The following is a 134,630-nucleotide window of genomic DNA, read 5'->3' on the forward strand; positions in this document are numbered from 1 at the left end:
AGCCCAAGCACCAGTCCAGCACCTGCACAGCCTCACCTGACTCAGAAAATAGAGAGAAATAGGTAGCCCCAAAACAGCACCATCAATGCGCATGGGGGGAGGTAACAGCAGGTTTGCGGGGAGGGGGGAAGCCAAGTTTTGCAGGAGTACATGTGTGTTTTCTTTTGGGTGGGGTCGTGGTGGAGGTGACCCAAAGCAGCCCAATGAAGACACAGCAGAGTGGAAGTAGAATGCTGACTGTGGAAGGTGGAAGTCTGGCGGTGTGTGTGTAGAATTGGACGGAATGGAACATCCTGAAAGAGGGTATGGCTCACGGGCTGACCAGATGCGCTCCACGCTGCAACATTTTGTTGAACGTGCCACTTCTTGTTCTGCATTTGGATTATCTCTCTGAGATTCCTGAGGATTCAATGGGGTGGGGTGGGGAATGTGGCCTTCCATGCCTCTCTACTGCCCCTAGACCTCTGCCCGTGCCACACCCCTCACTAGCCCTGTTTCACACTCCCAACTGTTTTTCATAGAATTGTAGAGTTGAACCCAATGGTCATCTAGCTCAACCCCCTGCAATGTCTGGCTGGAAGGTGTCCCCGAACTCAGATCGTGCTTCTTGATTGTTGGGATGGAGGATAGAGAGGGCTCTGTAAGTGTCCATGGAGAAACTAGCCTACTGTATAAAGGTAAAATTTGCTTCTGTTGCTCTTCCCACTTTTCCTTCTGCCCCCCTCCCGTGGCTGGAAGGTTGCAAATGTGGCTCTCTGGCTGAAAGAAGGTTGTCCACTTCTGGCACACGTACTCCGGGATGGGCTGACTAAGATATAGAGCAGCAACACACACCATCCCCAGGTATCAGAAGTCACTGGTTTAGTTTATCTCTCTTGTCTCAAAAAGAGAAACGTCTGCGGTCTTCTCTCTCGGTGTGCGTGTGCCTTGCTGTGTTACACCCTCTGGAGGGCAGCATCGGCCTGGATTTTGAATGAGCCGCTCTACACATCTCCACAATGGCTCATCCAAGGATACGTTTAATATTTGCCCGACAAGATGAAGTGGGGATGCTTTTAGACATCTGGCCCAGAGGTCTGGAAATCTGCAAGGAGCCAGGAGGTGTCTGTGCTGCCCAGGGAGAGAGAAAAAGAGAGTTGTTGGAAATAATTGTAACCCAGACAAATGTTCCTGCTTGCCCAGTTTAGTTTTTCCATGATGACTCTGTTACCTTGAATATGCAAAAGGGTATATTCCCCACACCACACCCACCCTGATTATGTGGTTCTGATGGGCTGGTTGGAGTGCCCACTTGCAAAATGGCAATTTCAGGCCTACTTTGGCTTCAATAACTGAATTAGCATCATAACATGGTTCCTTCCAGATATTGTTGAACTTCCAATGCCAGTCAGCTCCATCAGGGATTAATGTATAGGCGTCCAAATACATTTGGAGGGCACCATGTTGGCTAACCTGGGACTAGGTGGTCTACAAGGTGTCTCAAATTCCATGGTTCTGATCTGCATCTGTTACTTAACTGCATACCCGCCCACATTTCTTCGATAAAAATAGGGATATCCTAACAGATGCTAACAGATGATAGATAATAATTTTATTATTTACACCCCACTCATCTGACTGTGTTTTCCCAGCCACTCTGCGTGGCTTCCAACATATATAAAAACATAATAAAACATTAAACATTTAAAAATACAGGGCTGCCTTCAGATGTCTTCTAAAAGTTGTATAGTTACATATTTCCTTGGCTCGGGGGGTCACATAACTCCATACCCTCCAACATTCCTCCGATGAAAATAGGGACATCCTAAGGAAAAGTGGGATATTGTGGGATCAAATCAGAAACTGGGATGGCTTCTGTAAGTCCAGGACTGTCCCTGGAAAATAGGGACACCATAACTGTAATTGGGACTCTCTTTACATTAGAGAACATTTAGGTGATGGCTTGCCTTTTCATGCTTGATTGATGGCATTCAAATAAAACTGCACATTGCCAAATCCTCCACAGAAGCGCCTTTTTGAGATGCTGAAGGAATGTAAGGTAATTTCAGAACTGCACTTCTATAGACGTCTACTCAGAAGTGAGCCCCGCTGGGGTTAGTTGAGCTTACTTCCTGGAGAGCTGCTGTCAGTCAGTGCAGATAGTACTGCGCTAGATGGATCAATGATCTGACTCAATGTAAGGCAGTTCCAAGATTTGAGGCAAACTGCTAACTAAGGGCTGGGCCTATGTCTCTCCAGGTCAACTCCCATCATCCCCAACCATTGGCCATGCTGGCAGGAGCTTATGGGAGCTGGAGACACAACAACTGGAGGACCAAAGATTCCTCACCCCTGTGTTATTCCATCACCTTTAAGTGAAGATGTGAGGGGTTTAATCTGGACCATCCTGTGAGGCAGCCACATGTTTTCCTACTTTTGTATTTTAAAGGTTTTGTATTTAAAAGAGAGAGAGAACGATGCTACCACTCATTATTAGAAGTCCATTTGTTGATACTTCCCTTTTTTTGTTTCTATTGCTGCAACACACAGTAGACTTGACAAAAGGAACACACTTCCCCAAGTGTTAAAAGTATTAAAATTTCCTTCAGTAAATGTAAGTTGTCCCCTGCAATTAATCACCTAAAGGTTTAATTGATTCATCTACTTAAAACTGTCTATGAGATGTTGTGTAATTGAAATTGCTTATTGACTAGAAATGAGCTTAAGTGTGTGTGTGCACATGTCTGTCTCACAGTGGCGAAAAAAGCCTTTCTCTGTGTCATTGCTTCTTATATCAAGACATGCACTTGGTCCATCTAACCCAGGCCACATTCACACCACCCATTTAAAACACGATGATGCCACCTTAAACAGCCATGGCTTCCCCCAAAGAATTCTGGGAACTGTAGTTTGTAAAGTTGTGAGGAAACTGTTATTCCCCCTCACATAACTACAATTCCCAGGGTGGTTTAGCAATCCCTCTTCCCAGGAAACATGGGGAAATGTAGCTCTGTGAGGGGAATCGGTGCCTCTCAGCAATTCCCAGCACCCTTAACAAACTACACTTCCCAGGAATCTTCCCAGCCGCGGCTGCCTTAAGCAGCATCATACTTCTTTAAACAAATTGTGTGAATGTGGCCCCAGACTGGTAGCAGGGCCTCAGACAGTGTAGTCTTTCACATCATCTGTAATTCACAATTATTTTTGACTGCAATAACAAGGACTGAACTGGGAACCTTCTGTATGAAAAGCACACTTTACACAGCTATGTCACCTCCCCTTCAAATTTCCTGTCATGGAACCCAAGGAGGATGAGATCCAGCTCCATTCTTGACAGGGTCATTGATATAATGCTCTCCATAGACCCCCTTCCTGCTGCTGTACCACCCTCAAGTGGTGTTGCAACAATGAGCCACCATCTTATATTTCCCATAGTGCCTCAGGTACTCGAGTAAAGAGACATTTTAAAACCCCTTAATGCCCCAGAGTAGTGCTCTGGTGCATTGTGGGAAATTTAAAATAGTGCGTAGTTGCTGCCTGTTGACCAAGAAGCCTAGGCAATCTTTCAAGGGTGCTATGTACCCTATGAATCCCTGGCCAGGTCTTTCATGGAGTGTGAAGCTTTTTTGACCACGATATACTCCCTGATTGACACCGACCACATTTAGGCTGCTCCGTTCTTTTCATCCTAAGGATTTGGAAAGGCGCTCTCTTTCCCTCTTGCGGTGCTAAGCCACTTGGAGCTTTGTAAGTCTGTAGCCAGAGTGCTGCTTTTCACCCATATCATCATTGAAAAATTGGATGGTAACAGAATCATAGTGGAATACATCTGGTGGCATGCTGTGTCCCCCCACCCCACCCCACCCCACCCCCTCTGCTGGGTGCTATTTAAAGGTTTTGGAAGGAAATAAATAATATACACTATGGGGGGGGGGACCCAAAGTCACAAGAAGCCTTTGGCACAGTGACAGCTCTATCCATCAGTGTCTTGCACTGCTTCTGATCTCATTTCGTTTTCAAAAGCAATGATTCCCCACAATGCACTCCAGCTGGGGGCAGTTAGAATGAAAACCTCCAGGGCTTCGTTATGTATTTGTTTGCCTAGGGAAATGTAGGCACGTGTACAGCAAACCCCATTTCTTTTTCTTCAACCCTTTCCTGTCCTCTCTTCATCCCCTCCGGCTGCCTCCGTTGTCAAGTAAAATAAGGCAGCTCTGACAGCTGGGTTTTTGTTTTTTTCCTACGGGAAGGAGCCAGCGGGTCATGCGGCAATGCCCAGCCACTTCCTTCGTTGCATCAAAAACCACACTGGCTCCTGGCTTTTCCTGTCAGAAAATGCTTGTGATTTTAGGATATGTCATCTTTCCCTGGAATCAGGAGAGGTTTTCTTCTTCTTCTTCTTCTTCTTCTTCTTCTTCTTCTTCTTCTTCTTCTTCTTCTTCTTCTTCTTCTTCTTCTTCTTCTCTTTAATATTCATTTAGCCCCTGGTTTGAATTATACTCCCTTTTGTAATATACGCAGATGCACTTGCCACATCTCTCTCGCAGCTTGTGAGGAGGGAGGAAAACTTGCTCGGAGCTCTTTGACTCAGGATGCTAGAAAATAATAATAATGAAAGTGTTCCTGTTCTTTTCCCATTTGCTACAACCTCACCTGCCCCTTGTGGCAATACAAGGGTGTCCCTGGCAGTCTAGAGCCCTGGGCTGCATCTGTTGGCTGAGGATTTGCTGCAGCATATTGACTTCTTCAATTCTACCCATTGTTTTCAGGTCTTTCTCACCAGTTGGAGGATCTCTAAGCTATTTCTATTGAAGTTCCTGGACTTTGGGGTTATAAAGGCAGTGATCTGGCTGGCCAGACTGTGAGCAGCAAGTCAAGATCTCAATTAAATGTCCCAGCATCTCCAGGTAGGGCTGGGAAAGACTCCTGGTGTCTAAAATCCTGGAGAGCTGTTGCTGGTCAGTGTTGACAACACTGAGTGAGATTGAGCAATGGGTCTGACTCATTATAAGGCAGTCTGTGTTCCTGTCTCCTTAATTGTAGTCCATTGCATCCCTCAGGAACAGCAAACAGGAAGCTGTCCTGGCTCAGCAAAATATTGGATGTGGTTTCTGCGCAGAATAGTCATACCTGCAAAAGAGGGATAATAATAATAATAATAATTTATAACAATTTATTATTTGTACCCTGCCCATCCCTGAGGGAGAGGAGAGCACCATCATGGGAGCCTGGCAGTGTCCTTCTCACTGTTAAAACGTTGCTCAAGTTTCTCTGTTTTTAAAATACTCTCCAACCTTTTCTGCAAACCTAGCCATCTGACTTGCACCATGCAGGCCTAGCTTCATTTCTGGGTGATGGCTTTCATTTTCTTTAATTAAAAAAGCATTTTTTAAAAAAAGAATTGGTTGGCTGTTCTCTTTCCGAGACTCAGGAACAAACGGGACCTTGTAGCTGGCAGGGAAAAGTGTGATGTGTGAATGGAAACTTTGGCCTCATATTCACAGAGAGGGCCAGCCTGTGTCCGGGCTGTACCACTTCGGACTGTAGGTGGGGAATGCTCCTCCATATAATAAACTCTCTGCAAACAGAAATCTAGCCTGTCAGGGAGTAGAAATTCTAATCCTAGCTTGCTTCCTGATGTGGTGTTTTTCTTTGCAGGGGGGAATGTTTTTGTATGGAGCAAGCATTCAATAAGGCAAATTGAGATGACTGAATATTTTGTTTCATCCACATTTTTAAGCAAACAAACCCGATCCACACTCCCCAGACTAACACACAGATTGGAATGCAGTAATCCTTCAGTTTTTCTTATTCAATTCTCAACCCAATAAATGTACCCAAAATGCATTATTTTAGGAAAATATGTATTTTTAGGGGGGAAGTGGAGAAAATGCATATTTTAGAGGAGGTGTCCTCCAAATGCATTTTTTGTGTGGGGGGGAAATGTACAAAAGTAATGGGGGAAATGGTTATGCATTTAAATTTTGTTTCAAAAAGTTGACTGTAAAGATCAACAATAGAACCAACTGCAACATGGTTCGTGTAGCATACAGTGAGTACACATACCAGGAATGAAAAATGTTCTGTGGTCAAAAAAAGCCAGCAGACTGGTGTGGAAGTGAACATAAAGAGCCTGGCTGCTAGGACAGGCCAATGGCCCATCTAGTTCAGCATCCTATTCTCACAGTGGCCAACCAGAGGCCTGTAGGAAGCCTGCAAGCAGGACTTGAATACAGAAGCGCTCTCTCCACTTGCAGTTCTCAGAAACTTGTATTCAAGAGATATATCTCCTCCAATACTGGAAGTAGCACACAGCTGTCATGGCCACCAACAGTCTTCTCCTCCATTTGCCTATTCCTCTTTAAAGCCATCCAAGTTGGTGGCCACCACTGTCTCCTCTGGTTTAATGATGGTTTATTGATGTGCTGCTCAAAATACTGTCCTGAATCTTCCATTGTTCAGCCTCATTGAATGACCACAAGTTGAGGACACGAGAGGAAGAAAAACTTACCTCCGGTTTCTCCATGCCAAGAATAATTGTGTACACTTCTGTTGCTGCTTGCCTCGCTGTTTATCTAAACTAGAAGCCCCAATATATATATTTTTGATGGATGGAATGGACTTACAAATGAACATATGTGAAAGTAATACAGAGCAGAGACACGACTGCTCCATCTATCTTCCGCACCACCCTCTGTCTGAAGCTTAGCCTAGACATAGGTTTACCAACTCAGGGAGAAAAAATAGGCCTTAAGAGACTGTTGTTTGGAACATCATCTGGTGTCTGACTCAATATGACCTGGACACTGCTGTCCATGCCATTATAAAATGTCTACCTACCAACCAATTAGACGAAGGAAGCTGCCCCATCACCCAGCATTCATTTTAGGATGGTTTTGTAAGTCTTTGCCATACGATTCTAGGGCACGTCTTGTGCCACACGTCCTCATGGAAAAGTTGCATCTTAGCCCAATGCCTATTTTAAAGAGATGTTTTGCCATTTTGGCCTGGTGAGGATTTTTTCAGGGAGCATTTGAGATCTCTTTTATAACAGCACTCTGTTGATCTCCTTCAGCAGAAAGGAAGTTGCCTGAACATTAAAACACTACTACTACTACTACTAAAATATTGTATTATATAATAATATAGCTTTGAGTGTTCAAAGTGCTTCCTGTACAGTATCTTAGTTGTTATGTACTGAGTTGAATAGGATCCAAACTGCAGCAGGCTGATTGGTCCTAGAACAATAGGATTGAGATTGCAGCAGTCTGACTGGTCCCAGAACAATAGGATTGAGATTGCAGCAGTCTGATTGGTCTGCAGGAGCCACCCAATCCAGCTCCAGGTGGAAGTGAATCCGCACTCCGATTGGCATACAGGAGTATCCCGGAATTAGCCAATCACGTGGGGCCCATTGTGTAAATAGTGTATATAAAACAAACGTTTTGGGGGAACTACATTCCTCACTACTATGAGCTGAATAAAGAGCATGAAAGTCACACTGGACTCCGAGTATCTTTCATTAGTCCTTACAACAACTCTGTAATGCAGGCCAGTTACAACTCTGTAAGGCGGGGTGGAATTGAGGCTGAGAGACAACTTGCCTAAGGCAACAGAGTGAGTTGGCTATATTGGCTGACCAGGTGACGTTTCCATTCAAGCACCGCAGCCTGAATTTCAAGTATTGAACTAGAAGCCACCACTGGCTGCAACTCCCTGTGGGTGGGCAAAGGGGTTCTGTGGCTCTTCCTTTGCATCTGTTTAGTGACAGAGTTTTGTTCTCCAATCTGTCCACCCATTTATCAATATGGCACCTTCATGGGGGTGCCATTCATATGGGGGAAACAGTGCAGGAGAAAAGGGTTAAACACCTTCATTCCCTGAACATCAGGTCTTCTTGTGCACATCACCCTTGTAGCTGCTTTAATCTTTTTTTATGTGGGAAATTCTGTTCCTAGATCTCCTGGGGGTGTCACATCTAGTTTAGCAGAAACCCCATTGCTCGGCGCTTGTTTTCTAGCTTGGGACCTCTCCTAAAATGCAAATCATTTATACTAAATAGTGATTTTAGTTCTCAAAGTACCAGTTCTTTTCCAGGCAAAACTGTGTGACCCATGCACAATAGAATGGTAGCAGCAGGGCTAGGGGAACCTTGGGGTTTGCAGAAGTACAATGAATATTTTTTTGAAAGGGGAACCTTAGGGGTTACACCCCACAACCTAAGGTCCTTATGCTGCCAAAACTGTATCAGCCATGCAGAATAGGAAGATAGCAGTAGGCTCAGGGAGATCTTGAATTTTTCAGAAGTACAATAAATTTCTAAATGGAAAATACTTAAGGGGGGTACCCCTCTGTCCCTCAACCCCATAACCCAATGAGATCAGAACATACATTACTTAGTAGATAACTGACTGACTGGAAAGGAACAGACTACTGGAAAGGGGGCAGCAGAATGCAGTGGACTGCCTGGAAGCACTGCAAAATTCATATATATATATATAGGTCTGGTGACTTCTGTTTCAGTGTATCTGAAGAAGTGTGCATACACACAGAAGCTCATACCAAGAACAAACTTAGTTGGTCTCCAAGGTGCTACTGGAAGGAATTTTTTATTTTTTATTTTGTTTTGACTATGGCAGACCAACACGGCTACCTACCTGTAACTGCAAAATTTAGATGCAGCTCTCACTTCTCTTTCCTATTTTTAATAACAACAAGGAAATAATAGACTCTTTGACCATGTTGCAAGGGGAAAATAAAAATAAACATAGATTGCAAAGCCCTGTGGGAGACTGAGACAGCTTTGCTTGAATGTAGAAGTTGAGTCACATTATATAACAAAGTTGGGTTTCAGTGGATTTTACATCACATCCCCCGTGTCTCCAAGAGAGAGGCTGCTCTAGACAGCAACTTGGAAATGAAGCTGGAATGACAATGGTGTGCTTGTGTGTGTGTGTGTGTGTGTGTGTGTGTGTGAGAGAGAGAGAGAGAGAGAGAGAGAGAGAGAGAGAGAGAGAGAGAGAGAGAGAGGTGGATCTGTTCAAAGGACAGGAAGACAGGCTACTGTTTTGAACAATCTTCTCTTTGCTGGGGTGCACTGGTTGTGTGTGTGATTTTTCCTTGAGCTAAACAAATGAAAGTTGGCAAGGGAGGCACGGTGCCCTCCATAACAGCGGACAGACCTCTAGCCATCTTTTATTCCAATGACTTTTTAAGCTTTCTTTCAGGGTTTCACAAACTGCTCTGCATTCAGAAAATACCCAAGTGATGTACAGAGAATATGAAACACAATGCAGGTCATAAAACAATACTGAAACATAAAAACAAACAAGAATTTAAGAACTACAGAACTAAAAACAAAAAACAGCACCTGAAGAGCTGTTCTGGGCCAAGTCTAATTTGAAAATGAAATGAAGAACTGTAGAAAGGGAGGTGAGCAGAGGCCTTGAAGTTGCCCGGGTTAGAAAGGCCTGGGGAGTGGATTGAGCAGGAGCACAGGCTACCTGGCCTTTCTTCTTCTTCTTCTCTTCCTCCTCCTCCTCTGCTTCTGAGTCCCAGCATCTGGTCCTCAGAGGTATACTGCCTTCAGCAGTGGTTGCAGAACATAGTCATCATGGCAAATAGCCATCCATGCATTCTCCTTGAATGTATGCAATTCTCTTTTGAACCCATCCGGGTTGGTGGCCCTCACTACCTCTTGTGGCAGTTGAACAAGATAAACTAGATGGGCCTTTGGCCTAATCCAGCAGAGCTCTTAGCAACTCCACATGTTCTTTATTGTCTAGAACTCTTGGGTAGGCAAACTAAGGCCCGGGCGCCGGATCTGGCCCAATCGCCTTCTAAATCCGGCCTGCGGATTGTCTGGGAATCAGCGTGTTTTTACATGAGTAGAATGTGTGCTTTTATTTAAAAGGCATCTCTGGGTTATTTGTGGGGCATAGGAATTTGTTCATTTTTATTTTCCAAAATATAGTCTGGCCCCCCACAAGGTCTGAGGGACAGTGGACTGGCCCCCTGCTGAAAAAGTTTGCTGACCCCTGGTCTAGGTAGCCTCTTAGCCAATCAGAAGGCTCAAGCTTCAGTGTTGACAGTCCATTGGCCATGATTGCTGGGGCTGATGGGAGTAGTCATTCAGCAACATCTGGAAGCCTACCCCTGCTGTAATCCAAGACAGCTTTGTGAGAGGAATGGAGGCCTATCAGAGGCTTGGGCTGCTGTACCCTATGCCCTGCTTTTGACCGACATTGACCATTGGTTGCTGACCACGAACATAAGAACATTATCATTCCTCCACATTGTAAACTTCAGATAAGGGTACTTCACTGATAAAATACTCAAACAGACCACTGGCTGCGTTTCAATGCCTTGGGTTCGGGTTGGGCTCATACACAAGTCTATTCAAGGAGTGGGAGAAATAAAATTGGCCACCTCAGAGCATTCGTGAAAGCTGCTGCCTTATGGTCGTACATTTTGTTCTGGAGTTCCAATCTCCAAGTGGAAAATATATGAGTTGAGTAATAAAGTAATAAAGAGGCCGCATGTATCATCTGCAGTGTTTATACGAACATACAGTATGAAGCTGCTTTTTCCTGAGTCATCCATCTAGAGCTCAGAACTGTCTTACTGCAATTAGCAGCAGCTCTACAAGGTCTCAATGGAATTCCCAGTTATGCTATCTCAGATCCTTTTAATGGGAGATAGTGGTGAATCTGGGATATTTGGCATGCAGCGCCTGGACTCTTATCTTAAAATTGTGGCTTCCACATAACTTTTCCCATTGAAATGCTTGCAGCCAGTGTATCAGTCTTCCCTTAATTATATGCAAACCTTAAATTAGAGGTGGGCACTATTCCCTTCAGAGCAATCTTCCAGGGGCCACAACTCTGATCTCCCCCCCCAAAAAAAAGCTCAACAACTCTGGTCAATCCAATGGGTAGATCACTGCAAGTTTATTCATAGTGGGAGTAATCTCTTGGAAGATCAGGACCAAGCAGTCTCTTGGAAGTTGGACACCCCTGGCTTAGGGCAGTGTTTTTCAACCACTGTTCCGCGGCACACTAGTGTGCCACGAGATGTTGCCTGGTGTGCCGTGGGAAAAATTGAAAAATTACTTTATATATAGTCAATATAGGCACAGAGTTAATTTTTTTAACATTTTCTAATGGTGGTGTGCCTTGTGATTTTTTTCATGAAACAAGTGTGCCTTTGCCCAAAAAAGGTTGAAAAACACTGGCCTAGGGGATGTGAAGCAGATCTGATGAAGGGATTTAGCCTAGGGAGAGGGTGTGCATGGCCTGGGGAAGTCCTAAGGGCCAGACAAAAAGGCTTGGCAGGCTGCATTTGGCCCTCAGCCCCCTGCTTTAAATTGCCATGCATATGTATTACGGTATGTCCTCATGTATTGGAACCAGGATACAAAAGATAGCCCTGAGAAGACCTGCTCATTTTGGGGCCACATTGAGGCTCATTAATCTACAAAGTCTGAGGCCAACTGTCCCTCTTTTGGGTGGGCCTGCAGACACAGAACATACCAGCCCCATCATGAGGCACACTGAGGCAGCAGACAGCAGATGCTGAGAGGTGGCAAGGAGTTGACAGAGCCCTGTGCCTCCTAGGTTTGCTACCTTCAGGTGCAGCAGAGGGTCCTATCTTGTTGCCAGCATTGAAGTGAGATTCAATAGCCAGTCTCATTGACTGTTGCACATGGAATGGGGAGGATTCTTGGGGGAAGCCATGACTATTAAAAATGGTTTAATAGTGCTTTAAATGCATAGCGCAGGTGGAGCCCTAAGCATACACCAGGTCACCAATTAACTTAGAAATACAACCCACTGAAATCAATGGCATTTCGAACCAGTTAGCTCCTAGCATCTGAAAAAGGACCAGGTAAGTCTCTATTAGCCACACTTGAGGGCAGGTGAAAAGAACCTCCATATCCAGATGCAGTCTATCTCTGTACATGCACCAGATGTGGGGGCCATTAGGAGCCAGAATGCAGGACTGGTTCTGGCTTCCTCACTTATACTCACAGCAAGGGAATCTTTGGGTAAGTATTTCTGGGGCTCCCTCTCCAGCTCTTTCAGGCGACAGTTCCCATCAGATGAAGCAATAGTCCAAAAGAGCTGGAAAGGTGGCCCCAAGCTGGCAAAGGCTAGGCTGGAGATGGCCACACATTTGGGTTGCTTTAAAAGAGGATTGGGAACTTCCATGAAGAATGGCTACCAATGGCTACTAGGGACGGTGACTACTGTTCTGCCTCCATGTTGGAAGGCAGTAATGCTTCTGAATGCCAGCATGCTCTTGTGCCCAGGTCCCGCCTGCACCTGGTCGGCCACCATGATGCTGGACTAGGTGGGCCATCGGTCTGATGCAGCAGGCTCTCTTTATAAATGGGTACAGGGTGAGTCTCTTAAAAGGGGCCCCGTGGAACATGTGTACTCTGTATTCACTCTTTTAAATTACTCACCCCGTATTATTTATTATTTATTGAATTTATATACCGCCCTATACCCGGAGGTCTCAGGGCGGTTCACAGAACAAAATCAAAATATAAAACCACAAAATATATAATCAAAATAACAACTACCCCCCTTTACGCAGCAAAACTTTTGTTCTTAGGGGCTAGTAACTTGCGCGCGCTCTTATTTGCCAGGCTGGGCTCGGCGGCCTTCCCTCTGGCCGGGCGAGGCGAGTCGTCATTCAAAAAATCTCGATTTCGAGCCTCCCTCCCGCTTCCCATTTCCCCTTTCCTTCCTCCCCGCCGGCCTTCCCTCTCCGGGGCCCCCCGGCTTCCCTGCCAGCACCCTCCCTCCTCCCTCGGCCTGCCCGTGCCCCAAGTGCGGGAGAGAACTCCTTTTCTCCTCGGAGCCCGCCGTTGGCGAAGAGCGAGCGAGCCGAGGGTTGCGTCCGGGAGGCGCTTGCGCTGCGCCCGGGCTCCGTGCGCCCCGAACGGCGGCCGGGCCGTCTGGCTGGCAGGCGGAGAGGTGGCGACCAGGGGCTGGCTCGCCTCCGCCTCCCCGCTCCGCCCTCTTTCCCCCCCGCCCCGGCGCGCCATGGCGAATTGAGCTTTGTGGGGATGCGCGGGCAGTATCCCCGGGCCGGGCAGGAGCGGCGGCGGCGGAGGTGGTGGCGGCGGCGGCAGGAGGAGCAGCAGCCGCAGAAGAAGCAGCAGCTGCAGGGCCAGGCGGAGCCAGCGGGCGCCCGGCGAGCAGGCGGCGGAGGCGGCCCCGGGCTGCGTGCAGGCGGCGAGCCACGGCAGCACTAGCGGCCGCAAAGGAGGCGGAGGGAGAGGAAGAAGAAGCGGCGGAGGCGGAGGCGTCCGAACAAAGCGCGCTTCCCCGGCACAGCAGCACAGCCGCCGCCGCCGCCGGAGGAGGCGGAGCGGGAGGCTCCCCCATGGCCGCGGCGCTCTCGGAGACGCTGAGCTTCCCTTCGCCGCCGGGGCAGCCCAGCCGGGCCGGCTAGGAGCAGGAGGAGCAGGAGGAGGAGAAAGGGCCGGGGGCGCGGGGCGCTCCTGGGCCGGAGTGAGGAGGTGGGGGTGTCCCAGCTGGAGTTGCGGGAAGGAGGCGGCCAGGAAAGAGAAGGGGCGGCAGAGAGATAAAGAGAGGGCTGCCCTTTTTTTTTTTTTGAGAGGGGGCGTCCTAAGCAAGAAAGGGAGGGGGTGGCAAGGCGGCGCTTTTTCTTTTTCTTTTTGCAAGCAGCCGATTAAGCAAGGCGCGGTGGGGGGAGGAAACGCGCTGGAGTTGGGAAGAGTGGTTAGGTCTCCTTTGGGGAGGGGGAGTGGTCAGTTAGGTTGTGGGGCGGTGGAATCCTGCTGAGTTTGTGGGGTTTGGGAAGAAGGGGTACAGAAAAGCTCAGAACTGAAGTACAGTAGGTGGCAGAGGACTGGGATATCTGGAGAGGACAGGAAGAGGGAGGCTTCAAAAGGCGTATTGGGGTGCAGGAAAACCCCCTTTCGGATTCCAGAGCTCAGTCCTACCCCCTACCCACTACTCTTGGGGTGCTTCCTGTTTTGGGGAAAGCTCTAGTGTGTGGCCAAAGGACGGAAAGAGAAGGCGCCCTGTTCTGGAGATCTGAAACTGAGGGGTGTGTGTGTGTGTCTGTTTTGGGGGGCCCTGGGTGTGCTGAGGCAGGGAGTGGGGAATGGCTGGCAGAAGCCGCCGCTCCTGGCTCAGCGTGTTGCTCGGTCTGGTGCTGGGCTTCATCCTGGCTTCCCGGCTCATCCTCCCTCGAGCCTCGGAGCTGAAGAGAGCAGGACAGCATCGGCGGAAGGCCAGCCTGGAAGGGTGCCGGGCAAAGGCCAGTGTGGGGTTGCTGCACCGAGACTCCCGGGGGGCCTTGCTGTGGCATCAGGACCCTGCCGAGCACCAAGGCGAGATCCTGCCCGCCAAGAACTTCCTCTTTGTGGGGGTCATGACGGCTCAGAAATACCTGCAGAACCGAGCGGTGGCGGCTTACAGGTGAGGACCTCCATTCATTTACCCACCTGCCTTCTGAACCACAGACTTAATTTGCCCTCTGTTGTTCTGTATGGTTAGGAAGGCTTCTAACACCCATTTGTGGGGCAGGACATAGCTAACTGCTGCTGCGCCTGCTTTGCAGGTTCAATCCCCTGGCATCTCCAGGTAGGGCAGGGAGAGGCCTCTAGCCTGGAGAGTCACTGAGAGAGTACTAAGCTGGACGGGCCAGTGATCTAACTTGGTGTAAAGCAGCTTCCTATTTCAGTCAACTTTTTATTCAGAACAATGAGAACTAGAACCTTACTTTGTTAGGAAGAACTGTGGTTCAGTGGTAAGGCATGCAGAAGGTCTGGGGTTCATTCCCCAGAACCTCCCTGTCTTTCTAGCTTTTACCTTGCAATTAACTGCTATCCTGTGTCTCTCTTCCGTGCCCAGCAATGCATGTGGCAAGGCCTTTCTCACTGACACCCTATCACCTTCCTCCCACTCTGCACAACCGCATGGTGCATGTTAAATGGGTCTCTCCACTGCGCATGGGAGATGGGGAGAGAACCCTCTCACCTGTCCTCCTCTCCCAGGAATTCATTCCCAGGGTTTTCTTTTGCCTGTTCTTTGCTCTTCAGGGATGTGAGAGCCACTCCTCTCTGGCGGCCCTCTCTCACAAGAGAACAATCCCTGGCATAGGGAATGCGGCTTGTAAGTTCTGCCAGTTAGCTTCCTTGGCATGATAATTCTGTATGTGAAAACACATGACACACCCTCCCTTGGTTTTGGTGGAGGTGGTTTGGAGATCTCTGGAGCGGAGGGGAGAGAGACCGAGACCAGCTTGCTTCCTTTGTATATGTGCTGCTAGCTTTCCATCTGTTAAGAAGATAAAGGCTTGCATTAGAGAGGAAGGGAATCTTGTTTTATTTCCCCTCCCCCCTCCCCATAAGCATCTCAAACCTGCTTCATAATTCCAGGAGGGGGGTGTCTTGCTGAATACCTGCTGGCTTCTCTTAAGCACTGACAGATGGGCACTGGGATTGACCAGGGAGGCCTTGCCTATGTCCTGATGGGCAGCCAATCTTTATAACAGCTTTGTGTGCCTTCTGTTGTGATCAAAATCCCCCAAGAGGGCATCTCATCTCTATCTCATTTCTAAAGCTTCCTGCTCGGTGACTTGAGGAAGGATCCTGCTGGACAGTAACGGGGGTTTATTCTATAAGACGGGTGTGGTGAAATATTTGCCCTGAATCCATTTAGGGAATCAAACCAAAACAGCTTAATTTGACCAAACGATTGAAAGCCGAGTTTTGACTCTGCTCTTCCCCCATGGCTGCAGGCAGTGATGCTTCTGAATGCCAGTTCAGCGGGGTGGCGGGGAGGGGGCCAGTTCTCTTGTGCTTGGGTCCTGCGTGTGGGTTTCCCATTAGGGCATCTGGTTGGCAATGTGACAACAGGATACTGGACTCAATGATCCATTGGGCTGATCCAGCAGGCACATGCAAATAATTTCATATGCAAATAATTTCAGATATAGACCATCCAGAGTCTTTAGGCCAAGCACTTTCTGGCCCATATGAATTCACGTTTTGACGTTCTTTGAATGAACACAGGCAGCTGCCTTACACTGAGTCAGCTACACTGGCCAGCTCAGTGTTGCCTGCATTGGCAGGCAGCCGCCCCGCAGGGTTTCTACAGGACATAGTGGGGATTGAACCAGGGACCTTCTGCATCAAAAGCAGATGCTCTACCACTGGGCCTCCTTGGCTCGTCTCCCCTTGTTTCTTCGGTCTGAGACTCTTCCTCTGCTTGTGGCAGACACCACAATTACTAAATCAAGCTCCTTAGGTAGGAAGTGATGCAATTGGGTAGACACAGAACAGCCTGTTGGCCATGGTGGAATTCCCAGCTTAATGGCTCCTCTGCAAGGAAAAAAAAATTGAATTCCCAGGAGTGTGGTGCATGCTGCAGGTTGAATATCCCCTTCTCTATAATGCAAGTGGGCAGTCTGTGGCCCTACAGATAGTTAAGACTCCACCTCATCACCCCAGCCAACATGGACCATGATCAGGGATAAGAGCATAAGAGGCCAGTGGCCTGTCTGGTCCAGCATCCTGTTCTCACAGTGACCAGTCAGATGCTTGTGGGAGCACATTAGCACACTGTCTTCCTGTGGTTTCCAGCAAGTGGCATTCAGAAGCACTGCAGCCTCCACCTGTCGAGGCAAAGCATAGCCATCATGTCTAGTAGCCATTGCTAGTCTTGTTCTATCACTAATCCTTTTTAAGCCAAAAAATAAAATAAAATAAATTCCTTCCAGTAGCACCTTAGAGACCAACTAAGTTTGTTCTTGGTATGAACTTTCGTGAGCATGCACACTTCTTCAGATACCTTCGTATCATACCAAGAACAAACTTAGTTGGTCTCTAAGGTGCTACTGGAAGGAATTTATTTTGTTTTTATTTTGTTTTGATTACGGCAGACCAACACGGCTACCTACCTGTAACTGGAGCTATGGAAGGCACCTTTTTAAGCCGTCCAAGTTGGAAGGCATCACTGCCCTCTGCAGAAGTGAGTTCCATAGTTTAGCCATGCATTGGATGATGGGAAGTGTAGTCCGATGGCATCTGGACAGTCACAAGTTCCCCACCTCTGCTCTGCAAACTACAAATGTATGCGTGACCTTTTGCTTGGAAGGGGCAAATCCAGTTTCCCGGGTGCGTGTAAATAGGCGTTTGCTTTGTTTTACATTAGCCAAAGGACTATTAGATTTGATCAGGTGTGTGGCAGGAACGCAGGGGGAGAGAGTTCAAGTCCTTCAACCCCTAAAGCAGACAAGCTGGCCTGACTTAAATTCCTGCAACAGTGTTTTGAGAGCCAGGTAATAAATGTCTGCCTTTATGAAAAACATAGCGTGTGAAAGGCATATATGCATCATATCCTCTCGGGGTGCAAGCTATCAGATGTTAGGCCATCCAGTGTTAGTGGTGGGCAGGTTTAGCCCTCAAACCGAATCAATGCTTGCAAGCCTTTTGGACTTGGGAATGCAATGCTTCAGGGGAAGGTCTGTAGCTCAGTTGCAGAACACCTGCTTTGCTTGCAAGGTTCAATCTTTAGCATCTATTGGTAGGGCTGGGAAACACTTCCTGCTTGAAACCCTGGAGAGAGATTGCGAGAAAGTGTAGACAGTATTGAGCTGGATGGACCAATGGTCTGACTCTGTACAAGTCAGCTTCCAATGTTCCTGTGCTTCTCCATATGATAGTGGAGAAAGGGGGCAGTCAGGAATCTGGGGGGGGGGGGCGGGATGGACAATTGCTAAACCTCTTCCCTGCACCTTGGGACCCAAAAGCATTAAGAACCAAGCCTTCCCCGGCCCGCATACCTTCCATTTTGGGTTCTGTTCCTTGGGTTGTGCTGAGAGTATAATGGGACATTAGGAGAAAGTGACAGGATATTGCAGGCTAGAAGGCTCTTTAGGTGGATTTCTTTTCACAACACTCAGCTATACTTATGCTGCATCCATTGCACACATTTAAAACACTTGTTATACTGCTTTAACAGTCATGGCTTCCTCCAATGCATTCTGGGAACCGCAGTTTGCTAAGGGGGCTGAGAGTTGTTAGGAGGCCCTTATTCCCCTCACAGAGTTACAATTCCCAGTAAATTAACAACCAATCCCTCTTCCCAGGGAACTCTGGAAATTGGAGGGGAATAGAGTTCAAACAATGCTCAGCACCTTTAAGAAACTGCAGCTCCTAGAATTATTTGGGGGAAGACATGACTGCTAAAGTGGTGCTATAGTGCTTTAAATGCATGGTGTATTATTCAGCAAAACTGGTGCCTGCAATCCACCAGAGAGCTGTGATTTAAGAGGCCTCCTTCGTTTGTGGCTCATCTTTTCTCCTCCGAATCATTTAGGTGGCATCGATTAAGCACCCTTGTTCTCAGCGAGGCTGTAAGAAGCTAATGTTCATGTACTGAATTACAACTTTTGGCAAGGATTCTGGCACAAACGAGCCCGTAATTGAAACCAGCTCATTTTCTCTCCCCCCCCCCACTTCTAACGGAATGGAAGCTTTTAAAAATGTAATTGATTGATTGGGAAATTATTTTATTCCACTCACAACCCCCCCCCCCCCGACTCCTTTACCATATACAGAAAGTTCAACTTCCAGGGAGCCAATAGTTTTGCTGGTTGAGGGGTTTCTTATGGGCCTAGAATTGTGAAGATTGCAAGGCGAAGTGCTTTGTTAACTAACACACAAACATATGTACACCACCAGAGTGTTGGTCGCACAATACACAGAGATCCAAAGCAATTGATTGGCTCAGTCATTTTGCAGTGTTGTAGCTAGAGATCTTTTTCGACGTTGCTACCTGGGTTATTTTAACTGGACATATCAGGATGCTGAACATGGGACCATCTCCTTTTAAATGCGTGTTCCCTTCCCCTGAAACATAGCCCTTTGTAGGCTACATAAGAAAAACACCTTGGGGGATCAGACAAATAGCCTATTTAGTTCAGCATCGTGTTCACGCAGTGACCAACCTGCCTGTGGGCAGGGCTGTCTTAGAGGGATCGGCCGCCGTGGCGCAGCGATCCCTCGATGCCCCCAGCCTGCCGCCTCTCCGTCTGCCTCCCTCCAGCGCTGGCCGCCCCTCGGAGGGGGGGTGGGCGAGCAGGGGATGAGGGGCGTGCGTTGGAGCAGGTGCTCGCACGCCTGCGGGTGGGGGATGAGGGGCGGGCGGACAGGCGCTTGCGCACACGGCGGGCGGGCGAGCTGCAAGCCGGCCGCCCTCGCCTCCCGGAGCCCAGCTGGAGTGCTGGAAGGGCATGCAAAGCCCGCGCCGCTCCAGCGCTCCACTGGGGCTCCGGGAGGCGAGGGCGGCCGGCTTGCAGCCCGCCCGCCCACCGGCGCGCGAGTGCCCGCCCATGGTGGCGGGGGCAGGTGGAGAGGGGGAGCCTGGTATGCCAGCGGGCTCGCCCCTGGGGGGGCCCGGCGCCCTGGTGCACCGCGCCACCAGCCCCTATGGATGAGACGGCCCTGCCTGTGGGAAACCGTCAAGCAGTATCTGAGCTTCCAGCAACTGGTATTCCGAAGCATTGCTGCCTCCAGCCATAGAGGCAGAGCATAGGCATCATGGCTAGTAGCCATTGAGTCATAGCCGTGTTGTCCTAGGTAATTCTCCAGGCTTTTAAAACTCCAGCCTATTATCCCTTATTCTAGACATGCACAAAACCCACATAGGTGACACCAAGTGTTGCATGTAACGAAAACTATCCTTTTTGAGAACTTGACTCTCTTGATTTCCTGGAATCATAGAATTGTAAGAACTGGAAGGTACCCTGAGGGTCATCTAGTTCAACCCCCTGCCATGCAGGAATTCAGAGGAGGCTTCTGTTCACTACCTCTGATCTTCTATGAAAAGGTGGTATATAAATGATATCTATCTAAAAGTAAAGCTAAAGGCAAGGAGATTAAAATTAGATCCAGAAGGCAATGGGAAGCCAGTGTAAGGGTTTTAACAGCAGGAGGAGCGCATATATAGTCTGGAGCTACACGTGCTGCGGAATGAGGTGGTAGAGTCCTCTCGAGGTAGTAGAATGGACTGTACCACTTCAGACTGCTGGCATGGGGGTGCGGTGTTTGAATACTCCCTCGTGTAAGAAGCAGCCCTTCTTACATGACAGAAAACTAGCCCAGCAGGGAGTAGGCTGGGCCAGAACCTTAGTGTGCTAGGTTTCTTGTAGACAATTCCTCGTTGCTCCCCACACTGGGAATGTACAAACACTTATCTTCTACCACAGACTCTTGTGATACAATTCGACCACTAATTTCTGCTACTTTGTAGGCCAGGTCTGAGACACTTAAAGCAGCAGCTGGGAAAAGGGCCATAGCTCAATGGTGGAATATTTTGCCTTCTCTGTAGAAGGTTCCTGGTCCAATTCCTGGCATCTCCCGGTAGGGCCGGGAATGTCCTCTGTCTGAAACAGTGGAAAGCCGCTGCCAGTCAGTGTCAACAAAACTGAGTTAGAGGGATCAATGGCCTGACTTCATATTAGGCAGCCTACCTATGTTACTAAGTGGCTGAGTTTGCTTTTTTAGTTAAAGTATCGATCACCAGATTTTCAGTGTCTGTGCCACTGAGATGCTAGTGTCTTAGAGATGTTTAGTATCTCAGCTGTAAATGTCTACCCCTCCATAAATCTTATTTGTTTGATCAACATTCTGCAAAAAAAAACCCAACAACTCCTGCGTTTCCTTTCCAACACATGGTTCTTTATGTTTTTTTTTTAATGTGCCAATGTTAAAAAAACAACAACCCCCACACCAAATGGATTGGGAGATGGTAAATAGGATGATAAGAAGAACCATGCTGGATCAAGCCAATGTTCCATCTAATTCAGCATCCTTTTCTCACAGTGGCCAACCAGGTGCCTATGGAAAGTCCACAAGGAGGGGGAAATCACAATCAGCCTTCTCTCCCGTCCATGTTCTCCAGCACCTGGTATTAGAGGCTGTGCTGAGCTAGATGGACCAGTGAGGCAGTTTCCAGTGTCCTAAATTAGACTTCCCAGTGGTAGTGGCTGTAGTAAAGTCCAAAGGCCTGTCCGTTCCAGCAACCTGCTTTCACAGTGGCCAAACAGGTGCCTTTGGGAAGCCTGGAGGCAGGACCAAGATTATTGTTGATGAACTGGAAACTTAATAAGATGCTTCACTCTAAAACCATAAAAAAACAGTGACACTGTAAAAGGCTAACCCAACTCTTAAAATTATTGAAACTACAATACAGCTTTTCTGCTGAGGAACATTTACATGTCTTGACATTGAACTACACATTGCAGAGGGATTTAGGTCACACAAAGTGCTAGTTGGGTCCGTTGGTCTGAGGGAAGCTGTAGTCCCATGGATACTAAGCTGCCGAAGGCTGAGATGATATATCTATTTGTTATGGTTCAAATTCCCACAACTCTTTCAAGAATATTGGCAATGGTCCTCTTTGCCTGATGAGTATCTGTCAGGCATCCTACAGCCTCATTTTATTGTGCACAGTATCCAGGTGAATATTTATTTCGCCTACTGTGGAACCCAAGGTGGCGGTTTCCTTCCCCTGTTTTGTTTTGTTTATTTTGTTTTTATTTATTTACAAGGTTACTCTAAACTACCTCTAAAGAGCTCAGCGTGATGCTCATTCTTCCCCCTCCCTTATCACCCCAACAGCCCTGCAAGGTAGATTAGGCTGAGAGTTCTTGTCAGGCCCTCGGGATTTGAACCCAGGTCTGCCAATGCAGCACTCTGAACACTGCACCTATCCAGGTAATTGTGGCCTGAGGTGCCTGTGACCATCACCCAAACTTAGGGACCGCATAGAAGGAGTTAAAGGGATTAGCCAGTCAGATCCTTAGGGGGCGGAGTTAGGAGGGCTATATAAACCCACCCTAGGGGGTTTTTTTGTTGAGAGGTTTGTGGAAGGGTGGCGGGGAGTTCTGAGAGGGGGCAGTGGAGATAGTCTGAGGGTAAGATAGAGGTAGTGAGGTCAGAAGAAGGGAGAGATGGTTTGGAACTGCAATGGATTAGAAGCTATAGGTTTAGGCCGGTATAGGATCTGTTATTAAAGATTTTTTAAAAAAGAACTATTCATTTGGGAACCACATGCTTATGTATTGAGCTTCAATAAACCCAGTTTGTTCCAACCTTATCCCTGACTGAAGTGAGTGAAGCGATTACCGGTGGCAGCATGTAATTAACCAGTCGTTGGTGCCGGTACCAATGGACCGTCAAACGTCTGGGGGTTCTGTGCAGTTGGAGTGGATCGCCACAGTGCCCACCTGAGAAGAGTAACTCAAAGGAATTCCTCTGCAGATTAGCGTCTGTGGAACTGATTCCTTGAAGGCAGATGCTTAGAAAAAACCACTGCCTTAGGTGTAGCTCGTCTTTTGTACAAATGAAACTGCCTGCCTGTATTTTCTGGCAGTCATGTCTTGGAGCAGTTAATCTTTCATGGTGCAGGGAAGCAAGTAAGGGAATTAATTGGCTTTTGTAAAGGGAAGTCATTAAACAGGAGTAGCTGGGAGAACCTAATCTTGCCACTTTATCAGATGAATCTGCCTGGGGTGGAGTGGAGTGTGGGGCAGGGTGGGGGGGGGGGCTGGGGGAGTGCTTTTATAAGGCAAGGCTGCCTTCATAATGAAAGCAAGAACAGGGTTGGTATTTTTTACACACACAAAACCCCACACACCAACTGCTTAACTTTGTGGTCTCTGAACGATTGCAGATCCCTACATTTTCTGCCTTGAGTTTCTGTACTTCAACCTGTGACACTCAGAGAAGGGAAGAAACCCAAAATTAATGTTTGTTTATATCTTTCTGGCTTTGGTGGTTGTGGGGAAGAAGCTGCCTTGGGTTGACTTTTGTTTAATTTTAGGGAGGAGAAACTTTTGTTTCCTGGATGCGATCTCTAAGGAATGAATCAAATATGTTCTGTGTTTGGTTGTTTTGAAACTACTTGCTTACAGTAAGCCATAGTTGTGTTGGTCTGGGCTTAAAAAAAATGTATTGGCAAGGTGAGAGATAAGGGTAAGGGGCAGAGAAGAGTGGTCACTCCCCCTCCCCAAAAAATGCAATTGGGAGGAGCCTAAGAAGGTGGTGAAGGTCCTGTGTGAGTGCCTGGAGGCGGTTGGAGGATGGATGGCGGCTAACAGATTGAGGTTGAATCCTGACAAGACAGAAGTACTGTTTTTGGGGGATAGGGGGTGGGTGGGGGTGGGGGACTCCCTGGTCCTGAATGGGGTAACTGTGCCCCTGAAGGACCAGGTGCGCAGCCTGGGAGTCATTTTGGACTCACAGCTGTCCATGGAGGCACAGGTTAATACTGTGTCCAGGGCGGCTGTCTACCAGCTCCATCTGGTACGCAGGCTGAGACCCTACCTGCCCGCAGACTGTCTCGCCAGAGTGGTACATGCTCTGGTTATCTCCCGCTTGGACTACTCCAATGCGCTCTATGTGGGGCTACCTTTGAAGGTGACCTGGAAACTGCAATTAATCCAGAACGCGGCAGCTAGACTGGTGACTGGGAGTGGCCGCCGGGACCACATAACACTGGTCCTGAGAGATCTACATTGGCTCCCAGTATGTTTCCGAGCACAATTCAAAGTGTTGGTGCTGACCTTTAAAGCCCAAAACGGGCTCGGTCCTGGATACCTGAACACAAGACCACTCTCTCCTCTTGCGGTTTCCAGCAACCGGTCTTCAGAAGCACACAGGCTCCTGACAGTGTTGGCAGAGTAGACATCATGGCAAGCAGCCCGAAGAAGAGACCCTATTTACATAAGGCCTGTCAAGTCATTTATAAAAGAGGAAATGCATCACCGAGAAATAAGACAAAAGCGGGTACAGATTTGCGTCTGCTAACATGTGTATCGATACACATTTAGAAATAATTACTGGAATTGAAACAGAAATACATATCGCCCTAGAGAAGGAACCCGAGTGCCTGCTCACTCTGTGCTGCTAACTGTTGATGAGCAACTTCAAGACCCCTCTTGTTCTCCTTTCTTGGTGGTGCCAAATGTCCAAAATCTAACCCCTGTTCTTTTTTATTTTTTATTTTGACCGCCTGCTTTTACTATAATGGTGCTCCGGCTGAAGCAAACACCTGAGTGAGTTTTTGTATTCGCAGAGGGGCTGGCTCATCTCTGTTCACAGAAGTAGGATCTCAATAGGTTCCCTATCTTAAATTGTGCCGCCTTATTTTCTAATTGGCTTGCCAGATACTTTACATGTGCCTGGACAGCAAAAGTGTTTAATAGCCTAAATTACACTTAGCATACATTATGTTAGTTTTAATGGACATTTTATTTATTTTCTGTCAGATTTCATTTTGTTGTTATCCAGTCCATATCTGTAGGACAGGCTGGGTTGATAGAATTCTGATACATTAATCCACTGTGTTGACTTTAATATGTATTGGGCATATCAACAGCAATTTTTCTGCTCCTCCTGACTTTATTATGCTGGGGGGGGGGGAACCCAAACCACTTTCATCTGTTTCCAAATAAGCTGGTAGTTTAAGTATATGTAAATTATTTTAAAATGTGTGAGTATTTTAAATTCTAATGCCACATAAAATAGTCAGCCTTTCATTCCTTTTCTTCTTCATGTTTGAACAGATCAGTTTATTGTCTAAAACTATTGGTGAGCCCCCAGTATAAAATAGGAAGAACACATTTAAAGAGTGTTTTATTTTTGTACCTCGTTAGTGTTTTTAGGTCAGATTCTGAACACTGATAATGTCTGGAACAAAGCTGTCTAACATAACTAAAAATGTTCTACCTTTGTGCAGGGAAGGAAGAAAAGGTGACGGGTATGAAACTATCTGGTTACTGAGCAGAGATTTTCCCCCGTCATCTCTTCCTGCCAAAAGCACACTTCTTGTAGGTAGAAATTATAGGTGGAAATTTGAGAAGAGAACATTGGGTAGTATAGACTTCATGGTCTTTGAAAAACTGGAGCAGACACTGAATGTGTATGTTGGCCATAATTGTCCCTTGGGTGGGTCTTGTTTTTTGGTTCTGACTTGAGAGAGACCTGCAACAGAAACCTTGCATTACAGTGGCGACAGTAGTCTATGTTAGGTCACATTCTTCACACCATACATTTAAAGCATCATGATATCTCTTTAAACAGTCATGCCCCCCCCAAAAAAATCCTGGGAGTTGTTAGGGTGCTGAGAGTTGTTAGGGCACAGCTACTCCCCTGCAAGATGTACAATTCCCAGAGTTCCCTGGGAAGAGGGATTGATTTGCAGTGTGCCCAATTGTTACTGCTTGTGACTGTTAAAATTATAGAATCTCACACTGAAATACATAACTGGTGGATTCAGACCAAGCAATATCGAACACTAAGACAGCCTCTCCTGACTTGGTGCTCTCCAGAAGTTTTGGCACCACAACTCTTTCATCAGCTTCAGCTGCCAGGACTCACAAGCCTCTTAGAATGTCAACACACATGTAGATGAGGATGCCCTCCTAGACATTATGTGCTTGAACCTCCATAAAGCATTCAACAAACTCTCTTGCAAAAGGTACTTGAATAAACCTTACATTCATGGACTGAGCGTACACTGTCAGGAAGGGGAAGATAGGGATGGGAATGTCCAAGGACTATGGCTCTGACTCTGTATAAGGCAGCTTCCTATGTTCATTCAAAGAAATGACAAAATATGAATTCATATGGGCTGGAAAGTGCTTTGTCTAAAGACTCTGGATTGTCTATACTGTACCTGAAACTATCGGCTTATGGTCACCTAGGTTTCAGTCCCTAGGTCAAAAGAAGTGATTTGGGTTAATTTCTTAGACGGCTGCAGGGCAAGTACTTCACCCCTTCTGTCTTATCAGAGAAACCCTCTTATTGTTCAGCAGGATCCTTCCTCAGGTCAGTGGGTAGGAAGCTTTAGAAATGAGATATAGATGAGATGCCCTCTTTTGTGATTTTGGTCACAATAAGCACAGCTCTACAGCCAGGGCAGAGGGCTCTTATCAATACTGTACAGTGAGTTAGACCCATTGGTCTAGCTAACTCATCACTGGCTATACTGACTGGCAGCAGCTCTCTAGGGGTTCAGATGGAGTTCTCCCCCAGCTCTACCTGGAGATGTCAGGAATCGAATGTAGGACCTTCTGCCTGCAAAACAAATGCTCTTCCACTGAGCTGTGGCCATTAAAAATCATGTGTCAATCAGAACACAGGCGAGGCCTCTTTGGTCATTACCAGACCCCACCTGTCCAGTGCTTAGAACAGAAGAGCATCTGCTTTCCCCCCCAAGATCTTTAGGTAGGACTGGGAATATCCCCTGCCTGAACCCCTGCAGAGCAGCAACCTGTCAGTCTGTGTAATGCTGAGCTAGATGGACCCAATGGTTTGACTCAGTCTCCATGAATATGCACAAACAGAGCGGTTTTGCGTAACTGGTTTTTGGTCTTCTACTCTGCAGAACGTGGTCCAGCACCATCCCTGGCAAGGTTGAGTTCTTCTCCAGCGAGGGCTCAGACACCTCTCTCCCCATCCCCATCGTGCCACTGCCTGGTGTGGATGACTCTTACCCACCCCAGAAGAAATCGTTCATGATGCTCAAGTACATGCATGACCACTACTTGGACCAGTACGAATGGTTCATGCGGGCAGACGACGATGTTTACGTCAAGGGAGACAAGCTGGAGAACTTCCTTCGAAGCTTGAACAGCAGCGAGCCCCTCTTCCTTGGGCAGACGGGTCTGGGCACCACGGAAGAAATGGGGAAGCTGGCCTTGGAGCCCGGGGAGAACTTCTGTATGGGGGGCCCAGGCGTCATCATGAGCCGTGAAATCCTGCGGAGGATGGTCCCTCATATCGGGGAGTGCCTTCGAGAGATGTACACGACCCACGAGGATGTGGAGATTGGGCGATGCGTACGGAGATTCGCAGGAGTGCAGTGCGTCTGGTCTTACGAGGTATGTAGCTGGTATGGTCCGGGGTATCGGTGTGTGGGAGGAGGGGAGTGTTGAATACTTCTTGCTATTTCTGCAGCAGGGTCCGTGGCTGCAGTATCCTAGAGTCTCTCAATCAGCATGGAAGGTGGGAGCATTTTGGCCACTGTGTGCTCCAAAGCTAGGCATTTAGGAGCACTGAAAACACAAGTTGCAAGAGAATGGTGTGCAAGTTCTGTTGCACACCATTCTCTTGGAACTTGTGCTTTTGGTGCTCCTGAAACTTGTGTTTTTAGTGCTTACATGTAATGGGACTTCATGGAAAACACAACTTAAGTCGCTCAGAAAGAAGACATTGGAACACTCCAAATTCTTTGTCCATGCATGTGCACAGAAAATAGTACATCTAGATGAAAGGCAACACATGGAGATCAGCATTGATGATTCTAGTGCCTCCTATTATTTATTTATTTATTTATTTACGTATTTCTAAGGTTGTTGTATAATCTTAGAAGCGGTGTTGCTGTAGCCATTATGAATGGACCCTGAAATTCTGAATCTACCACTACACTAGTGCTGATGGGGAGAGCTTTAAATGTTTTTTTAATACTTCTTTTTTAGGTCATGTTAATGAAGAACTGTTGTGCTTTGAGAAAAATGCAAATTTAGGTGACATATCTGTCTGGAAATCTCTGTTGCTGTGTGTGTGTGTTCTCCCCCCTCCCCTGAGCAACCCACAGCATATGGACTGAAAAGTAGTATTCCTCAAATTGTGTGCGCTCATTGGAGGCCTTCCAGGAAATCTGCTTTCAGATCTAATGGTTTTGATTTTGAGGAATTTCGGTTAAATTTTAATCTAGGCAAATATTCATCTCTGCAGTGTGTGGTGGGGTGGGGTGGGGGGGTGGATGAGAAAATTTTGGTGTTCAGTACCCTATGTTACATTTTGATTATGTTTGGTTTATAGGTTCTGGGTTCAGGCAAAGGTTCATTGCAGTTCAGTAAGTCCCTAGCTTGCCTTAAGCTCTTTAGCACTGAGGCAAAGCCCAGAGGATAACTGAAGGAGAAAATGTGGTTTTCCTTTCTTTTCTTATGGACATCTTGCTGAAGAGAGCAACTTGGCAAACTACCTCCCAAACTCAGGATGTGCATGCGAGAAATCTTAAATTGAGATAGGAAGTTAAAGGTGTGGAGAATTCCCATTAGGCAATATTTCGATGGCTTATATAGATCTTCAGTGTTGCTAGGATAATGATTAACACATCCTTCTCCAACCTGTTGCCCTCTAGGTATTTTGGGCTACAACTCCCATCAGCTGTATTGGCTGGGGATGATGGGAGTTGTAGTCCAATATATCAGGAAGACTCCAGGCTGGGGGTGGCTGGGCTATCCAGGTCTTCTGTTTTCTTCAGCTCTCTTATTTACAAGGAAAGGCGGCCAAAAATATAGCATTGTTAGTAATCACTGCCACCACCTCATGTGTTCTAATTAGTGCCAGAGGTAGATCTAAATAACCTCTGGCATTTTAAATTTATTCCGAAAGGGAAAAGCAACCGTTGCTTCTTTGTCAGCCTTTGTCAACCAGTTTGCAAGAGCTTCCCGAATCACCTTGCAGATGGGACTTTAACATGCCCTGCGCCAGTGACACCAATTTCTTTTCCCCACCTCCATTGCATCCCCCTTTCCCCTTTTTATTTTTAGTGCCGAGCTTGAGGGAGAGTACCCTGAAACCCAAAAGCTAGCTTTGGCATTCTTAGTTGACTGGTCTGTAAGAGAGGTTATTCTGAAACTGTTCGCATAAACTCTTACCTTTTCTCCCTGATCTCATTTCCTGACTGATCAGAATCACTCTGTATTTCATCTTCCTGTTTGCATACACGGTCTAAGTTGCACTTTCTTGCTCTCAAGCTTTGAGAACCCAGGTAGTCAACAAGAGAGGAAAGTTAAAACATGCACCTGCAAAAGATTCTCCTGTAAGAAACCAAACAACCCCCCAAGGAAGGAATTCAGAGGTCAAGCATCTGCCTTGCATACAGGAGGTCCAAAGTACAACCCCTGTGCCTCCAGGTAGAGCTGAGAGAGAGAGAGATTTTGTCTAAAATCCTGGGAAGCTGCTGCCAGTCAGTGTAGACTACTGAACCAGATGGATCAGTGGTTTGACTCCAGTTCCTAAGTTCCCTGTTTGAGCACCTGACTCACCACTAAGAGCTGAACAAGAAAATGAATGGGCTGTCTTCATTCACCTATTTGCATGGCCCATTTTTAAGGCAGGGGTTTGGAGAGTTGAGGTTACTTTATCAGTAAAAAGGGCACAGAGACATCTTCCCATGTGGCCCCTAGTCCATTGCTCAAAACACTTTCCTTTTTAACTCTGGAAGTAAACTGAGACAATAGAATAGTGTTTGCTGTTCTCTTAAGAGTAGAGGAGATACGTTTTGATTTAGTTTTGTTTCATTTGTATGCCACTTTTCCACAGTGAGCCGGTTCCAAAATAGCATGCAAGAAACAAAATGCAGAACTTTGAGGGTGTGTGCACGCGCAGTAGAGAAAAAACCAGTTTGCAAAACATACCAATACGTACATAGAGGACAAAACTATGGAACTCACTGCCACAGGAGGCAGTGATGGCCACCAACTTGGATGGCTTTAAAAGGGAGGGTAAGTCTATCAGTGGCAGTATTAGTCATGGTGGTTATGCTCTGCCTCCACCTTGAGAGGCAGCAGGGCTTCTAAATACCACTTGCTCAAAACCACAGGAAGGGAGAGCGTTCTTGCGCACGATAACTGCTTGAGGATTTCCCATGGGCATCTGGCTGGCCTCTTTGAGAAACAGGATGCTGGACTGGATGGACCATTGGTCTGATCCAGCGGGGCTCTTCTTATATTCTTACAAATCAGCTATTTAGCAAACATAGAATAAATTCAATATTTCGAAAAGTAAAATAATCTCGACACAAATATTTAAGTACAGAGCAAAGAGAAAGCTAATGTGAAATAAACTTCCAGTTTGCTGAAAGAGCCACAGCAGACTGGTTTAAATCTTCCTTACCAGGTTGGATGATTTAACAGCTGGCTCCAGAGGAGCCTGACAACTGCAAAAAGGAAATGCTTGGTGTGGGTGGGGAGAGAATGATGGCAAGTCCTCTTCCTTGGCCTCCCAGAAGTTCCACTGGCTTGTGACAGTCCACATTTCATTTACTGTTAAGCTACAATGCACACACCCCATTCTATATGTGCATGGCGTGTGTATTTATATCAGACATGTGCAACCGGTCGACCACGATCGACAGGTAGATCGCCGAGGTGCTGCAGGTCAATCGTGCGATTGAAGAAATTGATTGCCTTGTGTGCTTCTGATCGATTGCTCCGTGCCCTGTCCCCGGCGCTATGTCCCAATTCTGCTGCCGCTGTGAAAGCTTGTATTCCCGCCCTTAGCGTAGTGTTGTTGTAGAGTTTTTATGCACCCCCAGGGAAAAAGCTCAACAACTCTGGGCACTACCCCCCCCAAAAAAGTTCAACAACTCTTGGCAATGACAGTGGGTAGATCACTGCCAGTTTCGTTATACTGGGAGTAGATCGCAGTCTCTAGAGAGTTGGATGTGCCTGATACATATGAATGAAAAGAGGCCACTTTTGTGTCTCATTTGGCCCTATTGTAGGCTATTTACCAGTATACAGAGGTCAAACCCTGAAAGCCAAGTGAGAATCTACTAAAGGGCATCTGTAGCCTGCCTTGAACATAATGTAGGCAGATGGCAGCTAAGCGGTGGCACAGAAAGGTAATCTCTATGCCACCCCACAATACTACTCGTCGGCGATTGTGCCCAGCTTTGCCCTGAGAAAGTAGCTTTCTTTCTCTTTCACCAGAGATTATAAAAGGAATTGTGCAGCTGTACTTCTTAAAAAGACAAGGCGTTCTTTATCAGTCTGGCTACGCTACTTTTAAATCCTGGTATCTTCCGAATGACCTTCATCGGGTGATAGTAGTGAGGACGGGAGAGGCTAGACACTGCAGCTGCTTTGTATATATGGGGTTGGTGCCTGGGAAGAAGGGGAGGCCAGCTTTCGTGAGAAGATGCGCTGTTAATCTGCTTCCAGTTAGTTAGAATGACCTCTCCTAAGGGAATAAGCTGTTGGCTGTTGAAACTGATAGGGCATTGGCGTGCAATGTGGGCGATGGCAAGCTGAATGGGTGGTTGTGTGGGGAAAGGACCTTACGGTGATTTGTCTTGGAAATTTCATTTGTTGCTTTCTTAAGAACTTTATGGCTTGCGGCCAGGAGGCCACCGTAATCTAAAAGCAAAATAAATTGGGCATCCATAAACATACAAACATAATAAAGTGAAAAGGTGTATTATGATGATAACATCACAACCTCCCATTCAAGTTAAAAGCAAATACAATGAATCCTCTCTTTATAAAAGTCAACAACAAAATGTTTTAAACTCAAAAGTACCTCTGACACACTCAGTATCAAAAAAGATGATCAAGAACTTGGGGCACTCCATATGCTGGTTCTTGAATCTTCTTTTCTTCTAACAATAGGCATTTCATAGTGTTGTAAAGTCATGGAATGCTTTGTGTTCTTGTTTGCAATTTCCCTTTAAAGGAAGGGAGATTCTGGGTCTTCATGAGCAAAGTTTCTTCCTCTTCCCATTGAGTTTTAAAAACTGAAAGTGGGTTTGTTTGTTCCTGTTTCTGCATCTTGCAAGTCTTAGCAACTTATCCTTGTGAAAATAACACACACGCACCCCCCCCCCCCAAGTATTTCTGAAGTTGGAAATGAAAACAAAGGGCTGGTGGGGGGAGCTGCCCAAAATAAACCTCTGTGTGGTTTACAAAGGTGTGAGTGATGGCCAGGCTTCTCTTTTGCACAGAGTATTCTGGGTTCTGGATGGGCACCCCCCCCCGCAAATAGCTCCTGCTCTTCCTTTACCAAAGTGGAACCTTATGACTTTGATGGAAACTCTTGCGCATAGTGTGTCTCCTGGCAAAACAGCACAAGTTCTGCCAGAAACAATCCCATCCACCGAAGGCTGCATTAAAACCTGACTCCTGTCTTGAGGGCTGCAGGAACTATGATTCCCTGGACTGCTGCCCCTGTAGGGCAAACTGCAGGCCAGGGCAAGTTTTCCTAGGACCCATAATTGCTCTCCCCTCCCAGGCCAACCCTTCCCACCCGCAGCCCCATGCTCAAAGGCTTTTGGTCAGACTAGAACTTTCCCCCATACAATTCTTGCCTAGAGCACTGGTCTTCAGAGGGTGGGTCTTTTCCTGATCCAAGGTGGGTTGCAACAGGAGCACTCCCACAATGCAAATATATATTAAGAATGGGGTCCTCAGATGCATGTCTGTGTCAAATGTGAGTCCTGAGTCTGAATAGGTTGAAGATATGTGGCCTAGAGGTTCCTGGTTCTCACTCAAGAGCTATCTTAGACCCAGCATTGATAAGTTGGTTCTCTGTGTGCTCCAGGCAATGTAAGGTCTACAGCTAAGGTAAGGTCTGAGGATCTGCATTGCATGCAGAAGGTTTCAGGTTCCACCTCCACATTGGAGTGGAAGAAATACTGGCTGTAAACTGGAGAGCTTCCGTCAGTGTCTATTGACAGTACTGAGGTCAATGGACCGATAGCTTGACCCAGGGACATAGGACACTTCTTTATACAATATCCTATGGTTTCCCAATGCGGTTTAGAACATAAGAAGTGTCCTGCTGGATTAGGCCAGTGACCCATCTAGTCCAGCATCCTGTTCTTGCAGTGGCCAACTAACGGGAAGCACACATGTAGGACCTGAATGCACCAGCTCTCTTCCCTCCAGCAGCAGTTTCCAGCAGCTGCTATTCAGATGCATACCTCCTCGGACCGTAGAGGTAAACCATACCCATTGGGGTTCATGACACAATTCCTATGTGTCATTCCCTTATCCTTTGTTGTGTTATTTTCTTGCATTGCAGCAGACTTTTTTTTTTTTTTGCTCACAATCATGTTCTTGATGGTTGCTGTAGTGCAGTTGTGCGGAACCTTTTTTACCCAAAGGACTGCATTTGCCTGTGGGGAACTTCTCAAGGGCAACATGCCAGTGGCTAGCGGATCTAGAGGCGAGAGAACGTGGGGCAGAGGTAAGAGTGGGTGGATCAGTGGGTGTTTGTACTGTAGGCTTTCTTTCTTTTCTTTTTTTAAAGACTTTATTAAGTAATCAGAATATTTTACGACGAAGCAAAGGCTACATTCATTTTTATTTAATGCACACTGCATACATACAGATAATACCATACTTTTCCGTGTACAAGGCTAGGTTTTTCCACTCAAAAATAAGCTTTAAAAACTTGGGGTGTCTTATACATGGGTAGTGGGTAGGGGTGACGGGTGTTTGTTAGCAGCCGCGAGCTGCAGATTGTCATTGGCGATCTGTAGTGTGATTGGTAGCTGCGGCAAGGCTTTCTTTTTATTGGCTGTTGGAAATGGGTGTGTGATTGGTTGCTGCCTCAAGGGTTGCAGAGGATTGGCTGCTGCTGTGGCAATTGTGCTATTTACTTCTGCTGTTGGCGATGGGGCAGATGCTTGTAGCATACGCGAGTGATTGTTAGTGAGCAGTTGCAACCGTTGGGTTGGTGATTTACTGCATTCCCTGCCCCCCAAAAAGCTCAACAACTCCAATCCTCCCCCCAAAAAGTTCAACAACTTTGGGCCATTTTCTGAAATTGGAGTCCCAAAAAATAAGGGACGTCTTATACAAGGGGGCACGTTATACACGGAAAAGTACGGTATATTACACACACACACACAAACGCCCCAGTGGTGTGAATCATTGCTCAGAGGCTTACACAGTAATGCCTAGCAATAGCAGTAAGTTCTGTTTTGATATTTGCTTTCCTTCCCCATCCCTAGGTTTGACTGTGTTTATGGGCAATTGCTTTTCAAGACCAACGACCAAGACTATCCATAATTCAGGTTTTCTTCCACAGTGGAAGAAAAGGGGGTGGAAAGGAGTTGATAGCCCTCTTTCATTTGTGTAGGTTATGAAGTCATACCATAAAAGTGTACAAAACAGAAGAAAAAGTTCCACTCCCTTTAACAGAATACAGCTTCAAAAAAAAAAAAAGTTAAGGCAAAATAAGGTTTCTTGCAAAAACTTTAAACAATACGCCTTATCTCCCAATTCCACAGTGTTATAAACAGCCTGACATCTACCACTGAGCCTGACCACGATTTTAAACTGATTTGATCAATTTAATATCCCCAGCATCCTAGGTGTTCCTTTAATCATCCCAGCTTTATTATTTCCACTAATTATTTGATTTACAACAGATCGCCTTGTCCGAAATCAATACTCCGCCATTCAATCCTCCCTCATTTTTTATATCACAAAACAAATAATATTACCAATTAATACCATAGGACATAAGTGAGCAAGCACATTTATAACATTAATACTAATGCTTATGCTATTCAATATGCTAGGCTTAACACCCTATACTTTTACCCCAACTCCCAATAAACATAGCTCTTGCTATCCCAGCTTGATTAATAACAGTCTTCATTGGGTTACGAAATCAACCTACAACCTCATTAGGCCATCTCCTTCCAGAAGGCACCCCCCACCTTATATTTTTTTATTCCATAAGATAAAATGAACACTACAGACAAATGTTAAGAATGCCCTCTTGTGTTTGCTTATAGTCCAAATGCCAACTAAAAGCGAGTGCTCCTCAGATTTCCCAGACTCAGCCCCTCTTCCCAGGGAACTCTGGATATTGCAGCTCTGTGAGAGAGAGCCAGTGTGGTGTAGTGGTTAAGAGCGGTAGACTCGTAATCTGGGGGACCGGGTTCGTGTCTCCACTCCTCCACATGCAGCTGCTGGGTGACCTTGGGCTAGTCACACTTCTCTGAAGTCTCTCAGCCCCACTCACCTCACAGAGTGTTTGTTGTGGGGGAGGAAGGGAAAGGAGAATGTTAGCCGCTTTGGGACTCCTTCGGGTAGTGATAAAGCGGGATATCAAATCCAAACTCTTCTTCTTCTTCGAAGGCGAATACAGGGTCTCCTAACACCTCTTGGCAGCCTTATCATCCACAGGATTGATACCGCTTCAGATGTGTGGTGCAGAGGGGACTTCTGAAAGTGGTGCAGGTTGTGGGAAACATAGCAGTGAGAAAGAGTCCTTCTTCTTACTGTTGTGGTAAGACTACCAGTGGCAGCAGAGCTGCTGCAATAGAGGGTAAGAAAGGAATAAGGAGTGTCTGGCACACTTGCCAGACGTGGTGGTGCTTTTGACTAGCAAGCAATACAAGATGGGGTTTCTTGTTTGACTGACTTTTGGCAAACAAATCTCTGGAGCTCTGCAGCTTCTCAGTTGCCATGTTTATCCTTAATTGAGCCTTAAAGTAGTATCCAGCATTTTTAGCAGTAAAAGCTTTTCCGAACCCCCTGATGGTGTGAACTTTCTTGGCAGCCAGCTGGAGCCTCTCAAAATCTTGCCAGGAATCCTGATTGTCTAAAAGGGTAGGGATTATCTTCTTGCCCTGGCTGGGACAAAGTGACCTTTAAAGTTTTTGCTTCCCAAGCTCAGGGACGTGGCACAGAATACCAGTCTGTCGTACTGCTAATATGGTTTGAGCTTTGGAGGAAGTTTAAATGGCTCGTTGGTTTTAGTTTGGAGTGAAACAATTAATTTCTGCTACATTTTTAAAAGAAGATTTTCTGTGGCTATTGCCACTTTAAATCATCTTTATTGTCAAGGATTTGCTGTGTGGTTTTAGCAACAATAAAAAAGAGAGTTTTCTATTGTCCTTAACGTTGGAGGACTGGATAGCTCTGCCAATCTCATCACAGCTCAATCTTGTCTCGTTGAGCAGTGAAGAGTCTAGGAAAAAACTGCCTTTCCCCCCTATGTCCTTGGCAGTAGCTATTTTAAAACTTTTTAAATATTTTAGTAGGCCAGGATATATTGTCTTAAATTGCTTTCAAAATAGCTAGGACGGTGCTGCCCTAGGTAGAGTTGAGGGCCTGTTTAATTGTTTAGCAGAATCAAGCTACTCCCCTCCCCGGATTATATCACTCTGGGGTGCAAGAGGGGAGGGGGGAATCTTTAAATAGTCATCGTATCTATCTTTTGCACATTCAAGACTAGCCTAAGAGGGAGTACAATTTCCTTTCTATCAAGCTACACTCACCCTGAATGGGAAAATCTGTGCAAATCAGGGGTGAGAAACCTGTGGCTCTACAGATGATGTTGATGGACTCCAGCTCCCTTCAGGCCCAGGCAGGAAGGCTAACAGTCAGGGGTGATGAGATTTTTAGTCCAGCAGGCCACCGGTTCCCCATGCCTATTGTAAATAAATGCTCCTCTTTTTACTGTTTTCTTCTGTCTATCAGTGGCCTCTCCTTCGTTACCCTTCACCCATCCTGTTCGGGGGCCATTTTACAAATTGTGGACTAGGGATGAGCATGTGAGGTTGTCTTATGCTGTGCGCGGATCATTGGTTCCATCTGGCCCTATGATGCCTGCTCTGGCTGGAAGCAGAATTCAAAGCTGAGGTCTTTCCCAACCCTCCTCATCCTGAAATGCCAGGGATTGAACCAGGGGTGTTTTGCATGCAAAGCATCTCACTGAGTTACAGCACCTTTCCAAATGACGTAGAGCAGGTGCTGTGGGGGACCTTTGGCCCTCCAGGTGTTGCTGGACTACAACTCCCAACATCCCTGACCATTGGCCATGTCTGTTAGGGCTGATGGGAGTTGTAGTTCAGCAACTTCAGGAGAGCCAGTGGTTCCTCATACCTGGCCTAGATAGCATGCCTTCCCAGTGTTAAGGCTGCTTCCGAAGTCATTTGGTTTCTTGGAAATATTCCTGCACTAATCTGGGTGTGTGTGTGTGCATGCGCTGCCTGGCTTGGTTGTACAACTGCTCCAACATAGATTCTGGCCCTAGCCATGCATTCAGGGTGAATGCTTGTAGATTCAAAGTGGGACAAGGATTGCTTCCAATCCCACCCCCCTCCAAGAACCTTATGCACGCCAACTTTCTGTCCCACTTGACTTGTTGAGTTAGAATTTCTGAAAGGGCATTTGAAGTGTGTTCGGGTGAGTGTGCTTAGAAGTCTCCCTCCAAGAAGCCTGATTATCCAGAGGTTCTGGATGCAGGGAGGTTTCAAGAGTGATCAGCTGAAGGCAATTAGAAGATCCCTTTGGACCTTTGCACTCTGTGCAAAGGTTAGAGAAGTGGAATGCACTTGGCATGCACTTGGGAGGTGGGGCTTGCACACCCTCCCCCTCCCCTCTTAAAGCCCATGCATGTTTGCTCCAAACACATGAACAGGGCTTCTGTTAATTAGGCTAGCCGTGTTCCAACCCATGCCAAAGTCCTCTTATCTTTGGAAAATGTTGAAGGAGGGGCACAGTGACTCTGGGACAACTGGTGAAAGTCTCACTGGTGCTTAACAACAAATTAGGTAAAGGTAAAGGTACCCCTGACCATCAGGTCCAGTTGCGGACGACTCTGGGGTTGTGGTGCTCATCTCGCTCTATAGGCCGAGAGAGCCGGCGTTTGTCTGCAGACAGCTTCCAGGTCTGGCGAACCAGAGCAGCGCACGGAAACGCCATTTACCTTACCGCCGGAGTGGTACCTATTTATCTACTTGCACTTGATGTGCTTCTGAACTGCTAGGTGGGCAGAAGCAGGGACCAAGCAACAGGAGCACACCCCGTCGTGGGGATTCAAACTGCCGACCTTCTGATCAGCAAGCCCTAGGCTCTGTGGTTTAGACCACAGCACCACCTGCATCCAAATTAGCAGTGCTTAGATAACAGCTTATGCTTGGACAAGAAACTGGGCCTATAACCTAATAGGGTCATAATGTTATTTAGATAAGGCCAGCTCTTTTGGCATTAGTCATATTTATTTATTTTTATTTTAAAATAACGTTATTCTGCGAAGCCGGCCAACTCTAATAGTTTTCGTGTGGGCTTTTGTTATTAGCCCCACTGCAGCGGTTTGTGAATGCAAGTAAGTCAACCCTACAGAGAAAATGGGCTGCAAGTAAAGTCTTGAAGGCTTTTTCTTCTTTTCATCTTGATTGCAATATAATTCCAGAAAAGCAACTTATTTGCTTTTAACAGGTGCACAGCTCTGAATGTGAATGCAGGAAGTGCCTTTTGGTTTTTATGTGTGTTTTTAAAAATTGCTTCTAATAATAATCTTTGTTCATCCAAGCCCTTCTGTCACAGCGTCTTCCTGAAAGGAACAAGTTTTCTTTGTTGAATAACAGCGAAAGTTTTCCAGAGAGAGTGTGTGTGAGTAACTCAGTATGGGCATGACCGCCAGGGATATCGCTGTTCTGTGAATAGCACTTCCACACTAATTAAGCATTGCAGCGTTGGGCCGTGATTAATTACTTGGCAACAAGCCCTTGCAAACAAAAAAAACAAAAAACCACCTTGAAGCAGACCAAAATGCTTTGGCTATGTGTATTGCCTTATCAAGTTGGTGTGGAATGTTAACGGAAAGGCATTGCATGAAGCTGTGACTGTTATGTTGACTTCTTGAGAGCATAGTGGTACGCATTTAAATGGCAGCTCCTGTGTGATATTATTATTATTATTATTATTATTAATAATAAATTTGTATACCGCTCTATACCCCTAGATCTAAGGGCATTCACAATGTAAAATCACAATATAAAAGAACACAAAATGCATAACAAAAACAAAGACAACCCAATAATCCCCCCTTCCACAACACATTTTAAAAAGCCATCAGATGCCAGTCAGCTAAAGGCCTGGTTAAAGAGGAATATTTTTGCCTGGCACCTAAAAATGTGTAATGAGGGCAGCAGCCGAACCTCCCTGAGGAGCGCATTCCACAATTGGTTAGCCACTGCAGAAAAGTCCCGTTCACATGTTGCCACCCTCTGGATGTCTTGTGGAGGGGGCATATGAAGAAGGGCCTCAGAAGATGATATCAGGCTCTGGGAGGATTCATATGGCGAGAGGCGGTCCATGCGGTATTGCAGCCCAGGTTTTAAACTAGGGAGCGGGCAACCTCAAGGGCCAAGTGCGGTCCTCCAAGTCTTTCTTGTCTGGTCTGTGGGACTCTCCCCATGCCACAAACCTCAGCTTACGCCTCTCTTCACACCCTCCTTGAGTGCCTTTGCCTGGCTGGAGAACATCCTTGACTTCCGATACTGCTTCTTTCTTGCCTGGATGGAGGATTAAAGAAGGGTGTGTAGAAACTAACCCACTGTATAACAAGTAAAAACCTGGATTCATTTTGTAGCTTTTTCACTGAGCCTAGGGCTTGCCAATCAGAAGGTCGGTGGTTCGAATCCCTGCGTCGGGGTGAGCTCCTGTTGCTCGGTCCCTGCTCCTGCCAACCTAGCAGTTTGAAAGCATGTCAAAGTGCAAGCAGATAAATAGGTACCGCTCCAGCAGGAAGATAAAACGGCGTTTCTGTGTGCTGCTCTGGTTCACCAGAAGCGGCTTAGTCATGCTGGCCACAAGACCTGGAAGCTGTACGCCGGCTCCCTCGGTCAGTAAAGTGAGATGAGCGCTGCAACCCCAGAGACCAGCTTCCTTGGTCAGTAAAGCGAGATGAGTGCCGCAACCCCAGAGTTGTCTGCGACTGGACCTAACAGTCAGGGGTCCCTTTACCTTTACCTTTATGATTCCAAACCTTTTGTATGTCAAAGATCTATTATTATAGCCTCTGAAGGGACTTGCGGGAATGTCACATAACATAAAGCTCTCCAACATCGAACAGGAGTGCTCAGGTAAGCATTTTGCATAAATGATAAAATTTATGTAAGTGTCACAACATTAATAAAACCGAGCGCTGTCCTTCTGAAGTTCCGTGCCACCACAAAACCTCTCCCTGAAGCTTGGTCTTTCTTCTGGCTGGAGAGGAAATTGCCTCGTCTCATTCACCTCAGCTCCACAGCAGTCTTCTCAAAACGGTTGGCGTTCAGGAAACTGAAACCCGCAGCCCTTCAGAATGTAAAGGATATCCACAGACAACGTGGAACTGGGGGAAATTTCATCACTCATCTTAAAACTTTAAAGGAAACCTCAGTACTAACTTGCTCTTATGGAAAGGAGACCACAGGCATAATCCCAACTGTTCTGAGATAAAAAAGAAGCCCATAATGGTGGCCACTCCCTGCCTCAACTCTCCCCCCTGCACATGAGCACTTTTCGCTCTGAGCCTGCCCACTACTAGCATGTGGCCCTCAGAAGATTGCCTGGAAGGGAATGTGGCCCTTATTTCAAAGCACAGACTTAGGTTGTTGAGTCCAGCAGTGTGTGTTGTCAGCTTAATAGTAACAGGAATCTTCCTTATGCCAGCTCAGGCTTCTTTAACTGCCTCTCTAGGGTCTTGGGCAGAGGTCTTCTGCTGGAGCCTTTAGTGGAGTTGTTTGTTTATTTAAAGTATTATTATTATTTTTACCTTGCTTTTGTTCAGTGCTTTGCATCTGTAGAGGAGGTGGGTGGGAATTATACGGACTTGCTGGCTTCTTTCCTCCCATCATTCGCTCTCTCAAGAGACTCAAAATGATGCCACTAAACTAGTCTTTCTCTCAGTGTTACTCCTTTCTGTAAGCCTCCATAATGGTTTCCTGTCACTTTCTGTGGTAAAGCTCCTGGTCCCCCATGTCACCCCAGATTCATTGTGTTGCCCCTTGCTTCTTTCTTTAGATATGCTTCAGATGTTAACAGCGGAATCAAAAGTATAGGAAGCACAGCTCCCTCCTATTTTTAATTGTTTCTCTGCATGTCTGTCTTGTATGAAATGGATCTTTTGCATCTCTCTGTCGGTGAGGAGGTGTGTCATGCACTCAGTTTGCAATTTGGAGCTGTGTCACGAGACTGGAAGCATGAGCCAGCTGCACTTCCTGTTTGCACCATAGCCACATCAAAAAGCATGCTTATCACACAGTGTGGCTGGAGGTAAAACGTGTCTCGGAGCACCGTCTCTTTCTGTTCACATCCAATCCTCCCAACCTTGTTGTATCTTACATGTGTTCTAAAAAAAAAGGAGAAGTGGTAGATAGGTTGCTTGGCTCAGTGAGCAAGTGTTTGTAAGTGAGCTTCATTTTCTTTCCAATAGTTCTCTGTTGCAAATGTATTTTTAAATCCAAGGCCCAAGAAAATGGACCCTGCTCAGAAAGAATCATTTTTTTAATATAAAAAAATTAAGGCTTGCTCAGTGCCCTTCTTGTGGCTTATGTCGGCTCAAAGAGAGCTGAGGGGGGGGGGCAGAATTCTAGCTTGTGCTGGAACAGCCTGTGGAGCCTGATGCTAAGATGAGCCTGATAGCATCTCCAAACCTCATCCTCTCACATCTGCCTTCTAATCGTTTATGAGAAGAGGTAGCCTGAGATTGTATCTCCCCTGGCCAAAAATAACTGTGTAGTATCCCCTGGCTGTATATGCTCGGTTTTTTTCTGGCTTGAACATCTGTTGAGCGAGAATAGATGATGTTCTCCCCACCACAAAAGAAACAAGTTTTTCTCTTCGGTGTCTGAGACCATAATCCTTTGCTTTGCCATGCAGTGGCAGCACAGCAAAGCCACACCCACACCATAAATTTAAAACACATTTCTACCACATTAACTGTCATGGGGAATCCTAGAAACAGTTGTTTGTTAGAGATGCTGGGAGCTGCAGCTCTGTGAGTTTTACCACCTTCAGCTGCGCTTCCCAGGATTCTATGGGAACAGTCCCATGACTGTTAAAGCAGTGTAAACGTCTGGGGTGGATGTGACACAAGTGTGGCTCTCCTTTCTTTCCCCCCAGTGCAAAGAAAGCTCCAATCCTCCATCAGTGTTTGATGTAGTCTTGCGCAAGGAGACACTTTATGGGGTTGGGAAGAGAAGCGCACAGCCAGCCAATGTTCCTAAGGTCATAGGAGGATTGGTAGCCCTGTTGGTATTTAAATGTAATCGCTGGTGGATTTTGAAAGGATTTCAGGAGCAGTTCAGTCATTTGAAGCAGGCTGAGCTATGGCACTCATTCCCATGGAAGGCAGTGATGGACACCAGACTGGATGGCTTTACAAGAGGATTAGGCAAATTCATGGAGGATAAGTCTATCAATGGCTACTAGTTATGATGGCAATGCTCTACTTCCATAGATGCTGCGTCAGATGGGCCATCGGGCTGATTCCAGCAAGGTCTTCTTATGTTGTTATGAACATGGTACCTGCCACACGATGGATGGGGTTGAGTGCCCTCAACTCCACCAGTTTAATCCCCCCCCAAGCATGAATTGCAGGATTTACTCCCATATGGTAAGAAAAGAAAGGGATGTGTACCCAAAAGAAGCACAACTGGATTGGTGGTTAAGTTTGCTCTGTGCTCCCAAGGGTGACTCAGCTATTTGCCCTCAGCTATCTGCACCACCCCAAGTTCTGTTCTGCTTTCTTGGGCCTGCACAGTGTGATGGAAATAAAATAGTTCCCTAGGAGCCAACTTTCACATAGATAGTTACAGCTCTCTATGTTTGAATTTATTTCCGTGGTTTTCATGGAATCTAGTTTCTACCGTGGGGTAGTTCAGTCGGTAGAGCATGAGACCCTGAATCTCAGGGTCATGGGTTCGAGCCCCACGTTGGGCAAAAGATTCCTGCATTGCCAGGGGTTGAACTAGAGCAGGCATAGGCAAACTCGGCCCTCCAGATGTTTTGGGACTACAATTCCCACCATCCCTGACCACTGGTCCTGTTAGCTAGGGATCATGGGAGTTGTAGTCCCAAAACATCTGGAGGGCTGAGTTTGCCTATGCCTGGACTAGATCACCCTTGGGGCCTGTTCCAGCTCTTTGATCCTGTGATACGCAAACACACCTCTTTCTCTATTCTCCGTGCAGATCTGTAAGAGGTATTATCAGCATTCAAGGACACATTCCAGCCAGCAGATCTAGTAAGAGAAGTGGCCTGTGGAGAGGGAATGTGGCTTTGCAAAAGCTTCAAGAGCCACATAGAGAGACTTGGAGGGCCACATTTTGTCCACGGGGCCTGATGCTCCCCACTCCTCGCCTATAGCAAGGGATGTCCTAGATAATTTCATTGATATACTAGTTGTATATAGGGGCAGACAGTCTTTCAGGTACCCCCATAGCTTTGCTACACCAGCTTTGCCCCAAGATGGTGGTTACCTTCCACCAAGCAGTTCTTGCCCCACGCCTAGTTGTCACGTCTGAACAATGTCCAGAAGACGAAGAGTTAGATGTTCAGTATAGAGCCAAGCAAAGTTGAAGCCAGTGAGCAGAGGAAAAGTAGGAATTCTAGAGGTAGTGTTAAAAATAAATAAGACATTTCCCTGATCAACTCTCTGTTTGGGCTATCGAGAGGCATATATCTCCTGCAGAAATAGCCATGTTCCTCTGAGACTGACACAAAGACTCTCTTGTAGCTGCTCTGCCGCACATCTGTTTTGGCTTCGAACCATTAAAGCGCTGCATCCCCCCCGGGGGGGAGAATGATTCTGCACCCCCAAGCAGATTATTTTGTAACTTTGTCTTGCTGGCTGTATGTGTATCATATTTCCTACCACCCCCCACTAAACATACACACCTGACAATAAACCCCAGGCCATAATTCAGTTCCCACACTACAGTTTGCAAATAGTTACATAGTGGTCTCGCCATGGGTCCTTCCCAACCTGTATGCTCTGTCACAGGGCTGATGTGCACATTGTTTGGCACTGTATTAGCTTGACTGGTTTAAAATGGCTCCCCTGGGCTTCCTGGTCTGTGCCTAATAACATTTACACATTTTTTACGAAGAAGTGCCAGAGAAGTCCAGCAGTGCTTTGTGGTGTCACTTCTGAAAATGGCCTCAGGGGGAGTCTAGGTGAGAGCGCCAGAAAGTTCAGGCATTAGTCTCTTTTCAGCCATTTCTTTGTGTTAGGCATCAAGCCTACTGCAGTGGGACTAGAACCTGAACTATTTGTTGTTGTTGTTGTTATTACATATATTTCTCAGGCAGGCTAGACTGACTGGCCCAAGGTTGAAGGTGTGTCAGGTGTGGGATCAGACTCTGTACTGTCACCAAATCCTCCCCTCTCCAAAAGTGCCAAAGATGCTAATGATCTTTTAAGATCAGTAGGCCAGAGAATGGTTCTTGTCTTAGGAAGATGCATTTAGGTGTTGGGCCAGGGCCTCAGAGAACAGGGTTCAAATCCCCACCCAGCCATGAAGCGCACTGGGTTACCCTGGGGTGGTCACTGTCTCTCAGTTAAGCCTACCTCACAGGGTTGTTGTGAGGAAAGAAAAATAGCGGGGCAGAGACTTTGCTCATTTATCCCAGCATTGTGGGCAGCCTATGGCCCTCTGGATATTGTTGAGTTACAGCTCCCTTTATCCCTACCCTAACTTCTTGATCTGCTACGTTCTGAGAAACTGAATTCAACCTTTACGGTTCACACACACAAAAATATTAAAATGGCTGAGGTAAAGAAGAATCCAAATTCTGTACATGTTGAGGCAAAGGGTGGGCGATAATATGTCCTGTAAAATACAAAGCAAGGCATCCCAGGTCAGTGAATTTTGTTGTTTAGTTTTATTCCTGCATTTAGTGTCTAGACTTCATGAGTAGGAGGTTTTTGAAGCTTTGGGATACTGTACAGAATGACCTTACTTAGAGTGTGGGTGTTGAACCAGAAGGTTTTAAGGAAAGCAAACTTTGATAGTGATTTGGCAGTTGGCAATTCACACAACCATTCATGCATGAGGGAAGCAGGAGGGGAGTGGAAGGCATCTGCTCTGAAGTTTTAAGTTTAGAGCCTTCCCCCAACCTGGTGCCCTCCAGATTCTTTGGACTATAACTCAACTAGCTGGGAGGATATGGGAGTTGTAGTCCCAAACATCTGGAGGGCATCGGACTGGGGAAGGCTGAGTTAGAACTTCAGCCAAACAGAAAGCCTAGCTAAAGTCTCATGCAGGGTTCAAACCCCAACCCTTTTAAATTAATTAAAAATGCTGTTTTTAAAAATAGAATTTATATCCCATTCTTCCTTTCCAAGAAGCCCAGGAAGGCAAACAGATACGCAGTGTAGAAACAAAAGCAAAGTAAAAACTTTCTAAAGCAGATTAAAACCTTCTAAAACCAGTGACAATTAAAAACTGCTACCGGTAAAAGCAGTTACAGTTAAAAACTTTTCTGTAAGCAATTACAGGCACCCCACATCCCACTTGCTTGCAACCGTGTTTACGTGGGTTGTCACGAAATAGATTGGCCTTATCTTATCCACTATCTCGCAACCTCAGAGTCGGACACGACTGGACCTAATGGTCAGGGGTCCCTTTACCATTACCTTACTTCACACAATACTATTGATGTATGCCCCAGTATTCACCACAGTTAAAACTAACAAGGCGTCTTGTGAAACCAGTGTGTAAAAACAGCTTTAAACCCTGGTGTTAAATTTTGGTCAGGCAGAAGCCTCAGATAGCTGTAATTTTGTTAAATGCCAATTTAGTGCTTAACTGTGGTTGAAGCATGAGTGAGGAGTGCATATGTATTTATTTGCTTCTTGCAAGGTTTATATTCTGCTTTTCTCCTCCAGCTGGAGATGTCCAGTATGGCTACTCTCAATTAAATGAAAAAGGCCGAATAAACAGTAGAAGCCTGGCAATTCTATTAAAAATGACAAAACCTGAGCAGCAGGAAAAACAGTGAGGCTGAATTATTTTCCAAAGGGGTAGCAGCATTAGTCCGTAACAGAGTCTTGTGGCACTTAAAGACGAACACATTTATTATGGCAGGCAGGGAAGCTTTTGGCCTTCCAGATGCTTCTGAACTTCAACTCCCATCATCCCTTGCCATTGGCCATGCTTGGTGGCACTGGAGGGAGTTGTAGTTGAGCAATAGTGGGCCAGGGGCTCCCCACTTCCGATTATGAAATAAGGTTTTGTGGACTGCAGTCCAGTTCATCAGATGCATAAACTGTTAATCTGAGTTACGTATGTGCATGCGCATATGTGAATACACGTGTACACACATGATTGGGATGGGGATAATTGTAAGCAGTAAGGGCAGAAGAAAAGGAATGCAGAAAGATATAGATGGCAATACTTACTCTGTTAACAGTGGCCATTCACAAAAAGAAAACCCTGCTGTTGATAACACAGACATCCTGGCACATGCCAATGAGGGTGTGTAGCATTGTAACAAATATTTTATCCAAGTTCAATTAAAATATGAAAAGAATCCAAAAGACATTTAAGAAAAATCAAAAGTTTTCTGGAACAGTAGTTTTCTGGCAGGGATAGGTCCCTATGCAATCTTGCCTGAGGTGTTAATTGTTGTTCTCAGAGTATGTCTGCAGTGGCCCTTGTGAGGTGATTGGAAAATGGCATTATTATTATTATTATTATTATTAACCTACCCTTCACCTGAATGTCCCGGGGCAGGTGACATCAATTAAAAACACTGTTGAAAACAGTTTAAAACAACTTAACTGTCGTACCCAAAAATATATCTCATGTATCAAAGGCCAGGATGCAGAGGATTGCCTTCAGAATTTGCTGAAAGCTGTATAAAGATGATGCCAGGCACACTTTTGTGGGGAGGGAGTTCCACAACTTAGGGGCTGCCACAGAGAGTGCCTTTTCCTGGGCTACTCCCCACCCCCTTGAGTTTCTGAGGGTAGTACCCCTGCCAGTCTTAACACCTGAGGTGGTCTGTAGGGAAGGAGGTGGTCTTTCAGATATTTGGGGCCTGAGTTGTTCAAGGCTTTAAACACTGGTGTGACCATAGTCACTAAATGAATAAGCAAAGCAACAAAAAGTCGAACCGAAATGGTGAATGAAGGAAGTGTGGGTCTCAGCGGAGGGAGAGGAGGCCTGTCATTGATCTCCGGCAGAAAACTTGAGCCCCAGAGCTGCAAGCGGATACAGCTTGCGATGCGATTTCTAGCTAACTGATTTCTAGGAAACAGGACACAAAGAAGCCTTTGTCTGTGATGACTGCAAAGTCCTCTCTCAATGCACAGTCATGCCAGCCAGTCGCGACGACCCGGGTGATGTGTAAGTGTAACAGATCCGTTACTGTGTAGAACTCCCCGCCGTTTCCCCCTTGAGCTGCAGCAAGCTCTCCACTGAATTCTGAATGAATTATAGTTCTACTGACAACCAGCCCTCCTTTATAGGGAGAACATGTGACTGGGCTGGGGGGGGGGTGTCCTGCTCTTTATATTGGCTCTTCTCTCCCCCCCCCCATGTTCTGGTTGAATATTTAGTTAACTGCTGTAAGGTTTCAATACAATGTGATTGATTTCTTTAAAAAATGAAATGTAAATATTGTCTCATCTTGCAATTAAAATCATGTGGTTTTAAAAAGCTTCTACAAAATATAAGAAGTAAAGCAGAACCATTTGTACACGTACACACACACACACACACACACAGCGCTCCTCTAACCTCTGAGGAGAAGTATTTTGGTGAATTCATCTCAAGGGTTGGAAAAAATAAGTATTATTTCCTTAGCAGAATTAAATTACCAGGGCGGGAAAATTTAATTAGCAGATCAGTACATTAGAACTACAGTTAGTTAATTGATGAAGCTGATAATTAAGGCAAAAAAAGTGGTTGTTTTTCACATCTATTTAGGGAATGAAAAAAGCTGTTTAGCAGTTATGAAGTTTCAGCTTTTGTTTACCAAAACCTCCCATGTATAAAGGCAGTACGGTATTTCTGAATACCTGATGCTGGGAACACATGACTGCAGAAGTCCTTTGACAGGTGAAAATGATAAACTTCCCACTTGCAAACACTGTCTGTTGCTGAAAAGCAGAATTTGGGGAACTTCAGCCTCACCCAGGAATGCAGTGGTTATGTATGATAAATTGCTGATTGCCTCACCTTTCCTTGGGGGGGGGGGTCTGTGGCTCAGTGGATGAGCACCTGCATAGCAGACAGATGCTCCCAAGTCTCATCCTCTGCTTTTCCAGCTAAAAGGTTCAGGTAGAAAGTGATGGGAAAGGCTGGAGAAAGCCAGTGTAATACTCATCTAGATGGACAAATAGCCTGACCAGATATAAGGTAGTTTTCTGCAAAAAAGACAAGCCGTGGTGGATCTGGCCAGTGGTCCATCTAGTCTAGCATCCTGTTCTCACAGTGGCCCGCCAGGTGCTTATGCGAAGCCTACGAAACAAGACCTGAGCACAACAGCACCCCTTCCAGCTTGCAGTTTGTAGCAATTGGTATTCAGAGGCAATCCTGAGCTGGATGAGCCATTGGTCTGAGTTAGCATAAATCAGCTTTCACCATGGAAGTTGTTGTTGTCCATAAAGATGAGCCCTGCCAGATCAGACCAATGAATGACCCATCTAGTCTGGCATCCTGCGTTCACAAGAGAAGGTCCTGTGATGATGCTTTTAGTATTAAGAAGAGAGGCTTCGCTTGATGTTTTGGTAATGTGTGAATGGAGAACAATTTGGTTGTCACTGAAAAAATTTAATTGCTTGGCAATCTTGGTATAGGATTACAAGTAGCAAGGGAAGAGAAAACACCAGCCAGCTCTTAGTCCCAACAGCCAGACTGTCACTGCTTTGAGGATTAGTTTTTTTTAACAACAAAGTGGTACATAAATTTTATGAACTAAATAAACAAACAATGTCTTTGTGTTGCATTTATACCCCACTTTTCCTCCAGAGGTCTAGAGTACCGTATTTTTCGTCTATAAGACGCCCCCATGTATAAGACGTCCCCTATTTTTGGGGACTCAGATTTAAGATAATGGGGGGAGATGTATCTGTGTATAAGATGCCCCCTAATTTTTGACATTATATTTTTAGGGAAAAAACCCTAGTCTTATACACAGAAAAATATGGTATATATGGTTCCTCCCCCCATCCTCCTGTTTTATCCTTACAGTAACCCGGTGAGGTAGGCTAGGCTGAGAAGAGAGTGATCAGCCCTTTATTACCCAGTGAGCTTTGTGGCTGGACGAGAATTTGAACCAGGTTCCCCTAATCCTTACATGTGATATGGGTGAGCGAGGGCAGAGTTTCAGCATCTTTTCCCTTGGGATCAGAGTACAGTCAGTTCAAAAGTCGCTCTGAGTAACCACGACCGGTGGCTTTAGCACCCACGTCTGAAATGGGAGGGAGGGGCTTCCAAGTCAGACTCTATGTCACTTCCAGGTATATGTGAGCTGTTGCACATCATCATCTTTTTAATCTCTCAATATAGTCATTGTTTCTGAGTACCAGCATAGGCAGTGTTTTCTCCAGTAACTCTGAAACCTGTTTCTTAATGCTCTGAAATGATTGGCATTGTGCTCCTAGTGAGGAGAGGGCCCAGTGCATATCTCCAAAAGGACTGTGTAAATAACTGTTAAAGTGATATAAGTGTTCTTTAGATGCATGGTGTGGATGCAGTCCAGGATATAGGAAAAAACAACAACCTGATTTCCTTGCAATAAAGTCAGCAAGAAGACAAATGGAACAGAAAATACCAGGGGCATAGTCTGTGTAATCAAAGACTTAATGTCCTGAAATGCTTGGACATGTTTTAGTTTGGTATGTTATCATCTTGTCCCGGAAGTGAGGTTCTAGTGCACTGACAATGGTATAAATTCAGCAGCTCTATAGAGTTCCAGCTTAGAAGGTTTTCAAATCCAGGTTTGATTTGAAAAAATTCCAGGTTTTCAAATCCAGGTTTGATTTGAGCATTGCCCATTTTACCCTGGCGACTTGAAATTCAGAGGCAGGCTGTTGCCTACATTGGTAGTTTCAAAACTGTGTTCTGAAAGTTGCTAGGTTCTTCAAGGAGAAGACGAAGCAACTGCAGGCGACTTTGCCCACCGCTGCTCATCATTCCCCACAGGACACACATGGAGAGGAAGCTTGGGTGTGTTTTTAAGGGGGCTGCCTCAGGTGATGGTGAGGGCCAGCAGTGTCCCCCCTGCAAGTCAGGGATGGGGAACCCTTTTTCAGATAGAGGGCCACACCTTCAAAGGGGGGCACACATCAGTGGTGAGTGGGGCCAGAGCCAGAAGTGGATGCAGCAATAAATGTAAAAAAAAAAAATTACATTGTAGAGGACGATGGTTTCTAGACATACACATCCCTCTATGTCTTCAGTCCAGGCAAGTAAGATGCATTATTGGCCTGGAGAGAGAAGGAGGAGGTGTAGCCCAGGGAGAGTCTTGAGGGGCAGACTGAGATGCCTAGAGTGCTGCATTTGGCCCCTGGGTCTGATATTCCTCACTTCTTGCCCTAGAATGTATCCCAAGCATTCTTGGGAATGCTCAGTTGACAAATCAATGTGGACAGTGTTCCCTAAATGAAGTGTAATTTTTGAATTTGAGCATGCCCCTTGAGGGTACATTTCTGTTTAACAATTCGCTTTCCCTGTGTTCTGAGTGATACTTTCTAGTATCAGGCAAGAGGAATTCTAAGGTTGGTTCAGGCACGACCACGGCATTTAGGCTTTTTTCATGCGGTCAAGCTTGCTTCTGTGCCCCCACTTACACTGAAAACCTTTGCACCGAGGCTGTGTGTGTGTGTGTGTGAGAACTGACCCCTTGTCACTTGGATAAGATACCTTTCCATGTTGTGTGCTGACAGGCTGGCTTCCAAAAAATAATTATTTTGCAAAGAATGCATATTATGTCAAGTTTAGGCTTTTAAACTGCTGAACGCAAACACTAGTTTCGTTTGTGGAATCAACTTTGGATTCAGTAGTGGGATTTAAGACAACTGACACAGTAACATCATGTAGCAGTTGGTTCAGGTTATGATTCTTTTTTATTTGTTTTGCTACAGTTAAACAGATAAGGTTGGTGGAAAGTGTTTATTGAAATGGCAAAATACGTCTCAGTAGTTTAATTACTAGCAGATTTTAGGCATTTGGAAATAATAATTTGGGGGTATTATTTTACCTGTTTGGTCATTTTTTCACAGAAGATCACCAGCCCTGATCTTTGTATGTGCATGGGTGGGCAAGCTTTTCTTTCGTTTTAAATTGAAATTTCCTGTGATGATAATAAAACATCTGTCCCCTTATGTGTGCTGGGGGATGGGTATAGCTAAAAAACAAACATCTGCATTGGGAGGTGGATACAACTAAATACAGATATATTTCACACACACCCTGGATTATTCTGTGCTTTGTCTTAACCTCTCTTGTGTTTTCTGTTTCTTTTAAAGTTGAAACCACAAAGGCAAGTCTGTCTGATGTGCTCTTTTTTCATTTTGTAAAGGCTAAGCCATTTCCTGCACTTAAAAGGGTTTTGTTAAATCTTTGTTTCTCTTCTTTTTTGGAGGTTTTATGTCAATCTGCACAAATTGTTCACTTTCTGGGTGGGGGGGGGAACCCTTTCAGATAACAGATTTCCTCATTTTAAAATTTTTCCTATCATGAAGTGTGTGACAGTTATATAATCTTATCTCTCATCAGATAATTTGGTCTGAGAATCACACCTCTTATGTTTATTGAACACAACAACTTTCCGTTGTTGGGGAGAAAAGTTTCATTTATCACCTTGGCTTTCCCCACTTACCTTCCATTTCCTCTGGCCTCTTTCCCTCTTCACATCCATGAAATCTAGTTTTTCCAGTTCCTGTTCTCCTGATCCCTGTGCTACTTAGAGCCAATGTGATGGGGTGATTAAACTTAGACCTGAGATACCTGGGTTGAATTCCCCAGTTAGTTATGAAGCTTACTGGGTTTCCTGGGGGCAGTCAGTAGATCTCAATCTAACCTACTTTGTTAAGAGTTAAGATTTTTTGGGAGGGTGGGGTGGGGACCTGGAAAAAAATGGTTTGGTCTTTATAAGCATCTTTGCTTTATTCATCTTTACTAGTAACCATAGCATATCTGCAAAAAATGGTCTGTAACAAAAGAATTAAACTTGTAGAGCAACTGTGGCAAGTAACTTCTGTGACATCAGAGCAGCTTAGCCAATGGCTAGAGACAAACTCACAAACTTGACAACTGTTAGTACTTTTCTGGGGCTGGGGGACTTTTGGGTTTGCTGTTGTAATTGCAGCTTGAAACAGCTCCGATGCCATGAAGAATTAGGTTCTGGTCTGTTTCTGCCCACCCATACTGGCCACAACGGACAGGAAGGGTGATGAAAGGCTTCCTGTTTGGACTGGAACCTTGCCTGAGCAACAATATCTTCTTTGCTCTGGTTTTTCCCCCTGTGCATCTCTTGGGTATAACTCCCTGGATTAACTTCTGGCCCACTTCTGACAGCTGCTTTGTGGCTCAGCCTGAACAACAATGGCCAACCTGTATTTACTGGCCTAAATTAAATGGACCGTAATATAATTTAGGGCAGGGGAGCATAGGAGAGGCTTTAAATCTGCCACATAATTAGAAATTTAGCTGAAGGGTTTAGAACCATTAGATTATCAGCTCAAGTGTGGTTGTTTCGTTTTGGAGGAGAAGACCACTCATTGTGTATTTATTTTAAACGTATGGTATAAGCCAGCCCTCTTTCCTCTCAAACCTCCTCCCCAGCTTTTGAGTAGCGGGCAAGTGTTTCACATTAAATTATAGTTAAACCTGGGCCAGGTTGGTGGAGAGGATTCTACCATGTCAAATTGCTACTTCAGGGTGCCATTTTTCAGAGCAAACGTGTTTGCTTAAAGTAGAAAGCTCACAATGTAGGAAGAAAGCTTAGCTGTTGCCTCTCTGTACTAGTTGCCCTGCAGTGAGGTATGTTGTGGGGGAGCGTTAAAAATGGCACTTCCTCACATTCCATTTGACCACCTCATTCTGTTCCATGTGCATATTTGGAAATTGATAAAAGTCCTACCTAAAAATTCTGCCAAATTATTCCTATTTTAAATCATCCAGTACTTCTGGTTTGTTTGTTTTTTAAATGAGAAGTGGTATCATTTATTTCAGCATCTAATGAATTCCTATTTTCATTTAGGAGCCCAGTGATTATAGTAGTTTTCTTTTTGATTTAAATCATTTGCATCCGTTTTAGCCAGTTGTATTTGAAGCCCCAGGCACAGAGGATGAGATTTTAAAAACCTTCTAAAATCAATCAATCTCAGTGTCTCTCATGCATTCTCTCGGGCCCGCTCCCCCCCCATATCTCCCTTTCAGTCAGCTTGTTTCTCTCTATAGAATACAGAATAAAACTCACAGTGGCAAGTAAGTGGCCCAATAGCTCTTTATTATGCTGTCTTGGAATGTTTAAAAACTCTGCTTGTGAGAAATTTCAGTGACAAAATAAATGCCTCTCATGAGCACTTGCATGGACAGTGGTCTGTATACTCTGTCACCTGGTCCTTTAAGGCAGTTTGGGGTGGTAAAGGAGACAACTGTCTGTCTCTCTCTCAACAATTGCGTATTCATCTGTACATAATCTGTCTTCTCCCTTGCTGTTGGTTAGGTCGGTCTAATTCTAATGGATGCAGCTTGAGAGGAAACCATAAATCTTTTTTTTTTTTTTAAATCCCTAAAGCCTAGGAGAGTGATTCCATGCATTTAAAAGTGGTGACTTTATTGCCTGGTATTTGTTACTTTTATAGGGTTCTCCCGTAGTAATGTGCTTTTCACACCAAGAAGCAGCAAGTGTCCCTGTAAATGGCCAGTACATCCATTTAATGCCACTGTCAACATATATGTTGAGAATCTGTCTTGTAGAATCCTAGAATTGTAGAGTTGGAAGGGAACCTGAGAGTCATCTAGTCCAACCCCCTGCAATGCAGGAATCTCAACTAGATCATGCATGACAGATGGCCACCCAACGTCTGCTTAAAAACCTTCAAGGAAGGAGAGTCCACCACCTCTCATGGGAGTCTGTTCCACAGCTTGCTACCTAGGGATCTTTGGTGGTGATGCTGAGACTTGAAACAATGAGCTTCTGCGGCTGCTCTGCTAATGGGCTACTGGGGCCTCCCAGTCTAATCATATGTTGCATTCATCCCAGTTTCATTGTCATGGATTCCTCTAAAGCAGGTGCAGGAAAGCTGTGCCCATCTGGATTGTTGCTGAACTCCAGCTCCCATAAGGCCCTGACTGTTGGATGTTCCCTGGTGAAAGTTGGAGTCTGGCAACACCTGGAGGGCCACCAGTTCCCCATCCTGGTTCTAACAGATCCAAGGAATTGCAGTTTGAAGACACCTATTAATATTCCAAATCCCCCCCCCGAAAACAATTCCCAGGAGAGATGAAATGACTGTTAATCCAGTTAAAGAACCCATCTGCACTGTACATTTAAAGCAGCATTGTGCTATGGTTCGTTAAGGGTCCTGAGAGGTATTAGGAGGCTTCTATTCTCATTGCAGAGCTACCATTCCCATAGTTCCCTAGGAAGAGGGATCGAATGTTAAACCACTCTGGGAATTGTAGCTCTGTAAGGGGAATAGGGGTCTCCTAATACCATCATCTTTGGGTGAAGCCATGACAGTCTAAAGTGGTATGATACTGCTTTAAACGCACAACGATGATGGGGCCAAGTCAATGGTGTAAAGAGGCCCAAGTGGTCAGTCTGACTCCTTTTTATCTGCTCTTTTTATATAGGCCTATATAAAAAATCTGCTGTGATCTCTCTGTTGCCTGCAAGGGGAATATTTTGGGTTTGATGTCTCAATCAAAACCCTTTCCTCTCTTAAATTCAGACTCTTAGGCATAGCTTCAAATCCATCAGTCACTGTATATTCTCTCTCTTTTGAGGTCATTACTGCATATTTTCAGTTTTCTGTGTAGCTTGGGTAGCATATTCCCCTTTAAAGCCTGTTGCTCCATTTATTCCACTCTCCATCCCACCATGCCAAACTGTCACAAAACAGATAGGCTTCTGTCCAAGTCGCTGCCTCTCATCAGACAAACAAGCTTCTTATTATAAGAAGATACTCTTATCGTTGACTGTTCAGTCATCTTCTTTGAAGAAATTTCCAGCTTATCTTGAAAACAGGAAAAGCTATCTTGAGTAAAAGACATTGAAGGATCCAGAAAAGTTTCTTTCTTAAAATCAAAGAGACCAACAGTAATTCTGGCAACTTGTGGCTCAAAGGCTGCTGCTGTTCATTCAGTGCCAGAACCTCTTCCCAAATCTGGAAGAAATGCAGTTTTCAGGATGGACTTCCCTGAATAGTGGTTTTGAATGATTTTTCCAGCAAAGGTGTGCAGAAGGTAGATCAAGAGTGTACTGATAGATCTTGGAGTGATTTGCAGTAGATAAGTTGCTTAACAACCACAATAACAACAGACTGTCCCCACCTAAATTAGGAAGGATTGTGAGCTTGGTTCAGTTCTTGCATTGAAAACAAGACAATAATAATAATAATAATAATAATAATAATAATAATAATAATATGTTCAGAGTTACCTTGCTTTTTAATTCTTAACTGTACATCTTGTTCTGGCTTACATATTTTGGAGTTCTAGTAAAGAACAAGGTTGATTCAACAAGCATGAAGACAGACCATCTCTTTGTTCATAGCACTGATTCCCCAATTTTTCCTCTCCTAATTTTGTTACAAAGTTATAAAGAGAAATTCTTAATCATCTGCTACAGTGAGAGACCCCCATTTTGGTTACATTAATGTATCTTTAACTGAAGGAGTTTTTAAACCAAAAACCAGCTGTTTTCAGTGTTTGGCTGCTGTCCTCTTCCCAGAAATGTGTGTCTTTTTTGTCACTAAAAGCTGAACATTTTGGATAAACATTAAATGTTGCTTAAGCATTTGAAAAATGTGGAAGATAGCAATTTTGAGTTGATTGGGGGTTGGGGGAAAGGAGTGAGGACTCATTCCTGCTTCTGAGGGAAATGTCGAAGACTTTGTGTGAATTTGCCAGATCTCGCAACTTGGTTGCTTGCCTGCTTGACATTTTGGCAAAAGTTGCAACCAGTAAGTAGCTTGAGGGTAAGTTTTCAAGCTTCCATAATCAGAAGCCTTTGGAGTGTGCACCTGTTTGGCAATCTTCACTTTTTGGCCCTTTCTTTTAGTCTCTTGAGACTCCAAATTACCAGCTTTCACTCTCTGTGTACACCTAGAGGGTGGCAGGTTCTGAAGTCACTATGTGCTGCAGTTTAGGTTTTGCATAATACCTGATTGGGAGCAGAAAAGCAAATTACAACTGCCCCCAACGCACAAAAATCATGGTGCCCAAGACTGGCCAAGTGTACCAGAGGCAGTATGCCTCTGAATATTAATTGGTGGGAATCACAAGTGGGGAAAATGCAGTTTTGTGCAGGTCCTGCTTGCAGCCTTCCTATAGAGATCTGGTTGGCTACTGTGAGAACAGAATCCTGGACTAGATGGGCCTTTGGTCTGATCCACCAGGGCTCTTCCTGTGTTCTTTGGCACCTGAGTCAGAATCCCGTAAGTGCTTCTTTCACCCTTGCAACTTGGAAACAAAAATACAACAATTATAGTTACAGGTGGGTAGCCGTGTTGGTCTGCCATAGTCAAAACAAAATAAAAAATTCTTTCCAGTAGCACCTTAGAGACCAACTAAGTTTGTTCTTGGTATGAGCTTTCGTGTGCATGCACACTTCTTCAGATAACTGAAACAGAAGAGTGTACACTGTTTCAGTGTATCTGAAGAAGTGTGCATGCACACAAAAGCTCATACCAAGAACAAACTTAGTTGGTCTCTAAGGTGCTACTGGAAAGAATTTTTTTATTTTGTTACAACAATTATAATGAATGAAATACTGGTAGCTAACAATTTACTTCCCTTTCACGACACCCAAAATCAGCTGCCAGGGGTGGTCACCTCCCAATGGCTAATGTTAGGGATGGCCCTGTGTCATTGGTGTAATTGGTCAGTGACATAGTTTCCTAAGCAAATAAAGAAAAGAAAGAGAGTTCCCAGCCCCAAGGAGCTTACAAACTAAAACAGACACTGGAAAGCAGGCAGCAGAGACAGGAGAGGAGAAGAGGAAGGCAGTGAAGGGTGAATATTTGCAAATGCAGCTGCATGCTGTCACTGTTGGGAATGGGGATTAAGGGCTTAGTGAAAGGTGGAAAGGTCAAAACCCATCTTCTCCATCTGCAGTGAGCTGTCTCCCCCCCCCCCCAGCCGGTTTAGTTCCATCCTTGTCACTGAGGAAAGGGATCTCCTTCTTCCATGAAACTTGAGGAAGGAGAGAAAGATCTGTCCCTCTTCCACTAGCCTGCTCACTCACTTGCATGGAACTTGGTGTACTCTCCTGTGGTGAATTCCTGGTCTCCCGTGGTGACCAAGCAGGTTGTACAAGGCTGTATTACTGCCAAATTGGGATTGGAACAAGGGAAGTGACCTGAATCACTTGTTGTCCTTGAAAGCATACGTGGCACGGACCCTTGCGGACCTGCACCACGGGCACAACCACATTCCACACATTTCTCCAAATGCCGCTCACTGTGGGAAGAACTGCACCTCTGCCCTATGGAAATATTACGACCCCAGGAAAATGTGCCTGCAGAAGCATTTCCTTAAGGGAAGATTCCCTGCAGGGAGATCAATATATAGGCTTGTAACTCATGGCACTGTCTTCAGCAGCTTGCTTTATGGTTCTCAGTCTTGGGTTGTTTCGGTTTTATCAGCGCATTGGGAAGGATTAGATTAAATAGGGACTGCAGTTCTCTAGATTCTAGCAAAGGTTTGAGGCATCATAAATGGCGTTTGCTTGTGTGTTGAATGGGAGAGTGCATCTTGTTGTGTGCCTAGCTTCAGATCTGGAATGCTTTGGATACCTGCAGCATCAAAATTTAATTTTTTTCCAGGTTGTTTTGTTGCTGTTGTCAATATCCTGTTTCGGTCAGCTTATCCTCAAAGAGCTGTCATTGCTACAGATCCTCCTTCGTTACGATTGTTCTGCTATTTTATTGGTCTCTTGCTTGCTGTATAAGGTTTGGATCTTCTTGAAGGTTGTTTTTTTAATCGTCATCCTTCCTCTTATTGAATTAATTACCCAGATCTACAGTTCTAATGATGGACAGTATGAGGATAAGTTAATACATGCTTTAAAAACTCAGAACATTTTTAGTGAGCAAGGGCTCTCTCTATCTTTCCTCACCCCTCGGTAAAGTTCAGCCATAGACGTGTTTCTGCTTGAACATGATTATACCCTGGAAAATTAATGATCTGAGCTGATTAGCCCCACTAAGATGGAGTTTGACTTCCTGTGCTTTATGGGTGTTCATCTGCCCTGGGGCTGTTAAGATCTTTAACAAGGCCTCTCCGCAAGACCTTTCCATCCTGCAAATGGCGAACAATTGGGGACAAGTCTGGACAGCGGATGAAGAGGCTGACTTGCCTGGCTTTGCAAAGGAGATCCTAAGAGATAAGATTCCCAAATAGCTCTGAAGTGGAAGGGCTGAATTCAGCCCTTCTGCATTGTGTTTTGTTGTTGTTGTTGTTGTTGTTGTTGTTGTTGTTGTTGTTGTTGTTGTTTTTAAAGAACAATCCCTATTGTCCAGCTACGTGTGTTAAATTTACAAAGCAAGAATACTCCCAATCTCATAAAATATGTATTATTACATTTGGTCTAAACCACAGAGCCTAGGGGTTGCCGATCAGAAGGTCGGTGGTTTGAATCCCCGCAATGGGGTGAGTTCCCGTTATTCAGTCCCAGCTCCTGCCCACCTAGCAGTTCAAAAGCACGCCAAAACGTGCAAGTAGATAAATAGGTACCGCTCTGGCGGGAAGGTAAACAGCATTTCTGTGCACTGCTCTGGTTCGCCAGAAGTGGCTTAGTCATGCTGGGCACATGACTACGGACAAATGCAGGCTCCCTTGGCCTATAGAGCGAGATGAGCGCCGCAACCCCAGAGTCGTCCGCGACTGGACCTAATTGTCAGGGGTCCCTTTACCTTTTATTGAAGATGCTCAGCATCCAAATACCTCTCCTAACATTTTTACTCTAACAACAACCCTATGAGGTAGGTGAGGCCGAGAAATGGCGAGTGGCCCAAAGTCAGCTAGGGAGCTTCATTGTTTAGTGGGGATTCGGATGGTGGTCTCCCAGGTCCAAACACTCTTGACCACTGCATTCACTGGCTCATCCATGTTAGGAGATGCTTTTGCTTAAGAATATAAGAAGTGTCCTTGCTGGACCAAGCCAGTAATCTCCCTTGTTCAACATTCTTCACAAGAATCCTAGTGTTAGGTTCATTCATTTATGTAAAACGGTTTTACTCACTTTTCAACTGAAAAGGTTCCCAGAGCGGCTTGCATATGATCAAAAAAAGGGATAAAAATTCCCTGCATGCAGACTGACAATCCAAAAGACATGGCAGGGGATGGGGAAGGAAGCAGGGGCTGATGGGAATTGTAGTCCAAAACATCTGGAGGGTGCCAGAGTGCGTAAGGTTGTAGTTTAAAATATTGGGGTAGATGACCCAATATGAAGTAGGATTTTATTATTTTTATTATTATTAAATGTCAAGTTGACATATACAGAGCATTTATGCATGAATTCTGTTAGCAGTGTAAACTCTCATTTTACATTATTTGCAGCTAAAACTCAATAGAGAAGAAATAAAAAACAAAGAAAGAAAGGGGAAAGAAGCAGGAATAAAAGAAAGAATATTGCATTTATTTAAGCTTCATCTTGTACTCATGTTATTTTGTTTAATGGGAAGAGTGAAGTGACATAACATTTAAGATTTACAGACAAGCAAAATAAAAGATGGTTAATGATTAGGTAGGTTTGGTCTTCTTAAATGTATGCCCTTATATAAAGTTGTTTGAAACCCAGATAATAATAAAATAATAATAATAATAATAATAATAATAATAATAATAATAATAATAATACAGATAATACTGATTGGGTTTTTGTTGTTGTTGCTGGTGTTATTTTTTGACAATTGGCCTCACAAGTGATACCTCAAAATATCCAGTCCTTAAATTAGCATCCTAACTTTCTTTTGAACCTACCAGATTCCCTAGGTAGGATATGGTTTGAAATCTTTCAAAAAGGGAAGAAAGGGCTTCCCACCCCAAAAGAATTAGCTGGCAAAGCAAACTAAAAATTGCTCAAGGTATCCACACTTATTCCTTTTGAACATGCCCTGTGGCTCCTGGGCATTTCATTACATGCAGCCTTTGCAACGTAGCCGGCTGATCTCATTCTCTGAAATCCTTGATTGCCGGAGAGCAGAGCAACAATCTAGAGAACAAGGAAATTCCAAATTGAAACCTTCTATATTGAAGTCAGATGCTTGACATTAATTTCCAAGCAAATTCTTTTGTGTTTGTCCCCCCGCTTCCCCCCCCAAGCCTGTCAAGAGTTTTTAAACACCCTTGGCATATTTGCTTGCCTTCCCTGCAAGGTTGGTTTCTCTTCCAACCCTTCTTATTTAATTTGCCGCCTTTCCCACACAATTTAACAGCAGGACCAGGATTTTCTTCCAAGTGTTTCTGAGTGCAGTTCTGAGGCGATCTATGCAGCAGTTTGTACACACCCTCTTAGTTTTGGCAGGAGTTTTTCCCAGCTAGACTTGAATGGCCTTCTAGCGCATTAACAGTGTCTGGCTCTGGACTGACCTATCTTGAGAAAGGCAGTAGCTGAATGGTAGAGCACTTGCTTTGCAAGCAGAAGGTCCCAGGTTCAATCCCCATCATCTCCAGGTAGGACTGGAAGAGATCCTGTTCTGAAATCGTGGAAAGACCCTGCCAGTCAGTGTAGTTAATACTGAACTGGATGGATCAATGGTCTGGCTCAGTATGGCAGCATGCTGTGTCTGCTAGAAGGATACATTTGAAATTCAATTCACATGCTTCTAAGTTATTTTAATGATAACAGTAGATGAAGCCCAAGCTACAGATGTTCCTGTGCTTTCACTGTCCAGTCCCTTCCCAGAAGACATGTTTATAGTTTTTTCAAAGAGAGAAGGAGTTAGGGAGTGCTCTGTTAGTAGACCTTGCAGCTTGGGTGAGTTCGATTCAAAGGCTTTATTCATGCAGGAACTATTTAAAGGATGAGTGGAGATAGGAGAGAAGTAGCAGACATCTTGTCTAGAGAGAACAGCAAACAATAAACAGGTTTTAGGGATGGAGTTAACTTGGACAGAGGGGCTTACAAATTGCTAAGTTGCTACACAAACAGTGCCCTCATGTAGTTTAAACCAACACATGTATTAACCACAAACTCAGGAGAAGGATTTATTTGCTTTTCTCTAACACACGCTTCCTGTTGGAGATGGATGCAAAGAGGAGGTGAAAGAGGAAGTGGGAGAGAGCCTCACTCTTCCAGTTTCCAATAGGAGAAGGGAAGGGCTGGGCAAGATCCCCATCTGAAACCGTGGAGAGCATCTGCAAGTCAGTATAGACAATACTGAGCTGACACACTATACAGCAACTTCCTATGTCATTGTCCCATGCAGTGTGCAGTCCTAGAATGGTGGGCTTGTTCTTTCCCTCCCAGAGGCCTGAAGCCTCCTTAGGAAGCCTCTGTTGCGAACCATCTGGAGAGAATTCATTTAACCCTAAGCCTAGCTAATTTTGTGTGTGTGATGGCAAGGGCATTAGAACAAGAGTGGGCAACCTTATTTAGCTGGAGGGCTGCATTTGCTTCCCGGCAAGCTTTCAAGAACCACATGCCAGTGGTGAGCAGAGCTAGAAGCAAAAGTTGGTGGAGCAATAAATGTAAAGCTTACCTTTGCACATTGCACCAGTTTTTACCTTTGTGTATCCTGCACCCAGGCATGCAAGAAGCATCATCAGAGTGCAAGGGGTGCATTTCAGCCAGGCAAAAAAACCACGGTTTGTAATGCAGGACTGTTGAAGGGGTGTGACCTCAGGAGAGTTCTGAAGGTCAAATAGAGGTCTGGAGGGCTGCATTTGGCCTCCAGGACTGATATTTCCCTCCTCTGGGCTGCAGGCAACACTATCAGTTTATTCAGAACCACAGAAACCTAAAGTACAAGTTGTTTAATGCATTTAAAGACATCTAATATATAGATTTTATAGTACATTTAAAGTTTTAAATACAGTTTAAAATGGAAAGGTTTTCCTGCTTGATTCAGTAGATTGCACAAACTGTTCCCATTCTATAACAGCTGCCACATTCCACAGAAAGTTGTGTGATTGCAAAATCCCTTGGGATGCTGTCTCCTGCATTGCTTAGAAGGCATATTTTTTCCTAAAGCCAGCCTTGTTTAATAGCATTGGTGAACTACATTTTACCCCTGCCTTCTTGTCAATCAGCCTTAGCTGGGAGTTGCCAACCTGTTTAGGCCTGTGGGCACATTTGATTTTTTGAGTGAGCACCATGGGCAACACCCTCTGGGTCCACTTCCCTTCCTCCAGATCAGCCTCCCACCCGAGACAGAAAGAGTGAAACGATGCATTCATGTGTTTCATTTTTCTAAGCTGTGTCCAGTAGAATTAATCTGAACCTCAAGAAGCACATAGACCTGAAAGAGGAAGTGGGAAAGAATGCCAGTCTTCCAACTTTCTCCTTCAGCTCTAAGTACAGTGGAACCTCGAGTTGCGGACGTATTCCGTCCCGGAGACACGTCCGCAACTCGAAGCGTTTGCATCTAGAAGCGCTGCGCATGCGCGTGGTGCGATTTAGCGCTTCTGCACATGCGCGAGCGAAAAACCCCCGAAAGTAACCCATTCCGGTACTTCTGGGTTGCCGTGGGACGCAACTTGTAAAGACATAACCTGAAGCGGATGCAACATGAGGTATGACTGTACTTGTTATGGGAAGAAAAAAGTAACCGCCCTCAACAGCCTTGTGGCCAAGAGGACTGGGGAAGTTCAGAGGTTTTTTGGGTGGCAGGGAAGACCTTAAGGGTGTCATTGCACTCAGGGGTGCCGTGTTGGCAACCCCTGATCTGCAGCTTCTTCCCTAAGACACAAATGGACAACCCATGAGCAACATGTGGCCCCTGGCCTCTCTCTGTATGGCCCACTAAGTCCTGGGAGAGCTCTGCCCATCTTTCCCGGCTGCATAGCTGATTAGCTATCTGCTGAACAGTGGTGAAAAGAAAAGAAAGGAAGACCCCAAATACACCAAAAAACACAATTTTATGACTATCAAGAGCTGATAGCCATGATATAGAAACTCAGTGGATAGCTGAAGCTCAGACCACCTTTACTGCTGAAGAAAAGCATGGGGAAGTGGTTGGAGAGAGCCTTCGCTGTCTTCTTTAAAAGCTGCCAGAAGCATCTGGCTGACTGCTGTTGGAAACAGAATGCTGGGTTAGATGAATTTTTGGTTTGATCCAGTAAAGCACTTCTTGTGGTCTCCGCAACTCCCTCCAAAATTGTGTGATATGGTGCAGAACGGTTTCAGTGGTCTTTCAGTTTTGATTACTGAAAACGTATTTCATCTGGAAGCACAAATAGGATTGGTAGTCTGTTAAATGTCCTAAACCAGATCTATGTTTGATTCCACCCCTCCTTTCAGTACAGGCTCCTTTCCTTTCCTTCATTTGTTTGTTCATTCTTCCCCTTCCATTCTCTCTTATTTCCTTTCTCCTTTTCTCCCTTCTTTTTCATTTTGTGAGCTTGAGGCCTTCTCATAACCGAATGCAGCTTAAAATTTTCCCACATACAACCCCTTTACGTGAACACATGGATTTGCTGTAAGTAGCCACCCCCCTCAGATGGCAGACAACTTATTTGCAGTTTGTGAGTTTGGATTTGTGAGTTCAGAAAACGGCTCTACTGTGCAAGGCCATTCCTGATGGATTGTTAGGAAAGTGCTTGGTCAATCCTAATAAATCTGCCAGCAGCCTTAGTCATCTTCCAAAGAACGAAGTTCAGTGAATGCTTTGATATCATCTTCAAGATATACTGGGACACTTAAAGAGTTGTCTTGATCCAACAAGAAATGCCACATAGATCAACTGCGAAAGCTGCAGCAGACGCAACTCCTGATGATTGCTTAACCATGGTTAAGCAATCAGAACACACCATGAGACCGTTCCCCACTCTCTTCCAGAGCACAAATTTCTACTTTGGGACCTAACAAAGAGTTCAGCACTGTATCACCAACTGTGTTAGTTACAACTAGGTCTCACTATGTTGAGCCTTAGCTCAGTGGTAGAACATGTGCTTTGCACGCAGAAGGTCCCTGTGTTCAGTTCCCCAGCATTTCCAGGTTATCTCCCTTAGAGCTTTTGCGGATCAGTATAGAGCAAGGGTGTGGACCTGGGCCTGGCCAGTGAGCCAGATGGTTATCTCACTCCCCCCCCCCTTTTGCAGGCCAAGCTGATCATGTAGGTGAAGCCTCACACTTGTCAATCACCGTTGTCATAGTGAAGTCACGTGACCTTTTTTTTTTTTTGCCTGCAAAGGTCTTCAGAAGCCCCTTTCTTGTGCAGTGCTTTGAAAGGGGCTTCTGAAGATCCCATAAATCAGCTGGCTGAGCCAGCTTTTTACCTCCTCCATACCTGACATCATGTATGATGGCCTCATGGGCCAAATGGGGGAAGCCTGGTGCACCTGATTAGGCCCAAGGCCCGGAGTTTCCCCACCCCTGGAGTAGACAACATTGAGCCAGTGTTCTGATTTGGTAGAAGGCAGCTTCCTATGTTCTTGGAAGCCACTTAACCCAAGATTGGAAGCAATTGCTTGACATTTATACAGTGCTTCAGAGTGTTCAAAGCTCTTCACACACCTTACCTTATTATTGTATTTGCAACAGCCCTATATTATAATCATAAGAGGCTTAGAAGCTACTTGGCAATTAAGCAAGAAATCAATCAAACAACCAATCAATACAATTTTAGTGTCTATACTATCATTCCTTCTCTTTCCTCTGACTAATAATGCATACGTAGCCAGAATGGCATCACCCACCCGCCAGTGTAGGAGGGATCAGCAAGACTAGGGAAGAACCCAGAAGTTTGCAGATGCACAATAAAATAAAATAAATATTATTTGGGTGGGGGACCTAAGTGGGTAGGAGAGGGGAGCCAAAGCAGTCAGATAAGGACTGAGAATACTTCACAGCCTTAGAGTGCTAACCGACTGTTTGGAGGGGAAACTGAGCATGGTGGAATTGAGTGTCTGGTACCCTGCATGCAACATTTTGTTGGAAGCTCACATTTCTTCTGTACTGCACTCTACTGTACCACTAAACAACATCAGCGCATTCAGCTTTTCCTTTGTGTAGATTGTTGGACCATGGCAAAATGTTTCTTCAAAAGGCAGCCCAGAGTATTTGGTGTGTGCTTTTTCAAAAAATTAAGCTGTCCAGTATTGTTGAAATGCTCTTGCTACAGAGACTGGAAACCTCTCTCTCCTCAAGTGCAGATTTAGCAACCTTTAGAGGTTTAACTGCCTTTGTTTCACAGTTTAGAAACCCCATGAAGCAATTAATGGTTTCACAGGGAGCTTGTCTGGTATTTCTAATCTTTACAACCCTGCTGGCTCAAATATGACATAATTCCATAAATGCTTTAAGAACACAAGGCTGATAGCTGACGATTCACTTATCTCCTCAAGTTCCAGATCCTCTTCCCTTTTTGCATGGAATGCTTTTGGGGTTGCTGTGCCCCAGTTAATGATTGTTCTCCTTTAGGCATCAATACAGGGTTGCTCATGCACGTGCGCACACACTGAGATCGTCCGGGAAGAGGTTGAGTGTGGACCTTAGCATCCACATACAGGTATTCCCTCCTTAGCTTTCCCCCTGCACCACTCCTCTCCCAGCAGGGGGAAGCGAATGACCAAACAGGATATTTCACGGTTCTTTGAATATTGGATCTCCTCTGATCCTCCACAGGGGGTGGGGAGTCTGGCATGGTGGTGGTGGTGGGGATAACATTTGAACAGGCTTTAACCAGAACTGTAAAAAGAATGGCCCAGCTATTTAATAAAATTCTGCATTGCCCTTTGCCCCAAAGAATTTATTTGTAACCTCCCTGTTGACAAAAGGCTCACAAAAAGATGACCTTTTGGGCAAAGTGGGAGGGGGAGAACAAAGTAAAACAACAAAATAGATATCTGATCAAAAAAAGTACCGGTATTTGCATTGCTGAGCTACATTGCTCTATAAATGGCCCTGAGATAGCAGCACATCCGTAAAAAAAAAACAACCCTCTGCATATCTCAAAAAGCTTTGATAGTCTAGAATCAGCTGAAGTTGGCCTAATAATAGATAGCACCTTAACTGTTTGTTTCACTGTATGATTTCCACACACACACCCCCACTGCTGCCCAATGCAAAGCTGCGTTTCAAAAGTCTTTTCTTGTGCTTTCGGTAGTATAGTAAAATGAATAATTCTAATGGAAGCACTAGAAGGAGGAAGACTTGGGATGAAATATTGAAGTGGAGTCAGACCCTTCAGCCCACCTCGTACCTGTTCTGTGTACCCCAGCCTGGTGCCCTCCAGATGTTTTTGGACTACGATTCCCATCAGTCCTGTCAGGCGTGGCCATTGATCAGGAATGATTGGGATTCATTATCCAGACCATTGGTCCATCCAGCTCAGTAGTGTCTGCACTAACTGGCAGCAGCTGTGCTGGGATTCAGGAAGGAATCTTTCCCAGTCATATCTGGAGATGCTGGGGATTGAACCTGTGGCCTTCTGCATACAAAGCAGATGCTCTGCCAACTGAGCTATGGCCCTTCCCATGCCATTTTTAAACTGGATTGAACCCGCGGTCTTCTGTGTGCCAAGCATGTGCTCTGCCACTGAACTCCAGCCCCACTCCCCACAGAGTGTTTTCTGCCTCTGTCTATTAAACCTAACACTCCTTCAGTTCCTTTACGTATGACCTTCAGGCGATTTTGTTCCAGTTAGAGCCAAGAAAAACACTTTTTTTGTGACTTGCACATGTGGGGTATGGAAAAGACTGGAGCATTAACTGGAAGAGCCTTATTAAAACCAGCTCTGTTTATATCAATCTGGAATGGAGCTGCAAACGAAGGAAGAAATATATTTATATGGAGTTTTATCCAGCGCTAGTTCTACTCCGGGATGCGGGTGGTACTGTGGTCTAAACCACAGAGCCTAGGGCTTGCTGATCAGATGTGGCTTTGCAGCCATGAGGACTAGAACCCTGGACAGACGAAAGGAAGTACTTTATGAGGTGCATAGTTAAAAAACATTGGAATTTGTTCCCCCAAAATGTAGTGAAGGTTACCGACTTGGATGGATTAGACAAACGTGTGGGGAATAAGGTTATCCGATGGCTACTAGCCATGATGGTTATATTTCGCCTCCGCTCTCAGAGGCTCTGAATACAGGTTACTGGAAGTCACATGTGGGGAGAGTGATGTTGTACTCAGGTACTGCTTGCAGGCAAGCCACTATGAGAACAGGATACTGGACTAGGTGGATTGCAGCTCCTTCCATGCGGAAGGCTGATTTAGGACATAGGAAACTGCCTTTTGCTGAGTCAGACCATTGGTCCATATAGTTTGGGGTTACCTCCGAATATGTAGGAAGAACTAGATGCTGTGCTCATGCCTTCCTTGTGGGCTTTTGGTTGGCCATGGTGAGAACAGGATGCTGGACTTGATGGGCTTCCTCTGGACTCTTCTTATGACCTTGTGCATCTTCTTAACCTGCACTTACAGTATATGGAAGACAAGTTTCTCAGGCCTCTGAATTCTGCAACCCTGTTGCATTCTCTGGGATTTCAGCACGCCTGTGAAATCACAGCCATATAGGCAGCCCTGGAAATCCATTGGCTTTGGAACAGCAACAGTACAGATGGCTGTCTGAATGAAAAGTCATGCTTGGCCTTGTGCCGAAGTGCTTGAAAGTCAGAGATAGAGACCACAGAATGAGCAATAAGTTGGATTCTTAATAGGTAACGTCAGCGCCTAGAAAATCTCCTGCAAGAAGCAAGTCAGTCTCAAATTTTGGTTATTTTTAATTTTCTCTCTCGTTATTTTTGGATCTTTGTACTAAAGCTTTCCTGGCAGCTTTGCCCAGTGCTTCAGTTGTCACTCTTCTTTGGTGATTATACCCTTCCGATGCTGTCATCCTTACCCTATACCTCACTTACCAAAACTGTACCCTTCCATCTTTTTCTCTCCTTTCCCCACTCTCTCTTTCACGTGATTTAGGTTTTCTGTCCTGCAGTTAAGCCTGTAATAGCTATGCATCAGACCTTATGCTTTGGCATAAAACCACTCTGCTGAGCAACTTGTATCCTCACTTCTCACTCACAGATTCATCAGTTGCAGATTTTAATAGCGGCAGCCTGGACCCCCCTGGCTACCAAAGAAAATACATTTTGTGGAGTGACACCCCAGCTATAGAATAGCCTCCCCAGATAAGCTCACCTGGCACCTTCTATGTGGTCCTTTATGGTACCAAACGAAGACCTTTCTATTCCCCCAGGTGTGTTTTTTTTTTTATAAATCCTGTTTTAAACCCAGGATGCAAGCTGTTCATGCTGTCTTTGCTACAACGGGTGAGGGTTTTTTTTGTTTTTGCCTTAAGTTATTATATATTGGCTTTTTAAGCTTGTCTTCCTTGCAAGTCACCCAGGGAATATTTTTGGATGCAGGGATAGATAAATACATGTATAGATATAATAAATATTGTTCCATCCATAGGAGCCAACTCCTAGGGGCGGAGGGGTCTTCAGCCCACCCAATAAAATATTGCATACCACTGAGTTGTACAGCTCAGGGGCATGCAAGACAGCGCCACATGTTCACATGCTGCAGCATGCGGTGGAATGGTGTCAGAAATTATGGGTGGTGGGTCAGATGCAGCCCTCCAAGCCTCTCTGTCTGACCCTTGGGACTCTTCCCATGCCGCCTCTCCCCAGACCACACCTCTCTGCAGTCTGTGCCTTTGGACCAGGGGCACCAACTTGGGCCCCAGGTTATGGGTGCCCAATGGCACCTGCGATGTAACGTGATGTCATGATGTCACATTACATCAACGTGCTGCAACAGCGCTTCCGAGGCCTAGCAGGGCCTTGGACGTGATCTCCAAGGCCTTGTGGGGCTTTGGAGATCATGCCTGAGGCCTCGCAAGACCTCTGATAAGACTTCCGGTATAAACCAGAAGTCCCTCCCCCCTGAAGGCCTGGCAGGGCCTAGGACATCGCCTCGGGGGTTGTGTTGGGTCTCCAACACGACTTTCAGTATAAACTGGAAGTCACATTGGAGCCCACGCTGTGGGTGCCAAGCACCCACAAATTTGTTTTGTGGGTGCCTGGGTCCCCAGGGGCCCCTATAGTTGGCACCTGTGTTTTGGACTGTGATGATAATCTCTTGCTTTCCTGGGTGTGAGATGTGTGTGTGTGCAGAAACCTCTGGCTTTTGCACAGCTGGATTGTGGCCTGCTGTACAGAGGTCAAGTGTCACAGTTGTTGCTCCACTCACCCCTGTCTTGTGCTCTCACCACCACCACCACCACAAAAAAAGAGGAAATGTCCTATAAGGGAATGCAGCTCCTGTACTGGAAAAAAAGTTCTCTACCCCTGCTCTAACTAATGCTTGTTTCAACCAGACCCAGAACATATGACCATCCCATTTTTTTTGCTCATATGGAAAGGATACAATCTTGCCAAGCATTCTTGCTATGTAACAACATTTTGTGTGGTTTGTAAAGGAGCAGTGCTCTGTGGGTTATGTTCAAATTAATAGCCTTGTTTAGCTTGAAAGATGAGCTCGTCTTCTTCTTGTAAGTGATCACTGTGAAAGGTTTACAAAGCAGTTCTTGATTTACAGTATGCTTTCCAGTCTTCCTCCTCTTTTGAGGTTGAAAACACACACTAAGAAATCAGATTGCATCTCTATGTCAGGTACAGCAAACCCAAAGCTCGCTCTTCAGGTCCCAGGACCTGAATCCAAATTGCCCTGACCTGAGAGCTAGGCCCACTCTACACAAATGTACTGTAAAACAGAAAGTTCCAAAAGGATTGCATTGATTTTTTGGCAACCCTTCAGAAGACAACGAGGAGCATAAAGCATGGACAGAGCTGATGTTCATACTGGTTCAGCTTTTTAGCTGTAGTCTTCTAGTTGCAAATTAATGGTTAACAATTGCCCTCTGTGCAGCAAAACATCCTGTGCAATTGCAAATGGCTGTTAGAACGATATAAGACCACCCCTAAAAGTTAACCAGATGGAACAAAGCACCTCGACACAAAATAAAAATAGTTTACTACAAACTATAGTACGTCAATGGTTTGATAAACAATCTGCAGTGTGCTGATAAATGCAAGATCCAATCAAGATAATTGTTGCATATTACCAGATGGTAAAACCAATGGTAATAATTTACCATCCATTGATTAGCATAATCTGTTGGTTATGCAGACTTGTGTTCAGTCTACAAATATTTCAGAGCCAGCTGCCATTAGTTTGGACAAATTTCTGCCCTGGTGTTATCTGCTGCAACGCCCTTTCTGTTGCTGCTTTCACAACATTCAAAAGAAAAGTCAAATAGTTCTTTTAAAAAAGAAATCCACCAAGATCTTGTTCAGTTTAGACTGTCAAACCCAATGCCCTGCAGCCATAGGTAGATTGGAATTATATAAGAAAAGGGTGTGTTATAGTTTTCCTCAGGCTAAAGTAAGTCTTCACCTCTTTTTAAGGTGAACAAGTCAACTTGGATGAGAGCTGTGTTCTTGAATTTGCAGTGATCTGCTCTGTGTTTCTTGGAGATGTTGGTATTAATTAACGCGGTTAACCAAAACATCAACTTTTTGTCAACCTTGGCTTCCCAAAGGAAGTAAATTGTCACCAATTTTACCCGCCTTTAAGATTTCCTAGAGAAAGCCTGTAATTAATGGGCATTAACAACACTGGTGGCCTACTAATTGCACTGTTCATTAAATAGCCTTTAAGTTATTGTTTTTGTTGTTATTTTTAAAGTTGCTGCAAGCAGAAACCTGGGCTCAAAAGGCTTGCTTCTACTTAATAACAGAAAGGGTGAGGAAAGAAAGAGATCAATTTCAACAGTGGAGATGGGGAGTCGGAATAGTTAGGTTAGTGGTGAGGAAATCAGCCTTGGTCTGGAACCTGTGGTGCATGGGCCAAATTAAGTGTGGGGGAAAACTTAATTAAAATTATTATTATAATCATTTTAATTAAATGTTAATTGTTACGTATTGAAAAAAAAGTGACAAGCTGAACATCCCCCTTTACCCAGCCTGAAGACATAGTTCAGATCTAAATAATAGTAGTAAAGTTCATATGAGCACTCAAGTGGAGAGTCCAAAATTTGGTGATGTTAATACAAAGGAAGTTGTTAAAACAACCATATACTATGGTTACAGGTAGGGAGTTGTGTTGGTCTGCCATAGTCAAAACAAAATAAAATAAAAAATTCCTTCCAGTAGCACCTTAGAGACCAACTAAGTTTGTTCTTGGTATGAGCTTTCGTGTGCATGCACACTTCTTCAGATACACTGAAACGGAGTGAGGGAGTGGGGAGGGGTATTGCTCAGAAGGGTGGTGGGAATGGGTAATCAGCTGATAGGTGTGGAAAACCTGTTGACGACTGTTAACGACTGCAATTGGTCTTACAGGGAAAGGCAAGGGGTGAGATGGCTAAAGATAGATTTGTCATGTATAATGAGATAAGAATCCAGTGTCTTTGTTCAGACCAGGTTTCTCCATGGTTTTAACTTTGGTGATTAATTGCAATTCAGCCACTTCTCTTTCCAGTCTATTTCTGAAATTCCTTTGTATTAAGACAGCTACTTTGAGATCTTTTATAGAATGTCCTGGGAGATTGAAGTGTTCTCCTACTGGTTTCTCTGTCTTGTGATTCCTGATATCAGATTTATGTCCATTTATCCTTTGGCGTAGAGTTAGGCCTGTTTGTCCAATATAGAGAGCTGAAGGGCACTGTTGGCATTTGATTGCATACACAATGTTGGAAGATGAGCAATTAAATAGTCTGAGATGGTATGTTTGATGTTGTTGGGGCCAGTAATGGTGTTGTCCGGGTTTATGTGGCAGCAAAGTTGGCATCTGGGTTTATTGCAGGCTCTGGTACCAGTGTCCATGTTGAGTCCTGTTGTTGTATTATTGTGGGTGAGGAGTTGTTTACGATTGGGTGGCTGTCTGTAGGCGATGAAGGGTCTTCCTCTCATATATTATGGGATGTGGAAAGTACAGCTTGTCCACTAGAGTCTTTGTTCCAGTCTACCATAAAAGAGGGTCTTTTTCCTCTCTAGCTACACAAAGTTTTTGCATCAGTTTCTCAGAAAGCGCTGTACCCCCAAATTACATTATAGCATTTTTTGTACATTTAAACCATTTGCTTCTTTCCATTTTCTAGCTATCAGTATTCCTGCTGCCATTAATAAGTAACCAATTAAATGTTTATAAAAAAAAACCTTTGGTTGCCTGCACTGAGAAGGGTTTGTAAGGCTATGTTCCCTAAACACCCGCCCTCTTGCTCCACATATACATGACATAAGTTGAGGTTGAGAATCAGCATCATTTTTAGTGCTGGTGGAAATGGACTATGCTAACCAATAGTCCAAAGATAAGATAGGCTTACAGGAGGGAGATATTGGGGGGGGGGGGAGACCTTCTCTGTCTTCAGAGACTGATTTTGACTGAGTTCTTGTGTTGTCGAGAAGACCTTGTTTGCTTTTGCCTCACCCCCAGTATCTTTTTATTGTATTTATTTGTTTGTTTATCCTTTCCAATATTTATAGGACACTTTTTGCTACAGTTTACACAACATTCAGTCAAGCAACTCATCAAGCAAACAAATGCAGTGTTTTAAACAAAACAAAACCCACAGCCCCCCCCACCCCTAAGTTTCATAAATAGGCAAAATAAGACTTCCAATGCCAGATGAAATAAAAAGGTTGTTTTCAAAGACCTGAAGTTTGACAGGGAGGTGGGCCTTTCTGAGTGTGTTTTTCACAGTGGGGTTTCCACAGGGTCGGGCTCACAAGACTGAATGTCTGGATCCTGAGGGATTTGAGGCATGCATCTGAGTCATGAGGGGCTGCAAACGGAGACACACACCCCAGAGATCTTGGTCATCTGGTAGGGTTTATAAAGTATCAGATGGTCCTTAAGGGTATCATGGACCCAAGTTGTTAAGGGCCTTACAAATTAATACAAGAAACTTGAATTTGGCATGGCAGTGTATGGGCAGCCATTGCAAACTTTTAAGCACCAGAATTGAGTCTTAGCTGTGTGTTTGTGTTCTGCTGGGAAATCTTGCCGTTTTTGTGTCTGACTCATGATGAAGTAGGATTGTATGTTCTCTCACCTTTCTCACTTGGTCCTGAGGGTGAGGATTTTCCTCAGCAGGATGTGAGTCATACTCTTCACCTTCTTCTTCGGGACTTAAAAAGTGGCTTAAGAATCGTAGCCAGCAGGGTTGTGGTGGTAGATAATCACACTTTTCTTCTTTGCTATTTTCTCATCATGTAGAGCATGCTTCTTGCCCTTGCTGCACCTTTTCTGTGTGCGGTCTCAAAGGAGAAGGGACTGGGGCAGTGGGGCATGCAGAAAGCTCATATGAGGAAGAAACTGTTTAGTGCAGGTCTTGAGAGCAAAACAGCAACGAAGAAAAGCAATTGCTATAAATGACAGCAAATTGGCCGTAGATCATGCAAAGCTTAGCTGACTCACTTGATCTGAGAAACATGGTTTTATGTGTTCTGTTAGCAGAACATTGAAGGGAACCCCTTTCAATTCTTGACTTGTCTGCCAAGGACCCCATGCCTCTACCATCACCACACACATGTGCTACAGATGAGCCATGCACTGTGGAGGCTTCCCAGTGAAGCCACATAACCCCAGGGTTCTTGTGGGAGCACTGGGTCAGGTGTATTGGGCCTTCTCATTATCTCTCATGACTTGAAGAGTCCATCCTAGACTCAGGGATGGAGAAGCTGTGGCCCTCCAAGTGTTGTTGGACTTCAACTCCCATCATCTCTGTTCACTGGCCATGCTGGCTGGGGGCTGTTGGGAGTTGGGAGTCCAGCAGCAACTGGAGGGCCATAGGTGGAAAGGGGAAATCAGTATTTGCTGGTGGGCTAGTTGTCTTTCTGTGAAGGAGTCTGTCCTGATTGGAAACTTTGATGATGAAGGGGTATCTAGATAGATTAAATAATAAATGCTCGGTCTCCTCTTTGAGGCATCTTGGTAAACTTTTGGTGAATCCCAGGGTTCCACAGAGCACAATTTGAAAACAATGGGATTGGCTTATACTAGGAGACTGAGTATTACAGAAATAGTAATGCCTGAAGGCTGACTCATTTTAGGCCCTGTGTACAATGTCTTGATTGCCTACAGTAACAGGCAATAGGAAGTTGTAGACAGCAATATGGTCTCTGGGATCAATGGGAAAGGATAGAGAGATCATTCTCTTCTGTTACAATGGAAATGCCCCCTTTAATCTCTGAACCCCTTCCCTTAGTTGTTGGAAGAGAGTCTTAATTGGCTGTCATGCAGCTTGCCTGCCATTGCCAGCCTTCTTCTTGAGGAACCCTGATAAGCTTTTGCAGTGTATTTGTGTTCCTCGGAACGCAGTTTGCAAACTACTGGTATAAAGGCTTACAAAAGACTAGTGTTGTTCTTCTCTGGCCTAACGTCTGAGATGGATTGAAAAGGAGCCCATTTTGCAAGAAATCAAGGAGTGGTTGTCTATAAACAGTTGTTCCTTTTGAACCAGGCACCGTACTGTTTGGAGATGTTGGAGGTTAAAATCATTGTGGCGAAAATTGTATAAATGTGTGAAATGGCCACAACACACGCCCCACTCAGTTTCCATCCAAGTAGCTTGAATAATATTTAGATGTTCTACTTGCCCATCGTGTGTTAGGTGCAATCACAACACAGCTTGTAAATAGCCACTTGCCTGTAGCAAGTAAGGTGAGCAAATAGCATTTTTCTTTGTAAACTGGTTGAGAATGGGTTCCTCTCCCTGTCCCCATTTCACAGATTGCCGATGTGCCACAGATAGCTTGCATACAGTATAGGAAGCTGCCTTATACTGAGTCACACTGTTGGTCCATCTAGCTGAGTATTATCTGAGAACATACGGAGAGCCCTGCTACACCAAACTCAAAGCCTATCTGCTCCAGCATCTCCTTTTCCACATTTCACTATTGGGGCAAATAGTCTGCCAAGTGACTTTAACTTAATGCAATGTTAGATATAACCCTTTGTAAGGTTGAAACAAAATAGGAAATTCTTTCCAGTAGCACCTTAGAGACCAACTGAGTTTGTTCTTGGTATGAGCTTTCGTGTGCATGCACACTTCTTCAGATACCTGAAGAAGTATCTGGTATCTGAAGAAGTGTATCTGAAGAAGTGTGCATGCACACGAAAGCTCATACCAAGAACAAACTCAGTTGGTCTCTAAGGTGCTACTGGAAAGAATTTCCTATTTTGTTTCGACTATGGCAGACCAACACGGCTACCCACCTGTAACTGGAACCTTTGTAAGGTGTGAGTTAAGGTCACTTTGCTTAGAAATGCAGATCACGACAAATTCTCATCCATCCATAATGCTGTCATTGATACCCTGTGAATTTGCATAATCTTATACCCCATAATTTTTTCTCATCCCATCTCTTCTAAATTGATAACCAACATGTTATCCTTCTGGTAGCAAATTGTACCATTTTAACTATGCTTCCTTTTCTGTCTGTCCTGAATTTTCTACATTTCAGCATCATTGGATAACTGGATTCTAGTATTATGTGAGTGTGTATCCACTTTCTCAACACAGTTTGTAATTTTATACACCTTAATCTCCTTTTATCTAAACGAAAAAGCCCCTTCCTCTAAGGGGAGTTGGTGCTGACCCCTGATCATTTGAGCTTGGATTGCCCTGGTCCAACATTCTAAGCACTGTAGCATTCTGGTTTGCACTGGTATGCATTGCTAGTGAGACTATTAAAAATGCATGCAGATCTTTTTGACTTATGCAGATCTTTTTGACCTATTTGCAAGACTGCAGTAACAACTTTATCTGGGATCCTGATGGGAAAGGAGCTGGATTTCTTTTTTTATAGTTAGGATCTCTTTGCACATGGCACATTTAATTTCCTTGTTCCAGACAGTGCCTGCTGCCAAAGGGATTAAGCGAAATGCTCATAACCCTGCTTGCTCATGGTACAAATGCATGGGGTGCGCTTGTGTCTGGAATGGAATGGATGAAGAAAATTGCTCTGCGGTTAAGCAGTTTAAAAAAGAAATGCAGACCTGTATGAAGTCTCCCCACCCCCACCCCAGTTTTGTTCCTTCCATCCTTGTGCTTTGGTTATTTTCTATGATTGTGTGAACCTTCCCCACAGGTGGCCTTTGACCACCTGTGTTTGCTTTCATTCAGGCTTGGTTAGATCCCAGCATCTCTCCTCCTAAAACTTTTTATCTCCAGGGGCCTCATTCAAATGCTCAGTTGTATATACCACCATCTGTCATCAATCCCCTTCCCAATCTACATAGGACAAACAGGTTAATCTTTGCACAGAAGAACAAACAGAACATAAACCAACCATAAAAAATGGCAATGTTCAGAAATGAGTGGGAGAACATCTCTCTCCTGTGACTATGCTGCTGACCTCAAAGATACTGTACTTCGGCAAAGGAACTTGTGAAGGAGATTCTTGCATTAAGTTGATAACAAGTTAGATTCCGCTTGCTTGGGACTCAATTGCTGCCAATTTCTCACTCAAATAGCATAGCGAAGTTAGGAAGGCTGTGGTATCACTAATCCCTTCTGTTGCGCTTTAACTTAGTGGGCTGGGCCCTCAGCCTAATTTTGCGTGGCCCTCTGCAAGTGATAAATTTAGACCTGTGCTGTGTGGCAGTGGAGGGAAGCTGAAAACGACAGAGATGGGAAGGAAAGCACTTGGTGGGTGTTGGTGAATGGGGTGGTGCAGAAAAAAGATCGATGCCTTACCATAGGGCTCTGAATTCCACCATCGCTGATTTTGCCTACCATCAGATGTGCCCCCAACAAATCATTCAGTGGTCCTTCTTAGGAAAAAGGTTCTCCATCCCTGCTAAGTTTCCTAGCATTGGACAAAATTGCCATATCCTTTTGGCCCCACAATTTACATTCCCCCCCCCCTTCTGCCCCCTTTTACTGTGTGTAAGCCAACTTACTGCATTTGAGGTGGACTTTTGTACACAAGAGCCAACTTTTATTCTTACTGCTAGGTGGGAAACAAGCCTCTTTTCCACGATGTTGGATGGTTTTTCCAGAGAAGAAAGGAAGGCTGCAATCCTATGCATCCTTTTTTTTTGGCGGGGGTGGGAGAGAAAGTCCCACTGAATAAAGTAGTAAGGCTTCTTTCCAGGTGAAGATGCAGAGGACTGGGCTGTTAATCTTCCAGTTCTGTCAGTCTTCCAGTTCTATCCCTTTCTCTGAACGTTTTGGGATGGAAGTCTAGACGAAGAAGGTGAAGGATTTCCCTCTGAACACAAGAAGCTGGAAACATTGCAATGGGAGAGGTGGATGCTTCAATACTGTAGCAAGTTGGCAGCTTTTCCAAAGCAGACGCTAATTTTAATTCTTCCGAAGTGAAAGCTTTACATGGGTGTAACTCTTAAAACTTACTGGAAGCCAAGCTTCTCGTTTCCAGATGATAAAATAAAGGAGAGAAGTCTCCATATTCCACTTCTTCTTTCGTGGGAGAAGGGGTGCTGCCAAAATAGCCAACTTTGTGGGTAAACAAAACAGAGACTGTCAGGTTTTCAGTCTTATTAGAAGTGAAATGGGTCGAAATTCTTCAAATGTTGAAGCCTGACAAGTCACCTTGGTGAAAACTGGGCTGTGACTTGCTTTGCCAGCTGTGAAGTGGCAATTCTTGGTATCCATCGTGACTGTAAGAAAACAACAACAAAAAACTTATCTATGGTCCAAGACTGACTTTTTGCTTAACACTATCCTTTTGTTCTTGGTTTAAGTACAGGGTCAAGCCACAGAGGTTGATTGTGTATGTCTCTTCAGAGAAAACAACCCTGTGAATTAATACATATGGAAAAGTTACATTGCAGTGAGCTGTCCTGGGTAACCTTTCCCGAAGCAATGCCAGCAGTGGGGATCTTGTAATCTTCGAGTTGGGCAGGAAAGTGGAGAGTCTTCATCATAAGGACTGTTAGCTTGCGTTGGATTTGCAAGAGATCCACATGTTTGCTTCACCTTGGTAGCCAGCCATTATTTGTGATTGCCCCTGCCTCCTCCCTCCTCAGGTCCTGTGGAGCATCATGCAGATGACTTGGGAAATGGCCGGAGTCAGTCTTTCACACTGAGCTTTGGAGACACCTGGCAGGAGCAAAATAGATTTTCTCTGCTTCTGACTGTCTCTGTGAAGTGAGAGGTGGACATTTCATTCCCTTCCATGTGCTCTGTGCCTTCAGAGAAGCTGAGAAGAGCAAGATCCATCTCTGCAGCATGACTCGTTGCTGCCTCTCCCATCTCCAGGTTCCAGATGATACACTTGAGGAAAGCCCTTCCTCTGTACTGGGCAGCCAAGAGAAGGTGGTTGCCAGGAAGGGATTTGTGATCACCATGGTTCATTAGGGAAAAGCATGTGTATACCGTATTTTTCACTCCGTAAGACACACATGAACATAAGACGCACCTAGGTTTTAGAGGAGGAAAGGGGGAAAGCCCTACTTTTTTGAGGATCAGCTGAAAGTGGTTGCAGCTTTTTTTGCAAAGGGAAAAGCCCAGTTTTTTTGAGGATCAGCTGAAAGGGGTGCAACTTATTTTTCAAAGAGGAAAAGCCCCGTTTTTATGGGGTCCAACTCACAGTTCTACAGCTTCTAGTCCTACAGCCATTTCTACAGTTTCCAGACAGATAATCTAATCAGCCAGTCACATGTCACTGGGGAAACAAACAGCCTCCCTCTTCATTCAACAATGGAGGCCTGGGCAAGGTGGAGGGGCTGGAAAGGGAGCCTTATCTCTCTCCCGATCACTTGCTGAACAGCTGTTCAGCAGCTTCCTTTCAACACCCCCTTCTCTCTTTGTAAAAAAAAAAGAGCATGATCTGCTTTTGGCCCCTAGGCAATTTGGCTCCAGGGACCATGCATTCGCTCCATAAGACGCACAGACATTTCCCCTTACTTTTTAGGAGGAAGAAAGTGTGTCTTTTGGAGCGAAAAATATGGTATATCTCTGCAGCCCTTCTTTGTGTATCCCATCCATGAGAGGTCCAGAGGCTGGCAAAATGTAAATAAGCATTTTCTATTAGCTCCATAGCTAACCATTTAGGAACACGGAATACACAAGATACTTTGGTTTCTAGAGAATAGTATGCAATTCTGTTACATACAAGGAAAACTTCAAGGGAAACACAAGTTAAGTCACTCCAGAAGATGACATTAGAGCACTCCAAATCCTTTTCCGAGGACATGCTCAGATATTAGTATATCTAGCTGAAAGGCTGCACATGGAGATCTGCAGCGATCATTCAGTGCACATCCGTATAATCTTAGAAAGTTGTATGATCTTAGAAGGGGTGTTGCTGTGACTGTCATGAAGGGATATGGTAGTTCTGAATTTACTACATCATTAGTGCAGATGGGGAGAGCTTGAATTACACACACACACACACACACACACACACAGAGGTACCTTGGTTCCCGAATGCAATCCATTCTGGAAGTCCGTTCGACTTCCAAAACGTTCGCAAACCAAGGTGTGGCTTCTGATTGGCTGATTGGCCCTGGAAACAATGCAGACAGCCGAAATGGACGTTCGGCTTCCAAAAAACGTTCACAAACCCGGACCAGTTACTTCTGGGTTTGTGGCATTTGGGAGCCAAGCCGTTCAGGAGCCAGTCCGTTCAGTAACCAAGGTACCACTGTATACTTTTTAAATGTCATGTTAATGAAGAACTATTGTGCTTGGTGGAAATGCAAATTTAGCTGACATATCTGTCTGGAAATCTGTGTTGCTGTGTGTGTTCTCCCCTTCCCGCCCCCCGATAACCCGCAGCATATGGACCAAACCATAACTAGTCGGCTCCTCCTATCGTTGGCTCTGGTCCTGCCACTCATTTGCTTTGGCTTCATCTACAGTTGGCCCCTCTGCCTCCTGCCCTACCAGTACAAATGGGCCCCAGCCTCTGCTGAATGGGACTCACTCCTTCTATAAAGGGACCTTCAAATGTACCACTTAACCTCTCCCTACTGTGCCAAAAGCGGCATTCCAGCTCCTGCTGTACAGAAAACCTGTGTCAGGGAAATATATATATATTTCCTCTTGGCTTATATAGAGCGATTTTAATGTCTTGAAGAAAGGAAAAATTAAGCTGCCAGCTGTTTCCTTGTGCAAATGGGTTATTCTAGTCCCTGAGTGCACGTCTCGCTTCCCTGGCCTTATTCTGGTCTGTGAATCACCAGCAGGCAGAGTGGTAATTTTGGAAGACCAGCAGACACAGCAAACTGCCACTTTGGCTTTGGGGACTTGCCCGCAGCCCAGCTGTATGTGAAAAGGATGAATTAAAGACAGGAATAGAAGTAAAGTGCTTCTTCCCCTTCCCCCAACCCAGAAAAAAAACATATAATCTTCCATATTGCCGACTTCGGCTGCTTTGAAGAAGTTTTTTTGGGGGGGGAGGGAGCAGGGGAGATAGCTTGGATATGTAAAAGGTAAACATCAAGAAACCCTCAAGCTTTTAATGGTTTGTCCAGTAATAGAAATAAATGATGAGTCTAAAAGCCACAAGTGGCTTAGTACAGAATATATCCATAAATCTTTGACTGCCTTGAAAAGAAGTGGATCTTGCAAAATCTTGCAGAATGTCACGAGTTATTCCTAGTGCCTGCATCATTGCCTCTACCCATCATCATAGGATGTGGTGGAGCTGGAGCTCCTGCTTTAGATGCTCTCAAATGGAAAGAGTGTTGTTGTTGTTGTTGTTGTTGTTGTTGTGCAAGCAGTACCTTGTTGGAGTTGGAGTGTGAGCTATAAACCAAGACTCTGGCTATAAGCCTTAGCTACTAGCCACAAGGGCTATGCACTGCCTCTACGGTTTGAGGCAGTAATGCTGGAAACCACAAGAGGGGAAAGTGCTCTTGCGCTCAGGTCCTGCTTGTGCGTTTCCCACCAGTGGCTGGGTGGCTACTATGAGAACAGGACGCAATGGGCCACCAGTCTGGTCCAGTAGCCTCTTTCTGCATTTTTAGAATGACCTAGTCTTTTCATTCTTCTTTAAAACTCAGTGCTGCAAAAGCAGACAGCAGTCACTCAAAAGGACACTGGGCCACCTACTGGAGAGCTAATTCCTTAACAATTCTCAGCACCTTTAACAGCACCCCAGGATTCTTTGGGGGAACCCATGGTGGTTTTAAGTAGTATAATAGCACTTAAATGTATGGTGCTAATGTAGTCTGGTGTCTCCCAAACTTGGGTGTCCAGCTGTTTTTGGACTACAACTCCCATCATCCCTTGATAGCAGGACCAATGGTCAGGGATGGTGGGAATTGTAGTTCAAAAACAGCTGGAGACCCACGTTTGGGAAATACTGAAGTACCAGTAGCCAGTGTTGGGGTGCCATAGGCCAGATGTAGACTCTTCATTGTGAAGAAGGCCTTTGGGGAAAATTCCAGTCAAGAGTTCTAAGGTGGTGGGAGCCACTGAATCTTTCCATTCTCCAAATCCTGGGAAGTGTCCAATCTTTGACCTTTGTGGGGCTGCTGGATCTTTCTTCCTTCTGTCCCCATCCAGGAAGCATGTTTCCTGAATGAGTTGTCCCCAAGTAAGATACGGGAGTATCTTTTGTTCTCAAGGAACATAATTTTGAAACATGTCTGGCAGCTCTCAAATAAGTTGCTATTTCTGAGCACCACTCTGAGGAGGTTTTATCTCTCTCCCTTTTTCTTGTTTTTCCTCTCTTTTTCTTGCTGAGTCAGGCCAAATGACATTCTGGTCAAGCACTAACTGTGCCAACAATGTCCAGTCAGAGCCACCTGGACATTGGCAAGCAGGGCACATAGGTCATAGTCTTTAGCTGTTCCTTGTCAGAGCAATGTCCTTGTGAAATTAACTCCATTTTTGCCCCACTGTACAACGGAAGATGTTGCGAATGTACTTCTATCATGTCATTAGAGCTGACAACAACAACAACAACAACTACTACTACTACTACTACTACTCTCTGGCAGCCACAGCCTCAGTACTTGGCAGATGCTTCCCAGCTTGAAGTAAAGGTGCCATTATGCTCATCACCTGTTTAGCCACTTCTTCCAAATTGGGTAGCCTGCTGGATGTTCTCTTTTGTCTTGCATCCATTTATAAGACACAGATCCAGTGCCCTGGCACATGATTTGTGGGTGTCTGTGCAGCACCCAGCATTGTGTTGGTATTTGATGTTAAGCATTCATCATACTGTCCTGACTCCCACCCAAAACATGATAGAGGTTCTTACTTGTGAGTAAGATACAGATAGTTATTCAGGCAAGTAACAGTGCAAGCATAGCAGCAGGAGTTGAGGAACCAAGCAAGAAGCTCAGAACTGCATGTAAACAACAGAGATGTCCTAACAAGTTTCCACACCCCTCCTGCTAAGCTTTCTTGCGAGACTGTCTTTCCTCATGGGAATGTCAGGTTCATAGACACATTGTCTGTCTGTCTGGGTGAGTCTGTGCTTATGTATGGAGGCAGTGCCTTCCCCTTCTGACACCTGAATAGCTCCTTCTGCCTTGTGCTCAGTCATGTCTGGAGGCTGGTCTACACCCTCCTCTGCTCCTTAAGTGGGGGAAGACCTCCATCCTCTGTTCCCACAATTCCCCCCACCCTGTCCTTCTGAACTTATTGAGCCATACCCGATCCTGATGGGACTAGGGGGCTCAAGACTACTTTTTGATAGAAATCCTCATCTTCTCTTCACAGAGGGAGCCTTTCTCTGGTTTCTAAGCAGAAAACTTGTGCTAGCCATATTTAAATGTGGATACCTGACTATGGAACATAGATCCCCTACAGAAAAACAATGCTGCTTTCAACTGTGAATTAATCTTCTTTCAACTTGGAGCCCATATCCTATTTCTTGGGTTATCTGTACTAGTTTTTCCATCATGCAACACCCATCAAAATAAATATTTTAAATCCTCTGAAATCTGGAATAGTATGCTTTTTTCTGCTGTCTGGGCAACAGACCGAACACAGTGACTAAGAAAGCAGCAATCATTTCTTTGAACCTGTTCCAGAGTTGTGTCTCCCTCGGGGTATTAATCTCCACTTTGTTACTTACTACTTACCAACTACTTACTTCAGGCCTGATTATATTTGATTTGGACTTAAAACACTCTATGGGTGGCTAACTTGCTTTTCCAAACATTTTTTTTTTTTGTTAGCATGACAACAGCATTAATATTTCAAGCAGAAGGATAAGATTTTTTTGGGGGGGGGTTAAAAGAAAAAAAGGGGAGGCACTTTTAAGGTATAGCCTCTAACCCCAAGCAGAGTGAGGTCTAAGTATGACTGGATCTTTCAATTTTAGTTTCTCTTGGTTTCTCATTTTTCCAATCCTAAATTCAGTTCAACATTTCTACATCAGTTTGCAATTAAAAAAAAAAAAAGACCTCATGAAAATTCAGCTGTTTTAAATGCAAATTTATCCTAATGCACATATCTTTGTATTCGTTTTCCCCTGATATACACGTTTTCTCCTTACACAACGCATGTTTGTTTGTTTGTTATTTTCAGCACACGTGCATTTTTATGCATATGTTAACCTAGTGTATGCATCGTTGTACAAATTACTTGGTGGGAGAACTGCACTGCAAAAGTCAGAGGTGCAAACTCTGAAGAATGACTGTGTTTTGGTTTGGAAAGTGCGAAATAAGTGGATTTGCTTAAAAATTGTGAGAATGTGGAGAGGGCCTTTTCAAAAACATTTTTGTTTAAATTTATGTGTGTGTTTTTAAAGTTGTCTGATCCCCAGGTTCTTTAAAAATGACGCCATTTTTTACCAAGCCAGTAAAACAGTCATTTAAAAAAAAAGGTTTTGTAAGATAGTTTGAGGTCAAAAACTTACATCTAAATGTTTTATTAAAATGAACAACCCTCTCTAGCAAAGACCTGCCTACAAGTTGTATCAATTTAAAAAAATATTCCTTCTCTTCACTTAAATTTGGGGCAACTTCAGACATTCAAGTTACCTTCCACTGATCTTACTGCACTGAATTATCAATATTAATGAAGCCCAGGCCAGATGAGGAACTCTCCAACCAGTACCTCTCTCTTTCAATCTACAACTGTTGCCGTATTGCTTGCAGAGAAGGAAAGCTGGCTTCCCCAAGGGTCAGTTTCATTCTTATCTGCCCTGAATTACAGGGCTTAATTTGTAGCCAGTGTTGAGATCAAATGGTGAAACTTGAGAAGAGAAACAGATCAATGCAAAGTATTCTGTGGTTTGATTTTATTTTGCTCTTCTTGCATTCTGGGACTTAGTTTGTAGGGTGTGAGATCCAATGTCGATGACTGCAAAGTGAGGCAGTGCGTCAGTTATTCAAAATTTGGCCCATCGGGGTGGAATATCTTCAGGTCATATGAGCTTAAATTGAGCCAGGATGTATCTGGGCTTAGCTCCAGAAACAGTAATTTGTGCAAAGGCTCAGTCCTGAATGTGCGTAGAAATATTAATGCCCCATTGATGTTCTCTTGGATAAGTGTGTACGGGATTGCAGCAGGAGTGCATGATTTCCACGTGGACTTCCTTACTCTCTTTGTAAGTTAAAGTGTAAACCCCATAGATTTCCTTGTTATAAATTAAGCCCTGTCAGAAACTTTGTATTACGTATAATATAGAGAGGGCTGTTTGTTACTTACGCTGGACAACTCAGGAGATTGTAACTCATTGATCAGAGCTCATGCTTCGCATGCAAAAAGATTGCAGGTTCAGACACTGCTGTCTGCAGGTAGAGCTGGGGGGGGGGAATTGTTTGAAACCCTAGAAAGTTGCTGCTCATCAGTGCAGACAGTATTTAGCTACATGGAGGTGGTCATTTGAGGCATTATAAAACAGATTCCTATGTTCCATTCACATTACTGGTTTCACATACGTTGTGAATAGGTTTTCTTTCTTTTTTTGTAGTTGCAATTTATACGTTAGTCATGAAGTGCATCTATTAAAAGTGAATTTACAATGTATGTGAAACTAGTAATACAAAAGGAGTGTTAAGAGCTGCCTTAGACTGCACAGGGTCATGGATCCATTTTCAACAGCCTGCATGAAAATGCCAGCCCTAGAACTTGCTGCACAAATAACCACTGTCTGCAAGTGAATTCATGCCATCATCATCTGATAGTCATATGCCTGCCTCTGCTCCCGTTTATAAGCAAAGCAATCAGCATCCTTTAAAGGAATTAATGGATTTACTGGAATTTGTACAAGATTCTTTTTTGGTATGCTTCAAATTAGGTTCTGATGCTCATTTCTTAGGCTTCGTTAAGCTTGTGATCTGACAATGCTGTGGCGCTCACTGCTAGCATTTAAGGGAGGCTTACTTTTAATATCCTGATCTATATTTCTTAATATCCTGCAAAGCATTTTTTGGGTAATGCTAATGCCAAACAGCCTATGATGTATCCAAAGGCCTCAAGCTACATTTCCCCCCCTCCCGATTGACACGGCAGATTTCATCTTCTCCAGTCACAGTTTGCAGCCGGTTTAGGTGTCCCTTTGCAGTTAGTGATGTACAACCAATGCTTGCACTACACCAGTTTGGTGTAGTGGTTAAGAGCGGCAGACTCGTAATCTGGGGAACCGGGTTCGTGTCTCCACTCCTCCACATGCAGCTGCTGGGTGACCTTGGGCTAGTCACACTTCTCTGAAGTCTCTCAGCCCCACTCACCTCACAGAGTGTTTGTTGTGGGGGAGGAAGGGAAAGGAGAATGTTAGCCGCTTTGAGACTCCTTCGGGTAGTAAAAAGCGGGATATCAAATCCAAACTCTTCTTCTTCTCTTCTTCTTCAGGGTTAAGAACTGACAGAAGGATTATTATTTATTTAGGGCAGTGGTTCCCCATTAGCGAAGGCCTGCGGGCCCCCTGTTTTTCAAAAGCTAAGCCATGAACCCCCTACTTCTGAAAATGTTGATATCGCTGTGGTAGTTTTCGTTGGGTGAATGGTGCCACCATACCTTCCAACATGCGTCTTCCAGGCTGTGCTCCTGCTCAAGAGCACAGCCCTCCCCCCAAACGGGATATCCTGGATAGTTGATAGGTATGTATCATGGACCTCTGGGTAGGTTCTGCAGACTCCCTGGTGTCCGCAGACCACCAATTGGGAACCATTGATTCTGAGCATTTGTACCCCACTCCTCAGTCAAAAAGACTTCTGGGGTGAGTTACATACAATCAATTACAAACCAATGCTGTCCCTGCCTACATGCTTACAATCTAAAACAAACAAACAAACACACACACACACACACACACACAGGCACAACACAAGAGAAAGAGGACAGGGAGGGGAGAGGAAAAGAATCAAACTCAGGCACCAATTCTTAAGCAGTTCTCAGAACAACCAGCTGGCACAGCTCAGGGGCAGGAAGTGCCTGATAGAGCCGCCCTTTTGGCAAACCTGATGCAATGAGCCCTGCTTCCCATCTGTCCCACTGAGGCAGTCTGGTGGAATGACTGCCCGCAAATGACAGCTGAGGTAGAGGAGGCCTGGTGGAGCTGGTTTTTCACAGAGCTGATGCAGCGAGTTCTGCTTCCTATCTCATGCCAACGGGCTAGTTCATGTTCCCGATGCCAGATCCCACAGGGAAGGTGGCAAAGCTGTGGATGAAGTAAGGCAGGGTGAGGTTGGAGGAAAGGCAGGTCAGATGTTGGCAGGACCACAGGTGACTCAGGAGTGAGCCATGTGCTCTGACAAGGGTTTGGAACAGACTGGGGCCTTCTCCAGGCTCCACCCCCTAATGGAGAACATCAGGGGCTTAGAGGGCCAACCCTCTGGCCTGAAGATGAGCACTACTCCTTTGCTTCATCGCCTCTCTCCTGATGCTCTCCCTGCACTGCTGGACTGGTGATGTGTAGTGGGAGCCATCTTGTTCCTCAAGTTCAGGGTCTGGGATTTTGCCCTGGTAATCCAGGAGGTTCCTCTGGGGTTTTATGTCTGCCAGCCTCATTTGCTGTTGCCCCCTGATCTCCTCAGCCAGCTCAGAGTACCTGAACTTCATATCTGGCCCCTTAGGAGGTGGCTCTGCAGCCTCCGACTCCATGTCTGGATTGCTGCTAGATTCAGGGGTCATAACACAATGTTGCTTTGGACATTTTTTAATGGGAAGGTGGTGTAAGCATTAAAAGTAACAGACAAAATGGATTCTGGCATCCCTACACTTGTGGAGAGGTATAGCTGAGCGGTAGAGCAGCTGTTCAGCATGCACAAAGTCCCAGGTTCAGTTTCTTGCACCTCTAGTTGAAGCAGGGCTGAGGAGCTTTTTCTGCGCATGGCCCAGATCCTTCGCACCCTACCCTTGCCTGGCCAAATTTGACACATGGCTGGAGCAACATGGCGTGGCTCATGATAAGGCAGTTTTGTACATTGAATAGGTGTAGTACCCATTCCGTGGCCAGAGTGGTCGAGCCAGGGTGATGGAGTGGTTAGAGTATAAGGCTAGAACCTAGGAGACCAGGGTTCAAATAAAAAAGATGTGATACGTATGTGAAAAAGAAAATTCCACATGTGAAGGAGAAGTGACAGACAGGGGATTCTTGTTCATCCTAAGACCCACTGAGAAATGGTGTGGTGGCTAAGAGACTGAGCTATGAAGTGCCTGCTTTGACTCTCACCTCTCTCATGAACTCACTAGGTGGCCTTAGGGAAGCTACTCTGTCATGTTCTCAGTCATCCTACGTGCAAAATGGGTATGGGTGGGTGTGCGTCATAATATGACAAGTGCTTTGACCACTTAAAAGCTCTATAATGGGGAAAGTCAATGTGGTGTCCTCCAGTTGTTTTGGATTACAGTTCCCCTCATTTCCAGCTCTTGGTTAAGATAACAACTGGAGCCTAAAGGCAAAATTTGCAATTCTTGCCCTATCCACTTTTGCATCTGTCCCCTTGCACTATACTAACATAAAGCATTATTTTCATACTTTCATTTTCACTGAAGCAAAGCGAAATGTGTGGCTTTCTGCCTTTCCCTTTCCAAAATGTTTGCTTTGCTTTGCTTTGTTTTTTTATTTAGAACATTGCTCAGACCTACTTTTTAGAAACAATAACCCCAGACTTCAGGTGACTCATCGGAGGAGAAAAGCAGGTTGTGAACATCTGTGTTTGGTCTGGCGGGATTTTATTTTATATTGGCCCACTTTTATGGTTCCTGTAAAGCCACCTTAGGGAAGCGGCTGTAAGCAGATTTACAGCCGTTAGTTGTGGTGTATCATGTTCAGTTACGAAGTGAAAATAAATTAATATCCATTGCACACAGTGCATGGCAAGTTGCCGTTTGTGGCCCTCCGCAGGTTCTGGGGACCATTGTGTATTTATACTTTTATCAGGGACCTTTTACTAAAAAGAAAAGAAAGTCAGTGTCCCAACAGTTTTAACAAGCAATCGCAACAAAAACTTTACTGAAAAGGCCATAGTGCAATGGTAGCACATCTGCTTTGCAAACATGAGCTTGATGGAGCTTGATGGTCTGAAGGAATCATGTGGGTAGAGATCTACAGTGGTAGAGATCTACAGATGAAGGGCAGTATACCACCACTACTACTACTAATAATAATACCTTCTTGCATAAAGTTCCACGTACAATCCACAACAACTCCAGGTAGAGATGGGAGAGATGCCAGAAACCCTGGAGAGCAGCTTCCAGTGTTCTGGTCATGAATAACGTGCATTTATCCATTTCCACCATCAACCAGGGGTTATGTTCCTGTCTTTATCCCCCCTCCCCCAGTTTTGCTTCCACACTTTTAAAAACAAGCAATTTTTCTGTGGACAGTTCGAATTCCAAGCTATCTTGACACCATATAAAAATTGCAATTTCCACCCATCTTCCAGTTGAAGCCAGAAACCTGCTATGCCTTTGCATTGTTGGTATAAGGCCAGCCGTGCTCTGAATGAAAGATCTCACTGGGCAGGTGGCAGCAAAATGTGTGACTTCCTACAATGCAAAGGATGTTTTCCGGATAATGAGGGAGCTTGCGTGGTTTCTATATTGCCGTTCTCTGCTATCAGACAATGGTTTTTGGCAGAACTCATGTGTAGCCCTTTATTTTTTTTTTATAAGATTTTATTATTTCCAATAAAACAAAGAGAAAACAAGGTACAACATCAACACAAAGCATAAGCAGCAATAAAAAACAAAATCAACATTGAACATAATCAACAATAAACATAATCAACATTCGAAACAATAACAACAATAAAAACATAAAGATAACATATACAAACCTTAACCAATATCTATCTTTGTATATTTCTTGTTTCTAACTTCTCTGTTTGGGGACTTCCCCCGTTCCCTCCACTGTCTTCAAAAAAACAAATACTTCTTCAAGGTAGCTTTATATATTGTTCGATTCACATTTACCCAAATTTTAATATACTTAGCTTTTACTTAGTCAAATATCTCAATAACTATGTATCTTATCTTGACGACCTATCTTAACATATTTTGACCCATACATCTTTCACATAACAACAATTCCTCTTACCATTTATATCTGACACATATCTACCAAAGCCGATGTTCTGTCTAATTCTGCTCAAATATTCAGTTTAACTGATTTAACTAAATAGTCTTTAAATTTTTTCCACTCCTGCGACGCCTTCCCCTCCCTCTGGTCCCGGACTCTGACGGTCAGTTCTGCGAGTTCCATGTATTCCATCATCTTCATCTGCCATTCCTCCACCGTTGGTATCTCTTCACCTTTCCATGTTCTTGCCAATAGAATTCTGGCTGCTGTTGTGGCATACATAAAAAACACTCTATCCTGACTGGGTATCTCTTCATTGGCTATGCTCAGAAGAAATGCCTCTGGTTTCTTACAAAAGGTAACTTTCATTACCTTCTTAAGCTCATTGTAAATCTTATCCCAGAAAGCACTTACCGCTGGGCACAGCCACCACATATGAAAAAAGGTACCTTTCGCATGTTTGCATTTCCAACATACATCTGACATTTTGGTATTCATCTTAGCAATCTTAACTGGTGTCAAATACCATCTATAAACCATTTTCATTATGTTTTCTCTTAAACCATGACAAGCAGTAAATTTGATACCTTTTTGCCACAATCTCTCCCAGTCATCCATCATAATATTATGTCCTACATCTTTTGCCCAATCTATCATTGAGGATTTAACCAGTTCATCTTTTGTATGCCACTCTAGCAGAAGATTATACATTTTGGAAAGGTTTTTAAAGTTCGATTCTATCAGTTCTGTTTCCAGTTTTGATTTTTCTACTTGAAAACCAACTTTTTTGTCCATTTTAAATATTTCATAAACCTGATAATAGTGCAGCCAGTCGGGGACCTGACTTTTTACTTGATCATAGCTTTTTAGCTTAAAGGAGTCCCCTTCCTGCTGCAATATGTCCATATATCTTAACCAGTTTGCAGACATATTCGGTCTCTTATATGCCTTGGCCTCCACTGGAGAGATCCATCTAGGAGTCTTTCTCTCAAACAAGTCTTTGTATCTAGTCCAAACCTGATATAGGGATTTTCTAACAATATGAGACTTAAAAGTTCTGTGGATTTTAACCTTGTCATACCAAAGGTATGCATGCCAGCCAAACATATTATCATGTCCCTCCAAGTCCAACACATCAACGTTCTCTAGTTTAAACCAATCCTTTAACCAGCAAAAGGCCGCAGCTTCAAAATAAAGCCTTAAGTCCGGCAGGGCAAAGCCTCCTCTGTCTTTAGAGTCTGTTAAAATCTTGAATTTTATTCTTGGCTTTTTGCCCTGCCATATAAATTTCGATAGGTCCTTTTGCCATTTCTTAAAACAGTCTAGTTTGTCCAAAATTGGTATGGCTTGGAATAAAAACAGCATCCTTGGTAGGACATTCATTTTAACCACTGCTATTCTTCCCATTAACGACAATTTAAGTCTTGTCCAGATCTCCATATCTTTTTTTATCTCCATCCACAATTTTTCATAGTTATCCTTATACAGGTTCAAGTTCTTATTTGTGAGATTGATACCTAGATATTTTACAGATTTAACAAAATTGAGGCCTGTGGCTTCTTGAATTCTTTGGATCTGTTCTGCACTCAAATTTTTACCTAAAACTTTGGTTTTCTGCTTATTTAATTTGAAGCCAGCTACAAGTCCAAATTGTTCAATTAATTCCAAGGCTCTGGGGACACTGCCTTCTGGTTCTTGCAGGGATAGCATCAAATCGTCCGCGAAGGCACGTAATTTGTATTCCTTCTCTCCCACTTTAATTCCTTTTGTCTGTTTATCTTTCCGAATCATATTTAGAAGGACTTCCAGGACCGTAATAAAAAGTAAAGGGGAGATAGGGCACCCTTGTCTTGTTCCTTTCTCTACTTCGATCTCCTCCGATATCACACTGTTTACAATGACTTTTGCTCTTTGTTCTGTGTAAATGGCCTTAATGCCATTTAAGAATTTTTCTCCAACTCCCATCTTTTCCAAATTCTTTTTCATAAATATCCAGGATACTTTGTCAAAAGCTTTCTCTGCATCAACAAACAATAGTGCTGCATCTGTGTTTATGTCTCTCTCCAGTTTTTCTAAAATGTCCACAATAATTCTCGTGTTATTACTTATTTGTCTTCCTGGCAAGAAACCTGCTTGGTCTCTATGTATATGGTCTTTCAACACTCTTTTCAACCTTGTAGCCAAAACATTTGCAAAAATTTTATAGTCCACATTCAAAAGGGATATTGGACGATAATTTTTCATTAGGGTCTTATCAGTATCTGGTTTTAAAATCAGTGTGATAAAGGCTTCTTTCCACGTCTCTGGTGCCCTATCTCCTTCTAGTATTCTATTGCAAATTTCTCTTAACGGCTGTGATAGCCAATCTTTCAATGTCTTATAATATTTTGCTGTTAATCCATCCGGTCCTGGAGCCTTCCCCAATTGCATGTTGTTTATTGCATCTTCTATTTCTTGTGTCGTTATTGGGTGGTTGAGAGTTGTTAATTTTTCCTCTGGGACTTTTTGCAATCCGTTCTTTTCCAGAAATCGGTCTATCTCTACTTCATCTATCTTCTCCTCCTTGTACAGTTGCTTATAGAATCTCTGAAAGCACCATCTGATTTCCTCCGGTTTCTCTACATTTTTTCCATTTACTACCAATTTACTGATGACATTTGCCTTTTGTCTTTTCTTTAATTGCCAAGCTAGTAGTTTTCCACATTTATTTGCAGATTCAAATGTTCTTTGTTTCATCATTTTCACTTTCCATTCGATATCTTGATTCATGATATTCGCATATTGGGATTGCAAGTATTTAATTTCTTTTTGGATTTTGACACATCTGGGATGTCCTCTTAGTTCTTTTTCCTTTCCTTTGATTAATTTCAACAGTCTCTCCATTTCTGCACTTTGTTGTTTCTTCTTTTTTGCCTTTTCACTAATGAGGAATCCTCTCATTACCGCTTTACTTGCATCCCAAGCAATCCTTTTCTCCACTTCTGAGTTCCAATTAATTTGAAAATATTCTTTCATCTTTTTCGCCGCTCTTTCTACTAGCTTGGTATCTCTCATCAATGCATCATCCATTCTCCACCTGAAAGAATCCTTGGAAATCATTTTTAGGTTTACCTGCACCGGATTGTGGTCTGAAAGCGTTTTAGGACCGATTTCTGCTTTTTGTAATTTTGGAGCCAATTCATTCGAGATCCAGATATAATCTATCCTCGACCATGACTGCTGAGATTCGCTGAAATACGTTGCCTCTGTTTCTGTGGGGTTTTTTAATCTCCAAGAGTCCACCAAATTCAAATTGTCCACCATTTCAAAAAAAGTCCTTGGGAGTTTCCCATCATTTGTTAGTTTTGTTCTTTGAGATCTATCCATTAGTGTGGAAACTGCCCCATTAAAGTCTCCAAGGCAAACTACCTTATAGTCCAAATAATCCAGCAGCAAATCATGTATTTTTTTGTAAAAAATCGACTTTCCATCATTTGGTGCATAAAGTCCCAGAATCAAAAATTTTTCGCCTTGTACATTAATTTCAATTGCGATGTATCTCCCTTCTTCATCTTTAAATAGCTGTCTTGGGCTATATTTCTCCTTTGCATAAATCACTACTCCTCTCTTCTTGACCTTGTCCGATGATATGAACTCTTGGCCTAATTTTTTGTTCTGTAGCAATCTTCTGTGACGCCGGACTATGTGGGTTTCCTGTAGACATATTATATCCAAATTCTTCTTTTCTATGCTGTAAAACACTCTGCGTCTCTTTGGTCTCTGATTTAATCCCCGAACATTCCAAGTCATTAACTTGAGCGCCATTTCTTTGTTTATTCCTCTCCTCCAGTTGCCTGTCCTTTCTTATCTTGTTCTGGATCTTGGCTTGGTCCTGGTAGTCCCGGCGGTGGTGGGAATACTTCTGGGAACTTGTAGAGCTGTGCTGGGTCTAGTGGAGTTCCTTTGAAATGTTCCAGATGCTTGTCCAAAAACTTTTGCTTTTCCGCCAAGGACCTTATTCTTATCTTTTTCCCTTCAAACGTAAATGCCAGGCCTTCTGGGAATTCCCAACTGAAGGAGATTTTCCTTCTTCTTAACTCCGTCACCAGGTCGTTATAAGGAGCTCTTTTATCTAAAAAGAATCTGGGGATATCCTTGTAAAAAATTACTTTATTCTGCTGTACCACCAGGTTGTTTCTATAGTGTAAATCCAGAAAGTAGTCTCTGTCGTGTCTATCGTGCAGCACAATCAAACAGTCACTGACTGTTTTAGTGCTTTTCTTTCCTCTGGAGCCTCTTGGTCCAAATCTGAAGGCCTTCACTATGCGTGCTGAGACGTTTACCTCTTCTAACTCCCAAAAAGTTGAGAATAGTTCCACAATATAGGCTTTCAGGTCTTCCCCCTCCAATTCTGGAAGACCCCTCAAACGGATGTTTCCTTCTCTCTGATGTAGTTGCAGAAAAGCAAGAGACTCTTCCACAGTCCTCTGTCGTGTTCCAATATTTTCTATCTGCTCCAAATCTAAATTGTCCAATTTTTCCTCCACCTTTTTTATTTTTTCTCTGACCACTTTAATTTCCTCAGAGTCCTTTTTTAACGTAGTCACCTCCTGCCCAATTTTATTAATTTCGTCTCTGTTCTTTCTTACATTTTCCTCAATTTGACCAATCGATTTTTCTAATGTCTGGGTGGAGGCTTTAATATCGGCCTTAATATCCACTTGGAGCTTTTCTATTGCAGAGTTAACTGTTGTATTCACTGATGCACCAATAGCATTCACCGATTCTTGTGTTTGCTTCAACCCTTCGGTGACACTTTTCAAACCTGCTGCAATTTCTGCCACACTTGCAGCCAGTTTCTCCATTTGTTCCTGAAGAGTTAAGGAAACAGAGCCTTTCCTTTTTTCAGAGCCAGTTCCTTTAGATCTAGTTTCCATTCCCTGTGGGCTCTGCAACTGTAATCTCAAGGTCACTCCAGTTGCTATAGTAACTATCTCAGACATTCACAGCAGAAGACCAACAGTCCCAAAAGTAAACACCAGGTGGCCTGCAGCTAGCTTTCTGAGAACAAAGAGGCTGCTGAGCCAGGAGTCCACAACAGTCCATTAATCCAGCTTTTAGGCAAAGAGTTCAGATTTTTCAAAATTGTAAATTCCTTAAAGCCAAGAAGAGTCTATTTTAAATAGCCCAAGCCAGTAACTGTTTCTCACTTGCAATGTAACCACCAAGTCTTTAAAATAGCTTGTATCTGGCTGTAAAAGAGTCAAAGTATCTCCACTGGTAAACAGTCACTGTAACACTAGAGTCCCAACAAAGAAAAAATGGCAACAATATATTGCAGCCCGCTACTGACCCGGAATCCTAGTCCAGAGGGGGAGCGGTGTCTTCTTTTGCCATATCAACTATTTTTAAGTCTTTAAACAACCTTTAAACAACTTTTAAGTAACTTTTAAAAAGTTTGGCAGAGTTCGCAAAACTTTCCCGTTAGCCGCGGCTTTGATCTTTTAGCGCTACCAAGCTCGCGCAAACAGTTCAAAGGGAACAGGCTTCCTTTTGAAGTTTCCTCTGCAAGCGGTGCTCTTTAAACTTGTAAAATAATCCAGTATTTTAACTTACAGAGTTTCTTTGGAAGTTTCTATGTAGGAAGTGCCGGGTGCTCAGGTCTGGCGGGATCGCTGCTTTGATCCTCCGCAGGCAGTCGCTTCTTCAGTCCCGTGCTGGGGCTCCGCTCGCCCGATTCTCCCCCTTACGAGGGTAAATCAGGAGCGGAGACAGCACGTCTGGGACCCACGAAGCCGTCGGTCCACGGGACGCTCTTCCCGTGGCTTTAAGGGACCCGTGGCGCAGGCACGGAGCTCCCTATCGCCTAACGGAGGACGGAGCCGTCGGACTCCCGTCCGCCATTGACTCGGCACCTAACCGGAAGTCCCATGTGTAGCCCTTTAAATGCGCACTCCAGAATGCAGCCCAGATGCATGTGATTGAATTGGTAGCTCATGCCAACGCTGGTGATGGGAGCACCACACAAACAATCTCCAGAATGCGAAGGCCTTGAACTATATCCCCACCTCTATCCTTAGATATAGACGTGGATATATCTGGTTCCAAATGTCTGGATATGGAAAGTTAGCTAGATTGGTGTAAACTGTGTAACCCTTCAGGCTACTCAGAATTCTGTATTAGATCAAATGGAAAAGCAACTGATTTTTAGGTTGTGTAGGCACTTCAATAGACAGTGTGTGTTGTGGTTGTACACATCATAGAAGGTAAATAGAAGATGATAAAGCATTTTGTTGGACCCATTTAGTTACCGTGGACAGTATTCAATTTTTTTTCCAGTTTCACAAAGCTATTTTATCAAGCACAGTGTTGTTGATTGGCAGCTGTGTTTAAAAGTAGGGTGACAATTATCAGTCATTTGTGGTTTTTTCTGACTTCAAGTGTAAGTAAGAAACATATGTGTAATATGTGTAAGTAAGAAACAGGAACTTAAAAAAAAATGTATACTAAGTCTTTCTCCTTTTAAATCCCAGTTCCAAAAGATAGCTTCTAGCTTGGTGCTTGGAGTAGAAGGAAGGATCTTGCTTCTGAAAGATGGTGTAGGGTTTATTTCCCCCCCCCCTAAATGCAAGGGGGGTGGGGGTGAAAATTCTGTTTTAGTCTAATTAGTTTCCAAGTAAATATAAATGTCACGGCTTTTCTGCTGATTGGACGAGAGAGAGAAAACATCGCTTCATGAGGTCATTGCATAATAATGTAAATGAAAGATTAAGCTGGAACCCATTCAACTTTTCCAATTCACAGCTGGATTTGAAACGCCTTGGGAATTGAGTGACCTTGGGCTTCCCTTACTATAATGTTTCCCTTCAGAGAGCTGGCTTCCTTCTTGTGATGCCTTGAGCTTCATCAAGTTCAAGGCATCACAAGGAAAGGAATTCTGGGAGCCTTTCACAGGCACCAAGAAGGAAAAAACACACACATCGGCAGCACCACTTTATAGCCCACAATTAAAAGCTGTTTATTCTGCTAGATACAGCTTAGTCCTTCCAAACACCACCAAATTTGTGTTTGTGTAATTGGTTGTTGCACAAATTGGTGTGTGTGTGTGTTGTAGCATGGGGAAACAAGACTGGGGAACCGAGGAGAGGGAAGCTACATTTATAGGAACAGAAGACTGGCTAGAAAGGATACATTTTGGAGGGAACAATCTCAAGCAATCACAAAGCTGCCTTTTGGTGGGAACCAATAAGACTGAGGATCCAAATGCAGCAACTTGAATGAACCAATAGTAGCTGTTCCTTCTGGAACAGGAAGGCAGTTACTTCCCCCTAATGTGAATACAGACAATAATAATACAGATATGATAACCCTTGAATCAATACACAACAGTGTGTATCATAGTCTGAAACCTTTTTCCTATGATATGTATGACACTTCTTTCTGAAACTTGCTCTAATCAGCTATGTCTCCCAGTATTTGAGACTTGTCTTCTGGTGGGTGGAATTGGGGTGGTTGTTGTTGTTGTTGTTGCTGCTGCTGCTGCTGCTGCTGCTGCTATTATTGTTATTAGTTTTCAAATATTATATTGGGGAATCAAAGTAGAAATACAGAGAAATCACAGAGAACTTTAAAATACATTTTCTATAGTGGAAAATGAATGGGCTGCAGTCTGGGAGGCAGCTGAGGACAGGAGGTGTTTCCAAAAACAGATCCCAGGCACAGCTGCACACATGGATATGGCTCCCAGGACATTTTGAGAATACTCTTTTTGTCAAGGAAAGAGTTTTATACTGCTTGGCAAAAACTGTTCAAAGCAGGCCCTAACCTAAGCAGTTTTTTACAGATAAAACACACACACACACACACCTGCAAACAGTATAACATTTCCCCCCTTCGCCAATGTCTTCCGCGGAGTACGCTGGGAGCCATATTCACCTGTGCAGTTGTGTCTTTGTGTGTGTGCCTTTGTGCCAATAGTTGCTCATTCCTTGAGTGTCCAGGTCATTCCATGGGGAGGAATGCCTCTGCGAAAGGCAGCTGTAGGCTAGCGGTGGGAAGGGGGAGCCCTTTTGGACACTTCCTGGTTTGAAAGGGAAGCGGATGCAGTGTGGGGGTCTAGAAGCCTCAAGCTCAGTGGCCTCAGCTACAGATGGGAGGCTGGGGAAGGGGGTCTCAGGAAAGGCCTGGCTCTCCTTCCCATCAAAATTGGCGGGCCTTTTGGATAGTAAATAAATAAATCAATCAGAGAGAGGAGCACAAATCCACATGTGGTAAGTTAAAACACATGTGCTTATTGGATGCCTTTTTCCACATCTGGACCTAAAAATGACAGTATAGTTTCTTCTTGTCAAATTCCATTATTACATTGTCTCTTATGCAAACACAATAAAAAATGAAGATTTTTCTGCCCTCCACCCAACTTAAGTTGCTGTGCCCAAGCATCGTTGACTGTCTTTCTCCTTGCTCAAGTAGCTTTCCCTTTAACCTACTAGCAAGCTAACCTGAAAACCAGATCTGGTTACCAAGACTTTTGGATTGGTCCGTGGGGACCCAGTGGCAAATCAGTGCCAATTGTTTTATTGTGATTTATCTCTCTCTCTCTCTCTCTCTCTCTCACACACACACACTATAACCAACAAAATCCAGGTGTTTGCCACACCCTTTATCTGGACATGATACAAAGCTGTCGTTCCACTTTGGCACCAGTCATTTCCCAGGTTGCCTGTGCCTGTGAGTACTGACTCTGCCTGAACAAGCAAGCGAGAGAGTCAATATCCTAACCCTTTCACTTTTCTTTTAGGCTACCAGTGTGTCACAACTGACTCTATACCATAGATACGAGCAGGACAGTTTATATTGTGCTTCGAAGCAAACCTTTGAAACTTTGTAAATGTGCTCAAAACACCAGCTCATCGAAAGCTGCTTTTTAGACACTGCGTTCTATTTAGGAAGAAGGAATTAAAATATGGAGCTGCAGTATAGGGCTCCTGTTCCGGGGATATTCTTTGGCTGTCTCCTCATCTCAGTATAAACTGACTTTATTTCCCCACCCCACCCCCACCCCCCAGCAGCTGTTTTTCCCCCAATGCACTGAAATGGCAAAATAATTGAAAGCTTGCAAAAAAGGGGTTGGGGGTTTTGCATTGGAAGTGAATGTAACACGGACTTTTCAATGAAAAATATTTTGAGCCTGAGCCAAAGGTTCCTACAACAACAACATTCAGTTTCCAGTGAAGGGGAGATACGAGAGAGGGGGGCACTCTGGTGGGTTAAAAGTACACGTTAGGCCAGTGGGTCTCAAACTGTCTCTGGCAATCCTCAAAAGCTTAGGGGTTTCTAAATGAGAAAGGCATATTGCCTACTACAAAGGCTTTGCTGAAGTATCCCCTAGGAAGAGGTGTTGAGCTTGTTGGGTAGGATATGCCTCCCGCCTGGAAGAACTTCATGCCATACATTTAAAGTGTAATTCTGTGCAGTTTCTACTCTGAAAGAAGCCGTGCAGAGTTAAGGGAGGCCTGTATAAAATAGCAGTTTAATTCATTTCTTCTGTGGCTGTAAACTCTGAAGCCATAATGGTCAGCTTCCTTGTTGCTGTTGCTGCTGATTGGCACCATTTTGTTCCAATCGCCCTGCAGTATTGCAGCAACACAAGGCAGCGAGGGGGTTTGCCCCACTGCTCAGGCAAAGTGTGGCCTCTTCTTGGTCTTCTTGCCCTGAATTGCGGCACAGCAGTGGAAGATGTGAAGTTGGTTCTGCAGAACTTCTCAGTGGCTTTAGACAGTTTTGGCCATGGTATCCTTTGGAGATGCTAGCCCAAAATGAGAGTTATAGGCACTGTGTTGTGCTGGTTTCAAAATGAGAGTTATAGGCACTGTGTTGTGCTGTAAAGCAGTCGTTACTGTAAAGCAGTGCTAGGAGATTATTGTTCAACCCTATATTCTTTAGGTTTTAGGATACATTAATACTCTCCTACATTTCTCTGATGAAAATAGGGATGAGATGCCCTGTATTATTATTATTATTATTATTATTATTATTATTATTCCCTGCCCACCTGACTGGGTTGCCCCAGACACTCTGAGCAGCTTCCAACAAATATAGGAACATAATAAAATATTAAACATTTTTTTAAAAAAACTTCCCTATCCTTTAGATGTCTTCTAAAGGTTGTATGTGCTTGGTTGTGCTGATGGCCACATGCATTTCGGAGAAGCAGGTTCCAGTAAATGTGTAGGGCTGGAAAATGCATTGTGCTAGGAGGGAGAGAGGGTCACCCGAAAGCTTGTGCTGTGGAGGGGGAAGGCATTCCACACTGTTGAATGTTTCCTGCTGGACTTGAAGCAGAGGCAGAGCAAAGTGGTTGCGGTGGGTGTGTTCCACCCTGGGTGCCATCCCTGAGGGGGGGGGGACAAAATCCCAGGCGGGCCTGGCCACCAGGGCAGAGCGCACCCCACGGCTGGGCACGATCACCCCACCCCCTGGGTCAGGAGTTGTGGGGGGTGGCACACTGTTACCCCACGCTCCCAGCTGGAGGAGGCAGGCAGACAAGCAGGGGAGAGGACGGGAAGGAGACAGGCGAGCAAACAACGGACGGGGGCGGGAATGGGTGCCACACACCCCGCCCTGTCCCTTCCAATGGGTGTCACGTGCCCCGCCTTGTCCCTCCCTATGGGTGGTTTGCCCTGCCCGAGGTGCCAGAGAGGCTTCCTCCGTCACTGACTTGAAGTAGCCAAATGTGTGTTTATGGGATGGTATTAAAAATCAATACTACTCCTTTCAGTAAAAATAAAATACTTGCATAAATGAAGCTGTAAAGGACTAGGCTGGTTTGCTTCTTCAGGACTTCTGTCTTCTTTTTTAAAAAAATGTTCTCGTCAAATACAAATGTTACGCCTTTGGGCCATCAGGTCTGCCTAGGGAGTGTGTGTGTGTGTGTGTGTTCACATATGTGTGCTGAGGAGTGAAGAAAGTGATACAAGTCTCAGAATTCAGCTCTGTGACAAACTCAGTTAAATAAAAAAGCAAGTTTCTAGCACATATGGTTTTAAATCTTCGAGTTTTACCTACTGAAAATTCAAAGAGAAGTAGCTGAACAGGATTTCCAGGACTTGAGGGGGATGGAGTTCCGCATGATTAGCAAAACCAGATTACTGCATTCACAACTGTAACCCTTTCAGAATGAATTATTTAATTTCTGCAGTTGGCAGAATTCTGGTTTTCTTGGTGCAGAATCTCAGACTCCAATTAAAAGGAACACATATCATTTGGACTCAGCAGGCTCAGTTTCCAGCTAAACATGTGTAACGTCTATGTTGTGTTTTTGATTGATGGCTGAAACCCAATTCCGATTGTATCAGCAGCAGTTTTCAAGAATGTACAACACTGCAATGGTAGCTCTTCCTCACAACCTCGTAGCAGTTCTCTGGGTTCTGGAAGGAACTACTATGATGCAGGATGACGCTTTGCCAATACTGCATAGCGAGAGGGACTACTCTTCTGGGTGGTTGATTTTGTCCCTCTCTTTGTCACTGTCTTACTACTGATGTCCAAACACCAGAGAAGAAGGATGAGATCCCACCCTTCGTCCTCCTTCCCCAGATCCTCTTGAACTGTGCATGTGCAAAAAGGAAAGTCCTTTCCTAAAGGCCACACTTGCCATTTCTTCCCATGTGGTCCTCCTGCTCAGTGGTTGACATTAGTCATTCATAAAAAAAGGAGGCTAGCTGCAAATAACCCATACCTAACCTTGCAATCCTGTGTTTCATAACATCTAGACTAGACCATTGGTAGCTTGTTAAAATGCAGTTGTGTAATCAACAAAGTGTGTTGGCTTGTATTAATTTCCTGTTGGGGCTGTTTCCATACTCTGTTGACTGCTTATTGGATGCAATGCCTCAGGGCTATGGAGGGTTTGATTTTCTGTTCACGTCCCACCACCACTTACTTGCTTTATTTTCTTATGCAAGCCATGAATTGCATTTCAAAATAAATCTTAGGCTAAAGTAAAAGTTGTGCACATAATGTTACTTTTAAAATAATGAAAGTTTTGCTTCGAGGGGTTGTATGGTCCATATAGACCCTTTCTTGTTTCTTTTTCCACAACTAGCTGGTTTTGTGGGCTGCTGTAGTTGTAGTTGTTGTTGTTGTTGTTGTTGTTGTTGTTGTTGTTATTGTTATTGTTATTATTAAATTTTATTAAGGTTTATAGAGAAAAATACAAAACTTAATATCTCCCCCCTTTTTTAACCAAACCAAGATCATTGATTTTCATATGTTTTTATTTAGTGCCATCCGTGTTACAATGTATTATATTACTATTATTAATATTGCATGCCCTTCGCCAGCAGATACCAATTTAAAATTTAAAAACAGTTAAAACATAAAGAGGGGGCAACCTAAAATACATTAGTGTAGGTACCCAGCAAGCCTCCCCAAGAGAGGGTTCCGTAAGTTAGGTGCCACCCCCAAAAGACCCCGTCCCCTTGTCGCCATTCTGCTTACATCCCTGAACCACCCAGCTCCACCCCCTGCCCAGTCCAAACTTGGCTTGGCTCCACCCATTGATGCCACATATTTATCACTTCACAACCTGGCAACCTTGTCTTCCTGACACATGATGCACATTGCATCTCGGCTGTCCTGCCTGGCTGAGCTAGGTGGCTGTGACTTTGCAGGTGTTTGAATTCATTTAGCCATAAATATTTATGCCTGCCGAGCTTAACTTGAGCCCCCATGTTTATCTCCTGCCATCAATATTGTATGGCTTTGAGATGCCTGCACTTCCCATGGCTGTTTCCCGATACCAGTGGAAAGTACTTGATACACCTGAATATAGGACAGAGACTGTGGCTGTTTCTGTTGCTTTGGTATCTGAGACCACCTCAAGCGAAGACTCGCCTTTGTTTTCCTCCCATCCTCTTCCAGGCCCAAGTCGTATCATTATCCCCAAAGCCATCCTTTTAAAGTAAGCCATCGGCTTACATAAGCCAGCGTTTTCCACAATTCTGATAATGGGGCCATGCTTTAAAAACAAAGATTTCAACTAAAATTGGAGGCAAATTTTGCCCCTGAAATGTGTGCTTTTAGAATGTTTAAGTAGGAAGCTGCCTTAGACCAGGTCAAGGCTACCTAACCAAGAATTGTCTACTTTGAGATGAGAACAGTAACTCATGCAGAGATTCAACACACAGTCTTCTATGGGGACAGGCATTTCTAGTGCGTCCCTGTATTTAGAATGATTGCAGCGATCCAGTCACACTTGAAGTTACACGGCAAGACACACACATCCCTTACGCAGCAACAGAGAGAGAAAGAGAACAGCAGAGACCAGTTAGGAAGAGGCAGAGCACAGAATATTGCAGAGGCGTAGCAGGCAGCCTCCTGGTGGGTAGGAGGTGGGTAGTTGTATCTCGGCCCACCCACAATTTAGATGAGATTTAGTATAAGGCAAGACTGATAAGAGGGGAATTGGTCATATTGAAAGCCCTCTGGATACTTGCTTGGAGGTGTACAATCTAAAAGACATCACAAAAGGAAAAAGAGGTGAGGAGGAAAGAGGAAAACAAGCAAACTCTCAGGCACTGGTGGTTGGTTAGTTAGTTGGTTGGTTGGTTGGCTGGTTTGTTTAAGTTACATAGTAGTTATTATAATGCCTAGCTTGAATGGAAACAGTGCAGGCATGGCCAAACTTGGCCCTCCAGCTGTTTTGGGACTATAATTCCCATAATCCCTGACCACTGGTCCTGTGAGCTAGGGATGATGGGAGTTGTAGTTCCAAAACAGCTGGAGGGCCAAGTTTGGCCATGCCTAGTTTAGGGAGAGGAGGAATCCAACAAAGCTGTTCTTTTCAGCAGAGCTAGTGGAATGGACCCAACTGTCTCATTGGTGGATTGGCAGCTGAAAGATGACAGTTCCTTCATGGGTGGCTAATTTTGGTCAGTCCATTTCACTGTTTGCAGGAATAAGAATGTATTTTACTGTTGCTCAAGGGCAATATTTTAAAAAACAATGATACTGGATTAAAAAAAACATTTTGATATGTTATATGCTTCAGAAAGATGCCTGGCTTTTTAGTGTAGAAGATAGGACAAAGATGGGTATGAGCAGTAAGAACTGAAGAAGTGCATTGCTGGATCAGACTAACGTACCATCCATCTAGCCCATCATCCTGTTCTCACAGTGGCCAAGAAGATGTCTGTGGGAGCCCAAAAGCAAGACCAGAGCACAAGAGTGTCTCTCACCTCTTGTGTTCCCTGGCAGCTGCTTTTCAGAGACACACTGCCTCCAACAGTGAAGGGAAAACATAGCCATGGTATCTAGGAGCCATTGATTGCCTTATTCCCCCATGAACTTCCTTCCAGAGTCATCCATGTTGGTGGCCATCACTTCCTCTTGTGATAGTCCATTGTAGTGGGACTACAGTTTACTGGTTTAACATCTTTTCCTTTTATTGTTATGAAAATATATTTACGTGTACTAGCAGGAAAGGCTTCTTGCATGGTCCCTTGGGAAGACAGTCTCAATGCAATTGGTGGAACAGGTTATGCTAATCTCTGGACTGTAGTAGATGTTTGTTTCTCACTGGTCTACAATCCATAATCCTCTTAATTCCTTTGGAGTAGCCGCTGATATTGCTAAAACCTATGCTTAAAGAGCAGGGAAGAGCTTATCTTAAAAGCCCTTCTATTCATGTAAGCAAATGTGTAGGGTGATTGGCTATTTTATCCATTCTTACATAGTAAAATTCTCTCTCCTCCCCCCTCCCTGTTTTCTTAGATGCAGCAGCTGTTTTACGAAAACTACGAGCAGAACAAAAAAGGTTACATCAAAGACCTCCATAATAGCAAGATCCACAGGGCGATCACCTTGCACCCAAACAAGAGCCCGCCCTACCAATACAGGCTCCATAGCTACATGCTTAGTCGCAAAATAGCAGAGCTGCGCTACCGGACCATCCAGTTGCACCGAGAAATCGTCCTCATGAGCAAATACAGCAGTACGGAAGTCCACAGGGATGACCTTCAGCTGGGCATCGCGCCTTCCTTCATGCGGTTTCAGCCAAGGCAACGAGAGGATGTTCTGGAGTGGGAGTTCCTCACAGGGAAGTACCTTTACTCCGCTGCAGATGGGCAGCCACCTCGTAGAGGGATGGACTCCTCTCAGCGTGAGGCGTTGGACGACATTGTGATGCAGGTCATGGAGATGATCAATGCCAACGCCAAGACCAGAGGGCGGATCATAGACTTCAAGGAGATCCAGTACGGCTATCGCAGGGTGAATCCAATGTACGGGGCGGAGTACGTTCTCGACTTACTGCTCTTGTACAAGAAGCACAAGGGGAAGAAAATGACAGTTCCTGTCCGCAGGCATGCATACTTGCAACAGACCTTTAGCAAAGTCCAGTTTATGGAGCACGACGAGATAGATGCCAAAGAACTAGCCAATAAAATCAACCAGGATTCAGGGTCTTTGTCTTTCCTCTCCAATTCTCTCAAGATGTTTGTCCCATTCCAGCTGAGTAAGTCGAAAGCGGAGAAGAAGGAGCCCAAAGACAAGAAGATCAACATCTTGATTCCTTTGTCTGGGCGCTTTGACATGTTTGCTCGCTTCATGGCGAACTTTGAAAAGACCTGCCTCATTCCTAATCAGAACGTCAAATTGGTTGTCCTGCTTTTCAATTCGGACTCCAACCCTGACAAAGCGAGGCAGGTTGAACTGATGAGGGATTATCGCCTGAAATACCCCAAGGCAGACATGCAGATCTTGCCGGTGTCTGGTGAATTTTCCCGGGCTCTGGCACTAGAAGTTGGGTCCTCTCAGTTCAGCAACGAGTCCTTGCTGTTTTTCTGCGATGTCGACTTGGTGTTTACGGCAGACTTTCTCCAGCGGTGCAGAGCGAACACTGTTTTAGGGCAACAGATTTATTTCCCAGTCATCTTTAGCCAGTACGATCCAAAGATTGTCTATAGTGGAAAAGTTCCTAGTGATAATCACTTTGCCTTCACCCAGAAAACCGGCTTCTGGAGGAACTACGGCTTTGGGATTGCCTGTATTTACAAGGGTGATCTTATTCGAGCTGGTGGTTTTGATGTCTCTATCCAAGGTTGGGGTCTTGAGGATGTCGACTTGTTCAACAAAGTTGTCCAGGCTGGCCTAAAGACTTTCCGGAGCCAGGAGGTTGGAGTCGTCCATGTACACCATCCTGTCTTTTGCGACCCCAACCTTGATCCAAAACAGTATAAAATGTGTTTGGGCTCCAAAGCATCAACTTATGGGTCTACGCAACAGTTGGCTGAGCTGTGGCTTCAGAAAAACGAGCCCACCTTTGGGAAAAACAGCATTGCTAATGGTTCCCTGAGGACAGCCTAACATCCAGCTATGCTGGAAGAGGAAACAAAACAAACAAACAAAAACTACCTATTGCGTTTTTTTTTATTGCCCTAATTTATTTTTTTGGAAAACTTTTTGATAGTTGATTTTTTAAGAAAAAGACCACACAAGGGTATATTTTAGAAACCATCGTTTTCTTACAAGGACCTTCTGAGCGTTTTTCTGAACAAAACTGTGATCAACCTTTGCCTTTTTGAACAAACGTTTGTGGCTGAGTATTACAACTTGCCTGATTTCTGACAACTTGAAATAAATTACCTTTTCCTGATAAAACAGACTTTTTAAAAAAGAGAAAAGAAAACTTCCCTGCCCCCCCTTTATATTCTTTGGGTTTCCCCAGGAGCTACCCATTGCTAAGTGGCACAAATGATTCCCTTAATATTTCTTCCCTCTTGGGTTTGGTAACAACGTAAATAGATTCTTCCTTGTATTTTTTAAATAATTGAACAAAGTAAACAAGAGTGGCAGTATTGGTTAATTCACTTACAAGAATCTTTCGATTTGGTTGGTGTTTCAGCCTTAAAATGTACCATTTTTTGCTCGTTGTATTTCAAGCAACCGGGGGAAAAGGGGAGATTTGAGCACAACCTTGATAAATGTATACCTTTGCTAAAAACAAAACAAAACAAAAAGTATTTTCTTTCTTGGTCCACATGTGGATCTGATGTTTAAAAATTTCCACAGCAGGTGTTGCATTCTAAATTGGATCTCTTGTGTAGATGCCTTGATGGCAAAGAACAGTGTTTTAGTTAGTAGGAAAAAAATGACATTTCTTTGCCATAAAAAGCAACAAACTTAAAACCGAGACACTCCAAATTGAATGTGTTGGGGAAATGTCCAACCCCCCCCCCCACCAGTTACAGTATTTCGATGGGAACAATTTACTATGTTTCCTTTGCTTAATTAGTTTGTTTTTTGCTGTCTGTATTGGGTAGGCCTTTAATTTATTTAATATACTTTGTTCTAGATCTTCTGTCTTTTTATTTTTAATATCTGCTAGTCATTAATATTTATGTATCTTAGGAATGTATTGCATTTTCATGCTGTTAAAGGTAGCGTACGTCTTCTTACTTTGCAGTAAACTGATCTCCAAAGATTCTTTCTAAAGCATTCTCTTTCATTTCCCGAAATTGCTTTAAAAAAGAAAAAAAAAGGTAACTGGAACCTTTGGATCTAATCTCTGATGCCCCCAAATGAGGAAGAGAATAGAAGCTGGATTTGTTTGGGTGTTTTGGATAACCACAGATGAGCGAAAACATGTAAAGTTTGTGCACATGCTGGACACAGGTGCGCGCACACACATACACACACACACACTGCAAAATAAAATGCATCTGACTGAAAACAAACAAGCAGTTTGGCATTGAACCTTACAAGGGCACACCAGAACTTGTGTTCAAAGCACAATCGTATATTGGCACCTCGTCATTTGTAACAAATTTTCTCTCTCTCTCTCTCTTGCTGGAAAAAATAAAATGAATTGAGTAATACGCATTACTCTGTTTTACTCTTCAGCATTATGCCTTCTCCTTATTCCTGGTTGTGCTTCCCTCCCTCATAATGCTAGAATTCAGGGTCATCCAATGAAACTGAATATTGGAGAACTCAGGACAGGCAAAAGGAAGGACTTCTTCACACAGCGCATAGCTAAGATTACAGGATTTGCTCCCGCAAGAAGTAGCGATGGCCACCAACTTGGATGGCTTTAAGAGAGGACAAGACAAATTCATGGAGGAGAAGGCTATCAATAGCAACTTGCCATTATATCTAGGCTCTCCCTCCACTCTTGGAAGCAGCATGCATCTAAATAACAGTTGCTGGGAACTGCAAGTGGAGAGAATTCTCTTGTGCTCAGATCCTGCTTGCAGGCTTTGCTTGGGCATCTGGTTGGCCACAGCGAGAGCAGAATGCTCAACTTGATCCAGCAGCTCACTTCCAATGTTCTTGTGTTACTTATGGGAGCTGTATAAATCAGAGGTTTTATGCTCAGATATTCCTTTGCAAATCAGTGATGGGCTCAGTGGTAGCTGGTCCATATGGGCAAATGGGGCACAACTTCAGACTGCTCTCAGGCATCTTCTGCCTGCCTGCTTTCCACTGTCCACTTCTGCCTCCTTAGTCTTCAGTGTTGCTCTTCTGGAACTCAGCAGGGAAGAAGAGGAGGATGGGGCAAAACTACAATTAGTTGGCTCTGTCTCCCCCTTCTGTTGGTTTCCCTACCTGTGGCCACCACTAGCTGAGCCCTGTGGAACTCCCTCCCTTCAGATGTCAAAGAGATAAGACAACTACCAGACATTTAGAGGACATCTGAAGGCAGCCCTGTTTAGGGAAGCTTTTAATGTGTGATATTTTAATGTATTTGATTTTTGTTGGAAGCCGCCCAGAGTGGCTGGGGAAATCCAGCCAGATGGGCAGGGTACAAATTATTATTATTATTATTATTATTATTATTATTATTATTATTATTATTATTTTCGTAATCCACCATGAATTTGATTTTGTGGGGGGGGGGGATTGAACAGTTACTTGTTTTTATCTTACCTTAAATACAAGGTGGCTGAGCTTCCTTTCTCTCTCTCTCTTTTATTTTTTAAAAACAATAAAAAGTCTGCTACAGCTTTAGTCTCTTAACAACAGTAGTGTCCCAGAATATCACACTGTAGCTTTGCTCCCAGGGGCATTTTGGGGATATTGGTGGAAGTTATTTATTTATTTCACTTACTTACATATTCCACCCTCAACCACATGGCCCTAGGGCAGTGATATAATATACAACATAAAATTATTCAAATTCCTCCCTTCAAAAATTGCCCATCCCACCAAAGATTAATCCAGACTTTTTTGGGGGGAGGGGTGTGTTAACCTTTACTAAAATCTCGGGCTCAGCACTCTTGAGAACCAGCATGTCTGTTTTCCCTTCCACCTGAACATGCTGTTTTTCATTTTATGGGGAAGCATTCAGACACGTAACCTTGTCCAGCCCAGGAAAAACTTTACAGGTTGGTTGGTTGGTTTATTTATTTATATTTCACAAAATCAATACACCGCTTGATTGTAAAAGAAAAACCTCAAAGTGGTTTATAAAAAGATAAAACAATAAAATCAAGGGGGGGAAATTACTTTGGAAAAATACAAAAAGTTAAAATATTTAAAAAACAGTTTAAATTAACACCAGCATTTCTAAGCATTTGGGTAGGCTTGGGTAGCCTAATACAGTGAAGGGGCCATCAATAGGCAGGGCGTTCCAAAGTGTTACGTTCTGCCACGCTAAATCAAGTTCTTACAAATGAAGAATGGTTATTATGTGGCATCTGTAGCAGTGCCAATTCTGGTGATCGGAAGAGCCAAGTGGGCACGTGGGGCAAGGTGTTCTTGTAGGTAAACTGGTCCCTAGTTGTTAAAGTGCTTTATATGTTGATAGTAACACCTTGAACCCAAACTCTTACCTGAGCAAATTGCTTCTTCATTTATTTAGAAAAGACACTTCTCAGCCAATGATTCGGTTTAGGGATAACATGTTGAGGTTAGTCCAATTAAAAACCAGGTATTCAGTAGCCGGAAATTTCCAGCCATTTTATTTCTTGTAATAAGCCTTCATCAAGACACATCCTTGGTCACTTGCTTATGTTACCAAATTCTGCTTTCAGGACCAGTAAATACCCATTCTTTAAAGGAAACAAAAGCTCTGCTTAGACCAAATCCAACGAAGCAGCCCGCTGGAAGAGATCTGGTGTTGCTACAGCAAGACGAACCACCTCCATCCCATGCTAGCCACATGGGATTCAAACCGTTGGTCTCTATTGGCACGGCACCAGCTCTTGGTGCAGCTGCAGACACTCAAAGCGGATCTCTTCCATCAAACGCTGTCTTTGTTGTGCAAGAAAGAGGGTAACAGAGAGTCAGAACGGGTAGGTCCACTCTGGCCCATAAAACCTCATTCTCCCTCCCACAGACAGACTGCTTCAGTGGAAGCTGCCTCCTTGTTACTGACCACAAAAGCATTTATGACCTCTTTCCTGTCCATTTGTGTAAACGGCTCCAGAATCTGTTTAGTGCAAAGGCAAGTGTTTTTGTTGATTGGGGAGGACCTCCAGTGGCGGATGATGCAACTCTATTTAGAGCAGGAACTCCCAAGCTGCATGCTGGAGCCAGACTTTTGTGACACAAGGAATGGGTTTAAATCAGGCATAGGCAAACTCGGCCCTCCAGATGTTTTGGGACTACAACTCCCATCAACCCTAGCTACATGCCTGTGAATACCTGTGGACTTCAGGGTCAGACCATAGCTCAGTGCTAGAGCATCTGCCTTCCATACAGAAGGTCCCAGGTTCAATCCCCAACATCTCCAAGTAAGGCAGGAAGAGACCTCAGTCTGAAACATTGGACTACAACTCCCATCACCCATGGCCACCCATGACTAGGAATGATGGGAGTTCTAGTCCAACAAAATCTAAGATTGAGATAGGCTGGTGTAGACAATACTGAGCTAGATGGACCAATGGTCTGACTCGGTATAAGACAGGTCCCTGTGTTCTTTCATCAACCTATATGGCTTGCCACAGCTGGAGTCAGGATGCTGAATTAGATGGCTCTATGCTTTGATCTTGCAGGGTTCTGTTCTGGATAGGGCCTTATGTACTAGCCTCCCTTCCTCCAGCTGTTTTTTCCAGATGTTGCAATTTTCCTGAAGGGTACCACTGTTTTGTGACTTCTGGTACACTGGTGGCAGTGGCTAGCTTTTGGTTTTGTGTTCCTTTAAATCTGTAGACCCAAACAGAAGCAAAAAATGTAAAGAGTCGCCTCTTATTTTTAGCCTGACAACAACCCACTCAGCCAGCCTCAGGCAACAAACTTGTGACAGGCTATGGGGTGAAGGAAAACAACATCATAAGATCCCAGGACTCATGATGTTTGCTGTGTATCCAGATTTTCAGTGGGCTTCTGAGGTCTCTTATTATGTCATCTTTTTGCAAAAGTTACTTTCTTTATTGTTAATATCAATAATAATTATTTTATATTTGATGTATTGTTTCAATTTATAAACATCTACTTCCCTCTTTTTAAAAAGGAATATTAATAAGCATATAAGCTGTGAATTTAGAAGTCGCAGATTAACATCTTGCCATTGTCATAAGCTCAGCTGCCCTTTAGCAAGCCACACTCTCAGTACCCAATCTGCAATTATTAGGAATGATGAATAGCAGTGCATCTTAATTATTATTAAATGACTTCACTAGCTCTCTGTACTTTCTCACCACAAATCAATGTCTGAGTAATTAACCTCTAACTCCATATATGATTTATGACCCAGGCTGCATTAAAGCACTATTATACCACTTTAAGAGTCATGACTTTCTCCCAAAGAACCATAGGAACTGTAGTTTGTTATGGGTGCTTAGGGTAGCTAAGTGGCCCCTATTCTCCCCCGACAGAGCTACAATTCCAAGAATTCCCTAGGAAGAGGAAGTGATTGTTAAACCTCTCTGAAGATTGTAGCTCTTTAAGGGAAATAGGGTCTTCTAACAACTCAGCTGATAAACTTACAGCTGAGCATCATTTTATCTCCTAATATGCTGTTGTTGGTCAGAACTGAACTGGAGGTTGTACAAGGAGACAGCTAGACTGATGGCTCATGTGCACCAAGAACTATACATTCAGTATTGTGAGCTCAAACTGTGGAACAACTAGCTGAGACCAGACACAAGCTCCCTTCCTGTTGAACTTCCCGTCCTTTGAGAAGATGTTAAAAAAATAATCAGCAGTCATTTTAAGTAAGGTTTTCTGCTCCCCCTCCGGGCTGCCCCCCCCCGCCGTTAATTTTAACTGATTTTAACTTTGTTATATCTTTTATAACCTTAATGCAACATCAGAGACTCTGGTATTAAGCAACATAGAAATAGCTGAAATTAATAAATGAAATTAATAAATATTTGACTCCTTCCTTCTGGGGACTAGGCCTGATGCTGATCCTGATGGACAGCGTGCCCTGGAATAACCTCAGAACTCCCCTGCAGCGGCACACTGTAAGAATAATGATCAGAAGTGATGGGCAGCTGTCTTTTGGGGAAGCTTGCTTGCTGTTCTTCATCTTCTGGGAAACCCCAGTAAGCATCTGAGAGCCCCAGGGTGCTGAGAAACACGGCTTTTGAGTTGCTGGGTTAAACCACCACATGTCATGAAATGCCCCTACAGACACAGATGAGCTGGTATTATGGAATCCAAATTTCCTGTTCTCTCCAAATTTAACCTTGAAAAAAAGATTAATTTCCTTTGTGTTTTTGACTTGGAGGAATGCAAAATGAGAAAAAAAAATCTATGCTTGTTTTGTGGTGGCTCTTTTTTTTGTTCTTTTCAAATGAGCAAACCTGTGGCTCATTAAGAACAGCTTTGAGATTTCAAACTGTGCCCGCAGCATATTTAGATGAGAGATAAGCTGGAATATCTGTAAATCATGATTTCATGTATTTGTGGCCAGGGAGAGCTGGAAGATATTGTTCATTATGTACCATATCACTCCCTGCAAAGTATCTCCTGGGGATAGATTTCTCAAATGGGTAATTCAGAAAGTTTCCTTTTTGAGAGCAGAGAAAACAAATGAGGCCATCTTAGACCCATTTAGACCACTGGTCCATTCTAGCCCAATATTGTCTACACTGACTGGCAATGACTCTTCAAGGTTTCAGACTCAGATCTCTCCAAGCCCTACCTGGATGTACCAGGGAGAGAACCCAGGATCTTCTGAATGCAAAGCAAATGCTCTGTCTCCGAGCTTACAGATCTCCTTCCCCAATGTTTCTTACTTGGTGATGGATGGGGATAAATATGCTACTTATAAGGTTTGCATATTTCAGGGGTAAAATTTCTGTCCGGGTGGATTTTTTAAATTTGCCAAAATGTCTCTGGCTCTGCTTTCTGGATGACACATAGACATAACTGGTGGTTGAAGATTGCTTTCCTCTTCTCTTTTCCTGCCCCCCCCAGCAATATATCACAGCTTCTATAGCCCACATGGAGTAGGGGTATTTAAAATGAGAGGCGTCATAGTGTCCTCTTTTTTTGCTACCCTAGGTTTAGCAGCCCAATTAGACAAAATTCCTTTGCCCAACGTGTGTGCAATGTGTTAGGGACTCTAAAATGCATCACAATCTGTTGGTATGTTTCCTGCATTTGTCAAAGCAGCACTGAAACTTTGAGCATGTTTTACTATACTGCTCACACTATAAAGGCATTCATTCCCTATATATATCACACATTTTTTATTCAAATTCCCAGCCAAACCAGATCATTTTTACACTTCCCTCCTCCACTAACAAAATCACCATCAATGTGACAAAATTCCCTGAAATTCAGCACACATTGCTAGGAACCAGATGATTAAAGCTCTTTACCAACCACACTAACACTCATTCTAGCACGATTGTAAATGTGCAAGAATGCACAGACATATCCTAGCTTTCCGTTGTGCTGTTGATCCTAAATTTTCTTTTGCCTGGAAATTGTAAACTTACCGGTATATCCATTTGACTGCATTCTAGTGGCTGACCTGAGACCATAAGAATGTAAGTAGATTGATAGATTGTATTTTTGTGATGACCAGTGTTTTTTAGCAAATAAATTTGATTGACATTGAGGGGGGTTGTCTTGCTGGAACAGATTAATGTCTTTTGTTTCGTTTACAGACCTAGGTCTACAACAGCAGCCAGCCAGATGCCTTTGGGAGCCCCCAAGCAGGGTGCAATGGCACATCCCAGCCATCAGCTCCTGCTTCTCAGACACGTACTGCCTCTGAACATGGAAGGTCTATTTATCTACATACAACACCTGTAGATCCTATCCTCCTTGACTTTGTCGAATCCTTGTATTACTCACATTTTGAAGACATGGGCACCCATTTCTTGCAGTGAGCAAAATGCACACTCAAATGTTTGCGTAGGACATTGTAAGCTAGACAGTGACATTGTCAAGAGGGAAGCATGAGCTTTTTTTTAAATAATACTTAAAGGGTTAGGAGGATTTTAAGTTTTGATGACTTGCATTTCTTAAAATCTATGTTCACATCCTTCTGGATTAATTGTTTGATGTGCTGTGGTGCTGGTTGCCTCCAGGGCAGATTTGGGTGGCTGGTTTCAGGGTGGAGACTGGAAGAAAATGAAGTCTTGTTATGTGAGAGGAAGTCTGCTGGTGTGATGCTGGATGTTGCTAAACATTCTTTAAATATATATTTAAATATATTCTTCTTTAAATATATATTTTGTTCTACAGTGTACAGTATATAAACAAAAGCAGGTGTTTTATAGAAACCAGGTGCGGGGAACATCAGGTATGGGGGAGGTGAATGTCTATCTGGTCTTGGGGAATGATGCTCCACAAACCACACCCCCTACCAACAGACCACACCCCTCACAGGCTCTGGTTTGCATGCTCTTTCAGTGTTTTTATCTGGCTGGACTGCATCCTTGAACTCTGATTAATGCTGCTTGCTTGCCTAGGTGGAGGACAGAGAGGGATGTGTGAGTATATGGGTAGCCTGCTGTGCAAAGATAAAATTTATATTCATTGCTGTGCCTACTTTTTCCTTTGGCCCTGCCCACCACTGCAGCATGGCCTCTGGAAGTAGGCTCACCGCCTTTGGTCAGGCAAAATAAAGAACAGGTTGGGCAAAATATGGGACAGATTGGGGTGGGTGGGCTAAAATTACTTTACCTGGTACAGAAAATTACATCAAAGCATTCCATTACAAGGGCACATGGGGTTCGACCAACATGCCTCTGCCTGCACAAACAACTCTCTCCCTGCCCCATTATCCACCAGGGCCATGAAACCTCCCTCTCTGCTCACTGAGTCGATTCCACCCCCTCCTCCTCTGCCTGCACCAGACCAGACCCCTTGAAACCCTCTCGTGCTCTCCACCCCACCCGCATGCGCAAATCATGAGACTCTCCCTGTAGAGGCCCAACAACCACTCTCTTGCTTTCCCCAACCTGCATGTGCATAAACTCTCTCAAACTCCTCCTCCCCACTGCATGCACCCTCTGACCACACAGCTTTGAGGATGAGCATGAGCATGAATACTTGAAAAAAAAAAGGTTGTCCCGTTTGAAGCCCAAACAGGACAGGGGACACTTTTCTCCAAACAAAAGGATGATCACTTTTGTCTAGTTTTGACGAGCTGGCAACCCTATCTGGAATCATTCTCAGAAACAAATCACCCACCCCTGATATAAGATGTCCTGATTAGACAAAGCTTTGTGTCCTTGGGTAGGGATGTAGGAGAATTCTTACAGAAACTGAGAGTGGATATTGCTGTTGTTTGCAATTTGATGGGAAGAGTAATTCTTTCGTCAAACCGCTCTTGGAACTGTAGCTCTGTGTGGTGAATAGAGGTTTTGTAACACCTCTCAGCACCCTTAACGAACTACAGTTCCCAAGATTCTTTGGGGGAAGCCATGGCTGTTATAAGTGGTGTCATAGTGCTTTAAATGTGTAGTGCGGATGTGGCCTCTGCACTAGAATTCACTCAACACTCTCCTGCAGCGATGCAGTGGCTAGTTGTCTTCGAAGGAAGTTTATCTGCTATTCTTGCTCTTTCCGCTGAGTGACCCTTGCTCAGTTGTCTTCGAAGGAAGTTTATCTGCTATTCTTGCTCTTTCCGCTGAGTGACCCTTGCTCAGTTGTCTTCGAAGGAAGTTTATCTGCTATTCTTGCTCTTTCCGCTGAGTGACCCTTGCTCAGTTTTTGAGGCATACACAGTTCCCCAAGACACTATTTGAAAACCGCACTCCTGGTGCTCAGCCTGCCTAAGCTGCAGTTTCTATCGCCGGAACTTCAATGTGCCTTGGGTGCTTTTCTGAAATGCTTTGCCACTGGCATTGAAGAAAAAGAAAAAAGCCCAGAGACGTGTCACTTTTCCAGCGCATGTTTCCAGCAATCAGTGATAGATGGCCCAGCCACCTGTCAGCCCGTGGAAAGGGTTGCCACCTGTTGTGGGAAACAAAAGCAGGCCCTGCTAATCTGCATATCTGTGTGTGCTAATTGACGCGATGTGGTAAGCGTGCCAAAACGCCGGGGCTGTTTCCTAATGGCAATCCAAACAAACGAGGTAGCAGATGTGACTGGTGAGTCTGAAGCAGTCCAGGTGGCCAATATTCTGCTCAGTAGTAGTCTGCTCTTTCCTGCCGGTGGTCCTGTCAGGTTGTGCGGAGGTGGCCCCAAAATGAAGCCCCACAGCAGAACTACCTTTGCAAAAAACAAAATACAAAACATGTCCGGCGGTGTATTGCGCTCTGCGGCATCTGATGGCGGAGTGGTTTCTTCTTTGCATTAATTAGCCAGCATTGACTATGCAGCAAAGTGGGCACAGTATCTCTGCTGTTCCCACTTGAACAAAACTATACACACACAGGAAATCCTACACTTTTTCAATTCTTCAGAAAGAAGCAAAACAAACAAAACCCACACCTAACTTCAGCCTGCAACCCGCCTGCCCAGAACAGGTTTATACTTCTGCTGTACCTTTGAATGGTGCACAACTGAATCTAAAACAATATCCACTCTTGAAAGAGGAAAGTCATCAATAGACGCTGAAAGGACAGTAGAGATTGTGCCTGCCTGATATGTAGCAGGAGATAGTTTCAAGGGGTCAGTGCCACCCCACTGCTGAAGGGACCTCCATATGTGATGGTCTCTTCAGAAGGTCCTTTCCTGAAGAGCTCAGTGATCATCTGGGCATATAGGAGCTAAGACTATCTTTTAGGTATATATTTTAGACATATCAAAAACATCCACGCTTGTTTTATTTACATTTTTAATACAGCCTTTCTCCGAAGAACTCAGGGTAGCTGTCTTAAAATGCACACTCAAAAGAGGTAGAGGCAGACGGTACAGTTAGGTTTGTCTTTTCTCTCTCTCTTGTCTTGTAAGTTTCCCTCCCACAATCCTTTGGGGATTTCATTGATCTCCTCTGGCCATCGCACTCATGTTTCTTTGGCTCCTCTCCTGCCCTTGTGGTTTCGCATTTACTTGGCTTCTTAAACAATGAAACTGAGCGGAGAAAAGAGCCCTGCCTGCACACAGTAACTGATGGTGTCCGTCCGCGCAGACAGGGATGGCTTATGAATACTAACGAACCCAACAAGGTAGCATTGGCGGCTTCTCAGGACTTGTTCCTAGAAAGCCCGTCTGCAAGCCAGAGCTCTGAGACAGGCCCTCTTGTGCTGCCATCTCAGTTCCACAAAGCTTCCCTCCTTTCTCTTTTTCACTGGGCAAGGAAGTGGAAACACAAAATGCTCTGGAGGCCTATTGTAGAGGGTATCTGCTGTTTATACAACGGGGGGGGGGGGGCAGAAAACAACAGACTAGGAGCCCAAATCTCTATCTAACCCTCAGGAGTCTCTGCAGGCCATGCCCTTCCCCATCAGTGGCACCTAGGGTTGCCAGATCTCTATGGCTAGATCTTCCAGAGATGCTTGAATCTCTGCTTTATGTTGGGGGTGGAGGACCCTGTGGTGCCCTCCGTATGTTGTTGGACATGGGTGGCCCTGTGTTCTAAACTACTGAGCCTCGTGGGCTTGCCAATCTGAAGGTTGGCGGTTCGAATCCCCGCAATGGGGTGAGCTCCCTTTGCTCTGTCCCAGCTCCTGCCAACCTAGCAGTTCAAAAGCACACCAGTTCAAGTAGATAAATAGGTACTGCTGTGGCAGGAAGGTAAACGGTGTTTCCGTGCACTCTGGTTTCTGTCACGGTGTTCCGTTGCACCAGAAGTGGTTTAGTCATGCTGGCCACATGATCCGGATAGCTGTCTGTGGACAAACACCGGCTCCCATGGCCTGAAAGCAAGATGAGCGCCGCAACCCCATAGTCACCTTTGACTGGACTTAACCGTCCAGGTGTCCTTTACCTTACCTTTTTTTGTTGGATTCCAACTCCCATCAGCCCCAGTCAAAATAGCCAATGGTGAGGGATTACAGTGCACCAACACCCCTCAGATGAAAACAGGGACATTTCTCACTCCCCCCACAACTGACCCTTCTTGACCCCCCATTTTCGTACCCCACCCCACCCCGAGAGCATTTCCAATCAGAAGACGGGTGAGTGCTATCACCATCCTGAAGAAACCTCCTTAATCCCAATTCTATTATTTGGTAGATTTACAAAAAGAAAAGCACACACCAATAAATAAATTTTAGAAAGAGGCAAGATGAGATGTGGAAGCACAAAGCATTTTTAAAAAGTACTGTATATAAAAAAATCAGACTCCTTGTGCTCCACTCTGCTCCCCCTTTCTTGCCGCCCAAGGTGGCCCTGTTCTCTGCCTGCTCCTCAGAGTTGGCATGTCGAGCGAGGCTGGGCCTTGGTGGTGGTGGCCTCTCCTCCTCCATCAGCTACTATGAGCTGGGAGGAGGCTGGCAGCAGCAGCCATGGTGAGGCCATGCGGAGGCAAAAGGGTGCTTCCTCACTGCAGGGGTGGCTTTCATAATTCCATAACTGTCTCTGGAAATTTGGGACACTTGGAGGGTTTGCTAGAGGGCACCATATTGACTACCTCTGCTGAATAGCACCATACTTTAGAACACTATAATTACGTGTTTTCACTGCCCAAGGTGTTTGTGGGATTTTCTGCTTCAGTTGTCAAAACATTGCCTTGCGTCAGGTACTGACTGTATATATACCATTCGGTTAATGTATATTGCTTATGGAAACTCTTGTTTACCCATCACGGAACTATAATTCCCAGCACCCTTAGCAAACCTCAGTACCCAGAATTCTTTGATGGGGGAAATGTGCTTTAACTGCACAGTGTATGCATGCAGCAGTATCTGAGGCCAGGTAAAATTTTGTGCATTTTGATTTGGGGGTGGGGGAGGCGGAGAGTTGGAAGTGGATAGTTGTATCGTAAATTACTCCCTCAAATGTAGATCAAATGACTCACAAAAACCAGTTCCTGGTTGAGTCAGCAGAAGGGCAGACGTTTAGGAGCTAGCTTGAAACAAAGCTCTTATGTTTCTCCAGCTGTTCAATGAAGCGTTTGTTCTTCATTGGACTTCCCTTTGAAGGCCACACGCAGGACTCTAGATTTAGGCCAGCTTGCGTGAATCTCGAGATAATGTAGGTATGGGATCCCAGAGAGTTTTGCAGCATTATAAAGCTGCCCAGGTCTTAAACTCAGCCTAAGTGGGTACTAGAGACGGGGCCTTTTCTATGGTGTCCCCATTGTAGTGCTGGAGAGTCCAATCCACATTTTAGGTGTGTTTGAGTTCACCAGTGTTTCAAGCACTTCCAGTCCAGATCTTACACAAAACTCAAAGAAAACAGGCCCCGAGGCAACTGAGAAGATTTATGGTAGGCTTTTCCAGTACCTAATGGTTGCATTTGTAGTAAATAAATAGTTTCCGTCCCAAACCTTGATGCGAAGTGTACACACACACACACACGAGGCTGCTCTGTATTGTTTTAACTGCAGCTGTTTTAATACGATAATAACTTTGATTGTGGTTTTATTACTTTGTGATTATTCAGAGAGCAGTAACCTTTGGGGACCAGTTTTCACATCTGGAATTTTGAGGTTAAGTGATATGGGTGTCAGTCATGAATGGTTGTTGGGGATGTGACATAGCACAAAATGGCCACCACATACAAAAGGGCAGAGAAAGAGACAGATCCCCCATCATGCACTCCAACATGGGGGGGGGGGGTTTAAGGCAAATACAGGTTTCAAAATTCACACAGAGATGGGACAACAGAACCTGGGTAAAAGCCAGGCTGCTACACAGGGGATCCAAGAATGTTTCTTTCAGAGGCCAATTTTTATAGGTTTAAAGATCTTTCAAAGATGCAGCCTGGTGTCTTTCCAGCCGCGAGAGGTCTCAAAGCAATACTAGCACACCTGGTGCCCACCAGATGTTGTTGGACTACACCTCCCATCATCCTTGACCATTGGCCCTGCTATCTGGGGCTGATGGGAGTTGGAGTCCCACAGCATTTAGAGGCCTGCAAGATAGCCATCCTATGATGCAAGGATATTAGGACCTAGAGTAGGCATGATGCCCTCCTGACTCCCAATACTGTTGAACTCCAACTCCCATCAGCCCCAGCCAGAATGGCCAATGTTCAGGGATGGTGGGAATTGTAGTCCAACAGCAGCAGGATGGCACCACAATGGCTATTTGTGGTATAGAAAGTGCCAGAGCATTGGGAAGTATCAATTTAGGGAGCATGGGAACAGAGAGCAGTGTCTCAGAAACAAGACTCCATCTCATCACCTAAGTGAAGCTTGTTAATCAGCCTCTCATCTGGAGGGAAGATTTACTGGAAATTAGTCTGAGAAGGTTTTTGCACAACAGTTCTTTTGCAATATTAGGCTGCATTAAAAGCAGGGGCTTAGAGATTACGACAAAGTCCTTTATCATTGCAGTAAGTTGGTCTGTGACCGTAAAAATAAATTCATTCATTCATTTGTCATTGCAGCAACATTACTTTTTGTAATTAGCTGGAATCAATTTATGGTTTCCACAGTGCACTTAATTTAGCACTGTTACCCAGCAATGCACTTTCCCATGACAAAAACCCTTATATAATGCTTACACACAAAACTAAATCCCATTCCACAAAGGTCTTTTCCAATATTAATTAAAAGTTTCCTGTTTGCAAGTCTTGCCTGTTTTATTGCTTCCTGTTGAGTGTGGCTAGGGCATTAGTAATTACTATCCTCTTCATTGCCCCTTAAAAAGTTTGTCTTAAGCATGGGATGGAGGAAAGACACATTAATGACTGGTTTCCTTGGGTTTAATTACTGGTTACACTAATCCCCCAGCCACAGTCAGCAGGAAGCAATGAAACAGGCAGGATCTGAAAACAGGAAACTTTTATTTAAAGGCACAGTAATAATGAAAGTCTCAGTAATGTTTTGTCTGTTCACTATGGTTCTACAGCTGTGTTTTATTTTACCCTTCCCCCAGTAACAAGTATAGTCTGAAAAAATCTGGTAGGACTGCAACAATTTGACAACAATATCACCTGTTTGGTTTTTTTAAAAAGCAAATGAACAAAGGCTGGCAATTTAAAAAAAAAGTAGTTATGAGGAATCAAAATTTTCAAAAAAGAAAGGGGCCCTCAAGAGCAATATATTGGAATCCAATGTTTTTAAAATCATAGACTCTTCCTCAGAGGCTTAAGCCAAAAAGATAGACACCTATGATCCAATTGGCTTAAGCCAAAAAGATAGACACCTATGATCAAATTTCCCATCTATTTACATTTTGGCAAAATGCAAACCTGAGCACTTCAAACTGTGCTTGGAAATGCACCAGACATCTCTAAAGTTCTTTGCATACTGGCGGCAAGATATGTTGCCACTGGCACTGACTGGTCCCAGTCACAAGAGACTGATATATCTGAGCAGAAGGGCCCATAGCTCAATGGCGGAACATGTGTGTCTCGTGACATAAAAGCCACTGGCAGAGGTTTAGCATTCATTTCCATGTTACTTGCTTCCAGGGGAATTTGTTTGCAACCCCAGTAACCCGAAAAAATGACAAGAGTTTTGTGCTGTAACTTTCCCGTGGTTTTCACACATCATGCCGCCGCCACTCACCTGTCAAAATTTGGGACGGTATCCTGGCATACATTTCTTTCCCACCATTTTCATGGGTGAATCCCAGGAGAGCAGAAACAGGCATGCATTGCATGCACATAATGGGTGGTGACATGCCAAATGATGCCCGCTGTTGTTGGGGAATTGCATTCATGAGTGTGAAGGAATTAAGTGCAACATTGTGTCATAGATCAATCAAACGCTACTGTTGCATTATGGAAAACAGGAAATGCAGTGTAAAAAAGGAATGTTAGGAACTGGTACAAAGTGATAGTGTTGTAACCTGGAAAACTAATGCAGCAATCCCCAGACCTCTGTGCACCCACAGGCTAAAGGGTGGGGTAAGGAAAATAAAACCATTAAATCCATATTCCTAACTTCATCAGTGGCTGTAAAAAGTAGCTCCTGCAAAGTGACAGGCATATGGAAGCACAACATTACAGCTTCTATAGTTATTTTATAGTGCTGACAGTAAAGGTATTTGACCCCAAAATGTTGAACAATACTTCACTGTTTCACCAGCAAACAGACTAAAGGATATAAATTATTATTTTTTAATAAGCTGCAGGTGCTACATAATTTGCTTTGAACATATTCTCTTAGTATTTGATAATTAAAAAAAAACTACTTAATTTACCAATTACCAATTTAAGCTTTGCAATGTTTATGCGCAACAAGAAAGTTCTATTCTTTCTTGTATATGGGGGAAATAGCTTGATAAATTGTGATGAAGTGTTATAATTCTGGTTTGTAATCCCGTCTATTACTCAGGCAAGTGGTGAATGACATGCTTCTTGACAATACTTCTTTTCTGTGGTGCTCAGACTTACTTGCTGAGCAGTAAATCTTGAGATATATAGTAGACAAACCACAATTTCAATTGGACCTGTTGGTTTTTTCCATCTCAAGACACACTTACAGGTTAATTTGGTTGCCATTTGTCCTGCTAACAGCCTCATACCTGGCATTGCCTGGAACTGGAAACAAAAAAGCAATGATGATGATGATGATGATGATGATGAAGGTCCATTCACCATCTTGTTTCAAAACGGAATCCAAATGGAGGCAAACATTTATGAAAATCTGCCCCTTTATCTCCGGAACCATCATGAAAAATTGATATTTCAAGAGGTGTCCAAATGCAGAACAAAAAACCAAACCTGGAAAGAACCAAACCTGGAATTTGTGATATAAAAAGTAGCAAGATTTCAGCAGGTAAGCTGTAGGATGTACACATCGATTGAATGCAAACTCCAAAACCTTTGTAGATGCAAATGGTATTGCTCACTTTAAAAAATAAGTGGATTTGTTGCTGTAAGGTGTCGGAGCACTTTAACTTACTTTTATTGTACCAACCTAAATTTCCCAGTACTGTATGTGTTTAATCCTTCCCACAAAATACTTACCGGTACAGTGTGGAGACCCCCTTGAAGCGAAATTAAACAGTGCAAATATAAACACACTTGCACAGCAAATGCAACAATTAGAATCATTGTTGGATAGTTTTCAAATATCAGACAGTAGGCTACTGACAGTACAATATCAGACAGTGAGTACAAGGTAACGTCATGAGAACACAGGGGTGTTACAAATTAACACAAGTGCCCCTATTTCCATCAGCAAAATGTTTTGTAAGGGGCAGGCAGGGATTTCTGCTGAGTTCCAGCTGCATGGCTCCCCTCCTCACAAGCTACGTCTATACCTTATTAGCTAACTAATAATAAGGTAGTGTTAGGGCTCTGCTTGACATCAGACTCTCTGAGTTAAGTCACTGGTTAGTGAGTGTATAAATAAACAGAAAGGAAGCCAGCTGGCTTAGGGAGACTTAGGCTGTGGCAAGAGTAACAAGCCAGGCTATTAAATCGCCTTACCAGAGAGATGTCGGCCAAGGGAGGCAGCAGCCTGATAAGACCATCAAGCTCAAAGCAGGGTTGAAGTGGATTCTTGGTTACAGGACTGAAGCACAAGATGTTTCGGACCAGAAGTGGGTGCTGGACATGTAGCAGCAGAGATCATGCCATGTGCAACTCAAGGGTTAATTTGTGGAGTGTAGGGTGGATATCCTTACTCACAAACCTAGTACTATGTGGTGCAACACTTAGACTGTTGCTCAATGTTATCAGAAAGTCAGCTCATCAAGAGCAGGGTGGTTGTGGAGGTGCTGCTTAGCAACTAGGAAGGATGGTATGAGGCTTACTGCGGTGGCCCATGGCCTGATTGGCTGTGTAGTCCTGAGGAGTGTTTCTCTGTGTGTGGCTGAATGTCTCCTGCTATGTACAAGGCCTGGAGTAGGACTCTGGAGGGCAGCATATGACCCTGGGCCTGACTGCTTTATCTGGCCCTCAGAAATGTTGCCATTCCACAACCCTGCTCCCAAGGCCATGCCACTCACTGGTCCCACTTCACACCCTCCTCACGTGTTTTTGCCTTGCTGGAATGTGCCATGAACTCTGATAATGCCCTTTGCTTCTCCAAATGGAGGATAGGGAGGGGTGTGCGACTATGTGTAGAAACTAACCTACTGTAAAAGGTAAAGTGCTGTGTGTTCCCCGACCACTTTTGCTTCTGGCCCCACCTGCTGCTGGCATGTGGCTCTTGGAAGGTTGCTCAGAAAGGAATGCGGCCCCTTGTGGTGAAAAAGGTTCTCTACCCTGACAAAAAGGACTAAAGGTGACTTCAATTGTTTTAAAATGGTTAACCTGCATTTTTACATCAGTTGGGCTCTGTAGGCGGCTCATTAAAACAATGTATACAAATTATAGAAAGATTCAGCACAGAGATGTACTGGCAACAAAAGATTCTAAAATGTCTAACCATCCAACCTCAAAGGCATATGATGTAAAACGGTTTTAATCAGCTTTTTATACGCTGAAAGAGAGTTGGCCTCGTGTCCTTCCCTGAGGAGAGGATGGGCAGATATTATTTTTCCATTCCCAAATGCTCCCTTTCTCAAGCCATGAGAGCAGAGAATGCTTTTGTTTCAATTACATCCCGTGTAATATTCCACTGGAAATTGAAACAGCTCTTTGTTCTGTTGTTGCAAAGGATTCGTAGGCTGGCTAGGCCTGGATTTTTAACGGTAAACTAGGATTTACTCCTTTTCCCTTAGCTTCACAAACCTCTCTTTGGCAAGTCTGGCTGGCTCATCACAGATTCTCTCTCCCCCCCCCCCACCTCTGCCCCAGGCAATTTCAAGGATTAAATTCTACCAAAACAAATGGATTTTCAAATCCCCCTAATTCTGAGCCACCATGGCTGGGTGGAAGTGATTTTTCAACATGTTTGCATTGTCATCTTCCAGTGGCGTGGCAGCCGCCGCTTCCCAGCTGCTGGTGGGATAGACTGAATGCAAAATAAAATTATTCCCTCTGCATCAGCGCTTCCAAAGTATCAGGCTTTTTAAAAAAGGAAAGGATTCTACCACCACCACCCTGCCTCACAGGCGGAGCAAAACTTCTTTCTGCATTAGAGGCCACCAAAGTAGCAAGCTCAGCACCATTTTCTTTAAGGAAAAGTATTATTATAAAGGCTAGAAGTAAAGAATCACCACATACACACAAACACATCAGGGCCACATGCACCAACCATTTAAAGCACTATTATACCACTTTAACCATCATGGATCCCACCAAAGAATTGTGGGAACTGTAGTCTGCTAAGGGTTCTGAGAGTGGTTGGGAATCTCCTGTTTCCCTCCCAGAGCTACAATTCCTAGCACTCTTGACAAACTACGGTTAAAGGATTTTTTTGCTAAACACTTTGGAAATTGTATCCCTGCCACGCAGTGGGTTGGCAGCAAGAGGTTGGAGGAGAGTGAGAATGCTTAGGCCCTCCAGATGTTGCTGAACTACAAATCCCACCATCCCTAACCATAGGCCATGCTTGCTGGGACTGATGGGAGTTGTAGTTCAGCAACATCTGGAAAGCACCACTAAATAACAAACTGGTGCTTCTAACCCCTCCCTGTGTCTTAAATAAAACTATGGCTACCTTGCTCACAGGAGGCACAAAGAAGACTGACTTAGGCGGTTCCTCATTTCTGTGTGGCCTGGAAAGAATGTGTTGGTTCTTCCCCCATGTCATGGGCCAGGAGTCAGCTTCACCTGAAGGGAGAGAAGGCAGAGTGACTCCACCTGCAGCTGATCACCATTCAAGGACACAGAGGAGAAGGAGCTGATGAGAACCAGCTGGCTTCTGCCTTCTCAAGCAGAGCTTCCAGTAGCTGTTAGATGCTGGTAACAATGCTTATAGTTCATGGTTTGACCTTGCCGTTTCCTGCTCCTCTTGACCCCATGATCATCGGATTCCCTGACCCCGTGGGCCATCTGACCATGTAGATTGCTGTTTGTCTATCCCTAGGACTGGACCTGACTTCGGATTCTGACTCTCCCTCCAGGCAAGTACACCTCAAAAACTCTTCTAGTTGGTTGGTCTCCCACTCCACTGAGCTCTGTACGTTGTTGCTCAGCAACAAGACTACAGCACCCCAAATAATAGTTCTCCTCACTCCCTACCTCTGGTTCATCCTCAGGCAAATCTTGCCATCTCCACCCCATTCAGATTGGCACCATGGGACTCATAGTGCAACCCAATGGTAGGGCTGGCCCTGGTTACTGTAGTCGGGGTGTGGGGAAGCCTTGGCATCCCAGAGGTTCCTGGACTAAGATACCCATCATACCTGGTCTATGGCCATGCTTGCTGGGGGTGATGGGAGTTGTAGTTCAGCCATAGCTACAGCCAGATCCCAAACCACAGCCCACTGATGTTGGTGAGGGAGAAGGATCACTCCAACAAGTCCTGCTCTGTGAAGATTCTTACTGCCATCAAGTCAACTCATAGAGGAATTGTATGGCAGGACAGGATTTGTCACCTGGCTGAGACATTGTTGCCTGCTCTACCCCTGGATCTGACCAGGTGGGGGAAGTGCTTCTGGAGAGGTTAAGATAGCCAGAACCACCACTGCTTCCCTTAGCAATGTCTGAAGAGCACAGGTTGACCACCTACTTTGCTAGTTTAATCCATCACTGCATAAATCTGTACTGCGGTAGTAAATTCAGAGGTGCAAGGTCCCTTTGTGATAGTCACAGCCACACCCTTCACAGCCATTTCCCTTCTAAGATGACACAACCTTCTAGGATGATACAGTAAACATAAAATTACAATAATACTTATGGGTGCATTGCAACAAACAATGCAAATCTTGCATGTGTTGCCTTCAAGCTAGATATGCTATTTTCTGTGTGTATATACCCAGTGTTCCAGTATCTTCTTTCCTGTGTTCCCTTTGAAATTCCATTGTGTGTAACAGCAACTCCTTGGTGTTCTTCCTACATGCCTTCTCCAGAGTGACCCTAGGAGCCTATCCTCAGTGGCTGGCTCACTTCCTTTCACTTTGATTGGCTCCAATCAACACAAAGGGTGAGAAGTCATCTCGGTGGCTAAAAAGCTCCCTTTCATGCTGACTAGGCTGCTCTAAGATGCTGGAGACAGGGACCCTGCTAGGACCCTGCGATAGAAACAGTACTGTAATGGGTGTCTCACACCCAGGTCACTATACCTCTGGGGCAAATAAAATCTTCTTTTTTCATAGACCAAACCCAGCCATGATCTGGATCTGTACCCGTTTTTGTAGTTTCTGATAGCAGATATGTTTGGGAATGCAGCCCAATCTCACAATTACAAAGGATAAATTCAAGCCATGATATTGTGAGTGATAAACATTATTACAATTCAGGTCCTTAAGAACTGAAGGAGAAGCTCAGGGGAAATTATAATATAAAATATTATATATATATATATATTATTATATATATATATATATAATATATATAAAATATATATTTATATATATATTATTATATTATAATTATATATATATTATATATATATATATATATATTATTATATATTATATTTTTATATTTATATATATATATTATATATATATAATATATATATATATATATATATATATAGCTTCCCACTGAGCTGAATCCCATGAATCAAGATGTTTGACGGCTTACATGTACACTGTTAACGGCACCCATTAATTGTGGGCAAGAAATTAAAGGCTGGAGAAAGCCCCTTCAGAAATAACTCACTAGATCCATTTTTTCTTCTCCTCCCTTTGACTTTCTTGCAACCACCCCTTTTAAGATAGTTTGTCATCAACTGGGACATTTTAAACAGATTAAGAGAAGCCTATAGGTAGATCCCTGGTTGACCGTTGTCCATCATGGGATCCTTATCGATCATGGGCTTAAAAGAGCTGGGGAATGAATGTATCCACCCTGCCCCCCTCTCTCTGTCCCTCCATTGCGACAAGTTGGCAATGTTTCGGGACTTCTGTTGGCGATTGGGAAAATGATGATTGGCTTTAGCGCTGCATGTGTTTGTTAGCTGCGGTGGTTTGTTAGCAGCCAGGTGAGTGATTTTGTCATTCCCCCTTAAAAAAAGCTCAACTCTGCTCAATCCCCCCCCAAAGCTCAGTGGTCTATCCTCCCCCCAAAAAGCTCAACAACTGTGGTCAATCCTCATGCCAATGGGTAGATCACTGCCAGCTTTTAAATACTGGAAGTAGATCACATTCTCTTGGGAGTTGGATGGGCCTGCCCTATGCTATTAGCATCTACCGGTACATGAAGCCACTGAGTGCAGTCATTTCGAGATTCAGAGTATGTAAGCTGTGCTTTTTTCGGGGGGCGGGGAGGTGCCGCAGGGCTGGTGATCCCAAGAGCTGCACTGATCATGATGTGTATAATTCCCCGACATAGAGAATCAAGTGACATTTTGAGCACAGGCCGGTGGCTGAGGCACTTGCTGAAACCCTTGGTGAATGAGTAAGCGGAGAGCTTAATAATAAAGAGTTCACTCTCAAAAATCCCTGGTGTAAGGTTCGCATGATGGTGCTTACGAGTGACAAGCAGGAACCCAGTCTTTTGGCAGTTTTGTTGTGTAAAACTATTTACAGTGCAGAGCTACGAAAAGAATGTCTGTCTCAGTCTCTGGCAGAATCCGGGAGTGGCCCCTTCCAGCTCCTTCCCCAACACAAGAGCTTCGGCGCCCCAAATCTCCTCCTACCCTCCTTGCGTTTCACTCCTCTGTGCAAGGGGCGCCGGAACTGACGTGTTTCCCTCCTGACCAGCCGGACGAGGTGAGGTGCTGGGGCTCTCAGCAGCATTCCCGAGACCTCTCCTCTCCCGGCTGGCCCCTTCCCCTTCTTTCCCACTGGGGTGTGGCTGCTCTTCGCGCTGGACGAGGTGGCTGCTGCTCAAAAGGCGTTGGGACTCTCTGTAAGCTAACGGACCCTCCACCCCTCAGTGGGCCAGGAGGCAGTTCCCTGACATCCGGCTTCTATGGAGTTGAAACACCTGTAGCTTTCTGTGTCAAACACAATGTGGGGTTTGTTTGTAGCCATATGTACGTCAAATGAAGTTCGCATTTATTTGCAAGCAGAAGGCTTGTGTGGCTTCGGCCTTGCCATCCTAAACCCACCATGCTTCAAACCTTGCCTCTGGACTTCTAACTCCCACATTTCAAGCTGCAGACATGACATTACAGCAGCAGGTAAAATACTAGGACTCTGAGCCTGCCTGCCAAGTCCTCATTTCTACATTAGCACCCTATAAATCAAATCTCCCACAAGCTGTGCCAAAGAGCCATTTCCAATGACAACTTGGAAGGCTCTTGAGGAGCAAGGCTGCGGTTTCATGTGGGTTTCCTCACCTCTAAAACTTAACTGAGACCATGTGGGCCTCTGGAAAGAAATGCTGTGCTTGGGGGGGAGAACCACTGGATGGTATCTACTTGAGGGAAATTGAGGAACCTGAACTGTTCCTACTTCCATAAGAACATAGGAAGAGCTCTTCTGGATCATACCAAAGGCCTCTCTTGAAGATGGGGAACCTCAGGCCCATGATCCAAATATGGCCCTCTTGAGTCTCTTTATCTGGCCCTCAGGAGTCTTCCCAGGCCGAGAGTCTCACAGCCTCTACTCTACACCCTCCTCTGGTGCTTTTTCCTGACTGGAATGTGTCCTTGATCTGTAATATGCTCAACACTGCTATTTTCCCCTGCTAAAGCTGTTTGCTGTACTTTGCTCTATCAGAGATCCACGGGTAATGTTTCTTAATATTTTTCCAGTAACTTGCAATAAGCTTCCCTGAAGCTACCCAAAGAAAAATAACCAGACCCTTACATAATGCATCCTTAGCTTTGAAATTGTGAAAACACAGCCGTTCCAGGATCTCATAGTACCCTTTGCTGAATAATCTCATCATTTCTTCAAGCACCAAAGACCTGAAACATTTTATCTTCCAACGCCCCCAACTCGTGTAATAGTAGGAACCTGCTTCCTGACACTCAAAAGTTCTGCTTAGTAGTTTGTAGGGTTAAGTACTGAATTAGCACCAGCTAAGTCTCCTTAGACCCTGTCTAAAATGTTTCTTAGGGGTTTGTCCCTCCATAACTGGATCTGTTTGCAACGAAACCCCCACTTTGGCATGCCATGTGCAGTAACGGATGTCAAATAAATAAAGATACATTTTTTTAAAAAAAACCTAAGCACATAGGAACAAATTTCCATACCAAAATCGAACACGATAAATTAATATCGCAAGGTTCCAAGGAACACAATGGCTTTATAGAATCGTGTTACCTCATCACTGCAGAACATTATTAAAAGACTCAATTTCTCAATAAAGACATGCCATGCATTTAAAGCACATTATTCCCCCCCCAAAAAAACCCATGTTTTTTTTAAAAAGAGTGTTAGGATTATAGCTCTGTGAGGGGCAAACTACAGTTCCCAGAATTCTTGCGGGGAAAACAGATGCTTTGAAATTTGGTGTGTGCGCAGCCTGAGCTTTCACAATAAAAACAGGATCTTAGGGGGCTGACTCCTGCTGGCCCCAGGTAAAAACTGAGGCTGTGGCAGGAGCTGCTGCTTGATCCCTGGCGAGACAGACAAACCCCAAAGCCTGACATATGGTTTCGCTTTAGGAGGTGGTTCCTCCAGCCAAAGTTCTGTATCAGCCCTGTTTGGTTTGGGTGAAATCCCATCCTCTTGGGTTCCAGAGTTACCATTTCCCAAACCATTTCATGGCACACACGAATGGTCTCTGCTCCGAAGGGCGAAAGCCGATGCCTTTTAATAGATGCTTTGCATCCAAAATGCTGATTCCCAAGCATTTTAAAAGAAACCTTTTGCAATTAAAAAGTCATTTGGAGGGTGAGGTCTCGCGAGCCACAGTTCTGCCACTCCAGCATATATATATTCACTCTTTGTCAGCCAGCAGTTATAAAGCCATACATCCCTGTTAATCGATCACGGTTTGCCTGGGCAGAGGACAGATTTTGAACTTTCTGGAAGAACGAAAAGGGTCCTTTTGTAAAGCTTTAATCGGGGGGGGAGGGATAACTTTTTATACCTTTAGCTCTCTGATCACCCCTTGCTGGGTCTGAAAGGGGTTGTAGTGTCCCCCCCCCCTCATACAGCTGATATGGAAGGAGGCAAGTCAGAGCAGGGGATCATGCAGCGATCCAGCTGCAATCTTCCTCTTTGGATGTGAGTTCTGGTCTTGCAAAGACCCTTTGAGGACAAGGATGGGGAACCTGTGGCCTTCCAGACTCCAACTCTCATCAGCTCCAGCCAGCATGGCCAGTGGACTACATCTCCCATCATCCCTGACAATTGGCCATGCTGGCTGGGGCTGATGGGAACTGGAGGCCAACAACAACTGGGGGGGGTCAAATATTGTTAGAAGAGTAACAGCTACCTATCCTAAAAGGAGCCTGCTCATCCCTATTTAAGAGCCAGTGATCTGAGTACAGACCTCCAAGTGCCTCTATTTACCAGGGACAGTCCTGGATTTACTGAAACCGTCCCAGTTTCTGATTTGATCCTGGAATGTCCTGCTTTTCCTTAGGACATCTCTATTTTCACTGGGAAAATGTTAGAGGTATGGAGTTACGTTTGTTCCCTGAGTCAAGGAGATAAGTAACTGTACAACCTTTAGGAATATCTGGCAGCCCTGTAAAGGGAAGTTTTTAAATGTTAAATGTTTTATATATGTTGGAAGCCATTCAGAGTGGCTGGAGCAACCCAGTCAGATGGGCAGGGTGGTGGAATAATAATAATAATAATAATAATAATATATAATAATAATAATAATAATAATAGGACACCCCTGTTTTCATCAGAGAAATGTTGGAGGGTAGGTGAGTGTGCAGGCAAACCCGTAACTCATGCAGAAGCACAGCAGGCAACCTCCTCTGTGCAGTTGTACTGCATGGGGCATGATTGAATGATGCCCCCAATGGATGCCAGTTAGGAGGCACATTCAGAGCAGTGAAGCATACAGAGACACAGCGGGCCGCCTCCTCTGCGGGTGGGGATGACTTTGAGATCACAAAACCTTCAAATTAATTTATTCTTTGCTGCATGCTAGCAGCTCTCTCACACGCCAGCTTGTGAATAACAGCCTTAAGATCAGATACTGAGAGCTGGTATTTGGCCCAGTGCCAAAGAAACTGCTCTTTTCTCCATATGTCATCATCATGATTACTGCCGTCCTAGTAGAAAAATTGCTAATGCATCAGCCTTCTCCAGTTTGGCTGCTCCCAGCCCAGCGCGTAATAAATCATACCATTGATATTCTTCCCACTTAATTCTGCTGGATGTAAAGGAAGAAATAATTTCCTCACAGCCACGGCTGTTTCCAACCAGATGGTCTCCTTGCCTGCTTGCCTCCATCCCTCCAACTCTTCCTCTCTGCCAATTCGTATCTTGAATGTTCCAAAAATCTTAGATTCCTTGGGTTTTGCCCACAAAGTATGGTGGATGGAAATATGCCTCTTTGGTATGGATTAGGCTCTCCAATTTTTAATAAAAATCAAGGGGGAGCTTTCCCCCACTTACTGGAATCCCCTGCTCCTGGTTTCAGGACTGGCCCAAGACATTTTGCTGCCTGAGGCAAAGGGCAAGATGGCACCCCCAAATAACAAAATGGCTGCCTGGGGCAAAGGCAAGTTGGTGCCCCTCAAAGGACTAGACGGCACCCCCTCAATATGGTACCCCTTCAAGGGACAAGATGGCTTCCTGAGGCTTAAGACTGGGTGCTACACCTGCTCTATTTAGTTCAGCAATACATTTCTTATTTGGGCATTACCCACACCCTTTCTTTGCTCCAGAATACCATATTCAACAACAACAACAACAACAACAACAACAACAACAAAAAATAATAATAATATAATAATAAATAATAATAATAAATAATCAAAAGCCTATGCACTCTTCCGGCAACTCTGAGGTCACTGGTCAAGATAATGTTTTCAACTGTTTTTAGAACATTTTGAACTGCTTTTTGAAATGCTTTTTTAAAAACCCACAGGTTATTAAAATGTGTTTGCTGCCCTGGGCAGCAAGAAGGAAGGGTAGGATATAAATTGAATCGATCAATTCATGATCTGATTAATGGAAGCAGATTAGTTCCGCAAAACGAATCACTCATGCACTCTTCATCTCCATCAGGTATTTGTGAAAGCAGAATTTAGAAGTCTGGTGCAGAATATACGCTCAGCTGCTGATCATTCCAGAACAATCTTAAAAAGAAAAAAAAGAAAACATTTCCATGCTCACAAAGCCTGGCTGTCTTGACTCAGGCCTTATTTTAGCATGTTATCACATGCTGTATTTGTGTAGGTGGCCGGGGGGCGGGGAGGAGAGAAACCTGACTTCTTCCATGGCAGCCGGATCCATCTGTACTGATTACAGTGAATGGAAAGAATCATTGGTGCCTTTGTTTGCAATGCACACCTGCCTGTAGCAACTTTGCAGGGCTCCCCTGGACAATCGAAAGCTGGATGAAAGGCCTTTTCATGGGATGATTCTGACCCCAAATAATTCTCCGAAGTACAGCTGCAAGTTCGTCATTCATTTATATTTATCTAAGTCATTTCTAAAACCTTTAAGAGGTGCACATAAAGCTAGAGCAACCAAAGGCAACTTTTTACAGTATACATTTTATTTACATATCAAAATGTTACATTAATACAGAATTGTGTGTTGAGGTCCCCAAGACACCCCCAATAACTCAGACTTGAGACATAATATTTGTTTGGGTTTTTGGCAATAATTTAGGCCACAACTTTATTAAAATACAAATTATGTGAGTGGTTGCGTAGGCATTGGTTCAGACTAGCTGTCCGCCGGGACAGAGCTGACTTTCGGTCAGCGTTGGGAGAATGCCACCTGGGGAGCGTTAAGGGGCCAGGAGGAGCTGTGCCCTCCCTCTCCCCAGGGGCTCTTGTGTGGCCATGTCCCCCTACTGGGGGTTCGGACAAAAGCATCTCGAGCCCCTGGATTCCTTTAACAGAATTCCCTGCACCATCATCATTCTAGAAGGCGGGCCCACCCTTCCAGTAACCAACACAGGAACCAATGCCTATCCGCCAACCTTACAAGTTGTGACTAGTTGCTACTGCAGTAGGCGAAAACCAAATGGCAACAGCCAATCAGCCAGATGGACAAAATTCCTACTGGGCCCCTGCCCCAAAAGCAGACGACCCCATGACAGGCAGTTGCAAGGTCAAGAGCAGAGACCTAAATAAAGGGAGGGAGGGTGGGTGATCTGAAGCAAACAGCCAAGAGGAGGATCCACCTGCTTGCAGGACAATATAAAGGACGCTGGGCTGTCCATCACAACATTGATACATTGAGTTCTGCTCGGCAACTCACAAGGACCTATAGAAGCTGTGGCCAGCTAGCCAGCCCGCCCAGCAACCAAGGAGGTGTCTTCCAGCCCCCACCACAACACGTGCTCTCATAGTTTGAGAACCCAATTTGCTACTGTAAGTCAGTATCAATTCCTTCTCTACCACTGAGCCACAGCCCTCTCCCTCAAAATAAAGTTGCTAGTCCACATGGTCCATGATTTAAATAGGAAGCTGCCTTATACTGAGTGAGACTGTTGGCATATCTAACTCAGTATTCTCTTTCTCTTATGAAAAATAAATTATGGATTTTTCACACACACACAAACTTTACAAAATTTAACATAGACCGTAAATTACTTTAGCCATTGACTTCCCATCCTCCCGTAGTTTCCATATTTACCCTTGAATGCTGCATATTTCATACATACTTTTCAATACATCCATTTTAACCTATTTATCTAAATAATTTATGCTGTTACTTATATTTAAAATCCTGCTCGTGTTTTCATCTCGCTTTAGTAGTTCTTTAAATACTCATAAAGATCCAGTCCTCAATGGTTTCCCCATCATTTTGGTATCTAAACTTTGCTGTTAATCTTCCCAGTTCCATGTACTCCACTAACTCTGTTTTCTAC

At 44.3% G+C, this 134,630-nt stretch overlaps 1 protein-coding gene across 1 annotated transcript; it reads left to right on the plus strand.

The window, feature by feature from the left end:
* The first annotated feature begins 13,958 nt into the window (after positions 1-13,958).
* CHSY1 (chondroitin sulfate synthase 1) lies at positions 13,959-106,790 on the plus strand. Its single transcript, XM_033166438.1, has 3 exons — positions 13,959-14,438; positions 26,421-26,916; positions 104,076-106,790. Exons 1-3 carry the CDS (start codon positions 14,122-14,124, stop codon positions 105,666-105,668), a joined length of 2,406 nt encoding a protein of 801 aa, XP_033022329.1. The 5' UTR covers positions 13,959-14,121; the 3' UTR covers positions 105,669-106,790.
* Positions 106,791-134,630: the final 27,840 nt, after the last annotated feature.

Source organism: Lacerta agilis, chromosome 13, assembly GCF_009819535.1.
Source record: "Lacerta agilis isolate rLacAgi1 chromosome 13, rLacAgi1.pri, whole genome shotgun sequence".
Lineage (NCBI taxonomy): Eukaryota > Metazoa > Chordata > Lepidosauria > Squamata > Lacertidae > Lacerta > Lacerta agilis.

Bases quoted from the DNA above. Each gene is read 5' to 3' on its own strand.
- CHSY1 (XM_033166438.1), top strand. From the start codon at position 14,122: ATGGCTGGCAGAAGCCGCCGCTCCTGGCTCAGCGTGTTGCTCGGTCTG. The intron at 14,439-26,420 runs GTGAGGACCTCC...TCTACTCTGCAG, and splicing joins CGAGCGGTGGCGGCTTACAG to AACGTGGTCCAGCACCATCC. The intron at 26,917-104,075 runs GTATGTAGCTGG...CTGTTTTCTTAG, and splicing joins AGTGCGTCTGGTCTTACGAG to ATGCAGCAGCTGTTTTACGA.